This window comes from Syngnathus acus, chromosome 10 (genome assembly GCF_901709675.1).
Source record: "Syngnathus acus chromosome 10, fSynAcu1.2, whole genome shotgun sequence".
Lineage (NCBI taxonomy): Eukaryota > Metazoa > Chordata > Actinopteri > Syngnathiformes > Syngnathidae > Syngnathus > Syngnathus acus.
In genome coordinates, this window is record NC_051095.1 from 23,300,346 (window position 1) to 23,444,524 (window position 144,179).

At 40.9% G+C, this 144,179-nt stretch overlaps 4 protein-coding genes across 24 annotated transcripts; 2 read left to right on the forward strand and 2 right to left on the reverse strand.

Annotated features, from left to right (window-relative positions):
- Positions 1 to 4,372: 4,372 nt before the first annotated feature.
- Positions 4,373 to 13,647, forward strand: LOC119128843 (gamma-aminobutyric acid type A receptor subunit pi). 3 transcript variants are annotated; one of them, XM_037261674.1, is made up of 11 exons: positions 4,373 to 4,697; positions 6,607 to 6,694; positions 8,209 to 8,274; positions 8,352 to 8,464; positions 8,532 to 8,599; positions 8,704 to 8,921; positions 11,197 to 11,279; positions 11,483 to 11,620; positions 11,692 to 11,844; positions 12,609 to 12,802; positions 12,882 to 13,647. In XM_037261674.1, the coding sequence occupies exons 3-11, from the start codon at positions 8,222 to 8,224 to the stop codon at positions 13,212 to 13,214; spliced, it is 1,353 nt and encodes a 450-aa protein (XP_037117569.1). In that variant the 5' UTR covers positions 4,373 to 4,697; positions 6,607 to 6,694; positions 8,209 to 8,221; the 3' UTR covers positions 13,215 to 13,647. The 3 variants fall into 3 exon arrangements, with proteins under 3 accessions (XP_037117569.1, XP_037117567.1, XP_037117568.1); XM_037261672.1 differs by lacking the exon at positions 6,607 to 6,694 and having other exon boundaries at positions 4,374 to 4,697; XM_037261673.1 differs by lacking the exon at positions 4,373 to 4,697 and having other exon boundaries at positions 6,332 to 6,694.
- A 95-nt stretch (positions 13,648 to 13,742) lies between these two features.
- Positions 13,743 to 37,450, reverse strand: afap1l1a (actin filament associated protein 1-like 1a). Of its 10 annotated transcripts, none has more exons than XM_037261664.1 (19): positions 37,299 to 37,450; positions 23,556 to 23,681; positions 23,398 to 23,481; positions 22,919 to 22,998; positions 22,385 to 22,520; positions 21,961 to 22,056; positions 21,666 to 21,880; positions 20,389 to 20,568; positions 20,135 to 20,218; positions 19,454 to 19,526; positions 18,688 to 18,792; positions 18,408 to 18,619; positions 18,158 to 18,303; positions 18,000 to 18,069; positions 17,399 to 17,513; positions 16,234 to 16,404; positions 15,169 to 15,344; positions 14,978 to 15,103; positions 13,743 to 14,750 (listed from the first exon to the last, which is right to left on the reverse strand). In XM_037261664.1, the coding sequence occupies exons 1-19, from the start codon at positions 37,417 to 37,419 to the stop codon at positions 14,724 to 14,726; spliced, it is 2,343 nt and encodes a 780-aa protein (XP_037117559.1). In that variant the 5' UTR covers positions 37,420 to 37,450; the 3' UTR covers positions 13,743 to 14,723. The 10 variants fall into 10 exon arrangements, with proteins under 10 accessions (XP_037117559.1, XP_037117558.1, XP_037117560.1 ...); XM_037261663.1 differs by having other exon boundaries at positions 18,688 to 18,795; XM_037261665.1 differs by having other exon boundaries at positions 17,399 to 17,516; positions 18,688 to 18,795; positions 21,973 to 22,056; positions 37,299 to 37,449.
- Positions 37,451 to 43,944: 6,494 nt separating this feature from the next.
- ablim3 (actin binding LIM protein family, member 3) lies at positions 43,945 to 108,780 on the reverse strand. Of its 7 annotated transcripts, none has more exons than XM_037261591.1 (24): positions 108,701 to 108,780; positions 108,379 to 108,552; positions 100,491 to 100,625; positions 77,720 to 77,903; positions 70,711 to 70,826; positions 67,372 to 67,498; positions 66,477 to 66,570; positions 58,048 to 58,135; positions 57,925 to 57,983; positions 57,756 to 57,827; positions 56,540 to 56,704; positions 56,024 to 56,053; positions 55,800 to 55,926; positions 55,527 to 55,622; positions 55,187 to 55,237; positions 52,558 to 52,674; positions 52,367 to 52,437; positions 52,050 to 52,218; positions 46,221 to 46,250; positions 45,867 to 45,922; positions 45,592 to 45,658; positions 45,481 to 45,491; positions 45,299 to 45,379; positions 43,945 to 45,094 (listed from the first exon to the last, which is right to left on the reverse strand). In XM_037261591.1, exons 2-24 carry the CDS (start codon positions 108,389 to 108,391, stop codon positions 44,981 to 44,983), a joined length of 2,073 nt encoding a protein of 690 aa, XP_037117486.1. In that variant the 5' UTR covers positions 108,392 to 108,552; positions 108,701 to 108,780; the 3' UTR covers positions 43,945 to 44,980. The 7 variants fall into 7 exon arrangements, with proteins under 7 accessions (XP_037117486.1, XP_037117487.1, XP_037117484.1 ...); XM_037261592.1 differs by having other exon boundaries at positions 108,379 to 108,582; positions 108,701 to 108,745; XM_037261589.1 differs by having other exon boundaries at positions 108,379 to 108,759.
- A 6,022-nt stretch (positions 108,781 to 114,802) lies between these two features.
- sh3tc2 (SH3 domain and tetratricopeptide repeats 2) lies at positions 114,803 to 138,567 on the forward strand. Of its 4 annotated transcripts, XM_037261710.1 has the most exons (24): positions 114,803 to 115,359; positions 115,631 to 115,711; positions 120,521 to 120,609; positions 121,104 to 121,202; positions 122,143 to 122,271; positions 123,192 to 123,319; positions 123,487 to 123,592; positions 123,693 to 123,836; positions 125,483 to 125,678; positions 125,807 to 125,880; positions 126,098 to 126,293; positions 126,522 to 126,658; positions 126,778 to 126,828; positions 128,816 to 129,120; positions 129,809 to 130,003; positions 130,636 to 131,496; positions 131,584 to 131,804; positions 133,600 to 133,766; positions 133,912 to 134,089; positions 134,174 to 134,324; positions 135,214 to 135,336; positions 135,430 to 135,580; positions 135,634 to 135,830; positions 137,623 to 138,567. In XM_037261710.1, exons 3-24 carry the CDS (start codon positions 120,585 to 120,587, stop codon positions 138,223 to 138,225), a joined length of 4,437 nt encoding a protein of 1,478 aa, XP_037117605.1. In that variant the 5' UTR covers positions 114,803 to 115,359; positions 115,631 to 115,711; positions 120,521 to 120,584; the 3' UTR covers positions 138,226 to 138,567. The 4 variants fall into 4 exon arrangements, with proteins under 4 accessions (XP_037117605.1, XP_037117604.1, XP_037117601.1 ...); XM_037261709.1 differs by lacking the exon at positions 120,521 to 120,609; XM_037261706.1 differs by lacking the exons at positions 114,803 to 115,359; positions 115,631 to 115,711; positions 120,521 to 120,609 and adding an exon at positions 120,130 to 120,520.
- The last annotated feature ends 5,612 nt before the right edge of the window (positions 138,568 to 144,179 follow it).

A 144,179-nucleotide genomic window follows, 5' to 3' on the forward strand; every position in this document is an offset into this window, starting at 1 on the left:
CCAACATGAGGCTTTCTGGGCTGTTCTCGTATCAGGAGCTCGCACACACAAGGCCTTATGTGAACAGGTAGGTGATGCGTAGGCTCCTTTGCGGAGAGGCCAGAGGAACACTCTAAATCTAGATGTCATCTGCCGTAGGGTTAAACCCATTAACATGTATTTAAATGAACAATATTTCAAAGAGACAGACTCATTGACATGGCAGCTGTGTAAATAAACAGTAAATCCGTGTACCATAATGTTTGGACTATAAACCACAACTTTTAGGGCCCTCAGGTTCACCCTTGAAGCTTAAACAATTTATTTGTTGTGCATGTTTTGCTGCAGCACTAGGAGTACTTTTGCAATCCTTAATGCTTACATGAATTCATCATAGATGGGCTAACATAACAGAAGTTAGTAGTAATTATATATATATATATATATATATATATATATATATATATATATATATATACATATATATGTATATATGTATATATATGCTATATATATATATATATATATATATATATATATATATATATATATATATATGTATATATGTATATATACTATATATATAGATAGATATATAGATTTCTTTTAATGGATTTTGAAATGATTGATGTCTATTACTTATACACCACATTCAAATATGGGTTTGTAGACTTTATATATCCACTGTTGACCTATTGTCACACTATCTGGCTTCTGAGACCTGTTGATTAGGTACACATAATGATACTACTTTGTATGTGAGAGTGCAGAAATATTGAGGAATTCAATCACACAGTTTGTTTAATTATTCCTGAATGTGTTTACGAGAGCAATTTGTTAAATGATTGATATCAAGGATTAGGATTGGCATCAACATTTTTCAATTTAATATTTTCATGCATTTTTTTACCTTTTCTGGTTCTTGATGCCAATAATTAGTAATATGTCTACTATCTGGAATGAAATGCAAGTTAAACAGTTTTGAGATTCTAAATATATTTTATTTGTTGTGATATATTCCTTGGAGAAGTTGCCATTATTTGTAATGCAACTTTACAAACACTTGAAAAGCAAATCATAGAAATGAGAAGTGAAAGGAGGTAGTAATGAGGTTGTAAAGAGCAACAGTAAAAGAAGAATGTTACTGTCATTAACCAGACAGATTGTAGGGGGAAAAAATCACCAAGGAACTGCAACTAACAAAATAAAGCTTTAAATGTCGAAGAATATAGGACAGCAAACCTACTGACATGATATGCTGTGATACAGTTTTATCTTGTTCAATGAAAAAGGAACGACTCAGTGTAAAGAGCAAGGCTATACTACATTAAATCATACCTTACATGTTGCTTATGGACATGGTAGCCGTCACAATCACTTAAGAGAACGTCATTCCCGTTTCTTTAATGTGCACTCCAATGACATTTGCATTTGTCACATGACGGCAAATTACTGGGCCAGTGCGTGGGCTTTAACGTTTCCATTCGCTGTTGCTAATGCAAAGACGAGGGCAGCAATATGTGAAACACAGTGACCTCATTATTGCTAATTCATCCTCGAGACACACATACACACACCAAGAGAAAGAGACTGAGAAATGGAGGGATAAGAAAATATTCAAAGTGAGATGGGAAATGGACCAAAGTATCCAGACAGAGAATGCAAAGATAAAGTGTGAATTTGACGCTGCAAATTGTTGGACTGAGGAACACTACTTCTTATGGACTAAAAAAATATATAGTTTGTGTATATAACATTTGTGTAAAACTTGCTGCAGTTTTGGGCATTTTTTTCTTTTCTCATTCATATTTTGTTGCATTCAATGTTCAGAGTTTCAATAACTTAAACTCTCTTGGAAAATGCTTGATTTCATTCTCCACTTTCCTTCTTTTAGCAGGTAAGATCCTATATTGTATCATTTGTCATCAATTTTTACGGGTTAATGGTTGCACTTTCAAGTGCTGTTATACACCACTAGACAAATAAACAGTGCATTAAGATACACTTCAGACACACATTCAGCGCTCTATTTTTGCAGGCAGGGCATGTGCACTCGGGCGTAAAAACTGACGCATCCTGATTCCCATGCAGTTGCACACCTCTTTTAGTATTTTGTTATTTCGCAGACTGCACCATGTTTGGCATTCCGGCATTTCTTTGACACCTGACATTTTTGTGGCTGAACGGGAACTACATTTTATGCCTGCAAAAAGCGGGATAAAGTCTAACACGATTTTGGTGAATTTGATCAAAGTGCAAGCAGACAGATTTTGTACACCAAGCTTATGTGTGATGAATGTGGATGTACTGTATTTCATTCATAAATATAACAAATGCATGCACCAAACCCTCTGGATCATTGTAGAAATCAATTCACTGGACACATTATTAATATTATCATCTTTAAGATGTTTTTAAAATCGCCCACAGGCAGTGGCATAGCTATGGGCTGACACAATCTCTGCCCATTTCACAGTGGTGATCTGTGACCACCCTGACCAACTTGACCGCATCCGAGAGTGGTGATCATCTTGCATTTTCTTCTAAACATGCTTTGCGCTTGTCAGTCTCCTGTCTAGTGATTTAAACTATGCGCCTGTTCTGCGTTGAATTTAGAGGAAATGAGATGAGCCACTTCCACAGGGTGGGAAGCAAATTGCTTGTGTTCACACCCACTACGACGCAAATGCCCGTTTCTATTTACGTGCATCTGGGAAAATACCAGGAGGGAAGAAAAAACAAAAAAACGCTCCACCCATGCGCACAGTTACCGTGTGCTTTGCACTGTAACTGTGCTGGGCATGACATAACATCCTCATTATAAGTGCAGTCTCTCCTTTTACATGCAAGTTAAAGTCTGACTGCACTTGATTATCGATTCAGGTCTATTCACCTTGGCATCATTTCAATTGCGCCTGGATGTTCAGTTTTGACTGCATCTCTTATTAGAGAAGGGATCTATTTCATTAATACAGCTCTAAAATGTTTAAATGATGGTACTAAGGGACATACATCCACTAAATGAGGGAATCGGGTCGGAACGAGAAAGGCACAAATCATATTAAGATGAGGAAAATATGAACTAACAACTGATTTATGGGCTGATGAAACACTCTTGACAAAGATGCCAAAATGAGAAAATAAAATCAGATAAAATATACTACCAGGCGCACACAAACAGTGACTTATCTACCTACCTGACATCTCTGCTCAGAAGATAATTCCTCAAATTTCGCAAATATACAGTATTCCTCTCTCACATTATTGTCAGGCAAATAAGCGCGCCTCATTATTCACAGTTTATGTAAATGACTTTAAGAGGGTCTCATCCCAAAGGAATTTACTCTTTTCTTGGCAAAAGTACACAGAATCTGCTAATATAAAGCAGAAAACTAAAAAGCACTGACTAAAAATAAACCTTGCGAAAGCTTTGTTGATGCACCAAATAACCACGAACATCTTACTCTTAATAATAATAATAATGATAGAAATATTGACTCTGGCGATGGATGAAGGTTGTGGAACCAATGAAGCATTGACTAACACTCAGTCCAATGTGAAAACATTCTTACACAAACATGGTCTGAGCCATTGGAGAACAAGGAATTCATCGAGAGGTACAAATGTATGACATGATCATCACAGTAAAGGTAGATTGATAGATAGACGGATTGATGGATAGATGAATCGGTCGGTCGGTAGGTAGGTAGGTAGGTAGGTAGGTAGGTAGGTAGGTAGGTAGGTAGATCCCATGAAGACTACATCATCAATCTGCGGGGGTGGAAAACAGCAACATTGGATGCACTAACATAGTTGCCATATAGCCGGGGGTAAAAAAACAATATTGTCTACTAACATGGCAAAGAGTGAACTGACGACGAGATGATGATGAAAAACGATCAGACTTCAACATGAGTTCCACAACCCACCTAGCTTTGAATGAAAGTCAGTGTCTTCTGGTTTCTTCCCTTCTTTGGGAAGATGTATATATATTTAATACAGCCATTGTAAAGGTGGGATTTATCCACGTTTTTCTTCCAGGTCAGCATTTTGTACAAGGTAAACTCAACACAAAGGTCCATAATTGACACATTTTCTGGGGAGGAAGATTTCTGTGCGTAAAAGACTAGTGTTGTGAGCACTTCAATGAAAATGCTAAAAGGGAAGCATTCACATGAAGACAATGATGCAAAGGAACAGATTTAGAGTTGAGGCGTGCTTGACGGGATGAGATGTGATCAGAAGTCCAAGAGGAGGTGGTTGTCAGGGTGCAGAGGAGCAGAAGAGTGTGTGAGGATGAGAGTGAGAGGGAACTGTCAAAGGGATTAAAGGACATGTAGTATTTGTACTTCAGCTTCATGCTCATTTGAGAGTGGAGTTGAGCGAAGCAAGGAGCGAAGGGGACACGGTACAAAAGAGGGAGGGGTGAGGAGGAAGGTGGGGGCTCAACAACTGCTCTGCTGGGAGATGACGGCAGCTGTGCAGAGATGCAGGGAGATGCGCACACAGTCAAACAACCAACATTACCAGCACACCAGGACCAAATGAGCGCTTCATTGGTGGATTGACACTTGGATGCAATCATAACCAACAGACACAAATCTCTTTTACTGGCCAGGGTACATCCCAAAACTGGAAAAGGAAACAAAGAAAGGAGAGCAAAAGAAGAACAGGTGGACAAAGAAATCCTGAAGATCTTTGGTGCTGCACGGAGAAAGGTAAGAAAAAGAGAGAGAAAAAAGAACAAATGTCAAAATTACAACTCTTGCCATAATGTAAAAAAAATATGACGCAAAGTGGATATCCACGGACAGGTATGATTATGAATTTGAATTAGTAAAGATTAAGGGAAGCAACACAAAGAAATGAAGACTAAAATGGAAAGCTTAACAAAAATCATGAAAACAGTCAAATTAAAATGTGATTACAAATTCATCATACACTACCTGACTGCAGAGAAACAAATTGCACCTAATATGTCTTAACGCTCATAACAGCCATTAGCAAGGGAAATCATTCTTGCCATAAACATCATTTAGAATGACACCTCTGCCTGAATAATACATAGCTAGAACAGCTTTGCCTTTGGTAACAAGACCATATCTTTAGAAATTGCTGGAAACCAAAACCAGTCCTATTTTGCAGATGTGATGAAGAGGGAGAAAAAAAGTCAATTAGTGACAGGGAGATTCATTTAGAGGGCAGAGGTAAGAGGGAATAAGTTGCAACACAATGGTACAATCTTGATGACTTCGATGTAGAATTAGTTATCGGCTTAGCTTTGTGAATAAAACATGAGGCAATGGTGCCATAAATCAGCAGGTGACACTTTCCCTGTCACGTGCAACTTGCTAACAGGAAAACGAAACAATCATTTAAAATTCATGACGCTTCGCCGGCTTTATGTGTTAATTACACACGAAGGACTAGTTCTGGAGCAATTATGGGAGTAGAGCAGTGAAGGTTTTCCACATATTAAAAGGACAGACAAAATGTAGTTTTGTGTGATCAAATGATTAAATTGGCTGATGCATCACATCACTTTAAAAAATCCCAAATTCAATATGCATGCTGGACAGTTTGTTAAGTCCCCCACAATCCATTCCAGGGTCCAACTATCCATTATTCTAAAATGTTTTTTTTTAATGTTTTTTTATGTAAGTTATGTCAGTATAAAAAAAAAATCTGTCTTATTATAGTTAAAAAAAAAAGGTAAAGCAGCTTTAAATACTAATAATTATAATGTGATTTGATCAATAAGAGTCAAGCCACAATTAAAAAAAAACTAATTTGTAATTTTTTTAAACATTGCCTTGATTTTAAATGTAAATGTCTCTCATGCTAAAACAGCCACGCTTTACGTCCTGCTTTTAAAAAGTTATTGATGATTTCAAATTTGGAAGTTCATAATAAAGGTAATTTTTATTGAGCAAATAGTAGTGGCCCACTAAAATATGCTTCTTGCAGAGCGGTAAAGACCAAAGTGCATGACGATAAAAAAATACAAAGCCTCATCCAATCAATTTCATGTGTTGCCTTTCAATCTCAGCAGATACAAGTGCACAAATTAGTCCCTCTTGAAATCAATGATTCCGTGATGACGGAATTTACCGTAGATTTAAAAGCTCTCGGCGGGGATCAAAGCAGTCCGCGGAAATTTTGGCAAGCTGGTTTACATCTAGTTCTCAGCGAGATGTCACAGTCAGGCAGACAATATCCACACTTCAGGGCATGATGCCCTATTCAGATTTTCCATTATACATGCCCTTTTTATGTTTTCGTCCACATTACAAAAATCTGATGTTAACTGTAGTGCGTCCGTGATGTGCATCACGTCGAGTGACACGCACACATGCAGTTTTCACAAAAATAAATACAAGCCAATGTGGAGGGTCTCGGAGCTTGAAGGTTCTGCGCAGGATCTGGAGCCATACATCCAGCTTGGTGGTAACTGTGCGCAATGCCCCAGTCACGAGTGGCACCACTGTTGCCTTTTCCCTCCACATTTTCTTTCATTCTTCCTTCAGCTCTAAGTATTTCTCCAGCTTTTCAAGCTCCTTTTTCCAGATGTTGCTATCATTCAGTATTGCTACTTTTATTACGACTGCTGTTCTCTGCTGATTACAGAATCCACCACCACTATGTCAAGCTGATTGGCTATCACCAGTTTGTGAATCTGGATCTGGAAATCCTACAAGACCTAGACAGTGCACAGGTTGATGATTCTGGTTTTACTGACTGGAGTGATTTCCCTGTCCGCTACCAGTTGGCGTTTTGCTCCTCTGGTGTTGTTTCTGTGCTCTGCTCATGTATTGATCCATATGCCTACTCATTTGTCTGCGATGAGGCCTGAAAGAAGCTTCCTTGTGGTATTGAGGTAGTTCAGGGGTGTCAAACTCATTTTTTTGGCGGGCCGCATTGTAGTCATAGCTTCTTTCGGAGGGCCATTATAACTGTCAACCCAAATAAATGTATGAGCACCTCATATTATATATAGTAAAAGCTACAAAACAAACTGACAAATAACTCGTTTTCAAATCAGACGAGTAAAAATTGGTCAAATATTTAAAAAAAAAAAAAAAAAGATATTGTTAAAAGTGAAGACAATTTGCAATTCTAGTAATGACACACGAATTTGATGCGCAATTTGTCTTCGCGGGCCACATAAAATGATGTGGCGGGCCGTATCTGGCCACACCTGTGAGGTAGTTAGTAGTTTGATGGAGTTGCTCCCTTTGTGGGGTCTTTCATGATGAGAACTGTTCAAACTTGGGTTAGCCATTGTTTGTGGGTGCCTGATGTTAGTATCTGGTTCATTTGCACTGACAGAGAGAAGTTTGTTTCTTTAGTCAGTAGGCATGAATCATGGGCACGTGCTAGGAAGCTCTTCATCTGAGACACTCTTGCTTGGATATCGGCCATTGTTGTGATTACTGGTTCTTGTTCTGGGATATTTCTCTGCTTTTGTAAATTAGCCAGCCATGAGCGTTGGTATTTTGTGACGCTTTCTTCCCTCATATACTCTTCCAGTATTAGAGCCTAGAGTAGGTCTGTTTCGGTCTTGCTACCTTGCCACTGAGAGTTGACCTTAGCTGCTGGAGGGCATCATATGCGAACAGTTTTCGCTTTAGTTTTAATCTTCATTCCTTTGCCATTTGGTGAAGGTGTAAGCAAAACAAATTTAATCAATTAGACTGTATGATTTGGCATATGTTAATTTTCTTTTGACTTTTGGAGGTAATCGATGCATCATTACCACTTTTACGAGATGCTGCCTGGTTTGGTTATCAATATGCATCTGTGACTGACACAAGTGTACTGTTATGACATCTAGTGTACAAGGAATGTGTCTCGACCAAAACGATTATTTGATTTAACAATGCATGGATTACAATAAAATTCATGGATGTAACAATTTTAAAATATAACATTTTGATTCTGTGGTATTCTGATTCAATTCATTAGGTTACGGCTGTAGGTTTTCTAATGTTTATTAAAACGCAACATGTAAAAGCTATCCAAAGCCCAGGTTAGTGAAATTCAAGGAAACAACAAATCATCAGGAACGTCAAATTGATTTATATCTGGTGTGTTATCAGGAAAGATACATGAGGTGGGACACGATTCACGGATCTAACCGATTTTCCGATTCATGTTTTTTTTTTTGTAAAAACTGTATGCACACTAATTTATGAACAATGACCATCTTTCACATTTGTCATTGCTTAGCTGCTGATCCAAAATGTTTGTCCAGCTGTCTACACCGCTGATCATGTGCCTGACCTTCACGCTCAGGTGAGATAGCTCAACCCCACAATTTGTGTCACAAAGAGTGTTGAAATTGAATTTACATTTCTGTCTGTGGTCCACAGTGCTTGCATGTTCCCCGGCCATAACTGGGGGGAATGGAACGACTCCCAGCTCCTGCCAACCATTCAGAAACTGATGAAAGGATACAACCGCTATCTTAGACCCAATTTCAATGGTAGAACCAAGCCTGATCACTTTTATTCATGAATTGTTTGCCAAAGCCTCTTGTGTCTCCTTGACAGAGGGCCCTGTGGAAATCGGGATGAGTCTTGACATTGCAAGCATCGATGCCATCTCTGAAATCAATATGGTACACTATTCCTGCTATTTTGTTCGAGTGGGATAATATGTCTGTGAGAATGAGGCACTAAAAAAACAATTGCTGATTTAATACACCAAGATATTGCTTTTCAGGACTACACTGCAACTATCTTCCTGCGCCAACGGTGGCGAGATTCCAGACTGGTGTTCCCAGGGAATGAGAGTGTCAGTGTGGATGGACGCTTGGTGTCACTTCTTTGGATCCCCGACACCTTTATTCCTGACTCAAAGCGCTCTTTCCTACATGATGTGACGGTGGAAAACCGCCTCATACGCATATTCAGCAACGGGACCGTACTCTATGCACTACGGTACATTCTTCCAGTTTGCTTCATACAAAACACAGAGGCCATAAGTTAGGAAGCTATTGTACATTTTCAAAAAAATGCAGAGTGAGTTAGCAAGAGAAATCCCTTTCTGAGGTGTGAGTTTTGATTACAATCGCAGTTGCTTATAATGGTAAAGCCACCTGCTACACTACGTAAGCCAAGCGTGAGCCATTGCCACGGCATATGCTGGTCTTCTCATAACCTGGGTTGGGGCCCTGTGAAATAAAACCCACCTAGACGTGAAGCGGTGTCCCTATGGTGGCTTTGTTATTAGTCTCTCAAGCAGGGATGGGCAACTGGCAGAGTTAACCCTTGATTGATTAAACCCCACCCCCATGTTTTTTGTCTAAACAAACCCCAATAAATCATCCCCCAAAAAATTCCACAAACGCCGAGGCGCAATGGGAACAAAATAAATCAAAGAAAAAAGCCTTTGCAATTGCAATACATTTCTAACATAATCCTAAATTTAGAGACATAATTTTTAACTAGGTGACAATCTCAAGTTTGACAGTATTTTGCTGCGTTATGCATGAGGGGATCTGGTGTTCAAAAATCAGGTGAATTTGTGATGTCAAACATTTGGCTGCCCTACTCAGGAGATCAATATTGAATCAAAAATGATTGCTGGTTTTACCTGGGTTCAATAATAGAAGCATGTTTCTTTGTCAGAATTGATTTTACCATTAAAGGGTCAGTATGTAGAAATGTTTGATTTTTCAGCGTTCATTCATTCTAGAAAAACATTATTTTCAATTACATTTCACTTTCAATCATATCAACATACATTTTTCCCTATAATCATAGGTCTAGTAATCACATAGTATATGACATGGGTTGCTCCTCACCTTAGGCTGACATGCTTTGCCATCATTTTTATGCTACAGACTGCTAAGGAGACAAACTTAGCAAACGTAGTTCCTCAACACACAATGACTTTGAACTTCTCTCTTGAGGGACTATTAGAGAAAACAATGATAACCCCAATGTGCGCAGCTTGAATTGTTAACGACACTTCTGAAATAATACAGTGCATGAGCATCAATTGAGGCCTCCGTTGAGTTGTGTCAACAATTCTGGAGATTAAAGATCATGCGTGTCATTCTAAATCTGCAAAGAATTATTAAGATGATGCGCAACGAAGCAATATCTACCATCTAGTGGTGAATGGTGATATTACAAATTGAAAGTAAAATACTTGGCTATTAGTGGGGGAGAGGGAGCACCGGCTCGCAAAAATGAAAAATCTGTGTATGATGGATTCCCATTGAAATACATTGACAAAAAATGTGTAAATTTTGTAAACCCAGAAAAATCTTCAAAAAACACAAAGAAAAAACCACTAACACTCCCCCTCCCTCAAAAAAAGCCATTTTGAGAGAATCTATTTTTAAAAAATGAGAAGAGGTGAAATAGGTCCCCTGTAGTATTTTTACATGTTTAGAATCTGGCCTTAAAAATATATTTGATCAGTTTTTTAATCAGGGGTTCACTCAGAACGTGGGCACGAGCCGCCATGCATTTGCCCGTCCCTGTGGAAGAGAATTATTTTGACTGCACAATTAGTTTTATTGTTTTGAAAACTGCCCAAGTCAATTAATGGAACTTCTCAGCATTTTAGAAATAAAACTAATTACAGATCCTTGATTTGCAAGAATTTGCACGGCATGTAAACTTTAACACTGTAGTCTATTGTTTGAGTATGTTGTGTATTTTTTGAGAGGCGTGGGTCCGTTCTGGCAAGGCTGGCTGGCTGATGGAAAATTACTCCTCATAGCACATGCATCTTGGTTTGAAAAAGATTTTATTCCTGCTCATGCTGAGGTTTCTTCGTTACCTTGCGTCCGCGCACAAGCGTCCTTCCTCGTGTTTCTCTCTTCTGCTCCCGTGACGTCTTTTTGGGTCCGTCTTAAATGTGCAAATTGACTAATTGCAAATGCCTCTTTGGGCTTTGGGCTCTGTTCCCCTTGAGGCGAATGGTCACAATAGGGGGCAACTACTTTCGTCTCCAGCCAGGAACTGTTAACACCTTCAAGCAACCATAAACTGGGTGGGGGCATTTGTCTTCTCTCCTTGCAAGGCACCAGGAGGTCTATGTGTCAATTGGTTTACTTATCAGACAATAACTTTAGGTTTAAGTTACCTATCTATTTGCAATGTCAAACTACATGTGTATATGAAAATACACCTCAAATACATTTCTCAATGTAAAACACATGTAAGCTGTATGGAAAATCAGAATACGTTGTCTCCACAGCATCACAGCTACCATCGCCTGCAACATGGACCTGACCAAATACCCCATGGACAGACAGGTGTGCACCCTGCAGCTAGAAAGCTGTGAGTAACTGAACCCCAACTCACTCACATCCATCATACTGTCTCACTGTGTAGATGGCCACTGTCATCACCATCCTCCTCAATATCATCATCATCATTATAAACATCGTTCTAGTAAGTATGACACTGGCGATGTAAAGGCTTGTGATTGGCTCAGAGTAGACAAAACTCAATTTAGAGTGTTGTGTTATGTGTGTATACAGGGGGCTACAATCTGCAGGATGTTGTGTTTTACTGGACCAGAGGGAATGATTCAGTGAGGGGTCTGGACACACTGCGGCTGGCTCAGTATAGCGTGGAGAGCTACTACACATCTGTGTCAGAGGCTGTGTACGAGACTGGTAGGTCTGCTACATACGCTTGGGAATAATGCTATATTTTACAAGGGTTAAGGGTGTGCCTTTGTTCACAGGACAATACCCCAAGCTGGTGCTGCATTTTGCATTGCGCAGAAATGTTTTGTTCTTTATCTTGGAAACATATGTTCCCTCCACCCTCTTGGTGGTTCTCTCCTGGGTCTCATTCTGGATCAGCCAGTCCTCTGTACCAGCCAGGACCTGCATTGGTTAGTAACAAATTAATCACAGGAATTGAAAAGTGTTTCTTTTCTTTTTTTTGAAGCTCACTGTTATTTGACTCCTAGGAATTATTTGCATCCGTGCTTGACAATTCTGCTTCTAAATATCTTTTATGATGATGCAAATGAATGATGGCATCACACACAAGCTTTGTACTTTGGTTCTGAATTTTTCTGGTTGGGCATTAGCATCAAAGTGCAATATAAAAGTGTCTACAGTACGATATAATCCTCTTTTGTTTACCGTATATTGTTATTTGGATGTGTGGGATTTGGTTGCTGTCTGTTGCTACACTTATCTCGCATCCGAGACGGTAACTCAACAACAGTTTTATTACGGCACCCTTGTGCATCACTCTTCCAACATGACCAATAAAGCCACATTTAATACAACTGTTACATTAGTGTACCAGTGATTTAGCACAAATCAATTAGCGATGCCTGGAGAGTGGGGTGCGGAGGAGACATGCCGAAGAGACTTAACTGTTGCAGTTAAGATGGTCACATGTGAGCTGAGTTCAATAAACAGCAGTGTGCATGTGTAAGAAATGCCAAATTGAGCTGTGTTTAAACTACATTAATAGACCAGCATCATATGAACGCGCACTCCAAAATAGAATGGCTCGGACGCTACACTAACATTGTATGGAAAATGCATGAAGATAACGAGCTAATTCATAATTAATGAATAAAGAGTTGGTTAGGGTAGAGAACAAAAGAGTCACACTTACATGAAACTGATCTGCTCACAGGCGTTACTACAGTCCTGACAATGACGACTCTGATGATGGGCGCTCGCACCTCCCTACCAAATGCCAACTGCTTCATTAAGGCCATAGACGTCTACCTGGGCATTTGCTTTACCTTCATATTTGGTGCTCTGTTGGAGTATGCCTGTGCTCACTTCTATACCATGCAACACCAAACTATAGAGGACTTACACAGGGTGGGTCAAATGTGCAAACATCAGCAAAAATATATTCATGTAATGTTCCCATACTGAGAGCAACTGTCCTTTTACTTAGGATCTTGTGAGAGAGTTCAATGAGTCCAGCGGAAACGGCTCCATCCCCGTCGTCAGCTCCACCCAACCGAAGGATCCTGTGAAAGTAAGCTCCGCCGACGAGGAGCCTACAGAACAATCGTCCAACAGTGACACAAAGGCCACCGGTGAACCCAAGCAGGAAAAAAAAGGTCAAGGCTGCAGCCTGTCATCAGTGAAGAATGCTTCAAAGAAGGCAGTATCCATCTTTATTGTGGAAAATCCACACAACATCGATCGCCATGCCCGCACCGTTTTCCCCATGGCATTCCTTTTTGTCAATATTCTCTACTGGCTTTATTATCTCTTTCACTGAGAGCTCCTTGCAAGCTGCTGCTGAGTTCATTTCAGCACCCCGCAGCTGCTCTGCATTCCCCATGGAGATGTCAGGCCAGTCGCTTGGATCTGAAGTGATCGCACATGCTTTTGGTTGAGAAGTGATATGTAAAAAAAACAACTTTCAACCAGATGAAGAGACCACTAACAAATTGAAAGCAGCTGCCAGTATCAGAAACCGTCTTTAGATCACATCACACATTCTACCCAGCCTGCAATGTATCCATTGACTGGCAAAATCACACAAGAAAGAACTAGCTATAAAAAGAAAAGAAAAGAAAACAACGAAAGAAATGTCTGTTCCATCTGACTGCCTTTTCTCTGCTGTTTTTAATACGTTGTTTGTACAAGACCATGTCCTGTAATTACTTTCACAGCATGTAACATTAGAATAATAAAACAGTGATGCAGGACAAGCTGATGTGCTGTTTTGTTTGGATAATTGAGGCTATTATAATTTCAGGATGAGCAAATGCGGAACAAATTCCCATTTAAATAAGACTAAGAATCCTTAAAACTTTTTTTTTAATGACGTGGCATATGCAGGCAGGGATCTGAAAATTAAAAAAAAGGTAGAAAGACAACACTGCTTGAAGAAAGAAAAACGCATTAAATGATTGGGTATCTTCTTGAATGGGATCAGCATCGTAATCTTATTAAAATAAACGTCATGGCTATAAATAGCATGAATCAATTTAATGACTTTGAGGTTCTGTCTGCACCCAGGTCAATCTTAAAGTGCAAAATTCAACACAGGTTTTGCAGGTAAATGAAAAAGGTAAGACTTCCCTACTTTGACAGGAGTGAGTTACATTTTTGCATCCAATCTCTTGATGCATGGCTCATCTATGGCCTAAGATGAATCTAAAATGATGTAGGACGTATTTACAAGCTAAACTAAGAGCACATCTAGTGAAGCGTGTCCTTTTAAAGATGGCAGGATTCCGCTATCCGAAGCCTTACGAAAACACAAACAAAAGAACTATACACAAAGATCGAAACACATGAAACAGTCACCGTAAAAATTTTAAAAAAAAACATAAAATTGATGAAAAGGCACATTGTGACTTGATCTACTTCCAATCATTTCATCAGTCCACATCACATTCACAAGCCTTTCCTCATATTAAACCACAACCACCTGAGCCAATATAAACTTCTATTTACATTGCACTACGCTTTACGACATTCCAAAACTCTAAATATCTCATTTGTGCTTCCCACATTAAGTTCTACATTTTTAAAGCTGAAAATTTGAAAGACAGTCTTTGGATTTCTGAATCAAGTCCTTTCAGGCGCTGAAGTTGGTCAAGAGCATTATAGAGGACGTACCTCCATCTAGTGGCTATTTTCTTTCATTGCAACGACTCGTTGGGCATCTGTGCTTCTGAATGCTGCTGAGAAGTTCTCCTCAGCAGGTTGGCAGGTTGCAACTGTTACATCCTGTAATCAGTTCCATTTACTGCAAGTACTTCTGAAGGTTCTGCCTTTAATTTCCTTTCTTTGATTCCCATTCCTGCAAAAAGTCAGAAGGCAAGTGGTGTAGTTATTACACAACACATTCATTAACAGAGAAAATAATACAAAAGTTGAACCGCATAACCTAAACATCAGACATAGTGTTGAAAAATACCTTCCACTTGACAATGGCATAATTTTTGTTTTTTGATAGTTCATATGGATCTAATCATTTGCATCATTTGCTCACTGTAAGCAGAAGTGCATCCAGGGAGTGAAAGCTACCTTTGCCTTCTGCATGACAGTTCCTGACGATGAAGCATACACAGAGGGCGGTCTCTTGCGCATCTCCGCAGCACAGTTTACTGGTAAGGTGTCACTGTAGATATTATGTGTCTTCTTTCTGGACCCCTACAGAAAAGAAACATGTTGTAAACAAGGATGGGTAAAGATAAATGATCCTCCATTTTAAATACCTTGACGGGAGGGACAGTTTCCACAGGGGCACCAAGAACTCCACCTGCCAGGCTTTTCTTGAGGTTTTCTTTGACTTGGGACAGTCGCAGTTCCAGGTCCACTTGCGCTGCTTCTTTAGCCCGACAAGCTTCTTCCAGCTGGGACACGCGCTGGTTCAAGAGGACACATCTCTTCTCTGTCCACACACATAATCATATCGAATATTTGAACCTTTATCATTCAAGTGGGATAATTGTATCATTTAATGTCACCCTAAAGCATTAATCATTTTCACTATGGCTTGTCCTCGCTTGGGTCACGGCTCACGGGTAAGCTGAACTGAATTTTGGGCGAGACAGGGTAGCCCCTGGACTGTTCGCACTCACATTCACACCTCTGAGTAATTTAGCACTGTTCACAAAATGAGATGTGTAAATTAGTCAAAGAATCTGGTGCAATGATAAGCATACCAACATCTCACATATATTAACGCTGTGGTTGGCACTGTCAAACATTTATTAATGTAACACTTCAGGGCGCTATGACCTTAGAAGAAATTTGACTTATTTTTAATATCATAAATTATTACGCTAGTAAATCTCCTTTAGAATCAACCCAATCCAACTCAACTTTAAAGGAGGTTTAAGGTTGAGTTGGATTGGGTGTATCCTAAAGGAGATTTACTACCATAATAATTTAGAGTGTACAAGCCACGCTAGGCAATACTGATTTATATACAATTGTCAATCATTACGTGTAAAAAAAAAAACAATTACATCATTACTATACTGATACTGGGCTTGAAACCATCACAATAAAACATTGGCTATTCAATTTGAGGAAATTAATAAATCAGTGAGGAATGCTATGTTGTTGATGTTTCCTTTACCCCTGCAGGCAAATTGCGTTCCCACTCACTCTAAAATAATCTGGGTTTGAGGGGGTCAGACAGCTGGGTCAGACCCATTCGACATGCAAGCTTTTGCAGGATATCAACCTCCAAGTTCAAGCAAAGCTGAGCAACTGCACGGATATGATGGCCAAAACAAAGAGATTTTTCTTTACTTTTGATCTTTTTTACTTACCAGAAGCTGTTTGCAGCTGTTCCTTTAGCTCTCGTTTCTCCTGTCGGAGGTTTGAGAGGGTATGCCGAATTCCCTCCTTCTCTTTTTCCAGCTCTTCTTTTGCTTTCAGGTATCGCTTAGCATCCTCCTCCGCTCGTGTTTTCCCATACCTTCCATACTGGTTGTTAGAATCTGTGATGTCAGAGATTTCAGGTGAGAGGTAAAAAAGAGAATTGTTTTATCTTTGCTGACTCATTAACGACTAACAAAGCAAAAAAAAATAAAAATCCTAGGAATCCTCTTCAACCACAGTGTTAAAATGACGACATCATATGACACATACAGAACACACACACACACTGGTGTAAAGGTCATAAGGCAAGACAGCGAATCTAATGCGTCTAATAAATCTCGTGTTTCATCCTGAAGCTGTCAAACTAAGCGTGCTCAGTCTTTCTTTGAAGTATCGCAATGTCAGCGCACAGGCCTGAGAGAGAAAGAAAGGACAACGCCAATATCATGTTGCTAAACCCAGAATGCTCATCTCAATTTGTGGGAGAGCAGCCAAGGGACACAATGACGCACATGGGAGCGGCCAGTGGAAAGTGGAGATGCTGGATACTGGACTTTGAGCCAGATAGAAGCTGACATTCTATTTTATGACAAAAGAAGGGATTGGTAAACACCAGAGAGTGTCATCTGGGATTATGATTAAGATATAGCATCTGTAAGACATCTATGAGGCCAGCAAGAATTGTCAGATGAGACAAATGTTGGACACATTTACATGATAACTTAGTAAATAAGGTTCTGGACAAATTTTATATGAAGATTCCAGCTCAAAAACTGCTTCACCACTGGTCTTATTCTAAATCTTGTGTAGCATACTACTACAGTAGCGGTGCAACCAACACAGTTTGTCAAAAATACATCAATCTTGAGCAAAGAAAACAAAACAACAGTGATGAAGTTGGACAATTTAGATACTTTGTCGTTTCGGTGTGAAATGAAAAGGAATCAAAAACATCCAGTTATTTGCCTTTGCAGGCCACAAAAGAGCAAAGTGACGTTTTTTAAATTGGTCTGTTGAAAACTGTTTTGAGTTCAAATCCTTTAAACTAGCCAGAAGCATGGCCATGACCCATGAATGTTAGTTTGTGCGGGAATTCGACCAAAAAACACTTACTTGAACCTGTTCGTTCGAGGGAGTTGAACAATTTGTTTTTTTCAGAATCCCTGCTAGACAAACTGGATTGCCACTTGCCTTGATTCCCCCACTGCTGCCGGCAGCTCTCGATAGACTGCTGTAGAAGAACACGGGGAAGGGAGGGGTGAAAACAAAAAGTTTACATACTCATCAATGTAGTGAACCCACTTTTGGATTTATTGACTTCTGACAACGGAGGTGTGTCCAAGTGTGTGTGGGTGGAGGCGGTGAGAAGCGTGTGTTTAAACTCATGTCAGTAGACTGATGTGAGGAGTTTAAAGGCTGTTAAACTGCAGTGACCTTCTTGTCACCACTATGGAGGCTGTTTGTCCTCACTCCCATAAACACACACACACGCACGCACACACACACACACACACACACACACACGAAAATCTGAATCATGAAACATTTTAGTGTGAAGCGAATTCGTAGTTACTTACCTTTTGAATAAAAATAATCTATATATGTAGTTACTTTTTGAATATAAATAATGATATGAAATTTTTTTTTCATGATATTCCAGCTTATTCTTGTTTCAAAGGAAACTTGCGCTCATCTCTGTGCATGCAAGACCAACCTGAACATCCTCATTTGGGACCTCGTCATATGTTCTGAAGTCTGTGTTACTTGCGGAGGACGTGACCCATCTACATAAGTAGCAGAGAGTGGAGAAGAAATGATGTCTGCTTTAGGTGAAAGGGTCTCAAATGCACCCACTAAAACTGTCTCACTCACAGGAAGGAATGGCGAGCAGCATTGCGAATATTAGCAATGGTCTCCACGTCCACGCAGTCGTAATGCAGAGACTCGGGATCTGTTGTGGAGCCGGTTTCTGCCAAGAGAACCCCGAGCCATCTGCCAAGGTCCTCAGAGTTGGCTGCCTGGAAATAAGCAGAACATATTCAATCGGAAAGGGGCCACTTCTTTTAAACCTCAAGTAGGTTGGAAGGTGAACAAAAGCTGCAGTCAAACAAACAATTTTCACCTCCAGAGCAGCCAAGGTGGTGCTTGCTCGTAAGATCCGGAAGGCAATGGGATGCTTGGGTCCCAGGCCTGGCACCACTTCACAGCCATGCAGTGGGAGGGAAGGCAAGGAGGTCTGATGGTCGCCTCTGTCATGGTAGAAATGCAGGAAGCCTCTGCACACACAGCACCAGTGCTCCTGCCACTCTTGGTTGATGAGCACTGACAGATAACCTGAGCAAACAGAAATAACGAATGAACTCCGAGTCATCGCAAAGAGAAACGTGGAAGCAGCCACAGACCTTGTCGAGGGTCGGTGTAGGCTGTTCGAGAAGTCTTCTTCTTTGAGAAGCTGATGATACGTGTGATCTTTCGACCTGCAGCTAAGGCACCACGCTTCACCTTACCTGCTTTGAAAATCAAAGCATTGGAGATGCTTTTGTTTGACATTTGGAAACAGTACTTGATTGGAAAACATTCACTGATGAGAGATTTTTAAATCTAAATTCTAAATAACACCCACACAGTAAAAATGTCACGTGACAATAAGCAACCTTTTCCTGATGATCTTTAGGATGACACTTACTGGGACATGTTTCATTCACGCAAGGGTATGCAATTTGACATTTATTTACTGCTGAATTTTAATTACATCAAATTACATCAATGTGAAAGTTTTTCGATTCTATTTGGCCAAAAACTTGCTGTCCAGTTTTCAATCTTGTTGGTTTCTTTGTTAGAAAGAATAATAAGTAGAACCCATGCATTTTCTATATTGCATATCCAGCGCAAGGTCATGGCAGCATTGAAAGGCAGTCATCTGAGCCCTCACCCTCAAAAACAAAGCTTCAATGTCTCTCATATCATCAAGCTTTACATTGTAAAGATACAGTAGATCTGAGATTTTGTAAAATCCCAGTATTGACCTTTTGGCCGGGAAGTTTATCATTCTTATTGAGTTATCAGCAAGAGGCAATTCCCACAGCCTGCTGCATCTGCCAAACCTGTTAAACTGAAAACAAAACAAAACAAAGCAAAAAAGAGGAGCTCCATACACATTATACTCACTATTTTCTCGGAAGTTCTCCCCCGTTGATACTCCAACATCTGAATCTGAATTGTTCCTTTCTGCAGATAACCTCTGGGAAAGAGCACACATGCACCCAAACAAATGGATTTATTTTCTGAGACACTTTTCTACTCGATGACCCAAATCTATTTTAGAAGCAAGATTGTTATTAGATAGCATTCCAGAGTAATCTGGTGTTAGTGAGCTGTGCATGGGCACAACCAACAACTCCAATTCCTGTTCCACTTGTCCTGTCTCTATAAAGTATGTTTATCTCTGGGTTCCCTCACTTTCATTCTTTATCTTGCTCACTGTCCACCATGAACACATGACATCAGAAGAGAAACACAAACACAGTATTTTCCATCTGCTTTTCTCCCCTCCCTTCCTTGACTTTAATTTATGGTGGTATCGGTGAACGTTGAAGAGGTAGTACTCAGTCCAACACTGACTCACCCGCAGCCCTATTATTGGCGTCTTAGCAATCACTAAGATAACACATCTTGCCTTTGCTCTGCCAATCAAACACAGGTAGTGCTGTGTTTTGACATACAATCGATTAGGAAAATTGATGGTGTCAATACAATTGCTGCTTGCTGCTGACTTTTTCTCACCGCAGCTCAGAAAAGGAATGATAATATGTGGGTGTAAATGACAGTGACCATGGCCTTTTGACACACCTTGTCAAGTTCGATTTTCCTCAGAATGACGGGGGACGCGGATACCTCCGACCCAGTGCATTGGCCCTTCACCTCTCTGATAACCTGCAGGGATAATTGTCAAAGTCAAACAAGTTCCACCCTGTTTTTCCAGGGGCTGTCAATATGATTGACGGTCAACATTATTATTGTATTCACACTCAGGCTGGCCAAAGCAGTGTATGCCAACTGGAGTAGACAATCAGAGTAAACACATTTAGTCATGTTGCAGTTACCCCGAGCCATCGCTCCGCTTGCTCTTTGCTCTGCACAGCCAGAACCAGAGCATCTCCGTTGGGTAAGGTGAACCGGAGTTCATGGTTCTTCCGTTTGCTATCCTTGGGGGCGTAGACCACAGTGCATTGGGGCAGCAGCAGGTCCACGTAGGGACATGTATCCTTGGAACTCTTATAACACTGCCGATGATACATAAGAGAGATTATAGTAAAATGTTCTTAAATATTGGAACCTCACAGCCACATCATTAGGTACAGCTCTAATTAGATCTAACAGTGGCAATTGAGAAGTATCAAATTTAACAATAATCCTGTTATTATTATAACAGTCTGTGGCCCATACTACGTAGAACATGTGTCAATGAAATACACATTGCAAACTCCAACCACAACAATAATAGCACATTCTTCAAGTTCAATTCAACACATGCGTTGCATCGTAAAGGATTGTACTAGTTGTCGCAATGTTCCACCCGGCCTTGTTTTTCTGGCGTTTGCTCACTTGTAGGGGTGTAAATCGTGGGTTTTGTCACGATACGATATCATATCGATACAAAGAACCACGATACGATATTTGACGATATCTTAAAGCCTGCTGTGATTCATTCACGATACATCACGATATAGTGCTCCACGATCGATATTTTTTTTATTTTTTTTTTAAATAAAAAATATAGAACAATATCCTGATTTATAACAATTCATACGCAAAATCAACAAGGTACTGCAAACTCTTTATTTAGGAAATTACAAGAGTATTGTAGTATACAAAGTGCTTATTTTAACACTGAACTTTATCAAATTCCTATATTTTTTCTCATATAAGTAAAGAAAAATGAATATTCTTTCTTTTTTTGTAATACCATTAACTTTAAAGTGCATTACTGAACTATTTATTTACAATCATTTTAATTGTCCGTTGAGCCATCTTTTCTTTGGAATCCAAAGTGCTTCCAAACGAATGACTTGAAGCCCAAAGGGGAGCGAATTTCCTCGTCTTCTTGGACACTAGCCATAGCACCAGCCCAGGAGCCGCGTAGTTGTCGGCTCCCCTTTCACGTGCCTGCTCTGCTCACAACACAACACGCCGCGTACTGCTCCCGGAAAGAGGAAGCAAGCAACAATGAACTGGATTTCAAAATAAAGTCGCGTCTAATGTCCGAGGTCAAACACGGCGATATAAATCGATGTTTACGTTTAGCATCGATGCCAATAAATCGTAGAGCATTATATCGATTAATCGATGTGTATCGATGAATCGTTACACCCCTACTCACTTGTAATCGATTCTCTCGTATAACCGTGAGCTGTTTGGCCCACTGGCCGAAGCGTTTCTTGCGTAGCAGGAAGGCACAGATCCGACAGTCCCTGGTTGGGGGCATGGAGCTCTCATCTGAGGGCCACTGATGTGTCAGCTGCACACCGGGACTCCTCTCTTCCTCGTCTTCCTCATATGACTCATAAGAGCTACTCAGAGCATCAGAATCATTATCTGAGAGAACAAAGGCAGAGTACGCTATTTTTTTTCTTTGAATTACATTTGGATGCCGGTATTATGTATTATTAATTTACAGGAGTTTTTACGATGGGAGATGATGCGAGTAGTTGGGTAGTTGTTGTCTGCATCTTCATATCCATCCTCTATAGAGGTGGGAGGGCTAGGTCGAACTGAAGAAAAAAAAAAGGATGAATTAATAAAAAGGCATTTCACAATTGCTACACCACATTTCTTGAAACTCAAAACTGTTGGTTCACATGAATGGACTAAGTCTGCCTATTATCAACTCCACATAAACTGCTTTGAACTATATCTATTGATTTAGTTTTCTTTCTTCCAAACTTTTCACCTTTAGTGTAATGTGTTTATCTGTTCAATAAATCAAATCAAATGAAAAATATTCAATAATATATGTTAAATGTATCGATTTATAATGTTTGAGAGCTTACTGGAAAACAGTCAAATGCGACAAGTTGAGTCAAGAAGTAAGATGTTTACCTCTAGCGATGATGTATTCAGGCATCTTGCCCGGACTGAGTGGCACTGCCTCCTCATAATAATCCTCAGGAGGAGGTGTTGTGGGCAGAGGGGGAGGAGAGCCGGCTGAATGCACAGCTGAGGAGTCTCCACAGTCCTGAAAGATGAGACAGAAACATACGGTACATCTTAAATGTCATCAATAACTATGAGCGATTTGTTTGTTCCCCACCAAAGGAGCTATTTCATCAAAGAGAAACAGAGAAGAAATGCTTCCCTGGGTGGAGCAGGCCCTAAATCTCTCCTTACCGTGCGATGAACATGTGGGAAACCCCGCAACATGGAATACATTGTATTTTATCCCCTCAGGCCTCCTTAATCATTTACACATCGTAATCTTTGCTCACGTAGTTCGTTTTGGAAAAGAAAGGCTGGAAAGACTAGCATAGATTTTAAATGATGTGGAAAGTCACACATCACAGCCTACATGTAGAAAAGTAACCCAGTTGTTATTTGAAACTTACATTTGGATGTACAAGAAATTAGGTCACTGACCTGTTTCAAAGTCTCGCTTTGTGCGTCTTTTTCTAGCTTCAAATCGTCCGTAACATCCTTTAGGTCTCCAACTTCACAGTCTGGAAATGAAAACAACTCATGCTTAGAGGTGAAGTCAACCCCTACATTATCTTTGTAATATGTTTTGTGCAGTCCAACTAATCGAAACACAGTGTTCTGAATAATGTTTCGTTTGTGGAATATGAATAAAAATGGGCAAAATTCACCCATTTTTATCGATCTCAGGGGGCAGCCATTTTGCCACTTGCTGTTGACTGATAATGACATCGCAGTTGCCAAAAGTCTCAGGTCACAACCAATCACAACTTAGCTACAGAAAACTGGTGAGTCATGATTGGTTGTGAGTAGTTAGTAGTACATGTAGAACATATATTTGTAAAGAAAATGTTGGGGTTGACTTCCACTTTAAATACAAAAGTAGGCCCTATGTACTGTAAAATTACTGAATAAAAACGCACCAAACTTGTCAAAGAGTGACTCCACAAAGCTGGTGCCATTCCTGTACACTGCTGAGTTCACATAGATATAGTCTGTTCCCGAAACTGGAATAAAGAAGGCTCAGTTAAATACACTGCAAAGTATGCATAGGTTTCTCTCAAGGTGTCTTTTTATTGACCTGATGGTTGTATCTGCTGCAGGAGGTTCCACACTGAAGTCTTCTTCTCCTGCGTTGATGAGCTCAGAGTCTCCTGATCCAGCAACTTCAGGAGTGCGCTCAGCTCACTCACTAACTGCTCCATTGCTGTAATATCGAGATGAAATGTCAGGGTGAAATGAGATTAAATATAAGCAGAGGGCAAAGGTCGGGCACAGATGTCTAAACAAGCATTCAATGCATGCAAGCTGCTTCTCTTTACTTCACAGTATATTTTGCTTGTTTAACCCTTAACCCCTCACAATCTGTGAACATCTCTCTCTTCTGAGAAGAGCCAGACTAAACAATACACGAATTGAGTGACTGGACAGATGTCTGCAAAGCAATTCCTCATTAAAATAGAGAAAGCTAAAACTGGAGGGAGCAGAACAAGTACCGTTTTTTTCCATGTATAATGCGCAAATTTAACTAATTTATTGTCCTAAAATCTGGGGTGCGCATTATACATGGGTACAATTTTTTTTCAATTTCTTTTGTTTTTTTAAGAAAATCATGGTACAACAATTTTTGAAGAAAATCTTGTCACGGATGGAGTGTGGAAAGGAAGAGGGCGACCAAGTGCAGCTTGTACCAGGGTTCATTGGAGGAACTCAAAACACAGACTTGGTAAACTAATATAACTCTCTAACAAAACCAACAACAGGACTGACCGACAAAGACGTGGAACAAAAAGACAGGGTGACATTACCAAAGACAGGAACAGAAACCTGTGTTATTGTCAAATATTGTTTGTTTTTTAATCTCCATCGCGGACTGGACGTCATACGGAGGCAGTATCACTGGGCATGCGCACTATGGATCCGATGCGAATAGTCCTCTTCTCTTCTTGACTGACAATGAATGTGATAGTTTAATACATACAATCAGCAAATAACAAAATACGTATTACAGGTAATATTTTATTTCACAACACTTTGCCTTGTTCCTTTCGTCTCTGCTGTTCACTTCAAACACGCTCCATACGAACGCAATAGGGGTGTAACGATTCATCGATACACATCGATTAATCGATATAATGCTCTACGATTTATTGGCATCGATGCTAAACGTAAACATCGATTTATATCGCCGTGTTTGACCTCGGACATTAGACGCGACTTTATTTTGAAATCCAGTTCATTGTTGCTTGCTTCCTCTTTCCGGGAGCAGTACGCGGCGTGTTGTGTTGTGAGCAGAGCAGGCACGTGAAAGGGGAGCCGACAACTTCGCGGCTCCTGGGCTGGTGCTATGGCTAGTGTCCAAGAAGATGAGGAAATCCGCTCCCCTTTGGGCTTCAAGTCATTCGTTTGGAAGCACTTTGGATTCCAAAGAAAAGATGGCTCAACGGACAATTAAAATGATTGTAAATAAATAGTTCAGTAATGCACTTTAAAGTTAATGGTATTACAAAAAAAGAAAGAATATTCATTTTTCTTTACTTATATGAGAAAAAATATAGGAATTTGATAAAGTTCAGTGTTAAAATAAGCACTTTGTATACTACAATACTCTTGTAATTTCCTAAATAAAGAGTTTGCAGTACCTTGTTGATTTTGCTTATGAATTGTTATAAATCAGGATATAGTTCTATATTTTTTATTTAAAAAAAAAAAAAAAAATATCGATCGTGGAGCACTATATCGTGATGTATCGTGAATGAATCACAGCAGGCTTTAAGATATCGGCAAATATCGTATCGTGGGTCTTTGTATCGATATGATATCGTATCGTGACAAAACCCGCGATTTACACCCCTAGAACGCAATGCTCTCGTATCAGACGCTTGCTCGATCACCTGCTCGTTTGCTGTCACAATGTACCCTACACAAATCCGAAACATTTGTTGCGGCTCCGAGTCACGACGAGGGGCAAGTTTTGGTTTCCAAGGGTGTTTTTATTCCTCTTCAACTTCTCTCCCATACAGAGCCGCCTTTTTCACATGTCCGCACGTCACTTTCCTCTCTTTTCATTTTAACCTAACTGATCGCGGTGGTGCCTTTATGGGCAGTCGGAGAAATCAACACCAACAAAAAAAATACATCCAGCCTAGTTAAGACCATACCAAAGACTATAAAAATGGGACCCATTGCCTCCCTGCTTGGCACTCAGCATTAAGGGTTGGAATTGGGGGGTTAGATCACCAAATGATTCCAGAGCGCGGCGCCGCTGCTGCTCACTGCTCCCCTCTCCCCCAGGGGATGGATCAAAATCACACGGGGATGGGTCAAATGCAGAGGACAAATTTCACCACACCCAGATGCGTGTGTGACGATCATTGGGACTTAAAAAAAAAAAATAAAAAAATTTGGGTGCGTATTATACATGGGTACAGGCTTTTTTCCAGCATTGACATGCCATTTTTAGGGTGCGTATTATACATGGGGGCGCATTATACATGAAAAAAAACGGTAGTTGAATCCTCTGACCAAAAGAAAGCAACATGATTATTAGCCAGCATCTTGGAAACATGGCAAACCAAGTCGAATTTTAATCAAACACTGATGAGGCAAAATTAAAAGCTCTGGCAGTCTGCCGAGATATGAGATCATGGCAGGAATCACAGATTAGAGAGCACATTTATGATGCAGCAGCCAAGCTTTTCATTTGTAGACTTGATCTTTATCTTGAAGTTGGGCGATGTTAAGGCATGCATGCACAGATGACATCATATGATGCTGTGAGATGCTCTGCTACCCGCTTGTGGAAAACAGAGCTACATTTCAACCTATCTCTATTTTGAATCCTTTAAATTCCATTGTACTTCGGTGTCTCCTCACTGTGGCTGGTTGTCATGGTGACAACACAACACATAAAAATTTCAATCCAGTGAATAAAGTCTAATAAAAAGACCACAGATGTTGTTTGCACACAGTGTTGCGTGGTAATGATACAGGTGAAGATTCCTTCCTTTTAGCAAGTCTCCATCATTCACATCTGATGTAGCATCAATGCCTTAGTTCACTCAAAATCCCAAGTAGACATATATTTAGGTACGCGAGTGCACTCTCATTTGCTCCAATAGGTGAAAAAAAGTAACAAAAATGTGACAGCTTGATGCGCCCATACCATAACCACTGAGTAACTACGACATTAAAACAGAGACCTGTGTTGAGTTGCAACTGTTAGCTAGACTTTACACACTTTATACTTTACGCTCAATCTGTTCAGCAAATTACTTTTTCACAATGCTTTTCAATTGGCAACAACTATAAGAAAATTTGCCTGACATGATGGGATTGGTGGTCTTTTTTTTTATTTTTAGGGCAGTGATCGTTAACAAAATCCTGATCGTGCAAAGACTACTGTGATTTTTTTTTAATAATCTTGTCAATCAAAAACTCAGCATCTTTGTAATGTTCTTGTTAAAATTCCACAGGTGTACCTAATGTTGCAGCCAGTTGGTGCCACTACAAAACTGATAGCATCTGGTGCAAATGCCTCATTATTCCCACAACTCAACCTGCTGCAAGAGCCAATTTGTTTGAATTCCTGTGTTATCTGACTTGATGCTAGACACAAGCAAGTGCTACCGAAGGCAACGCCTCTACATACCCCTGACCACCAACGAGTCGTTTTGAATGCTTTCCTTCGACAAAGTTGCGTGCAATTTTATCGTCACACCTTTTTGACAATTGCTTCAGTCACTGCTACTGCACCTCCATAACTCAAAGCCCCCTACCATCAGCCACCAGCCATACCTCCCTGCTACCGGATTCATTTTCACAGTCTAGTCACAATAGACTTGCTGAGCCATGCATCTTGTTGGGGTCAGCCATCGGACAGTCTCTCAGCTAGAAAACTTTTTGTTGGGAAGGCAGCCATAAGGTAATAAGACCTGCAGGCGCACACACACACACACACGCACACACAAACACACACCCTTATGTGGGATGATAAATAAGTTCAGCGTGTGTGTATGTGCAAATTTGACGAGTGTATCATTAATGCTTTTGCCAGTTGTCAACAGCAATGTATTTTTGTCAATGGTTTGAGAAAGCAAGATGTTCCCACCCTGAACAGCAACAGGCATACTTTCCTGAGGTAGGTCTTCCTTTGGGTTGAACAATGGGCCATGGACGCTCCAGTCAAAATGCAAATAGAACTGTGTCTACATGCTAGTAACGTGTGTTTTACTGCTCCTGTAAAAGCATTTCCTTCTATTGTACTAAAACCACACTTGCACTCCCTGTAACGTTGGCATGAAAAAGTGATTCATGCATGGATCAGCCGCTTTGACCTTGCTCATTATGACGCGATTCACTGTGCAAGGGGGATTGGGAGGCTCATGACTCGGATCACTTGGCCTAGTGAAAGCTGTCTCTTTGCCAAATGTTCCAGCTGTTTAGATTGTCGCTCTGGGTTGAAATTGTGCTTCCCCTAACCTTGGAAAGAATGAAAAAAAGAACATCTATGCACATTGTGATTCATTCACTGAACATTTAGACCAAAGTCAGCACAAAATCAAATCTAGTAAACTAATAGGTGCTACATTGACACAGAACACCAAAACCCTAAGAAAGCGAACGTAAGAATTACCATTGAATCCAAAGTCATATGCCTCTATAACTCTAGGGGTTCGGTAAGTTGGTCTCAGGGGTTCGGCAGAGCCTCCACTGCGGAGGTCTGAACACACCTGATTTATAAATTCGTGATAACGCATATCTGAACTGGTCTTGCAAAGGCAACAGCAGAAGTCACACTGATTTGGCTGGTATGTCATTTGAGGTGAGTTCATGCATTGGTTTTATTCTTTGAATAACTCTATAACAACTCTATGGTAAATCTCAACTGAAAACAGCACATGTTTATTAAAATTTGCGACTGATGTGTATTTGTATTTCGGAGCACCCGAGGAAAACCAGAGTGAGCCGTAGGGTTACATCTTTTATTTAAAACGTGTACAACGCTACATCTTTTGCCAGCCTGACATTTTTGACACTTAAAATATTTACAGGATGTTTTGTACTTAAAATTGGCAGCATGGTAATGTTAGCCCAAAAAAGAAGAGTCATTCTTCTTCTTGCTGTCCCGGCAGGAATGCTTGGAGCTATTCAAAAGCTTTAGCCTCTGTCAAACATTGACTTCCTCTCACTTGTATGACAATTGCTGGTAAACACCACACACATTCCTCACCTTGTTGATAGTGTAAGACTCTGCAAAGTGCAGCCTATGAATAGAGATGCAAGCGTAGACTTTTTCTTTTTGTCTAAAGCAATTCTGCAAGGATGAAGGAAAGAGAAGCGGGGGAGGAGGTTGGTGCTGATTTGGGAATTGAATCCCGTCAGCAAACAGAACACCTGTGCTAACATACCCAACAAACCTCCTACACATACTGCAATTACACAGACACACGCATGAATGACATTTGTCCTAGGTGACAGTTCAGTCATTCAGCAGTTTCACAATATTGTTGCGCATACTCCATCTAATTACAGAGGAATTTGGTTACACAGAGACTCTCCCAAGTTTCCCAATTAGTTGAGGTAAGGCGCCAGTCACTTTCACAATAGTGCAGCATTACTAAAGCACACACCAAGCAAACACCACGCACCACAGTTTAGTTCAGTTCACAGTTTAGTTACGTGTTTGGAGACTTAACACTTTCTGGTACCTTGCAGTTATGGAAGCTAAAGGATGGATCGAGACACACTGCTGTCAGTTGGGAATTGTTACCTCTGTAGGAAAATGAGGATAGAACGGCCAAAGAACAACTTTAATAATAATAAACAAGCACATGCCAGGAAAACTAAAATTGATGACAAAAGCAATGCTAATAAAACAATGTAGAACGAGAATCATGGACACAATGAGGAAATTTGATTGGTGAGGAGACTGTTGACAGCAAGAAAATAGACTGTAGTACGTACAAACTGAGAAAACTGAGATGTTGATAATTGGTCCAACTCGTTATCAACACTTATTTAAGGAAACCACACAGGGGTGTCAAACTCATTTTTTTCGCAGGCCGCATTGTAGTCATAGCTTCTTTCGGAGGGCCATTATGACTTGTCAACCCAACTAAATGTATGAGCACCTCATATTATATACAGTAAAAGCTACAAAACAAACTGACAAATAACTCATTTTCAAATCAGTTAAAACTGGTCAAATATAAAAAAAAAGATATCATTAAAAGTGAAGACAATTTCCAATTCTAGTAATGACACACGAATTTGATGCACAATTTGTCTTCACGGGCCACATAAAACGATGTGGCGGGCCGTATCTGGCCCCCGGGCCTTGAGTTTGACACCTGTGCACTATAACTATAGATAACCGTACTATCACTCAGAGCGATAATGTAACTAATCTCGGGATAATAATTGACCAAACGCTCTCCTTTCAAAAGCACATTAAGAATATAACCAGAATTGCGTTTTTTCACCTTTGCAAAGATTCGTCCGATCCTCTCAACCGGTGATGCGGAAACTATTATACATGCGTTCGTCACGTCGCGCCGGACTACTGTAATGTATTATTCTCTGGTCTTCCTAAGTCCCGCATCAAAAGTCTACAGTTAGCACAAAATGCTGCTGCAAGGCTGCTCTCACGGACAAGAAAATTTGATCACATTACCCCAATATTAGCCAACTTACATTGGCTCCCGGTCCATTTAAGATGTGACTTCAAGGTTCTTCTATTAACCTATAAATCACTGCATGGCTTAGCGCCTTCATAACTCGTCGACCTAGTTGTTCCTTATGTTCCGTCTCGTAACCTTCGTTCGCAATACGCTAGTCTTTTAGCGACACCGAGGGCCAAGAAAATGTCTGCAGGGTCTAGAGCATTTTCTATTCGGGCTCCAGAGCTTTGGAATGCCCTACCAATGGATATTAGAACATTTAAGACACGTTTAAAGACACATTTCTATGATATGGCCTTTAACTAACCTGTAGTGGCCGATTCGACTGGAGTTTGTTTTCTCTCCCACTCCACACCCAACTCCACTCTGGCTTTCTGTTTGGGTTTATTGTCTTGTTTATCACAGTTCGATACACGATGGGGGGTGGGGGTAAGGGTTGTAGGTGCTTGTTTTTTTTTTAAATCATTCACTAGTTAAGATCTTCTTGTGTTGGTCTATTACAAAAAACTCGGGGCCTGATCGATACGAACTTTGTAAGGCCGATGCCAATACTGATATTTGAAAGACAAATATACCGATTACCAATTAATTGGCAGATTAATTCTGAGAATACATACCAACTACGTTAACTTGTTTTTTTCTTGTCACTTCCAACAACTATATGAATTAAAGATATAACATTTGACTGTTTTACAAATACTTTGCCTTTCAATATTTAATTTCTAAACAGAGAGAAAATTAGGGATAAAAACATGCAAATAAAAATAAGTAAATAAAAACATTAAATCTATGGGAAATTATTTAACTAAACTAAGAAAAAAAATCTATTCAAAGTCAAAAAGTCAAAGTCAAAGTCTGCTTTATTGTCAACCTCTTCACATGCCAAGACACACAAAGAAATCGAAATTACGTTTCCACTATCCCACGGTGACAAGACATAGTACACGACATACACACAAGCAAACAACACAAAATAAAAACAAGAAGGCACAAACAATGAATAATAAGAGTGATGAATAAATAATAAATAAACAAATAAGCACCATTCGTCACGGATGTAGACCCATATTCCACCTCCTCGCGATTTTCCCCCTTTTACAATAGCCCGGTCCGCCCGATTCATAAATGAGTTTAGAAATACCTCTGGTCCACTGGTCTGCAAATTGGAGGGAGCCAAGTGGAACAGGTGGAACAACATAAACAAAAGGTGGCCAAAAGAAGCACGCATTTTTAGGCAAACATGACCAAGTTTTTACCATGTTCAAGTTCAAATTCAGAATATAAGTACTTTTATAAGAGACTAATAGAATAATCTGCCAAATTTGGGCCGATGTTGATTATTTTGAAAAGATCTCTAATTGCATTGAAAAGTTCATATATTTGGTGGGAACATATCAGCTCACTTGTTTGCCATTTTGATGCTAAAGTTAAATCAATAACATTATAGATTTGGCCCCATCTGGTGGCACCTCAGTGTCAAGGATATTGAAGTGAGATGATGCTTTAGCTCTTGATTTCTGAATAAATTATTAAAATCAGCAACTGCTCATAAATTGTCATCCAGTGGAATTCCTTAAAAAAACAATGAAGTACGCATAAGTAAAAAAAAACTGTACCCTTAACCTTAACACCAAACACAAGTTTGACAATTCAACGATTTCTTTCTCTGTTGAAGAAACTTTGCCCTGTGGCTGAGACAGACCTTTCGGACGCTGAGCAGCTCATTTCACAAGAGAATGTTGTTTTAGGACTTCATTGCATCCTGCCCAAATTAAGGATACATTCCGCCGGATGCAATCAAAGCAGCCTCAGAGACTCCTCCAAGTTTCACAATTAGCAGAGCCCCCCCCCCCCCCTTGTGTTTTATGCCTCATTTCAACTTCTGTATACATAGACTTTATGTGACTGGGGGGCAAAATGCTGCAATTTTGCTTCATCAATCCAAAAACCACCCTTGTGGCTTCTCACTATGCATTTTGGCAAATTCCATTGTCATCAGTTATTTTTGTGACCACTGTGATTTTTACTTTCTTTAATGACTAACAAGAATTTCATCTATGCGGGAACATAATTAAGACAACTTCTACAATAATTCCAAGAAACCCTGCGCAACAAACAAAAAAAAGACAGATTATGGCTTAGAATGTATTAAAGTTCTGCATTACAACGAAAAACAAAGTTGACCCCAGAGCATTGCATGCACTGTAAAAGCTTCTCAATAGTTTGTAACAAAAAGGTCCACATTTCTTACCCTTTATTCAGCTTGGAATACAGCATATAGAGAGCATTAGGCAAAGCTTACCCTCTACAGCAGTGGCTGAGAGTCCAACCATGGTCCCAGATAACAGAGACGTTCATTCATACAACTAGCCGATAGTGTGAGAAATATTCCAGAGTCAAGGCCTGGCTGTTGTGTCGGTATCGCTGGTGGAGGTGAGCTACAGCTTGCCCGCCTGCTGCTGAAATCACAGTCCCTCCTCTCCCTTCCTCCCTCTGATCTGTTATCTCTACACTCCCTCCCTCCATCTGCCCACTTCTCTTTTCTTTTGGGGGGCAGGGGAGCTGCTGTGTGTGTGTGCGCACCCAGGATAGTCTCTCACTCATGAAGACTCAACCAGTTATTTGTTTTTACTTGTTTTATTAGTATTTGCAATTTTCTCTCAGCCTGTGTTATTATTTTAAAGTACAGTAGCCAGGCCCAATCTGCACTTTGACATAAGAACCGAGATATGTCTTATTTTGTTAGATAAAGTTCTGTTCCAAGTGATGATTTCGAATTGAGATGTTTTTCGTCTGTTGAAGGGGAGGCAAGTTGGAACTTTTCAAAGTTACTTCTTGCCTTCAGGCAGACATACATGCTCCGACATGAGGAAACACGCCTTCATTGACATCGGCACAAAGGTGACAGTCAAAAACCCTCCTCCAGCACACAACAATAAATAACCTCAACGACCACTTTTTACGCATACTTTTACCCTACATTTTTGCCAATTATCAAATTTGCTGCAGAAGTCAAAAACTTTCACGAGTGTTAACTGGCCACAACATTACATGTACCTCCCGTGATCCAATAAGGTTCAAGAAAGAAAATATTTTGGGTATTAAAGAAGTGCATGACATCATTCTGAGCACTGAATATTTTTCCCCACTTCAGCAAAAGGTTGACAGAGACCCATTTATATCACTTTCCCCACCCATCTGAAGAATACTGTAAGCCAATTTCAGATACAAAGTCCTCCGTATACAGTACAGTACTCCCTCAACTGGATATGATGCATTTAAACTTTCAACAACCTCACAACTACAACAAATCAAATAATCCTGATTTAGAAGAAGATAGTTAACGGCATTCATTTTCTCAACTCACATTTTTCTTTTGTATCAAACCACCTGTCATTTCAGCGCAAACAAACTATTCCACTGCATTTTATTGGGACCGGAGGATAGTGATAAACAAGGGACCCACTAACCATATTATTATGTAACAGGTTAGCATCATGCTTGTAACCAGTACATAAAAGCTACCATATTCACCTATCTATTATGTTGGTTTAGTCGACCAAACCTTCATCTGCCCCCTGGACTTGTAGGCATAAATACAAATGCCGCAATAGCATTTAGTGAAATACAGTAAATAATGGACTGCTAATGTGTTCATGACTTAGGTGTCCTACAAGTGTCCTAATTTCCCTATCAATAAAGCGGAGCACTTTTAAAGGCTTGCTTGGATCAAATTTGGTCCTGATTGACTTGACTTCAACTAGAGCCCTGACCTCAACCCCATAAACACACCTTTGGGTTGAACCAGAACAGTGATTTTCAGCTAGTAAAAAGTGTTTCAGGAATCCTTCCGACAGGATAAACAAAATCCCACAAATACACACCTAAATCTTCCACAGTGTCAAGAAGAGCGGAAGACTTTATTGAGGAAATAAAAGCGTACTGGCAATGTGTCATATTTTTACTATACTTACTGTTGTCCTTTTCATCCATTGTTTCAAGAGCGTTACAACAGTTTCAGCCTCAGAGGACCTCGAATGACCTTTGATCTTGTTTTGGCAGACTGGGAGAGGGAGGCAGCCAGCTCAGGCACACAAAGAGTTTGCAAAGAACAAAATGGAAAATGAAAAACAACTTGGGAGAGAGCAAGGGGAATTTCTCACCGAAAGGCATCAGTAATAATATACAGTATAAGGTTTTCACCTGTTTCCAATTTCTTCTACAAATCACCCTAATTTGTGTTGAACGTGACAAATACCAGACACGCCCTGATAAACTCAGTTATGGTATTTTAAAACTGCTCCACGTTGTGACTAAATGTGACCTCTGCACCCCAGAGTAAAGCTGTGAACTCACACGATGATGGATGCCAGAGGAGGGACAGCAAAAGCAAACTCGGCCACAAAACACACTTTACCTTGAAGACTGACTGGGCACACCAAATGTCATGTTTTTGAGTCATACTAAGCAACTCACAATACCAAACCCAAGTCTGACAGTCCAGAAGCATCTCCCTGGGAGAGCTATGTCTAATGAAAACGGCAGGGCTTTTCTTGGAAGTCCCCCCTCCTTCCTTATTGTCTTTGGACATGGAGGACAAACAAACATTCTCAAACCTGATCAGACATGAAAGAGCGCTGCAGGTCCAAGACTTTGGTGCTGGGGTCTGCAGGATGTGAACAAAGCTTATTTTCATGAAAAGGCACAGCAGAAGTGCACTTTACTTTTTTACTTTCATGTCTTGTTCGGATTGCTTAACTCAGATCACAACCCAAGTAGGACAAGGTAACATTACAAGAACACCAATCCTTTATGCGCTGCATCCTATAATGGGGGGGGGGGGGTTCTGGATTGCCAGATGTTCTTTAAAATTGCAAAAGCTGTGCCAACAATGCTTTGTCTCACCAGCATGTGCCACCAGTCCACTCCCAGTGTACTCTTCAGATTCCAGGCATTTCGCAAGAATGACGGCTCTCATCTCGTGGCTAGACGACATGTCTGGGCATTCATGGACTGCTGATACAGTACATTCTGCTGCCTTAAACCCAACGTATTTTTAAAACACGTTTTTATCCCTTTCATTCTCTCTGCCGGTCAGAAGTCGCCCCCAAGGACTACATGAGTGACCCACAGCCCCGTTCGAAAAAGTAGCTCACCGGTGATGAGAAATTGTGATTTCCTAGGATTAAAACGTTCATTTGAAAATGTAAACCGTTGGAAATATTATTAACAAAATGTCGCGTAGTGATGTTTATCTGTTTCTTACCTTGTTAAATCATTGTTGAAAATCTATTGTGCGTAATGGTTAACACGATCAGTGTCTTTGTGTCCTTGAGCTATCCTTACCCCCTTCAAGAAAAAAAAATCCTAGCTTTGAAGCTTCGCCAGTGGTAAAGAGTTTAGTCATTTTTCACTTTATGCCATTACAGTTGTACATTTTATGGAATCGATCAGTCAGTTAAAGTTTGTAAGTCATCCAACATTATTGTGATTATTTTACTGGTCCTGAGAATAACAATTTTAGCTTGAACTGAGCACACTAACTAATCTGAGTAAAACGTCCCTGTCGTCGAAAAGATAGACTACTCACAGTGACACAAATCAACAAAGAGTTTGTTCATGTCTCAATCCAGGAAGTAAAAACAGTATTGTTTCTTGTCCAGTCTGGGCTTGCGAATATTCTCCCATCAACTTAGCATTTTTCCCAATGTTTTTTATTCATAGACCCTCCAAACATGCACAATAATCTAATTAAGTTACTTTTATTAGATTTATGTTTTACAAAATAATGGGGTAAAAATGCTATCTTTCAAAAATGGAAGTGCATTGTAGCTAGAGCGGTCCAAAGCCACAACTGGCCGATCACACACTGCATCAAGGCATTTTCAAAATTAAAAAGTGTTTTATCGTCTTGGATTTCAATGACATTCCCAAGTCTCCCGAAATATCAAAATATTAATATTTTCACGACAGACTTCTTGTTGGTGAATCATGCTTTCCGTGTTCATTCCCAGTTTTTGTGTGAAAGGTATATAAGAAGGGGAATTAGCGTGGGAGGAAAATGCAGAGCATGAAAAAAGGACTTCCTCGCAATTGATAGATATTTACATAACAGGTGATTGAAAATGACCTATTTATGTCTGTTACACCTAATCTTGTTTGGTTCACTTACACTATAATGAGCAGTCAAATGAAATGTTTTTTTTTTTTTTCTCCACCCAAAAGTCTATTTTCATGAAGAATGATCTTAATGAGTGAATGGACCTGAATGATAGTATGAAAGCTTTTTAATATATGAGATTTGCTGCTTGAAAAGTGACAATACAATGTATTTCAATTATAACTGATTGACACTTGCATCTCACTTCTCTTTTAAGATGTCAAAAGAGCCTCTGGCGTTTACATTCCACGGCAAAGTAGATAACTACCACTCTGTTATTATAGTTGGTACTTTTCTCAAGAAAAACATTTAGAAGGTTGGGTTTGCTTCTGATGCAAATGTTTGTAGATGTGATTGTTTGAATGTGCAAAAAAGTAGGAAAATAAATGGTTATACAAATGTGAATACCCCATATAAAAAGTAATTTGTTTTATCTAATTTAAAGAAAAAGAATGTTCTCTATGATTGACTGGCAACCAGTCGTGGTTGTTGTCTGCCTGTCTGTCACCAACTCTGAAAAGGATAAGCGATCTCGGAAGTAAATATGATGAAAATATTTTTGTGAAAATACAAAATGAATGAATGAAATACACAAAACAAATATAAATAGGGTTCTATATAGTAATTAAAACATTGCATCATCATTTTGTTAAATTCCACACTTGTTTGAAATATATGGATTACATCAATAATTCTTAAAAAAAAAATAAAAATTAAAAGGATACAACCCATTTAAATATATCAGAAATTTTAGCATGGGAGAAAAAATAAAAACCTTTCCACCCACCCAAGCCTTTAAACTGCAATTTCAATTTACTCCAACTATTCTTATATCAAATAATCTAATGACCTAATCATCTGCTTTACATCCAATAAAGGAGACACAAATCTCCATGCTACGTTCAATAGTCCCCCTGTCATAAACAGTGAATTAAATGGAATTCTTTATGCTGCTAACAATATGATAGACATTTGGACTCACCAGATGGCATGTGCAGGGCCTCTGTGCTGCCTATGGAGATGGTCTTCCTCCTTCTGTTGATGACATCACATATCACCTCCGGCCTTCTGTTTCCTCTTCCGGTCAGCTGACGTGCATCCATTTTTACCGTACTGTCTCTAGTGACCCTCGATCCTTTTCGAGATATAACTGAATGTACTTGTTTCTTCTGCTCTAATTCAACAAAGTGACAAAAGAATAGTATGAGCAATTAGTGTAAGGCTGTTTTTTGTTTAGCAACAAATCCCCACTCATAAGTAAAGTGCAGTACCTCCCGTCATTTTTTGAATGGGAGCTTCATGAATGGGCGTAGAGAGAGCTGTGGGTGTTACTCAACTTTTCGACAGATTGCAAGCACAAGCAGGAGGTAAGCATGTGATGCAAACATGTGGAACATGTTTGGAAAAGTCGGAAGGATGTACAAATTAATGAGGGAAGGGGAGAAGTATGTTCTTCCCACTGTTTTTATTATACTCAGGAAGATGCTTGGGGTTATCATAAAAATAGAGCAATGATCTCACACTGAGTAGAGTAGAAGCATGAGAATATTGTGCGCTAAAAGACAATTTTCATCTGAAATGATTGACAACTGAGCCTCACCTGACTGTTTCAGTTCAAGATTGAAAATCAGCCTCTGGCATTTACATTCCACTCTTCAGAACTATTGCTTTAGATGGAAAGGGTTTCAGTTTTATTTGTAGGCATTACAGCGAAAGGTCGTGGCTAAGTGGTGGATGCTTCATGGACAGGGCTGCATTTTTATAAATTTCATATCACGAAAGTGTGGTACTTGTTGAAATGATTACAAAGATTGTTGTTTTGCCTGATTTTGAAGTCATACTTTGTAAAATGAGTTCATTTAATCCACATTTTTGAAGATAACGCCACACAAACTAGTCAAAATAGCTGAAGCTGCATCTTTAGCTTCATCTTCGGTCATTGTTACATTCTTACTTTAACTTTCTGTTCGCTACTTCAACTTGCAAACCAAAGCAGAGAAGGAAAAGCCAGTCTCTGTTTGGATGCTGTCATGCACATTTCACCGCAGCCGATGATTTTTTTTTGTTTGTTTGATCTCTGTGCACCCCGGTACCAAATGGCCTTCGGATCAATGTTGCAGTATAACATTTTAAATAACAAATATTCAAACAAATGACGCCTCAACACATATAAGTTATACTCAGAATTCAGCAAAAAATTTGTTACCAACGATCAGCTTTGCGGCAAAATTGTTATTTGTGTCTTGTAATCAAATCTACATGACTATCTGTATGCGTGCCTCACATTGCCCTCATTGGAGGCCAAGACATACACAACAGAAGCAGTGCGTAGACCTTTGAATTAATAAAGTGAAACAATCCCAAGACTTGATTTGATACCTTCCATCTGAGTAATGACTGTATTAGACAGCAAATTATGATTATGTTAGAGCTTGCAATGCTTTAATATACAGCAACAAAGTTTTCTATTGTTTGCTAAGTGGCAGAGTTCCCTTCCTTAACTCCAAAAAAGCCGCTTCTACTCTTAATGCCCCCTGTTTATCCATTACTTCCTCCATATCGTGCCATATCTAAATTTTTAATAGCTAACATAGATTTGTCTGCACTCAAAATGAACTTACAGGGGATTTTCCAGAATTTCCCAGACGCTTTTTTGATGCTCCATCTAAGGACAGAGATATTGAAAATAGACAAATGGGCTCATCAAGCCATGGTTGGACGTCAAAGGTCACTGACTAGGAAGAGCGTATCCCCCCATTCTCATTTTTCGACTCTTTCTGTGTGATTAATTCATGTCCAACATGACACTGAGGGCTTGAGTCAGCCTGCTGCCACACAAAGACCCTACAGTGCATTCAATATTATTCAGTACACAGTCCGATGAGATCACCACAATGCTATGTCTGCCTCACACTAAAGTATTCACTGAGAAACATTCAAGTGGTGTCACTACACTGTCAAATTTTAACTAATGTTGCACACAGTAAGGTTAATACACACACAAATAAACCCACAAGGTATGTGTGTACATATAGTATATACACAGTAGTTTAACCAGACCATGGCGCCTTGGACTGCAAGGAGTGCATGAGGAGGTTCTACATAATGGAAAATAGGAGGCTAAAATGTTTTATGTCTGATTGCGAGATGTGTGGATAATTTCAGTTTCAATTTGTCACCTGATTTGTGTATGTGTGTAGTTTTAATAAATGATGACTGAATATGATATTAGTCATATTCTTATTGGAACTCAAAGTATCTTGCCTGTAAAAGAAAGTGAGTCAGTTGAATTTACGGAATACATGCATGGTCAGGATGGTACCGCCGCTACCTCAATTTGAGCCAGGAAAATCCCTGTATAATGCCAGTAGCCAGCTGTCAACAACAACAATAATAATAATAACAATAATAATAATAATAATAAAGGTGCTTTTAACTGTTGATACTTTATATTTTTGTTAATGGCTATGAAAGAAAAAAGGAACCTGGAATCCAATAATTAGCTCTATAGGGTGCTTTATAAAATTGTCCTGCGAAGTAGTATATTCTGTACACCAAAAATAGAGGCATGAAGATGAGGGTGCAATAAAACACATCTGGCGGTCCAGTTCCTTGCTCAAGGGCACTTTTTCGATGTTTGGGAAGAAGGTAAAGCCACCACTGCCCAGCCCTTTACATGTCCAAATACAATAAACTGGATAGGAGATTCACTCTCAGTATACTCTGGTTGTTGTTGTTAGATTTAGTTTTTTTTTTTTACAACCTCTAGCACAGTTGTAAATGAACAGTAAAGTTCTGAATGTTCAGCACTCAATAGTGCGATTTATGAAATCAAACAGTTTATATGGAGCACAGGATAACCTATTGTTGCAGTTATAAGTCTCCTGTTTTTTGTCCTCTGCTGCAAAATCTGACTATGAACAATCACTGCATTGAACTTTGTAACAAACGTGAGCACTTTGTTTTGTGGAAATGTAATCCACTCCTTCGAGGAGAAAATCAGTAGCAGCATTGCTTGAATGTATCCATAATGGGGTCACAAATAAGTAGCATGGTAATGACAGCAGGGTGCATAATTACACAGCTAATTACACAGATTTGTGTCACCAGTAATGACCTGTCAATCGTTTTGAGCAAAACGCTCATTTGCGTGGAGGTACCGAGAATTCATTGTGTTTACAGGAGCAGTATATTACATTCATGCGCCATTATCCCACAGTCTATTTTGTCCACAATGTTTTCCATATGCAGCTTGACAATGGCCTCGATTCATCACGGCTACTGAGCTACAAAACACACATCTCACCACCGCAGTGTTTCTCTATGGGGACAACCGCTCCTTTTTCCTCACCCACCTGATGCTCCACTTCTCAGAGTACATACTTATAACTACAGGAACCGAAACAAAGGCACTCAAGATGTCTTTGAAGAAAGCATATTTTAGAATGTTAAAATTGTCCATACCTGCATGTCTATTTCAGGGATGGGCAATGGGTGGACCAAACCTGTGGAGGACCAAAATTGCCAAAATCCAAAATAAATAAAAGATAAGAATAAGAACAAGTATATTTAAAAAATTAAAAAATAAATAAAAAATATCCAAATTGATACTTAATTACATTTATATATCTATTTTTATTTATATGTATTAATTATTTATATATCATTTGAGTTGCTATTTATTTTTATATTTTTACTTTTGTATTTCCTTTTACTTTTATTTTTGTAGTATATATATAAACTTTAACATTTATATAATTGTTTTTCGTTTTTCTAACAAACTGACTAAGTTGTATGTGAAATAGTGACATCCAGGTCAAAATCAAAGCTCACTACATCTTGCGAGTGAAATCACTGTTAAATCATCTCATTCCATATCAATGGCAGTTATTTTATATGTGATTCCAGGGGGTGAAAATTTTCAGTCACACTATTTAGGACGACTTTCGGTCATTCGTGATCGGTCACCGATTGATAGAGAGAATCCCTGGTAATTATTGGTAGGCATCATCCACCAGAGTGCATCAATCAACACACCTATTTCAGCTGTAGTGCAAGTTTAACAAAACAATGTGTTTCTAACAAACAAGATAAAATAAGAAAGGTAAAACAAACATTTTTCATTTTGGAACATTAAATTGAGAAAAAATATTTCATCTTGAACTGCTAAGCATTATGGGAGAAGTCAGCTACATTCAGTCGTCTGGGGAGACATGTCACCTTTTCAGCACATTGATGTCAAAAATGAAATGGTAAATGTGTCATTGGGAATGAATGGTGAATTTGTGGTTGAAATTTCTGTGGGTATTTTAATGATGAAAATGTAGAATTTTTGATACCTGGGAATTTTGGGCATGTTGAAAATCCTTCCCGAGGTAAATTGGATGAGCTAAATGTTTTAAATTTCCAATGGGAATTTGGAAATTTGTGTGTGTGCCATAGGGAATGAATGGTGAATATTTGGTTGAAAACATTTTAATTTTGGGAAAAACCATACATTTTTTGAATGGCGCATTTTTGGAATTCGTTGAAGTTGGAATGGTGAGAATCGGTCGATAAATTTAGAATTTGTAGAACTCCCAAAAAGTACGAGGAATAAAATAGAATAATATACGTAGTTAATGTAGAGTACCACAGTCTTCACACAATGACCTAAATTTATTCTTTTTTCTGTGGATCCTTATTTGCAATAATAATTTTTGTTTTTGTTTTTTTTTAGTTATTTTTAGAACTAAAAATACTGTATTGCTGAACCGGTTCAATTGACGAGGCTTTAGCAACATCAGAGAATGAAAGATTTGGGTCCTTATTTTAATAAAGTGATACCACACATTATCCATTTCAAGAACTACTAGTTTCCCTTCATTTATTAATTCAAATAGTGGTCATACTGAGAAGAAGAAAAAAAAAGTGACATGTTGTCTACCTGTCATTGAATCGACTGCTATCAAAATGACATGTACTGAAACTTTTAGAGTAAATACAATCATCTGATGATAAAAAAAAAATCTATACTTACTGAAGTTTTTTATCAGGACTAAACATTGTCCAAGGAATGGCAAATGTTATAGTTACGTACATCGTTGAACGCGTGGACTTAATCCAGGAATAGCAGCTGAGTTCCACCAGTGGAATGCCGGGTGGAAAGTTTTTCATCAAAACTACCAAAAGCTTCACCTTGAACGCTCTTATTGGGAGCAGTAGGACTGTGGTCAGTGTCATTGACAGTGTGTCAATAAAGCAGTCTAGTTTCTTATCAATTATAGTAAATGCACCGAGATGATTTACTTATTGGATAATAATAAGCAAAAAAGATTTTAGGACTTTAGCTCAGGAGATTTTTCTCAGATTGACAGTTTTTAGATGGTGATAAAGAGTAAAATTAGAAAATCATTGCAGTTCACAGATGTGAAGGGCCCCGTGACTGGGTTTGCCTTGGGCCCCCAAATGACAACACCCTCTGGGTAAGGCTTAACGTCACATGTAAAATGCAAAGAATGCTGCACCTCACAAAGCCAAAGCTTACATAGAAGGGGTAGGTGGGCCGCCCTGAGTCCAGTAACAATGTTTTGCAGTGCAGGGGGCAGCTCTGTTCCTCCAAGAAAACAGACGAGCCGGTTAGACAGATGTATTGTTGGCTGTTTCAACACCAGAGTTTTTCTTTTATTTTTATGTTCACTTGTGGTGGTGGTGGTGTGTGTGTGTGTGTGTGTGTGTGTGTGTGTGTGTGTGTGTGTGTGTGTGTGTGTATGTGTGTGCGCATGTGTGTGTGTGTGGGGGTTGATTTTAATATCATATTTCGCTTGAGGGCGGCACGGTGGGGACTGGGTAGCACGTCCGCCTCACAGTTACGAGGGTGCGGGTTCGATTCCACCTCCCGCCCTCCCTGTGTGGAGTTTGCATGTTCTCCCCGGGCCTGTGTGGGTTTTCTCTGGGCACTCCGGTTTCCTCCCACATCCCAAAAACATGCTTGGTATGCCGATTGAGCACTCCAAATTGCCCCTAGGTGTGAGTGCGAGTGCAAATGGTTGTTTGTCTCTGTGTGCCCTGCGATTGGGTGGCAACCGGTTCAGGGTGTCCCCCGCCTACTGCCCGATGACGGCTGGGATAGGCTCCAGCACACCCGCGACCCCCATGGGGACTAAGCGGTACAGAAAATGGATGGATGGATGGATATTTCGCTTGATTCAACACGAGTCAACTAAAAGCCGTGTTGTGTCTTGTGTTGATTCGTCAGGCAGAACACGCCCACTTCACAATTTGTCAAAAAATAATATGTACTCAGATATACTTAGGTGTCTTATGTGGATGCTTCAGTTACTGATTCTGTACCGACCTTCTTTCTACAGTAACCTTGATCTACACCACTTTGTGCACCCCTCAGTCCTAGCATGTGTCAACTCAAATGAGCAAGTTGATCAAAGATTGGCTCCAGGCATTATTTCTAATTAACTTAATAGTAAACAACTAACCAATTACTTAACCCAAGACAAAAATGTTTCATGCATATATTAAACAGTTAGCAACGTAAACTTGGTAGCTGTAATAATATTCCTGAGGCTGAGATGGTGTTTGTAATTATGTGTTTGTATTAATGTCAAATTACATTCTACACAAAGAGAGGGATAGGGAATTATAAGTTTAATTTTAATGGCAAAATCCAAAATAATAGTGTGCAAATGAAAAACATTGATAACCCTGGATTTTAAGCAACACGAGCAATTCGTTGCAAAGCAGTTTTTTAATTACTCATCATAACCCCTGTAAAATCATTGGATAATCATTTTGGATGTTGTTTGGATGACAGCTGTGCACAACTCTTTATTGCAATGAACTACAAAACAAACAGAAAGATAACATTGTGTCTGTGGCTTGTCTTGTGATCAGTGAAGTGTATTGCACATACTCAAATGTTCTCAAACACAGTAAATGCATCGTCATTCACTTTAAATGGTGTAACCATTAATTATTGTGTACTGCTAATCTGCATTTGCACACTGTTTTTTCATATTTACTGTAAGTCAAATAGGTTTAGAAGCACTGTACTTTCCGTTGCTTCTTTCTTATTGATAGTCAGTATAAAGAAACAGTATTTTGAGTAAGAGTGCATAATCAGGGGGAAGAAGTGATAATAATGCAAAAAAAAAAACACAAAGCAAACATTTAAGCTCTCATTCATTATCATTATGCATCATTTTTACGAATAAAGTGACAAAAATGTTATATTTCAACTACATTCTACTTATTCAGATTGCTGGTGCTGCACACTTTTAAAGGTTATGTAAAAAGCACAACAAATAAGGCAAAGCCAAAATTCTTCTCAGGTGTCAAAGTTGGGCAGCTCTCTTTTTTTTGGGGGGGGGGGGGGGGGGGGCAGACATGCCTACCTCAGTCCTTCACAATAAAGAAAAGTACAAGATGGCATCTACACTTCCAAGTCTGTATTGCTTTCATCTTACTCCAGCACATGATCACACAAGCACTGTTTGTGTGAATACGTCTCTGAACCACACAAGTCTGTGCTGGTGTGCCCACAATTTGGTTGGTTGCTTGACGAGCTCTAGAACAGGTTCTCAGCCATGGCAGTGAACGGTGCAGGAATCTCTGCAGTTTATCAGTTCCTCTCTAAATGTATGGCAGTATTTGACGGACATTCACATACGATTAAAAGAGTCGGGCATGTTTCTTTAGCTCGTTCCTCTTCCATAAGGCCAACCTGTCGAAATCCTCGATGCTCATGCCGAACACTTGGACAAACTCCTCTGGGGAGAGGTGACGCTGGGACAAAGAAGGAAAATCCCTTTAACACGTACTGCCTGTTTTATTTTCTCAGGTAAAATTTCTTCATTATCCTGTCTATCTGGGTGAGCAACACTTGAGTGATACAGTGCAAAGTCGAATGCTGACTGTTTATTCTTATTATTATTCTATTATTATTTCCCTAATATATATTCTTTTTTTAGAAGGAAGAGTACAATTTACCTCCAGTCTGGATCTCTCGACATCTCTGGGAAGCCTGTTCCTCCCTCTGGTGGTGACAATAAGCGCTTCGTAGGGATAAATCTGCAAGGGAATTCAAACGGGCCTAAAAATCAGATGTCTCATCTTCATTACCATTTGAATAATTCAAAACATCTCAATAGAATTAAGTGTAAAGAGTTTACCTTGTATTCTGCTGTAATCCAAATAAAAGATAGTTAAGTTAGTGCAATGGATAGTGCTTGATTCACTTGTTCAAAAAAAGATTCACATGCTTAAAAGATGTTTCCGTATACCTCTGCTTCCCCAGTTGAGTTCATTACTACTGTCGTACTGGTACTGGTAGTAATCGGCACTTTGAGGCTGCAGGTGATTTGGAGTAAAACAGGGTCAGTTCAGCAAGTCATAAAAACAAAATACGCTCAAGTTTGTGATAGTAAAGTAAAAAAATGTGAGACAGTTCTAATGGGATTACTTTTTTGAATTTTTTTTCAAGGCTCTGCACCACATACAAGGATTAAATTTAGCATATTTTCAGGAAAATGCTTTGTGTGATTCACTGGTGTCTCACCCGTTGTATGCCATTGCGTCCATAACCGGGAAGTGAGGCAGACTTGCAAACAAACTCTAAAATAAAAACATGAACATTTAAAAGTATTACAGTGGTGCAATATCATTTTTCCAGGTTTGACATATCAGTCCTGCACAAGACATGTTATGGAAATATAACATCAGTGACAAACTGCTGCCACAAGACGGCGCTCACTAGCAACAAATATTTGAGGGTGCCTGTAGTACAGTACAGTAGAGTTATCTGAAATGGCAACATTTTTCCGTGACAATGTTATACTTTAAAAATGTTGCTATTCAAATAAATGTGAAGTTTGCTGTGTGTTTATGTTGCTAATCAGACCAATCTACTCACCACTATCAGTGCTGTATTGGGATCGGGGAGCTGTGAGAGGCAAACAATGAGAAGATCATTAGAACTTCTTAACTACACAAATAAAAAAGAACTCAAATTTACACAGCAATGAAATGTTTTATTATTATTAAAGCTTGGGAGGATCACACAGCATCACAAGCACGATATGGAAGAAAGAGGCCCAGTAAGGAGAGGAATCAAACAGGAATCAAGAGCGTGAACCAACAGAGTGCTGTCCCCTCCCATTTGAGAAAGAGCTTTAATGAGAGATCTTACAGCTCATAAATAAACCAGGCTATGCAACACCAGCTGTGCACAGGAGAATGAGTGGGTTTCATATACACATGAATGGGTGCATGAATACGCGGAGTGATGAAGAATAGTAGCATGTAGAAACACCACGTCTGGGGCGAGGAAGAAGTCAGAGAAGGACGAGAAGGGAGATGACGAAAGTGATGGTGCATGCAAGTGAAAAGAAGCACTTTGGTGGGGAAAAGGGGAAAGCGGATGAAGACAAGCTACAATGTGAATGTCAAGGGCTACAAAAAAGAGATTCAAATATTGCTGGGCAATATGGAAAACGTTTTCTGTCACATTGTAAATCAATTTATACATACCGCCAAACAGATATTTTAAGTTATTCTATTAAAGAAATGATACACCATATTACGGATGCTTATCCTTTCTCACTTTAATTTCAAGTGACATAAAAAAACAGACCTGCATCAACAGAGAAATGAGTCCAAGAGTGCTGCTATATAAACACTATAGTTGGAAGAGTTGGAATTCCCAGCATGCTTTTTGTAAATTGATTTTAATTTGTTGGAACATTGTGATTGTTGTTAATTCTTTACCAGTGAAGTAGCATTTGTTGTGTGGTCACCCACCTCGTCACTTATTAATTTTAATGAACTGTTAATGTACATGGTTTAAAGGGGAATCAACCCCAAATTTTTCTTTATGTTGAATGGGCCTCCACTAGCCTAAACATGGCATTCTGATTAATATTGTGTTTGTGGAATAAAATTAAGTAGTAAAATTGACCAGTTTTTAGCCATCTCAGGAGATGGCCATTTTGCCTCTTGCTGTTGACTGAAAAGGACATCACAGTTGCCAGATCTCACTCAGGTTAAAACCAATCATGGCTCAGTTTCAGAAAACTGGTGAGCCATGATTGGTTGGAATGCGACGCCTGGCAACTGTGATGTCAATTTCAGTCGACAGCAAGCAGCAAAATGGCCGCCCCGAGATATATAAAACTGTTGGATTTTGCCTGTTTAATTCATATCCCACGAAAAAAAAATCATCAAAACAATGTAGTATTTCGACTTGTTGGGCAGCACTGAACATATTACAAAGAATTGGGGCGTTCTTTTCCTTGTTAATTACGCACCATAGGTTTGTGGTGTGTGTGTTGCGTCACATGGGGAGTTATGACTATGTTAATTTGTTTTTCAGTCTGCCACTTGATGGCAACTGTATGGTGCTGATATTGAAAGTTAAAGCTTTCTCTAGAACTTCAGGTCACCATCAGTTATTCTTACTATTTGTCATTGCCATGATCCTGTATGAAAACCCAATTATTTATTTAAAAGAAGTTAAATGATGATCTTAAATGATGATTGCCCAGCTCTGGCCTCAATGTGCTGCATCCGTGATGATGCTGGAGTTTCAACCGATCTGGCACTTGTGAACACCTGGTTGAACCTCGAGTGTCAATTGGTGCAATGCATTGTGGGGGAAGGCGGGACCACGGGAGTGTTTTTAGTTGGGTTTCTGCCTGTGAGTGATGAAAATGGCTTAATAAATTTCTCTGTGACAATATCTTTGTGTATTGGAATTTACATGGTAGCAGAGGATGGTTTCCAATTATAGAGTACCGCCGAAGTTTGATGAAGCCCAACCATACGAGTGCTGGAAAAATAAAGTTAGTATTTGGAGACTTGTTACGGAGTTGAACAAGAAAAAGCAAGCCCTCGCCAAGGCGCTCGAGCCAGAGAGACAGCACTTGAAATACCCGCAGAAGTCCTGAATAAGGACTATGGTGTGGAAACTTTGCTGACAAAAGTAGATGCAGTGTTTTTGAGAGAAGAAAAAGACCGTGCTTACGAAGCCTACTCGTATTTTGACTCAGTAGCTAAAGACAATGGCGGACAGTATCATTGACTTTGAGCAAAGATATCAAAGAAGTGCAGCATAATGTGACCTGACGCTACCTGACCATATCATTGACTTTGAGCAAAGATATAGAAGAAGTAAAACATAACGCTACTTGACGCGGTGCTCGCGTTCAAGCTTCTGGACACGGTGTGCCTGGAGGAGAAAGCCAGACAGCTTGCTCTGACCGTGTGCACGAAGCTCACTTTTGCACCCATGAAGTCTGTTCAAACGGATCTTTGGAGGGAAGACAGGAAGTGGAACATACAACGGGAGCAAAGTCAAGATGCTGCATTTTTCACAAAGGAAAAGACCGTCAGGGTATTTCAAGCGGAGCAGTGGCTTTATCATCTCAGGGCAATCCCACCCAGACAGCAGCCACAGTTAGGCACCAATCCACTCAGTAAGTACAATAGGTGGACCAGATACGTCAGAGCACGTACCACTGAGCTAAAGACTGTCCTCAGCGCAAAAACGAAGTAAAGTTGACTGAATGTGGAAGAGTGTAACACAACCCTGTCACTCAAGTGACAATATCCGACTCAGAAATCCTTCTAACAGAGTCTTTAGGATCTGTTATCATTGAAACTGCATGTACACGCACTGTCTGTGGCCAAAGGTGGCTTGGACAACTATGTGAAGAATCTAAGTAAGGGCCAAATGAAGAAACTGATACAGACTCTCAGGCTCTCAACCATTCAGATTTGGAGACGGTCAGGTTGTGCATTCCAATAGAAAAGTGAAAATTCCAGCACAACAGGGGCAAACAAAATATCACATTTAAACCGTTGATATTCCTCTTTTGAGCAAAATTTAAAAGAGCTGGAACTGTGTCAACCATAGAGAATGATAAAGTCGTCATGTTCAAACAACAGGTGCCTCTTGAGATCACCGGTTCTGGTCACTATTGTGTTGTCCACACAATGAGATGTACAACACATGAGATGAGATGTTTGGAGAAAACTGTAAAAATGATGATGTCCTGGTAACTGTAGACATGTCCAAGAAAAATGATGATGTCCTGGTTGTAAATGCAGATATGTCCAAGAAAAAGAGTTAAGTTCCTCTGAAACTACACAAGCAATTTGGCTACGCCTTTGCAGACATTGCAGAAGCTCATCCAAAGCACTGGAAATACTGATCAGGACTATCCTGTATACAGTAGATTATTAAAAACTGTGAAATACACAAAAGATACAGTCGGACTAAATCCAAGCCAGCAGTTGGGTTGCTCCTGGCATAGGAGTACAATGAGACTGTGGCAATGGATCTTCATGAGCTGGAACTTGGTGTATGGTACCTCCACATCATTGACCACTTCACACGGTTCAATCAGGCCATCAGAGATAGTCAAGTTTTTCATTCACTCTTGGATAAGTATCCATGGAGCACCAAAACGGATCTACACTGACAACCGAGTTCAACAATGAAGAGATAAAGGACATGGTAGAAAACCTCAATATCGAGAAAAAGACCACAGCAGCAGACAGTCGGTGGAGCAATGGATCATTGGAGAGAGACTTCTGACCACGTGGTGCAGGGACAACAACCTCCCGCTGAACGTCAACAAGACCAAGGAGATTGTTGTTGACTTCCGGAAGGGTCACACCCAGCACCTGCCACTGACCATCAACGGTGCTGTGGTGGAGAGAGTGAGCAGCACCAGATTCCTGGGGGTGCACATCAGTGAGGAGCTCTCCTGGTCCACCAACACCGCATCACTGGCAAAGAAAGCTCAGCGCCGTCTGTACTTCCTGCGGAAACTCAGGCGAGCAAGTGCTCCTCCGGCCATCATGACTACATTCTACCGTGGCACCATTGAGAGCGTCCTCTCCAGTTGTATCGCTGTTTGGGGTGGTAGCTGCACTGAATACAACATGAAGGCCCTGCAGCGCATAGTGAACACGGCTGGTAAGATTATTGGTGCTTCACTCCCCTCCCTGAAGGACATTTACACCTCCCGTCTCACCCGCAAGGCGACCGCGATTGTGAGTGATGTGAGTCACCCTGCTCACTCTTTGTTTGATCTTCTGCCCTCTGGGAAGAGGTACAGGAGCCTGCGCTCCCGCACCACCAGACTCACCAACAGCTTCATACTCCAGGCTGTTAGGATCCTGAACTCTCTCCCCCCTTCTGCGAAGCGTCCTGTACTTTTGCACTATATTCTGACTGTCTGCTGTTTGCACACTTCCTCCATTTTTGCTCCTCTTATTTATTATGTTATTTGTTTATTTATTATTTATTCATCACTCTTATTTATTCATTGTTTGTGCCTTCTTGTTTTTTTTATTTTATTTTATTTATTTTTTTGTGTTGTTTACTTGTATGTATATTGTGTACTATGTCTTGTCACCGTGGGATAGTGGGAACGTAATTTCGATTTCTTTGTGTGTCTTGGCATGTGAAGAAATTGACAATAAAGCAGACTTTGACTTTGACTTGAAATGACACTGACAGAAATCTTCTTGAAAGTGAAATAGGAAAATTGGTGTGGATGTACCAAAACAGTATGATCAATGTGCATGGTTACAGCCCACACCAGCTTGTTTTTGGTCAAAACCTTAATCTCTCTTCTGTATTAGTTGATCAACTAGTACCTGCTTTGGAAGGAAATACTCTGAGCACTAAAGTAGGTCAGGAAATATCAGAATTAATTGGAGCCAGGAGAGCTTTCACCGAGGTAGAATGTTCTGAAAGTATGTATAAGAACAGCACTACGCAAACAGCTTAGCCTACAGATGAAAAGTATGAAACAGGAGACAAAGTGTTCTACAAACAAGCTGACAGTACAGAGTGGAAAGGTCCTGCTGTAGTTATTGGAGAGGATAGGTCTGTGGTGTTTGTCAGACATGAAGGTCTTTTTCTACGTGAGCACCAGTCTAGGTTGAATAAAGTTAAAGTGTGTTAGTGTTAAATAATAGATAAATAATGTTAACGAGCTCTTATAGGCCAAATAAATAAAACAGGTCTGTTGGTCAATCTCAGCTTGCAGATTGCCTGATAAAAAAGGGAGCTTCTCCACTCATGCTTCTCAAAGCTTTAGATGAAGGCTCATGGTTACTGTAATTTTTGTTTTTACTGAAGTAACCTTTTGTTTTATGGTTCAAAACGGTCCTTACTCAAGCACACTTCAAATGTTCTGTGAATCTTATTTATTTTTTTAAGAGAGAGGGAGATTGTTAATTTCCTGTGCGATGCATTGTGGGGAAAGGCGGGCCAACGGTAGTGTTTTCAGTTGCCTGTGAGTGATGAACATGACGGGATAAATTTCTCTGCGACAGTATCTTCGTATATTGGAATTTACATCAATGAGAGAACACTGTGGTCATACAGTCCAAACAATGACAAATTTGTCTGCCTGCTGCTGAAGACTGGCCACAAGGTTGACAGCAGCATCCCGTTCCCATCACAGTAACCCCCCCCTCCAGTAAACCACAAACTCAGTCCTGACCTGTATCTACACCCCAGCTCCAAATAATGATATTGGAGATTAAAGAAATTATTGACATCTTTTTGTGTAATCCTGCTAAATCTACTTGTCCTATATTTTACAGTTTAGTACAACCTCAAAGTTGGAGGTAGGATGAGACGGACACTTGATATTGGTACATTCTGGAAACTGTCGCGCCATATGGGAAGCGGGTGCATGAGGGGAGCAAGGTGCTTGCTTACATCCATTGATAGTGTTGTTGTAAGCCGTGGAGCCATAGCCTGTAGTGTTGAGGGTTTCCTTGCTCCCGCTACGAGAATTCCTTGCACTGCCCCAGGGGTCGTTGTCATAGGAACCAGATCTGGCTTTCATCTCCTCCTTTAGGATCATCCTTCCTATGCCACTCCCAATCTGAAAATTTGACGTGCAGAGCCCAAGTAGTGCAAGAGGAACAAACAAAGGGGGATCGTTTAGGTACCATACCCTAAGATATGCATAATTTATGCTGTTTCTGACACTATGTTGAAGGAAAGGGGGAAGCGAATAATGAAGCTCTTACTCTTTGAAGATTGTGACTCCAACTCTCTTCATCTCCTCCTGTTGAGTACCTTCTCCTTGGTACCCGATAGGCTGAGCGGCAACACAGATACAAGACATTGCCTTATGAGTGAAAATAAACTCAAGTATACTCTGATGACTTGAGCCCAGAGGAGGCAGTAAACCATATGGAGTGAAAGGAGTCTTCCATACCCCTGGGGGAGCTGCTGTATGGGTAGTAGTCACACTCGGACTGGGGGTATGACTCAGGGGAGTAGGTGGACAGGCTTGAGGATCTCAGGATATCCTCGCTGGTCCTACTTTTGGTTGCTGTGTTCAAATGATTGTCTGTGGAAAAAGAGAGGCATTTGGGAGAGAAAGGGAAAGCAGATAAAAAAAACATATGTACCTAATCATAGACCGATCAAACCCGACAATCTGGTCTGTCAAATGTTTCAATAGCAGTCTCTCGGAATTAGTAAGTTTGCCGTGCCCATATTAGTCATCTGAAATTTGCTTACTTCTCTGCTATTGCCACTTTAAATATTCATATACCAGCTGAGAAATGGGGCTGCAGCCATAAAAACAGAATGAAAATAGATGTGTCACAGTGTTTTTGCTGAGATGAATAGGATTTCTACAAATTTAATTATGCTCCGATTCATACCAGAAAATTAATTTCAGCTTGTATGTGTGTGCGTGTGTGGCTTGCAAAAATAGTTCCAGCACTTGTGACAAAAGCATTACGTGGCATTATCTGTTCTCACAATCACACCTGCCTGAGGAGTGAATTGCCAAGGCCTGTAGATGTCTCCTTATGACAGGGTGCAGCAGTAAAACACAAAATAAATGTAGCTGCGTGCCGTTTTAGATGGTGGCCAACCTAAGAAAGCAACAGCTCACATCCAAAAGTTGTCTTTTTAAACGAGACAATCGAGATTTTGGTAGAATTCTTGGTTGTACCACATATGTAGGTCAAACAAATCTGAGTTGCACAAACAGTTCTTAATAAAGTGCTGCAATGAGCTCTGAGGGAACATTTAGGTTCTAAATTTTGTTTACACCGTAAAGTCACAGGCACACATATGTTTAGATCCAACCCAGGTTTGTGTTTCAAATGTCAATCAGGTACCTGCCAAAGTGAGACTTGAAATGTACATGTAAACAATGAAATGGAAATTGAATTTGGCTGCTTGGGCTCTTAGTCTAGATTTGTATTTCAGAAAATTCCTTAACACAGGAACATGAGATGAGAGGAGATTTCTTGGAAAGAAAACCGTTAATAATTGTCCTTCACAGCCACATTCACTTCCCTACGTCATTTTTCGGGGAGATCAATGTTTGAGCCAACAGCAAGAAAATAAGCCTCTTTAACCTGAGTCCGATACTGGCCCAGCCTGAGGCAGGCAGTCATTTCATGAGTGTGAAGCAATCACATTGATGCCACTCTGCACAAAAGCACAGTCAATGGAAGTCAATGAGGTTGACATGCAGCGTAATGTCAGATGGATCGCCCCATCACTCTGTGGGCCAGTAACCATGCCGGCCGGCCCTGATCCATGATGCATTGAATTCCAATCCACACAATGCATGACACTAGCGACGGGCATCGTCATCTTCGGGACACACACTTTCCACTTGCCTGACGCCACATTCACAAGTACACAAGTATGTTCACAGTAAAGTTGTGTAGGCTGTACTGTGCTGACATGGAGTTCCCAAAACAAGAAGAGAGACAGACATGAATATAATCCATGGACCGACTGAGTGAAACAGCAAGTACAAGGGAGATTACTTACAGTGGCAAGGTCACCGGGTTAAATGAGCAGGATGTGGAGGTGGAGGGTAGTAGAAAACAAATTGTGATTGGATGCAAGAAAAAAGAGGTAGAAAGAAAAGGGAAATGTTACTGGAGCACCCCTGTGGGACACTGTGGGACATTTTATCAAGATATTTCCGTAGGCTATAAGTGGCTCAAGTTCTCAGAACACTGACTGATATGAAATAAAATAAACATGTTTGTTAAGTAGTACATAACGGGCTTGTAATCCAAAACCATGCAAATCTTGGGGATTTGGTCTCACATCATATTTCTTTATGTTAGGTTACGTAGATATTTCATGGTTTGAAAATTCGGATTAGTGCAAGGACAGATTACAGCCTGTGATGTAATTAGCATCATTTTTACGGACAGAAGTGTTGGTACACAAGTTGACAAAATTCACAAAGTGACCATGAAAGCCAACATGCACAAACACGGAACTAACAACAAGGCCACTTGCTAAAATACTGTGCTAATGTAATATAGCTGTTGATAGTGAGTATTTCTAGTAGAACATTCTGGTCAAGTTGAATTTGTAAGAAAGTAACAGCTTGAGTTAGGAGACAACGTATTGAAATACAGCAGCTAATACAACAGCTTCCAGTGGATTTCTGCCAAATAGTGGTCAACAGTCTAGGTCGAATCATAATAATCTCTATCGTGATTTCATACTTTACATTAAATACTAAAAGTTATTTGTGTTTACCCACACATTGGAACATGATGGCTGAGCAGAGTTGACTTTCTCCAAGGCCTGTGGCAAAAACTTACCCGTAAGTCAAGTCTCACCACTCATAAATGAAGGAAGTCAAATTGCTGTTAGAGTTTGCAAGCTAGGTTTTGTTTTTAGATTGCTGTAGCTGAAATAACAATAACTGGAATGTCAATACTAATCCATAGTTGGTCCTAAAGGTCTGTTGAAAGACATCGATAGATCAGTAATGACATGGTTGTCAAAGCACAGCATGACTACACTGACAGGAGGACAGGCAGGCTAAGGCGGGGCTAACTGCACTGTACCCGTTCTCTTATAGATGGGAGGCTTCCTGTAGATGTTGGGCTCCCCTGTGGCTGAGGAGAGAAAGAGGAGATGGGAAATTGAAACGCAGTGGCATAAAAGAGGAAAGGCTAGAGGTTGTGACTTGCTATCGGAACAATGGGATGAAGAAACGGGGAGAGGTTGCAAAGCATGATTCAATCAGGTCAAGTATGCTGTATGAGAGGATAGACCAAAAGGAATTCTCTTTTGTATAACAAGACTCCTTTTACATATTATCCACATCCTGTCAGTCCCGAGGAACCTGATGTTGTTCCTCCGAGTGATTAGTGGCTCGTGTGATGAAGTGGTGACGAGTCCTACCAGGTACATGAAAATGTTTTGGGGGCTGGATGAGGGTTGGTGTGTTGGACCGTCCCTCTTGGCCGTAGTATGGTGAGCTCCTGCCACTCTCGGATCCTATAGCCAATCATACCAAAGCATTGATGAATATGAGGGTCCAACACAAAATGAAAAATGACAGTCATTTAGCAGTTTCAAAAGTCAGCTAGTAAATTCCACATTTTTATATACATACACACACATATAGCGCATTTGCATTCACATCGACTTGAGTATCGATTTTTAAATGCTCACCAGGGTAACCGAAGTGCTGCGGCGAGCGAGGCGCAATGGGTGACATGCCTTGACGAGTGTAGGTTGGGGAGTCAATGTAACCTGGACTGGAGCATCGCCTCTGCTTCATGTCCAGGCAGTTGTAGTCCTTGACACGTGAGATGAGATGACAAAATAAAAACACAGAAGTGGTTGAGAGTGATCTTAAATGGTCTTCCTGTAACAGTGCGAAGGGGAATGCCTACCTGAGAATACGGAGAAAGTGTCCCAAGTGACTGCAAAATCAAAGAAGGCAGACATGTTATTTTCAAGTCCAAACATCTTATCACATCAAAATAATCAATACAGATTAAGTATGTACAGTTGTGCTGCCCCTTGGCAGGCTTCCATCAATCAGAACAAATCAGATTTTGTAGCCAAGCTGAGATGCATACTTTTAAACAGGGTGAATTTGATGACTTTATAAAGAGCTACGATCAGGGGGGGGTTGTATTCATTTGAAATAACACAAATCCAAATTGGAGACACTGGATAAACAGGACAGTGAATTATATTTGAATACATGTTTGAGTGGCCATCTTGCAAGTTGCAGTTGTTTGATTTCGTCATGCATTTCATATAACCCCAATAAAAATGCAATATGCAAAGATATTTTCAACGCACAAGCATTTTTCCTCGTGTGTGTATCTGGAAAAATTTAAATGTTCTCTTTAAATTACAGACCAGTGCCACATTTGGCCTGGAGTGTGTAGCAGTTGTACCTCCCCATAGCTGTAAGTCAAGTCTAGCCTGTCATCAGAGGTGTATCTCTGGTAGGGCTGGTATGAGGAGCATATGAGGTCTGGATGCTGGACTTCATATATGGCCTTGATCTTTGGGAGGGCAGCTAGGTCCTTATAATCTAGGAACTCATTCGCCAATCTGGCCTGGAGAGAGGACAAACACACATACAACCACCAACACAGACACAACAGCAACCACATGAACGCCACCCAGAAATATGAAGTCCATGAGTGATGGCAAACAGAACATGCAGCAACAGAGAACTCAAAGCAGACGCATGAAAGCCTGTGCAAGCACCTGTTTAATTGTACGCCAATGTGTGTGCATGCGTCTGAAGGGTTTGAGGAGTTGTTGACCTTCAGGAGGAAAGACAGCTAGAGTGCGGGAGGGGGAGAGGAAACATCATGGAAGGCAAGTGTGCTTACACTACATTTGTCCCTCATCCATCACCTTAACCACAAAGGTCATTGATTAGGAGATGAGAGTCAAGTGTGGCCGAGCAGAGTTGAGTGAGACCCCCACTTGCACGCAGGACCCGCTTGCTCACACTGACAACACACAGCAACACTCAGCAGTTCGCCATGCAGAATGCCATGACACACACACTATAGAAATGGATTTCTGGAAAACAGTCATTACTGCTGACTACTTGGGTGACTTTATTGAGTCCTAAATATACTAAATACTATGAAAAACTTACTGTACGTCTGAGCATCCACAATATTCTGCGATCAAAATTTGTGTCTAGTATTTTGCCAATACAAATACAATAATCATGAGTTTAGGAAAATGGACAATTGCTGCATCAAGAGCTCGTACAAAAATGGTGAGCTGAGTGGCTGGCTACTGTGCAGAGAAGATGCAGAGGCACAGGTTCGGACTCTGAAGGGATACTGTAACCATGGACATTTATGGATACAAGATATTATGGGAAGGATAACAAGACACACTTGCATGTAGGGAAGTTAGTTTCTTGTGCTGTTTGCTCAATACGACAACAAGGGACTGTAATTTGTGACATGAATGAGCAAAGAAAGTGAACAGGCCATGGGAGTGAGCAACAGCCCTCGGGTTGGTGTAGAACACTCTTTTCACGTATAGTCCTTTAGAGCTTTTGTGTTCTTATTTAAGACATATCAATGTGCTGGTGAAAGCAAGGGGGTCTAAAAGATGCAAAGACAATTGGCTACTTACACAAATAACTCTATTAGGAGAACCAATGGAAGAGCCTGGAGGAGAGATGGAGGTCTCAGACAAGCGTCTGTGCTGTGAGGTAGCAACAAACCAAACAAAGTACATATTGAGAAACCCACAGTTTCATTTTTAACCCAACCAATTAAAACTTCAATCCTTTCAATCTCACCCTGAGCCTCCGCTCTGCTCTTGCTGCTTGCTTGCATAATGGGTGCCACACCTCGCACCCTGAAGTAGAGTGAAGGACAGAGGTCAATATGGACAGATGAATAGGTTTTGCATCACATCTCACCTGTCAGATACATTTCCTCTCCCTCTTTGAACATCATGTTACAGCGAGCACAGCGGGCACAAGTTGGATGGTAGTGCTTCCCTCCAGCCTGAAAGAGAAGAGAAGAACAAACATTCCATTTAACCACAAACACCATCTCAAAGGGGGCATGTTATGGAGACTCATTGACTCCTTAATGCACACAATTAGTTGAGTGTCTGGGTGGGGGGAATCCATCCACCCATCAAGTATCAAATTAAACAAGCAAGTACATCTTTTATCTACCCAGTTCTGAAAATATGCCTGCGATTTTCAAACAAGCCACAAAACTACGTACACTTGAAGCCAAATATTAATTAAGACGACCACCAAAGTTAGCATGAGCACAGACTTACTTACCTATTGGGATCTGCACAGACTCTCACTGCACAGTCTCTACGTTGCCACGTAGCTGTTAATGAGTCCAATCATAATTAACTACCGTCTTACTACAGCTAATCAGTACGTTAAGATGTAGAGAACATAACAACGTGCTAGAAAATAACTAACAACAATTAGAAATCAGCATGAGGATTTTAGTTTGGCAGAAAAAAATTTAGCAGAAAAAATGTAACTCTGTTTTGTTTTTCAAATATTTTTCCAGTGCAATCCTGCTTTAGATGTGTCATCTGTTTAACACATGATCACAATGGCTTCATAGTTCTTGAGACATCATGAGACATCATCTTAATATTGCCTGTTTGTTGGAATCACATTCAAGCCCATTCCTCTTCTCCTCCCTGCCAAAATTAGAGAAAGTGAGTCAGGCAACGTGAAAATGAGCAAATGTGCAAAAGTTAATGTGGACAATGCGCTGTGCATGTTTGTATGCGTGCGTGCGCATGCGTGTCATAGATACGGAAAGAAAAATGTCACCATGCACGTGGTGGCAACACACCTATGCAAACACCACTCCATTTAATTCAGTCTCGTCCTAAATGCAGTTCTCACCGTCACACGTGCCTCAGTGTACATAGTTGATGTCTGAGGTGTGCCCCCAAACCATCAACTCTACCTTTCTGACACGCCATCAGGGAATTGCTCTTTATAGACACACTGCCAACATCTATGGTGTGTGCCACAGAGACCTGAGCTGTTTATCTTAATGCACTGACACAGATCTCATATAGCAGGGGTGGCCAACCAGTCAGAGACTAAGAGCCACATTTTTTACTGTCATCGCAAAGAGCCACATCATACACATGAGCACACATGAACATTCCCCCCCACACACACACACACAACCACGCACACACACACACGCACACACACACACCTCTGCTCAGCCAAATTTAGACTTAGACTTAGACAAACTTTATTGTCATTTTGTCAACACTAGGTGTACACAAAACGAAATTTCGTTGCATACGGCTTTCAACAATATAGTGGTATTGCGGCTGGTTAAAAAGTGACATTCTATATAAAAATATGAAATAAGATAAGTATAAAGTACAAAGTGCAGCAGTGATAAAGTATGTAAACAGTGCAGGAGACAAAAGCAGTATTTACAAGTGTGCAGAGGAATGCTACGTTTGAATGTTCAACAGTCTGACGACAGCAGGGAAAAAACTATTGCAGAACCTGGTGGACCTGCAGCGGATGCTGCGAAACCTCTTCCCAGAGGGCAGCAGGGAGAACAGTCCATGGTGGGGGTGTGATGGGTCACTGATAATATTACGGGCTCGGGACACGCAGCGCTGGGATGACAAGTCCTGAATGGAGGGAAGAGGAGCCCCGATGATCCTCTCTGCTGTCCTCACCACTCTCCTCAGGTTCTTCCAATCGGAGGCGCTGCAACCTCCACACCACACCGAGAGACAGCTTGTCAGAATGCTCTCTATGGTGCTTCGGTAGAACGTCCTCATGATGGGTGGGGGCAGGTGGGCTCTCCTCATCCTCCGCAGGAAGTACAAGCGCTTCTGTGCCCTCTTGACCAGTGTTGTGGTGTTCACAGTCCAGGTGAGGTCGTCTGTGATGTGGACTCCCAGGAATTGAGTGCTGCTGACCACCTCCACAGCTGAGCTGTTGATGATCAGTGGAGCGTGGTGAGGCTGGTTCTTCCTGAAGTCGACGATGATCTCCTTCGTCTTCTCCACATTCAGGATCAGGCTATTTTCTCTGCACCAGCCCACCAACTGCTCCACCTCCTCTCTGTAGTCCAGGTCGTTGTTGTCCCTGATGAGGCCCACCACCGTTGTGTCGTCTGCAAACTTCACGATGTGATTGGTGGTGAACCTGGGGGCGCAGTCGTGTGTCATCAGGGTGAACAGCAGGGGGCTCAGGACGCAGCCCTGAGGGGAGCCTGTGCTGAGGGTGATGACATCTGAGGTGTTCTGTCCGACCCGGACTGACTGAGGTCTGTTGGTGAGGAAGTCTAGCAGCCAGTTTCGAAGGGGGGTGCTGAAGCCCAGGTGTTCCAGTTTTTCCACCAGATGTTGTGGAATGATGGTGTTAAACGCTGAGCTGAAGTCCAGGAACAGCAACCGCACGTGGGTGTTCCTCTCCTCCAGGTGAGCCAGGCTCAGGTGAAGAACGGAGGAGATGGCATCCTCAGTAGAGCGGTTCTGCCGGTAGGCAAACTGGAACGGATGGAATGTTGGGGGGAGTCTGGAGACGATGTGTTCTTTGAGCAGCCTTTCGAAGCACTTCATCATGATGGGAGTCAGTGCCACAGGTCTGTAGTCATTCAATGAGGTGATTTGAGGTTTCTTCGGCACCGGAATGATGGAGGCAGCCTTGAAGCATACTGGCACTTTGGCTTGGTCCAGCGAGATGTTAAAAATGTCTGTGATGACACCAGCCAGCTGGCCTGCACATTCCTTGAACACCCGCCCAGGTATGTTGTCGGGGCCTGGGGCCTTACGTGGGTTGACTCTTCTCAGAGTCTTCCTCACGTCGGCTGAGTCAAGGCAGAGGGCCTCCTCTTCCTGGTGGGGAACAGTTTTAACTGCAGGAGTGCTGTTTAGTGCCTCAAAACGCCCACAGAAGTTATTTAGACCATTTAGGAAGTCAGCATCAACCTCACCCACCGGGGGGGAGGGTAAGTTGTAGTCCGTGATCGCCCGTATGCCTTGCCACATACTCCTGGTGTTATTGGCGTCGTGGAAAAAATCCTGAATTTTTCGACTGTGGCTTCGCTTCGCTAGCCTGATGGCACGGTTCAAGTTGTTTTCATTTATTGTGTGACATTATTATGTCACGCACCAACATGATAATGACAAATTGACTCCTACAGTACTAAAACCACAGACCAAAAACCACATTTTCAACAATGAACATTGTGTGCATTGTCTCACACAGACAAACTCTCAGTTCAACAAATTCCACAAACAAAAACATAATAAGTTTTTTCACTTACTATGTGTGGCGGGACAGACCATTCGTTTTAGTTTGTCGTTTTCAGGAGACAAGATTTCAATAACGTCACTGAGGCATTTTTTAACGAACTCCACTTCATTGTATGGCTTTTTAGCCCGTGCAATGTTCCAAGCCAGTTGAAACAATGCAAGTGTGACAGTCTCTGAGTGCTTCGTAATTTTTTTGAAAAACTGTACCTATTCTTCTGCCTGACTTTTCAAAGTGTCCAAACTTGTGCTTGCGAAATTCAGTCCCTTTTGCAAAGTCCTTATCGATATTGGCATGAAGTGAGCTGAAGTGGCGCTGAACATTTGAAGCTTTTAAATGCGCTGACGTCCGACATATCAGGCAGAATGGCTTGCCATTACGTTCAACAAAAAACAACTTTAACTCTGTTAAAAACGTCCTGTGTTTATCGTCATATATTCGTTTAGCTGTGCATTTTTTCCTTGCCATTTTGGCCGGGTTGGCCACCCCTGGCTTAGCGTCTTGTCAGCTTTTCTGGACCTAATGGGCCCCCGTAGTCACAGTCGCCATTCATTACAAAGCCAGCAAAACCAATCGCTCTGCCCTGTGTTCATCGTCATATATTCGTTTAGCTGTGCATTTTTCCCTTGCCATTTTGAGAGCGAAATTGACACTCCTCAAATGGGTTTGTCCCTCCTCCTTTGCGGGATTTCACCTCACGCGCATGCGCGTTTGACCAAAATACCATATTGAACTCAAGCGAAGCAAATACGCACGAAAAATAAACACAAATGTTGATATGAACGTAAAAGAGCCGCATGAAACCAGCCAAAGAGCCGCATGCGGCTCGCGAGCCGCGGGTTGGCCACCCCTGTCATATAGGCTATTGCATGCTGTTAATACGATCATCAACTTTGAATACATGCATCTGCAGATACTTCTGCTGTCTTTCACTAAAAATGTTCTCTATGATGTGCAGGAAATCGTCTAATGTCATGTTAATCATGTTACTCTGAAGAAAAAGTCAAGAAGGATGCATTTCTGTCTCTTGATTTCCAAGAACAGAGAGTTAGTGTCTTTGGTCATATGCTACAGTATTTGCACAACAGCTGGAGCCTGAGACATTAAGAGGCTGTTCTAAATTTAGTATTGAGATTAAATGCTATGCATTTTGAAAACACACTTATTTTTGCTTCAAACTTGGACTTCAATTTCACCTTTCAGACAGCAGAGTCTTGTGGTTCGATTTGTACCGTATTGGCCCGAATAGAAGACGATGTTTTTTGCATTGAAATAAGACTGAAAAAATGGGGTCGTCTTACATTCGGGGTCTAGACATTATACCCATTCACTTGTGCGCAGCGGTAAGTTAAAGGTTGCTGGTATTGACTGAGTATGTTGCTGTGATCGTGTGCGTCTTTGACACAAAGTGAGTATATACATTTCATTGTTACTACTGTCTACTGTTGTGCCGTTTGTCTGATCGCCATTTGTTTCGTGTGTGCGCCGTTTGATTGATAGCTTCGGCGCACTCCTTTAAGTTTGCCTAGCATCGTACGAGTAGCCGTTACGCAGCGGCACGGCGACTAACGGTCGCCAGCAAATGTATTTTGTTGTCTCGATCCATGACTTATGTTTGGTGTGTTGCCGAGAGTATTTCATTTATGGTTATTCATTATTATTTTTTTGCCAATAATTCAGTAAAGCAATCAAAACTGAACCACGTCTTCCCTCCTGTGTTCTGACCGACACCCGGGGGCGAAAAGAGCATAACCATCCGAGCCAACCCCTAAACAGTTCTCAGACTCCCGAACAATAGTGGTAGCTGTTTGCATTATTTTATTGCAATGTTTTTCCTTATTCAGATTTGTTTCAAGACTACAGTTACAGTTAGACTTCACTTTGATGGTTAATGCAGTTATTGCAATTTTGTTGTTTTATCACAGTATTTATTTACATTTCAAAAACCAGAAGCCATTCGTTTACAAATGTGATTGCACTTTAGTTTACATATTTAATGTTCAGATATTAAGATGTGATACACAGTTTTTGCATGATTTGAATGAGGCAAAATAACATGCTTTTTCTCTCGAATATAGTGTTATAATCATTTGTTTCAGATGAAATCATTTTCTGCATAAAAAATTAAATTTGGTATTCAAAAAGGATTTTTTCAAACTTGAGTTTGAGGGGGTCGTCTTATAATCAGGGTCGTCTTATATTCGGGCCAATACGGTACTTCCCGCTCATTAGCAGTGTGAATGTGAGTGTGAATGGTAGTCTTGTCTGTCTCTTTATGTGACCTGTGATTGACTGAAAATTATTTTAGGGTGTATTCTGCCCTTTGACTGAAGTTAGATGGCATATGTTCCGATTTTCTACAACCTTGATAAGGATAAGCTATCTAGTAAACGGATGAATATCAGTGATGACCTCCAGTGAGATACATCAGATATTGCTATATATAAGATTAAGTTAAATGTGTTCTACATAATAAGCATCAAACTTGGTGAAAACAATATGCGTGCACAGGAGCGTTCCTTGAGTGAGACATACATACTAGTATAAGCAGGAATTAGACAGAGGGTGAGAGGGAGGGACTTAGAGATAAAGACTGACATGTCTCTGTGTCTATAAATAACTCAAGAGAGGCACAAAGCACTTTACACCAAACGTTCTGATGAGCAAAGGAGCTCAGGGACAAGAAGTGTGTGTGTGTGTGTGTGTGTGTGTGTGTGTGTGTGTGTGTGTGTGTGTGTGTGTGTGTGTGTGTGTGTGTGTGTGTGTGTGTGTGTGTGCATGCGTGCGTGCGTGCGTGCGTGTGTGTGTCTGCGCGTATGCGTGCGCTACATCCTAATGCCATAAAACCATCCAAAGGTATTTAATCAATCTCTGCTAATCTCTTTCATTAGTTCCAATCCAAATAGTCTCATAAATGTTCCATTCAACATTTCAAGTCCATTTGCTCTGGTCTTCTGTTTTTGTAACCTTTCTGCCCCTTTTCTATGTAGATTTCTACCAAAATTCAGTCTTTTGAAACTTTTCACTTTTCAAACAATCAACTATCTGTCTCTTTAGTCCCATCCCTCTTTTGATGTGGTGTTTGTGAGATATTTTGACAAAAATAAGGATAATGTAACAATACAGCACTTATGGCACAATAGTAAAAATAATAATAATTTTATGTGCTGAAGGAAAAACCCACAAAAACAGTTTTCCAATGTATGCGGGTTCGATTCCACCTCCGAACCTCCCTGTGTGGAGTTTGCATGTTCTCCCTGAGCCCACGTGGTTTCCTACCACATCCCAAAAACATGCTTGTCAGACCGACTGAGCACTCTAAATTGCCCTGTCTCTGTGTGCCCTGCGATTGGCTGGCAACCGGTTCAGGGTGTCCCCCGCCTACTGTCCGATGACTGCTGGGATAGGCTCTAGCACGCCAGCGACCCCCACGGGGACAAAGCGGTACAGAAAATGGATGGATGGATGGATATAATATTTGAATCCATCCATCCATGGATGGATTCAAATATTATATCCATCCATCCATCCATCCATCCATTTTCTGTACCGCTTAGTCCCCACGGGGGTCGCGGGCATTCTGGAGCCTATCCCAGCTGTCATCGGGCAGTAGGCGGGGGACACCCTGAACCGGTTGCCAGCCAATCGCAGGGCACACAGAGACAAACAACCGTTCGCACTCGCACTCACACCTAGGGACAATTTGGAGTGCTCAATCGGCCTACCAAGCATGTTTTTGGGATGTGGGGGGAAACCGGAGTGCCCGGAGAAAACCCACGCGGGCCCGGGGAGAACATGCAAACTCCACACAGGGAGAGCCGGAGGTGGAATCGAACCCGCACCCTCCTAACTGTGAGGCGGATGTGCTACCCAGTGCGCCACCGAGCCGCTATTTGAATCCAAATATTTGAATCCAAATATTTGAATTCAAATACGACTATATTTATAGTTTAAAATTTTTTTGGAACAACATAACTACACAACTAACTACACAAAGCACATATATGTGTAATGTTTGAAATTTATAGGGGTACATGTATATATGCATCCACTGAGGAGCAAGGTAAAAATGTATCAATTATCACCGGATGTATCAATTATCATATCTGTATTATCATGGTAAAAGAAAAAAAAAAGAAAAAAAATATAGATACATGCACTGAAAACAATGCAACTTTAATCCATCCAGCCATTTTCTATTGTACTCTCATTATAGTCACAGGCAATTGGTGCCTATCCCAGCTGACTTTGGGCGAGAGGAAGGGTACACCATGAACTGGACGTCAGTCAATCGCAGATCAAATCATTTGAAAGCCATTTTGAGGGGAATGGATAGCAGCAGTTACATTTACATTCACATCTATGCACAATTGAGTGTTCAAATAACCTGACTTGCATGTTTTTGGAGTCTCAAGAGAAAAGCCACAAAAGCACAGAGAGAGACAGCCGAGAATTAAATCCAACCAAAAGGAATAGGACATGGGATTCACTTAAAATGATTAGATGTTGATAGTGACCAGGGAGACTAAAAGTTGCAGAAACTATTTTATTGAATTAAATCTGGATTCCACCTTTCTGCATAGTGATTTTTCTTTTGTCATGGGAAAAACTACCACTATCACGAGAACAGCCTTCCAGTATGTTTTGTGTCTGTAATGGCACTAAATAACGTAAAATGAATATTTTAAATGGTTATAAAGTAAAAACAGTTTGAAACTCTACCACAGGTTTTGGTCAAACATATTTTTATAGTACACCAAAACCCCATGACCGACTTTTAAACCACTTTATCCCTAGAGTGGACTATGCTTGACGAATGCAGATGATTTTATTCAGTCTGGTTGAGCATGTCAAAATGTTTATCATTTTCTAATCGTAAGTCGCACATTCCCCAAGCACAGCGGGGCTTAAACAGATGAAATGTGACTGCTCAATTGTGATAAGGCTGATTATTCTCGGTTAGCGCAGTCATCTCCTATTTGAATGTTTCTTAATTACTGTGCACATCCTCCCAGCTAAAACTCAGTTAGCATTGTGTCACTTCTGAAAGTGTTCTTGAGTCTCACCTCCAGAACCCTTCCACTTATGTATCTGCTGCAGCCCTCACATTTCACCCCATACTGGGCATGGTAGTCCGCCTCGCAGTATGGCACTCCATCCCTACAACCGAGAACACAAAAAAACTGTAATTAGTTTCATGTATGAAAAAGGAGTAGAGAGGAATCATCATAGTCAATTTCAATTCCTTTGTGGTTTGCTGTTTTGACATGTTTTCAGATAATTATGAAAGCAGGAATTATCTTGTTGTTTGTATCTCGTTTGAGTTGATTTGTTGCCATTATAAAACCAAGTCACATTCCCAGAGTTGACAAATATTAGTGACATTCCCTGATCTCAACTCCGAGGAGGGCAAGGGGAAAAGAAAAAAAACCTGAAAAAATTAAAACCTTTCTTACAAAGTATATGCAATGTTATGGATAGCCTTTTAATTGGCATACAAGTGTGTAAATAAAATAATCAATAATAATCCAACTTCAGTTGAAGATCTCACACATTTAATCTTTTTAGCATCCTTCTGCTCACACTTATGTGACAGGTCGCACTGATATAAAATCAATAATAATCCAACTTCAATTGAAGATCTCAAACATTTCAGTTTTTTAGCATCCTTCTGTTTACACTTACTACGTGACAGGTTGCACTAAAAAGTCAACCGCTGTTAAATGCAATCAAGCGATTGAAAGATACTATACCTTGACTTGACTTGGAAAGCAAACAGTGAATCCATGATTCTGTGGGCTTATTTTGGAATGTGTTGCAAAACACAGAAAGTTAAAGAAATAGAAAATCACTTGCCCAGAGTTAATTATTAAATTCTTGGAGACTTTATGACTGTAAGGGGTTTCAACTTTGAGACTCACTCCACAGTATATTGGTTTCTGTTGGTCTTTGCATGCTCACTTGCTGATGTACTCTCCGGTGAGGACCATGTTGCACGTTTGACATCTGAAGCAGCTGACGTGCCACTGCTTCTCCAGTGCCAGGAGAGACTGACCTTGCTTGATCTCTGCTCTACATCCAGCACAGTCTGGAGAAAAAGAGCAAGAACAACACAGAGGAGGGATAGACAGGTGGTGGGAATTGAGCAGCAGAACAAAATGAAGAAAATAGGTTATGTGCTGCTAAAATGTATTCGGTGGCAGGGTGTGAAGGGCGAACGTGACGCTATAAAAGGATGATGTCATTAATTTCAATTTGATTTCAATTAATTGTTCAGCCCTGGTGGACACTCAGTGGAGAATTCAGTCTGTGTGTACACCGCAAATAACAGCATGCATGCGATTTGTTTTCCTTGTCCTATGTTGCCTCTCGGATTTCAATGTTGAATTTTGGTGTGTGTGTGTGTGTGTGCATACCCCGCTTGGGCATCCTTGTATACTTGTCTACCAATCTGCTGAAGCCCACCTTATCTATAGCTGTGCAAATGCAGTATAATGCTGAGCTGAGCTAATGCTGTTTCTTCTTACAATTGTAAAACTGTGATTAAAGTAAGAAGAAAATGAGCCAAAGGTCCTGCATGCTATCTCCACCAGCAATTAACAACTGTATTTCACATCACTAACAGGACTATTTAGATCATGATTTGTGGCTCCCGAGTATCACACTACAGTACTTGGGAAATAATTACTTATTTCCATTAGGTAAAGGACTTGGCTTCGGAGTATCTTCTTAGACATGATCAATCGGCCCTTGGAGAAGTATGCCCACTAACAAAGCGACCGCTTCACTCTGCAAACTGTCAGCCACGACACACTATACTTGACTGTGAAAAACTGCTGCAGCGTCAGTGTATTTGCTGGTAAATACTATATTGAAACTGTCATTCAGTGGTGACGGTACTGGTTCAACAAAGCCATGACTTTATTTCTCATTGTGAAGTTGTTTTCTACTGAGTCATTATACATTTGCTTCTTGTGATGATGGCAGTTCTTCCAGAACTCATTGTAAGGCATTATGTACAGCTGTATCAACAGTGTGTAATACACATTTTAAATGCTTTATCTATGTGTAACATCTTTTGGGAAATGGAACTAAAGTAAAATATGTAAACTCTGTTACGAGAAACACAAAAATCGGCAATGGAAAGACAGCTACAAATTCAATGTATCCCCTGATTGTACCACAGTTACGTATATAATAAACAAAGATAGTCATACTACCTCCTGTGCCCTCTAAGCATGCATTTGCATTCTTATAAATCATATTCACATCACAGAACTGCAGCGGAACAGGCTGCCTAAAAAACCAGAGGATTACATTTAGAGGTTGCTCTCTGAGCACCATCACACACTCTGACAGAGTGATGAACACACATCTTGGGAGCCATTTGGATTTTGTACTCATGAATGAAGCAAGCCCTAGCTTAGTCCTGCTCCACCATCTTTTGTTACTCCAGAGTCAGTGAGCATTCGTCAGCGTTTTACGTGCCAAATAAATTATTCCCTTTAAATCACTACTGTTTTGGTTTGTTGTCATAGTTTTAATTTTCCAACATTTTTCCATCAATGAGGTAGACTGTGTTCCTTCTGAGGACTCCATTATTCTGCTGGGTGACCTCAATGCTCATGTAGAAAATGACAGTGAAACCTAGATAGGGATGATTGGGAGGAACAGCCCCCCCACCCGATCTGAACCAAAGTGGTGTTCTGATATTGGACATTTGGACAATAATCAACTTTGAAGTTGTGTAGTTGTGAATTTGTGGTCCCATGTTTTGGAATCTCGAGTGAAAAGAGGGGCAACTCAGAGACTTGACTTAACTTGTTTGTCGATGTGTGCCCTGCAATTGGCTGGCAACCAATTCACAGTGTGAAAACCCACGGAGGCACGGGGAGAACACGCAAACTCCACACAGAAAGGCCGGAGCCGTAATCTAACCCCTAACCATTGCTTCACTGTATCACCCTTTCATCTTTTACTCTGAAGTAAATCTTCCCCTTGCCAGGCTTCTTAATTTAAACCTGGAAAATATCTAGTCCAGGGGTGGCCAACCAGTCAGAGGCGAAGAGCCACATTTTTGACTGTGTCATCCCAAAGAGCCACATCAACCCCCCCGCAAAGAGCCACATCACCCCCCGCAGACAGAGAGAGACAGACACACACAGGCCTCTGCTCAGCCAGATTTATTGAATATGTCCCACACCAAGATAATGACAGTTATTTAACAGTTAACATTGTGTACACTGTCTCACACGCACTTAAACTCTCAGTTCAAGCAAGTCCACAAACAGAAATATAACAATTTTCAATAACCCTAACCCTTTAATGAAGTCGCCTTCGTTGTATGGCTTTTTAGCCTGTGCAATGTTCCAAGCCAGTTGATATGATGCAAGCGTTACGGTCTCTGAGTGGTTTGTAAATTTATGGAAAAAATGCATCTGCTTTTCTGCCTGACTTTTCAAAGTGACCAACCTGTGCTTGCGAAGTTCAGTCCCTTTTGGAAATTCCTGGTCGATATTAGGATGGACTGAGCTGAAGTGACGCTGAAGATTTGAAGCTTTGAAATGCGCTAATGATGCCTGACATAAGGCAGAATGGCTTGCCATTACGTTCAACAAAAAAATATAAACTCTCCCACTCTGTTAAAAACGTCCTGTGTTCTTCTTCATATTTTCGTTTGGCTGTGCTTTTTTTCCCTGCCATTTTGAGAGCGAACTTGAAACAAATTATTTACAACTCAAATAAACGCGCGCATTTGTCATCAGTACGTCATTCTTCTTCTTCTTTTCAACTCAAACCGATTCAACTGCACCACCGCCACCTAGGGGGAATAAATGGCAGCGCCAGCCAAGCATTTTGACGCTTGTCATGCGAAATCTCCTGAAGAGCCGCATGAAACCAGCCAAAGAGCCGCATGCGGCTCGCGAGCCGCGGGTTGGCCACTGCTGATCTAGTCTTTCTTTGAGACAGCTTAATTATTAGGAGAAGAGTATGACTAGTCTAGGGTAGTCTAGTCTAATCCATTTTCTGGAAAGCTATTCCAATACATCCTAGATTAAAATGTGGATTAATTTACAACTAGTTTTAATCCCTGTATGGGAACCTGCACATCAGTGTCTTGTGTCGGTAGTGACAAATAAATGATGAGTGTGGTAAAATGCATAATTCTTAGTGGGCACAATGATCTGACAGAAACATGATTAGCTAAATGTGCAAAGTGGGGTTACGGACACATCAAATTAGAGTCTGCGTCGGGTAGCTCAAACAGAAGGGAGAAAGCAAGGCAGATGCTGGACTTACGGCTTGGCCCGTGGATTTTGATAGGTTCATTTGGCTTGGCCAGTGAGTGAGAGCATTGCTGGCACACACAGTCCTTTCCACTGAATGTCACTCTGTCTCCGATGGGAAAGGGTTTGCTGTGGAAGTGAAAACAGGCAGAGAATTAGAACCAGTAATAAGGACATAATTGTGGTTCAAGTGCTGAAAATCTACCCAGAGATAGCAAAATTTGCTGGCAAGAATTCAGTGAGATATCCATCCACTTGAATATAAGATGCATCAGCTAAAATTTGGGGAAAATCCTGTTTTGTTCTTAGAAAGCTACACCAGACTGTTTTCTAATACCTGTATTACCAAAACAAACCCTGTTACAATATCAGAGAAATCATGAAAAATCCATAGATAAGCCGCACTGGACTATATGCTTCAAAGTTTGTGCAAAAAGTAGCGGCCTATAGTGCGGAAATTATGCTATATACGTATAAATTACGGTGTGTGTGTGTGTGTGTGTGTGTGTGTGTGTGTGTGCGTGCGTGCGTGCGTGCGTGTGTGTGTGTAAAACCCTAACCCTATGATCTGTGAGGTGGACTAACCAGTGCTCCACTGTGCCGCTTATATATACAGTATATACGTTTATATATATAAACATATATATATATATATATATATATACTATGTATTTAAGATGGTTGTTTGTCTCTGTGTGCCCTGCGATTGGCTGGCAACCAATTCAGGGTGTCCCCCGCCTACTGCCCAATGACTGCTGGGATAGGCTCCAGCATGCCCGTGACCCCCGTGGGGATAAACGATACAGAAGATGGATAAAATTACCTTTAAAATTACAGAATGATCTTATTTACTACTCCGCTAAGACCTGGAAATGGCATCAAGACCCCGGAGTCACCAGCAGAGGAGCAGCACACATTGTGTCTGCTGTAGACCCTGAGGCAGATTTGCTCCCTCTGCCTTGGTTCAGTAACTGAGTATGTAAAACAGTCAGCTCCTGTTTCTGTTAGGTGCAACTGTCCCCAACATACCTTGCCATTAATAGAGCACACACTTTTTCTCTGCTTACCACAGCTGATTTAAACTACAAATCCCAATTTTTATGAAATTGTTAAGTTGTGTAAAATGTAAAAAAAAAAACATGATTGTTTTTTGCAAATATCCAATCATTTTGAATTTGATTCCTGTAACACATTCCAAAAAAGGTGAGGCAGGGGCATTTATCATTGTGTTACAGCATATTTCCTTGTTGTAAGACTCAATAGTGGTATGTCCTCCAATGTGCAGAAAAAGTGTGCTGTTTCAACCGTGCAGATTCTTCCATCGACCTAAGTGTATCACCTTCATGAAATGCACACACACTCTGGCTGGAGAGACCTTGAAATGACGGCGACCCTTGATAAATCTCCTTGTGACTTACGAATCTTTTGTCCTGCACGCTCCAGAGGTTGTACTAAGGTCTAGCGCAGGGGTGTCAAACTCATTTCACATTGTGGGCCACATACGGCCTCGGTACATGTCAAGTGGGCCGGACCATTCAAATGATACCACACTATGCTATAAATAACCAAAATATCACGTCTTTCCTTTTTTTGGGTGTAAAGAAGCACAATGAGGAAAATGTTGAAATTTAATGAACATTCCTTTTACAAAACATTAATAGCATTACATTAACATAACTTAGAACATTAACAGTAATGCACTTTAAGATTAAACGAGATTTATAAAGAAAGGAATTTTTAAACCATTTACACATATGTGCATATAAAATCTAATCATGGAGTTGCATGAACAGTAGAAATCCACCATACTTTTTTGTCGTGAAGTTGCTGACTAACATTAAACTGCACACTTTTTCAATCACCACAGTCAGGATTCATCTTCACAGAGCTGCATTTTTTCAATGCAAACAGTATCTAAGGCAGCATTTTAAAGGCATTAGTCCAGTCTGGACTTGTTTTTGTTCCTGATACTTGGCATCTTTTGGCCTGTACAAGTGCATCAATACCAGGTGCCATGTCCTGACTAGCTGATAATGACATTTTGGCTAATGAGGGTGCAGGGGAGGGGTAGAGACTATGGTAGAAACAACGTCGTAACAAGCAGCAATTGGCGCATTGCTACCGTCTGCTGTGTTGGGTCTGTCTTCTCTGATCAAAACAATGTTGTCTTCTACTCTGATCAAAACAGTGTGCCCCATAGCGGACAATCCATGAATTGCATAATATTAAAAATATTAATTCTGTGTCTTTTATGCATTTTTTCACTTTTGAATTATCCTGCGGGCCTGATCGAACCTCCTTGCGGGCCGGTTCCGTAACACTCACTCATCACCATCACCAGCTCTTAAGCATTCAGTCATGAGCACGGTTTTCTGATTGGATTGCTTGTATCGGATGTATTAAAACGTGAATGAACTAAACACAAGCTACTTCGAAGTAACCTGCAGATGAGCCGCATGTACGTCACTGGCGACAATCAATATAACATCTGGATCAATATGAAGTCAATTTTAGATTAAAAATGTGCAATATTTTCCAAATGGAATTCAATCTAATTCACATTTCTCTGGAAAAATCCACAATTCGGTTTTGCAGGAATCCTCAGATTTCAATGGGTCTCACTTCTTTGGTGGCTGGTACTGTATTCAATTGAAGAGGTTGAAAAGGATTTGGAAAACAATTTACTCTGTTGATATTTACATTTAACACAATGTCACAACTTCACTGAAATTGGGGGTTTTGTATTGACAGCTCTACAATTCAAAGGAATCTTGGTCTTTGTAGTACGGGAAGTGTTTGCGCAGCTTCCTTGAGAAAAACTTCAATGCAGTGATTTTCTGTCTCCTGTGAAAATACCGCAGTTTGTGTATTTTAAGAGTACATTTGTGTGAATAAGTCCCTATGTTTGGTGCACAACTCACACAACAAGATGTAAACAGTCATGGCGGAACCCGGAGATCCGGCAGAAAAGCACACTTTTGGAGCGAGGGCAAAATAGACATCTTTACTCCTATGGTGAGTGACATGAATATGATGTCTTTTGGTTATGGTAGAAAGTAACAAGAGGAAATAACGTCCGAATTGCGCCATGACGTCGATGTGCGGGATATTTAAATGCACAAGTATCTCTGTTTGTTCAGGCATCTAAACAGGTTATTCAGATTTTTTCAGAAGCCCAAAATGGCCTTAACCCGAATATTGAATGCATGTGAATGTAGTCACTCTTTTGAATTCCAAAACAATAGCATTAGGAGGCTTTGCATAGAGAGGCCTCTACCTGTGGTGGAAACTCCCTCGTTAATATTCCATTCAGTGGTAAAAAGATAGTGGAGCTACCTTTAACCAGCTTCCTCGATTGTAACTTGTACAGTGATTTTTCCTTGCCATTTGCACCATTTTTTTTGTCTCTGCAGCAAAAATGACACTCTATTCACACATATGACTGAAAAGTGCACTTTTTCCTGTGGTGCGTGAAATGACAATGTGCTTTATTTATGGTAGGAAGTAACAAGCGGATTTGTGTGTCAAATTGAGTGCAGATATGACATTTGACCTTGGCCTCATCAGTAAGTTGCTCTATCAGCAATGCTTTAATATTTTACGATGTTAAGATGTTTAATGCATGTTTTAACTAGCCCCCGAAGTGAAGCTATTTCTGGTTATACTTGCAGCTTGCCCTTTTGATCATTCCCCATGAAAACCTTAGCACAGAAATCTGCTTTCTGATTTCATTAGAGCTGAGGAAATGATGACTATCACAAAGGCAGGTCATGGTGGAATGACAGAGAAGGGCGTTGTGATGTGGATGATGATAAAGAGAAGAAAGATGATAACCATAATAATGAAGTGCGCGACTAAGGGGGCAGGATTGAGGTTGGGAAGAATAATGCAGCAAAGTTAGGGTGGGATAAAATGTCAAAACTATTTGACATTGTCTTTATCCCTTGTCACAATGATACATTTTATTTAAAAATAATTCTGCAGAGGGGCTATCACATCCGTCTCTGTTACGAAATCTAGGTTCAAATGTCAGTTGGAACATCTTGAATTGAATTTGCATTTTCTCATCATGCCTGTGTGGATTTTTCCAGCTACTCTACACCTGAAAAAACATGCTTGTTAGGTCAATTGAAAACTTTTAAAGCTGTACTGTTTATACAGTAGATATGAAAATGTGTGATTGACATGCATGTGTCTTGCACTTGACCAGTCGAGGCTGTACCCACCCTCACTTGCTGAGTCAGCTGAGAGTGACTTCATCTCACCCGTGACTAATGAGGACAAGCACTAAAGAAAATGCACGGAAGGAAATCCAGTAACCATTATTGGGATCTATAAAAAATATACATACAAATACTATATAGGCTTTTTCCTGGGTTCATGTAATCTGTTTTACTGTTTCTTTTTTTTTTTTTTGCTGTAATAGTCTAATTTTCACCATTTTCGTGGTGCAGACAAATCATCAACATAACAATTAGCAGACAAAAGAATCAGAAAAAATTTAACTACTGCATATTTATTGCTCTATCAAAAGGTGGAGAATATCAAGAAAAGAAGGGGCCAAGAAAAGCACTGCAAGCAATGTAACAAAGAGCAGCTAGCAGGGAAAATGAGATCCGCCCTATGGATTCTTGCTGTCTCTTCCAGTGTGCTCCAAATGTACTGACATGACTGCTCCATTGATGGCCTTTGAACACGGGCTGTGTCCGAATGTACGCACTATTGCCTAGGTCAGGGGTCGGCAACCTTTTTTACTCAAAGAGCCATTTGGGACCGCCCCCCAATGAAAAGAAAGCACCTGGAGCCACAACCCATTTTGACATCATTATATATATTATGCATATATATATTATGCTATGTACAAAAAACTACTGCATTTATGAAAATGAAATCAACGAACTGCTGCAGAGAACACAGAATTTTATTTCTGCATGTAACAAAAAGCATTTTGCACTTGGTTGATGCTTAATTTCAAATAAAATACCCGGTGTCTATTTGAGTCCTCGTATTTAAGAAATAAAAATCCAAACTTACCCAACCCACTGAACAAAAAATGCAAACAGCCTGCAGTCACCTGTCCTCTTATTTATGAGATAAAAATCCAAACTTATCCAAATATTATCCACCAGCACTGAACGAACAATGCAAACCAAAAAAATGCGCAGTCTGCTTCTGTCCCATCGCGTGTACTGGAGTGTGCAGCCAGTTGTCCTCCTGAATTAAAAAAAACGACTACTTCACTTAATATATAGTTATCACGCTGGTAGTGTGCTGGAAAAACGCCGGCTGCCAGACGTGAGGGACGCCAGGAATTCGAATGTCGCACATCGGCGGATGTGACGCATATTTTGGGCGGTAAAAATATTAAAAACGTTTAATATTAATGTTACAAGTTTACAATAATCTTCAAATTCAGAATTATATTTTAAAATGAACAAACTAAAATAAAATTTAATTTTTATAAAATACTCATTATTTTCCAAATTCACAGGGAGCCACAACAGAAGGATGAAAGAGCCACATGTGGCTCCGGAGCCATGGGTTGCCGACCTATGGCCTAGGTATATAGTGCACCAGTAAGGGGTTACGCCATTTTGGGGTGTCCGAATGCCCGGGGAGCATAAATGTAGGGCACTCATAATTACCCACAATGCACTTGGAAAAGTAGTGACCATAGATGTTCAACTCAAAATTTGAATATAGACTACAATGCATTGCAAGCCACTCACAGGGCACACAGAAATGAACAACCGTCCACTCTCACACTACGGGCAATTTGGAGTGCTCAAAGAGCATACCATCCATGTTATTGGAGTGTGGGAGGTAACCTATGCAGGCACGGGGAGAACATACAAACTCCACACGGGGAGGCCGGACCCAGAATCAAACCTACAACCTCTGCACTGTTAGGCGTACGGGCTAACCAGTGGCATATTATCATATTATTAGGAAACAATGCTTTGAGCAACCACATATTACTGAACCATAAACAATCTAACATGGCTTTCAAAGAAAAAAAACACCCGCAAGAGAGACCTCCAAACCAGCATGCAAATGCTTCACCGCTGCTCTTGGAAGGACCAGACACAATAGCAGAAGCACCAATATTTGAAGTGTCTGGTTTGACCAGTGGGAAAGGGACCTACCAACTAAACGGATGACACCAGCTCCTGGCTGGCAACCTCCAGTGGCACAGACATGCTGTAGGTCACATACGGATCCCCGGACTGGCACGCGCCAACACGGGCGGACCCGAGCCACCTCTGGCAGTGGTCAATCTGGCCTCTACGACCACACAGGGGGAACCACAGTCAACACAACACGGGGACCATTCCATAGCAAAGTGAACTGTCGGACACAAATGGGCAAAGCCGAATGCAGGGGCCACAGTCACCAGATGCAATACGCGCACCACCAGCGGCTCATGGCTAACAGGAACAGAAAGTCACATGCACCAAAAATAAAAAAATGCAGTGTGGACGCAACCTGCATGGCAGACACAAGTCATACAAGCCAAGACAATACTCAGGGGGAGGCGACAATCACCAGCTACGGCGAACTTCAAATCAACTCTGCTGCCAAAACCCGGCAGCAGTTTCAATACGAAGGGAGGGGTAATGGCAAAAGGTACGCGGTGCCTTTAGCTAGGAAGGGGCACGCACACACAACCATTGCAAGCAAGGAAGAAGGGACAAAATAGAAGCCGGTTTCGCTGGCCCCTTTAGCTATTTTATAATACCATATTACAAAGAAGGAAGAAAACAGTGTGGCTATTTGAGTGGTTGTTGGCAATACTGCTAACTCAATGAAAGGAAAACAACATAATTTTTGTTATAAAAAAACATGTAATAGAGACAACATTTTTGATCAGGTGTTCGATCTGTGATACTGTGACCCCATTCACGTGCAAATGTTAAAACAAAGCAAATCCACCATGAATAGGTGTCGCTCGGTGTGCGGTGTGCTTTTGTCAATCTGTGGTCGCAACTGTGATGTGTGATGCCGAGTGTGCTCACATGTACCTGCAGACACCACAGACAAAGCACTTGGGGTGGTAAGTCCGTCCCAGAGCAGAGACCACCTCGCCCGTGATGAAAGTGTTGCAACGGTCGCACCGTGTGCCGTACAGTCGCTGGTAGTCTGCTGTGCAGATGTACTCGCCTTTCTTCTGGAAAAAGCCTGACCTCGCCAGATCACAGTTACACACTGTGGAAAGATGAGCGAAAATGTGTTATCATAATGTACAGTACATTGTAAGGTTTCTCGAAATAGTTTTAAAATTAAAACATTCCAATAATTATTTCAGATATGTTTAAAAATCCATAGCTAATGCTTCGAATTTTTCACAATAGCACAGTGTTCATGTTGTTCAGCAAAAGACCAACGACCATTGAGAGGTCTGGTGTTTTCTCTAAGGGAATAGAATTGGAGTGTGTGCCACACTTCAAGTATCTCGGTGTGATCTTGGACTCCAATCTAAACTTTAAGAAACAAATCAAAAAATTAACTAACACTATTCAGTTCAACTTATGAAACTTCAAACAAATCCGACCCTATCTAACAACAGAAGCAACAAAAACATATCTGCATTGTATGATCTTCTCGCATATGAAATATTGTTTTACAAACTGGTCTTTTGCAAACGTGACAATCATCAAATCGATTGAACAGGTTTCTAAAAGGGCTATCAAAATACTAGACAAAAAACCCAACTCTTATCACCACTGTAATATTCTGGAAAAGTATTATCTCCTCAGTTTTGGAAACTTTAGGAACTTCAAAAACGCATACTGAATATATAAGTGTTTAAATGGCCTGGCTCCTCCTCCTCTTATGGAATTCATCCATAAGAAAGACTGCGTACCAGGTCAACATCCAGATGTGATTGTGAAATTGAATATAGAAGAACTACTTTTGGTAAGAGCGTACTCTCCATAAATGCCTGTCAATACTGGAATCTACTCCCTGCCTCAATTAGAGAGATCCCTTCTTTTGATGTTTTTAAAAGGCGACTGAAACAGTGGCTAAAAAGCTCACAAACTTGTAATCACTTTTAGTAAATAGTTTGCTGGGACGGTTAGAATAGTTTTTCCACAGTGTGGATATAACCTTTTATACTATGTTTTAATTTTTTTATCTCCCTATAATGTATTAGTCTGTCTATCTGGATGTCTGCTCTGTCAGGCTGAGTTAATGTAATGTGTAATGTCTATTGGTCTGTCTGTCCTGTCTATGTTCTATGTCACGAGGACAACGGATGAAATTTAGCTCCGGCTAATTCCGACTGGTTTTACACTGGGATGTTTGTATATATGTCTATATCTTTGGTGTTCATCAAACTGGCACTGTCCTGTCTAAATAAATAAATACAATTTCATACCATTAATTAATAAAATAATAATAATAAATTGATAACCAGTAATTCTACCAGTGAAAATTAGATTCTGCCCATCTCTGATGCAAATTTACGGAAACCAAGATCCTTTGCGAATTTAATTAGTTTTTTTATCCGCCAGTATGATTCCAATGTGTGTGTTTGTATTGAAAATTGGCAGAGAGGCATTGTCCCACAACTAAATTTGCTCTTGTGGAAATATAGTGGAAAAATCAGCTACCGCATGTGAAGAACTTGACAAAACAGCAGACCACAAGCTTTTCTCAACAACTGTGTGTGCGTGTGTGTGTGTGTGTGCGTGCGCGCGTGCGTGCGTGTGTGCGTGCATGCGATGCCGTATGAGTGTTGTCTCTAAATGGTGTACCCAAAGCAGAATTTATGCTTCAGCATTTTGCCATAGAGCTGTCAATGAATTCCAATGGGATTGGCAGGATACTTAAAGGCCTTTTTTGTAGAACAGTGGTCAGCATGGCAACTAGTGTCTGGTTTCTTCCAGTTTCTGTGGTTAACCAACAAAATGAGTTGACAGATGTTGTACCCTCCTACTGGGGAGAAAAATAAGTTAAACGTGGCACTGATGAAGATCACATGTGATGCAGATGAAATCCAGACTGTCATGTAATATTCTTTCAGATTGTGAGTATTACAGATACACAGAAAGATGCTTCTGGTGAACTGGAGTACAGTTCTGGAGAAGGCTAGTATTTTGTTAGTATGACAACAGACAAAGTGAATCTCCATGAAGAAAAACACCACTGTGACTCCATGTGTGTACTGCTATATCAGGGTAAGGAACCATAATTGAGCAAGTTTAGCACAAATTGCAGTTGAACAAGTGTGCATGGGAAGTGTATTGTTTCTTTTGGTAATTTTGTAGAACGGCGCAGTTAAAAATTGGCGTTTGCACCATTGTGGGAGTGAAGTTAGCCGACTTGATTTTTGGCTAATCAAAGCAGCTTCTTGCACTCCCTTTAGATTCAGCGCAAGTGAAGCACACAGACTTTGTGGCAAAATCATAACGGACGTGCACAAAGTAAGTTAATAAGAAACTTTAAGAAGATCTCCAGTTATGGATGAAGTAAAATTAGCTGCACAAAAGTAAAGTGGAGACCACCTTCCGTCCCAAGTCATGCTTCTTTGTGTGACAAACAACCCAGGGTTACCCTACACAGCTACAAACACAGTTCTGATACAGTTAAGTGGGTGCTTTTGAAAATATATCAAAGATTATCATAATGATAATAATGTATTCAAGAGTATGAGTGCAAATGGTTGTTTTTCTCTTGAGAATAAGACCCTAAACCTACAACAAAACCCATGCAGTCAACCATAAAGCCCTAAAAAAGCTCATTTAATCTCAAACAGTTTATGAGATGAGTTAATAAGATAAGATAAGAGAAACTTTATTAATCTCACGTGTGAGAAACTGCATGTAACAACAGCTCGATTTACAGGAAGGTACAAGTTGGGGGATAAAAGTGCAAAGAGACTTCAGGAGACTTCAGGACCGTAGTCTTCCGGCATAATAAATAGAATACACTATAAAAAAAAATATGGAAAAATAACAGCAATTGTAGCAAAACTAAAAATATGAGCTATGAATATTTACAGAAAGAAGATAAAATAGTGGTAAAGTGTCGTAAAGTGTATGAAATGTATGGAGTTTAGCAATGCTAATTACAAAGAGAAATATTGCACGGGTTATAGGAGTGAAATAGATCTATGCATTGTGTGGCAGAAAATATTGCACATTGGGCTTAAATTGCACATTGGGGTTAAGAATTGCACGTTACGGGGAAAGTATTGCACAGAAGGATGTGTTACAGGTTGGCATTGTACAGCCTGATTGCGGTGGGGATGAAGGAGCTGCGATAGCGTTCCTTCTTACACGGGGGGAGTCTGAGTCTCTGACTGAAGGAGCTGCTCAAGTTCTCCAAAGTCAGATGCAGTGGGTGAGAGGGGTTGTTCCTGATGGATGCTAGCCTAGCTAGCACCCTCCTCTCGCCCACCTCCTCAACAGTGTCAAGAGGGCAGCCCACCACAGAGCTGGCCCTCTTAACCAGTTTGTTAAGCCTCTTCCTATCCCTCTCTGTGCTGCTCGGAGCCCAACAGACCACAGCGTAGAGGATGGCAGAGGCTACCACTGAGTCATAAAAGGTTTTTAACAGAGGCCTGCTCACTCCAAAGGAGTTGAGTCTCCTCAGGAGGTGGAGGCGACTCTGTCCTTTCTTGTAGACGGCGTTCATGTGATCAGTCCAGTTCAGTTTATTGTTGAGGTGAACACCCAGGTACCTAAAACTGTCCACGACCTCAATGTCCCGACCCTGGATGTTCACCGGTGAGTGGGGAGGTGCTCCTCTCCTAAAGTCAATCACCAGCTCCTTCGTCTTACTGGTGTTCAAGCACAGGTGATTGTGCTCGCACCAGTCCACAAAGGCGCTGATGGCCGACAGGTACTCCAGCTCGCCCCCCTTAGACATACAGCCAACAATAGCTGAGTCATCGGAGAACTTCTGGAGATAGCAGATATCAGTGTTATACGTGAAGTCCGAGGTGTACAGTGTGAAAAGGAATGGAGACAGGACTGTGCCCTGAGGTGCTCCAGTGCTGCAGACTACCACCTCTGATCGGCAGCCATGCAGTTGCACGTACTGGGGCCGGTTAGTGAGGTAGTCAATGGTCCAGTAATGTTGTAATAAAAGGTCAATATGCCTTCACTTAGTGAACAAAACCGTCTCGGCAGCTGCAGAAGGTTGGAAGCACATACATAAATCCATCTCTGATGCACTATGAAGAGGCACAGTGATGAAAAGTGACAGTGTGTATGGTGAGATGTGATGACGGATCTTTATCATCATGACAGGTCATTGGCATTGAGCGGCAGTGGCTGGAAAACTACAGAGAAAGGATAAAAAGTGGAAAAATGGGAAAGCTGCTCATAAAAATGTCTGTGTCAACCACATTTTCAAAACCACTGCCTTCAAAGTGTTCTCACCACATTTTGATTTCGTCTGACTGGGGCTCCTACCAAAATCTTAATCACATGCTATCTGGTACCGTCATGGAAAAGGGAAACGTGGGGAAAATGTGTCTTGAAGTGCTTTAAAGCTATTTCCCTCCCTTCTGCTTACCAGTCTGTTATCCAGACTGTCAAATGATAGGATATTCGCACTTTGCATAATGCACTTCATTAGCATACGGACGCCTGACCAACTCACAGCATTTGCTCAAGCTGGACTGCAAAATCCAATCTTCTCTGGCTAATCACAACGTGTACCGCAATATGGAGAATTGGCTCAGGGATTACAAAGAAGGTTCCCGTGCTCGGTTGCCATAGGAAACAGAAGCCGTGTACGATGTGTGCCCATTTAAATTATGTTGGTGTTATTGTGTTAATGACATATTTCTAGCAGGCGTAAAGTTTACTCTACTCTCAGCCACTAAACTGCCAGGTGTCAGTAGACTGGAACATCCTGCACGGTTTCAGAGCCGTCTGTCAAATTCTCAAATATGTTAAATGAGGCTTCATCCGGCACAAAAGATGCACCAAATTTTACGCTTGAGCGCACTAGCGCTGTGTACAAATCTAGTGCGAATGAGTGGGCAACCTCAACCAACTTACAATTGGCACCTCACCCTTGCGTACAAACCGAAGATCAAAAACACGCTGCAACAAATCTTCAACCTGTGGAGTTCTTAACGGGATAAAGCGTTGGCTGCGCCGCCTGTATTTTATTGAAACACGAGCAACATGGCATAACTGTCAAGTAAAGGCAGATTGCCCTGGCTACAGTCATTGTATTTCTCTGTGGGGGTTTTAGCGAGTGTCTCTCCTTTCTACCTTTTCTCTCTCAGAAAAGGTAGAAAGGAGAGACACTAGCTAAAATCACACATTCACTTTCATGACGATAATAGGGCATTTTTCAATCTTGAATTGACCCCCAACTATGGGTTAAATAGTACCACTGCCCAGTGGGCTCCTCGGGAGAGGAATGGGCTAAGGGAGTCAACCCCTACAGAAAATCAATTTCCCCTTGGGTTGGTGTCAGGAAGGGCATCCGGCTGTAAAACGTTTTGCTCCCAAAATTTTCTCAGTATAGGACTCTCAACCACGAGATGGCCATGGACCGTCCCCGGTGGAAGAAAGCCATATTGAGAATCCAGTCCAACCCAGCGGCGCCTGGAAAGCGGACTTTAAACCAATGATGATGATGAATTGACCGGTAACTTCAGTCGTACCAAAGCATAGCATGCTCAATGTTATATCGTAACTGTCAAACAACAACCTTGTTCAGAGATTTACATTTGTCAAAAAGAAACATTAGTCATTTTTAATGTAATACAGTTTGTTACAATGCAGTCATGTTTTCAAATATGTTGAATAGCAGAATCCTGCAGAGAACTGTATTTCCATGAATATACAGTAAAAGCACAATTCTTCAAAAACTTACAAAAAGTTAGATTTCAGACTAAATTCACTCTTTACCTTCAAGCAAAAATTCTAAATCCTTCCACAATTTTGCTGCCAGAAGTGTGGGTGGACTTGAGCCAGAGGTTCCTGCCCCTGCAGAGGCATGGCTTTGGTTGGCTCAAGGACGAGAGGCTTTGGTTACATCTGCACAACCAGCAGCACATGGTAGCAACATACGCCTATAAAATCAGCAGTCGAATAAAAACCCAAGTGGAACTTGTCGGGTCTGTTTTACTACCCCGTGAATACCTCTCAGCTTTTGAGTTATTCCATGGCTACCCAAGAGGGACTTTCAATCTTAATTTTTATGATTACATAAACAATAAGATCTTTTGAAGTGAGAAATACATATTATACTATGTTACCAAACATAATTAGATTTAGCCACAATCGGTTTCCAAAATGAATTTAACAACATGTTAAGTACTACATCAAAGATCTAATTGAATGCATTCTGCTCATTTTCAGATCAATCCCTGAGTGGCTTTCTAATGCCTGAAAGTAAAAGACAGGTCTTTTGACTTCTGATTTCTCATTTCAGGCAGTCCAAGGACTTGGTGAGAGATCACAAGCAAAGTGATTCGAGGTTAACACACAGGCTGCTGTCAGCAGCTGTGGTCATTAGAACTACACTGATGAGACCCCAACAGGGGGTCTGGGTGATTGGGTATTTATCTCCTGCCAACAGACGCAATTAAAATTCCCATCTCAAGTCAACCCAGGCGAGAAACCTAAAATCATTTAGACACCTCCCGTTTCTCTCCTCGTGTCTCAGCTTTGAAGTTTCAGCTTCAAAACATTGGAGGGTGACCACAATGTTGTCTCACCGTGACTGCATTGTAGCTGATTATGCACTTGAGTATAGTGTGCTTTATGGTGAAATGATCTTGCTGTAGACGTAAAACGTTTTAGGCCTGCTGTGAAAGATAATAATGAACAACGAAGGCAAACGAGGATTAAACCTAGTACTCAGCAAAAGAGGTACAGTAATCCCTCGTTTATCGCGGATAATTGGTTCCAAAAACCACCTGCGATAACTGAAATCCGCGAAGTACGGTCACCAACAAGAAGTACTGGGCCGGGTAACGAGGTAGCGGAAAGATGCAAATTCGCGATCGTACTAACACGCGAAAACGGACTTCTAAAGGAATGTAAACGAACATTTGGAGCAAAAATACATTGTCCTAAAGGTTAGACACGTTTCCTCAATTGAGAAGTTTTATTTTGACTTTTAAACGTTTTTATAATTTGGAAAAAAAAAATCCGCGATGTAGTGAAGTTGCGATAAACGAAACGCAAAGTAGCGAGGGATCACTGTATTCCTCCACAATTGAGCTACAAGCATGACGCTGTGGGTTCCACTAACATGCCCTTGCATTAAATACTAAGTTAACAGAGTCATACCAAATCAGAGGTGGAAGAGAAAACAGTCAGACAGACGTGAGAAGGAGAAAGCTGAAGTCGTCAGCTATACGTAATGTCAGGCTGCATCTAAGTAAAGGCTTTCAGCTAAATGCTGATGTGCTCAATTTAAAAGGTATAATGACTGTATTTAATGGGCAATGTAACCATGAATTTTGGTGATGAGCACACAGAAGTTATCTGAACTGCAAACAATATCAAATGGCTTTTATGGTACATTGGAACCCACATCCTTGAATGCAGGCATCTTCAATTTCAGTTTCCTCTTGCTATTGCATAAATTGTAAATAAATTGCTATTTTTAAGATGACCAAGTCGCTGGTTTGATTCACTTTTACAGCAAATAGTGAACTATTTGAGGCAGGCAAACATTAACATGCAGATCCAAATATTAAGGCAATGAAAACATTTGTAATCACATGACAAGGATGAGCAATCCAGGTGATTTCTGAATAAGAACTGAATACATTTACCATTACTCAAAAAGAGAGCAGATGCATGCCAAAATCAAAACACCTATAAAATCATTCAGACGCTTGAAATGTGTACATTCTTCTACAGTTGATCCAAAAGATGGAATCATTGTCTCTGTTGTAGCCATGGTATGAGTGCAAATTGCTCCCGCACCAGAAAAAAAGGTCAGCATCATGTTACTATATTGGGATAAATTTCACATTCTAATGCGATAAGTTTCACAACAAACATAAGTTACATTAAAGTGGGTAAATTTGACTTTTTACAATTACTTCCAATCCACTTTGCATGATCAGATTATCAAGACAAGAGTTACCAATGAAAAAAGAGGGAATTCGCAAAACGTAAGCTGATGAGGCTGGTAAAAGTAGCTGAAATAAAAAAAACGTTCATCTTTATTATCAAAAAAAGTTTGCGGTGGCATGGAAACTGGCCACTGGCCAGCGTCATCTGTACATTTCTCCAAAATCTCGAAAGAGAGAAAAGCATGTACGTATGCGCCAGCCAAGTAGTCACTGTGGATTACCGCATATTCCCATCGTCATTTCACTCTTAATACATATGAACGTGAGTCTATATATATATAGGGGTGTCAAACTAATTTTTTTTCGCGGGCCGCATTGTAGTCATAGCTTCTTTCGGAGGGCCATTATGACTTGTCAACCCAAATAAATGTATGAGCACCTCAAATTATATACAGTAAAAGCTACAAAACAAACTGACAAATAACTCATTTTCAAATCAGACGAGTTAAAACTGGTCAAATATAAAAAAAAAAGATATCATTAAAAGTGAAGACAATTTGCAATTCTAGTAATGACACACGAATTTGATGCACAATTTGTCTTCACGGGCCACATAAAACAATGTGGCGGGCCGTATCTGGCCCCCGGGCCTTGAGTTTGACACCTGTGGTCTATATGATTCTCTTCACCTGATGTAATCACTGCGTTCTAATCATAAGATATTTTAAGTCAAACTGTTTGTAATGTTTATCTTTTGGGATTTCTTTTCCACATACCGTAATTTTCGGACTAAAAGTCGCTCCGGAATGTAGGTCGCATTAGCCATAAAATGCACAATAACGTGAAAAAAAAACATATATACTAAGTCGCTCCGGAGTACAAGTCGCATTTTGGGGGCAATTTATTCGACAAAATCCAACACCAAGAACAGACATGAACGAGCAACAACAGGCTAAACGATAGGTATGTTAACGTGACATAAACACAAACGAAGAGCTGAGAACGGGCCTGACATCACATTCAGAGTTATTCAAATAACTATTACCGTAATTTTCGGACTATAAGTCGCACCGGAGTATAAGTCGCACCAGCCATAAAATGCCCAAAAATGTGAAAAAAAACATATATAAGTCGCTCCGGAGTATAAGTCGCATTTTGGGGGGCAATTTATTCGACAAAATCCAACACCAAGAACAGACATGAACGAGCAACAACAGGCTAAATGATACGGTATGCTAACGTGACAAACACAAACGAGGAGCTGAGAACGGGTCTGACGTAACATTCAGTTATTTAAAAAAAACTATTACATAAATAACACGTTTATAAAACCATCTGTGTCACTCCAATTCATTAAATCCATCGATCGTCCTTTGTCAACAATGCCGTTTGCCGCGCCGCAGTTCAAATTATTCCACAGGCCCATACAACGATATATACACTATATTTTAAATGACTATCACATAAACAACAATATTATCAAACCATTTGTGTCACTCCAAATCATTAAATCCATTGATCAAATTTCACCTTTATGTCATCCTGGTGACAGAGGACATGTCCAGAGGATATGGCGCTTTAAAGTGTTAATTACCGTATTTTCCGCCCTAAAAGGCGCACCTAAAAACCTAAAATTTTCTCAAAAGCCGACAGTGCGCCTTATAGGCCAGTGCGCCTTATATATGGATCAACTGATGAATTTGTTGATCCATACTGGTTGTACACAGTGCTCTGCCAAAATGTTTCAGTACGTTTTAGTACGACTAGTAAATTACAAGGTCGCATCGCTTCCCAGCATTACAGCAACTGTAGTCAGGGGGCGTCACCGAATAGCTGTTGTACCCGCGAGGCTATTTCATGTCAAAATAGGCTGCTCTGTTAATGTTTCGAGTAAATCTACGGATCGATATGGAAGGGAAACATAGGTAAGTAGTACCAATGCGTTAGATCGAACTTTAGTCAGTTCCGATCATTTTATAGGAGATCGTTTGAGAAACGCGATTGTTTACACTTCGCTGAGGCTCATGGGAGATTGCGAGCTGAGGCTCGTGAGACTTTGCGGATGGCTAATGCTATTGCGATAGCTGCTATACGTACCAGGCTATTTCATGTCAAAATAGGCTGCTCTGTTAATGTTTCGAGTAAATCTACGGATCGATATGGAAGGGAAACATAGGTAAGTAGTACCAATGCGTTAGATCGAACTTTAGTCAGTTCCGATCATTTTATAGGAGATTGTTTGAGAAACGCGATTGTTTACACTTTGCTGAGGCTCATGGGAGATTGCGAGCTGAGGCTCGTGAGACTTTGCGGATGGCTAATGCTATTGCGATAGCTGCTATACGTACCAGGCTATTTCATGTCAAAATAGGCTGCTCTGTTAATGTTTCGAGTAAATCTACGGATCGATATGGAAGGGAAACATAGGTAAGTAGTACCAATGCGTTAGATCGAACTTTAGTCAGTTCCGATCATTTTATAGGAGATCGTTTGAGAAACGCGATTGTTTACACTTTGCTGAGGCTCATGGGAGATTGCGAGCTGAGGCTCGTGAGACTTTGCGGATGGCTAATGCTATTGCGATAGCTGCTATACGTACCAGGCTATTTCATGTCAAAATAGGCTGCTCTGTTAATGTTTCGAGTAAATCTACGGATCGATATGGAAGGGAAACATAGGTAAGTGGTACCAATGCGTTAGATCGAACTTTAGTCAGTTCTGATCATTTTATAGGAGATCGTTTGAGAAACGCGATTGTTTACAGAGGGCTCGTTGGTTATTGGCTAGTGGATGCATACCGCAACCCTAGTCAACCTCAGTTTGATGCAGTATAGCTTCTATTTTATGCGCCTTATAATCCGGTGCGCCTTATATATGGACAAAGTTTTAAAATGGGCCGTTCATTGAAGGTGCGCCTTATAACCCGGTGCGCCTTTTAGGGCGGAAAATACGGTACTTTATTTGATTTTTTCTCTCTTGTTTCCATGTTTTGAATATGTTCAAGATAAAGATATCAAAGCATGTGAAGTGATCAACTATACTAAAAATAACATGTGAAGTGGTCAACTATACTTGTAAGTAAGTGATGTGTTAATGATCAAGTAAAAATTTGTGAAAAAAAACATATATAAGTCGCTCCTGAGTATAAGTCGCCCCCCCCACCCAAACTATGAAAAAAAACGCGACTTATAGTCCGAAAATTACGGTACATAAATAACACGTTTATAAAACCATCTGTGTCACTCCGATTCATTAAATCCATCGATCGTCCTTTATGGAAACGATGCCGCCTATGCGCCGCGCCACGTCTAAATATTCTAAATATTCCACAGACCCATATAACGATATATAAAGTATATATCAAATAACTATCATATAAACAACAATATTATCAAACCATCTGTGTCACTCCAAATCATTAAATCCATCGATCAAATTCCTCGTCCTTTGTCAACAACGCTGCGCGTGCGCCCTGACGTCAGCCTCGTCGTTATTCCACAGATCTAGTATATAACTATATTATAGCGTTAACAAAGTACAAGGAAAGACGTGGGTTTGGTAAACGTCTCTTTATTTAACAAAACAAGAGTTCAACGAGCCAACAAGTACTGAACTGTAACGATAAAAACATATACAAGTTGCTATACGAAATAAAATGTATCAAATAACTATAACATAAATAGTTCACCACCACACGGCCCCAAGCACCGGCGTTGACTTCCAGGTGTGTGGCGGCGTGGACTTCCATCCCCGGAGGTGGCACTTCCAGCCACGGAGGTGGAAGAGAGCTCCATAGAATAGGACCGGGCGTGCGTAAAAGCCATGTCCGAGCCCCATTCACCGCCCCCGGACAGCCACCCGGCCGAGCGCCGGCCCACGACTTCCATCCACAGAGGTGAAAGAGAGCTCCGTAGAGTAGGACCGGGCGTGCGTAAAAGCCATGTTCGAGCCCCATCCACCGTCCCTGGACAGCCACCCGGCCGAGCGCCGGCCCCCGACTTCAATCCACGGAGGTGAAAGAGAGCTCCGTAGAGTAGGACCGGGCGTGCGTAAAAGCCATAATAGTTTTTCAAACCTTCTGTGTCACTCCAAATCATTAAATCCTTCAAACTCTTCGACCTCCGTGTCACTTACAAACAAAGCCGCTAATGATGCCGGTAGTACGTGGGGCCCTTCGTCATCTTCGTCATCCCGTGATCGAATCTTTGTCCTTTATGTAAACAACGGCCGCGCCACTGACGTCACTTGAAATTCAAATTACAGTAATCCCTTGCTACATCGCGGTTAGTTTATCGCAGTTTAACTTTGTTTTTTCTTTTTTTTCTTTTTTGAATTTTGAAAATTTGTGAAAACATTGTCATGTCTCGTCCCCAGTTCTGTGTCTGTGTGCTCACCCCTCCCTTCCGGTGTGCCCTTGATTTGTGTAATCACACGCACCTGCCTTTAGTTACCTGTGTCGTATTTGAGTTCTGTTTGCGTGTCACTCTATGTCGGAGCATTGCACGAGATGTGCGGACAATGCATGTCTCACTGTCACTCGGTTTGTTTGGTTCCTGTCTTTTGTTTCACGTTTTGGTCGGTTAGACCTGTTAGTTTGTTGTTTAGCCACGTCAGCTTGCCGAGTCTGTCCTTTTGGTTTTGTTTAGTCACGTCAGTTTGCCGGGTTTGTATTTTGGTTTCCGCAATAAACCCTGGTCCAAGCTGCACTTGGTCGCCTCGCTCCATTACTCCACCCCGAAGCCTGACAAACATTCACATATAAGTTGCTCCTCAGTATGCCCCCCCACCCAAACTATGAAAAAAAAACGCGACTTATAGTCCGAAAATTACGGTACTTATGGCACCAGAAAGGGAGTAGCTCTCCAATTTCGTTGTACAATTAAGTTGTAAAATGACAATAAAGGGCATTCTATTCTATTCTATTCTATTCTATTCTAACATTAACGGGATTTTTATATAATGTCTTATAATCAAATTTGAAACCTGTTGTGCTGAAAACTGAAATCTTCAACGATGGACAAGGACAAGGATGATGTAAACAAAGAAACAAAGACAGTGGGTGGAGGCTGAAAGCGGAATTCTCAAGTGGAGTAATACTGTGCATTAATGACTTCTATCTTTTGGCACTCTGCAGTGGCTTTTGGATGGAGACAGATGGGTGCCCAGTGGAGTCTGCTCAAACCAGTCAAGCTACAGAGGACCTCTGAGGGCTGAGGAATGATTTGTCAAATGGTGTATAAGGATGAAGAGAATGGGAACGTGTTACCATAATTTATGTATGTACATATACGGAGAGCAAGGCTGTGTTTATTGTCTGACAGAGCAGAATGCTTTTTCCCTCACACAGGCACACACACACACACACACATGCACGCACACACGCATGCATGTATGCACACATAGTGACAATTTAACATAAATATCTGCACAAATTTCAAGACAATAGATCAAGACAACATTGAGTGAAAACCCTTCAGTAGAGTGACGTTGGACATGGATGAGCAGAAGAATGAAACCCCGTCATGTATCGTGCATCCTGGAGAGCCATTGGGGAGGAGTCCCATATCCTCCCGCACTCATTCTCTCCCTAGCAACCGGGCTTTAGCTTGGTGATTGGACAAGCGTATCAGTAGTTGCTATAGCTACAGGAAGCCACCCTTCCGTGTAAACCCCCACTTTTAACTGTGTTTCTGTTTCTTTTTTCTTCACAACCACTCTTTGCCTTTTCATTGCTCTCAGCTAAGTCTTGTATATGCTGCATTGGACATCAGACAGCGGAATAAAGAGATGTTGAGATAAGATGTTATGAATGCAATGGTGATGGGATTAATGGTGTCTTGACGGAGAACTAATAAAATGATGCAATCAAGAGAAGCCGTACAGCCCTAGTATTTATCAAACCTGTCTATCTAACTCATTTTCCCTTCATTGAGAAAAAAACAAAACAATCTAAAGATGTGGAAGAGTGAGAATTTGTTTACATACACATTGTTCATTGGCTGCGTTATAAATGGATCACTGTTTAGCTTTTGCATTGGTGTTCATTTTATTTACCGTATTTTCCGCCCTAAAAGGCGCACCTAAAAACCTAAAATTTTCTCAAAAGCCGACAGTGCGCCTTATAGGCCAGTGCGCCTTATATATGGATCAATTGATGAATTTGTTGATCCATACTGGTTGTACACAGTGCTCTGCCAAAATGTTTCAGTACGTTTTAGTACGACTAGTAAATTACAAGGTCGCATCGCTTCCCAACATTACGGCAACTGTAGTCAGGGGGCGTCACCGAATAGCTGTTGTACCCGCGAGGCTATTTCATTTCAAAATAGGCTGCTCTGTTAATGTTTCGAGTAAATCTACGGATCGATATGGAAGGGAAACATAGGTAAGTAGTACCAATGCGTTAGATCGAACTTTAGTCAGTTCCGATCATTTTATAGGAGATCGTTTGAGAAACGCGATTGTTTACACTTTGCTGAGGCTCATGGGAGATTGCGAGCTGAGGCTCGTGAGACTTTGCGGATGGCTAATGCTATTGCGATAGCTGCTATACGTACCAGGCTATTTCATGTCAAAATAGGCTGCTCTGTTAATGTTTCGAGTAAATCTACGGATCGATATGGAAGGGAAACATAGGTAAGTAGTACCAATGCGTTAGATCGAACTTTAGTCAGTTCTGATCATTTTATAGGAGATCGTTTGAGAAATGCGATTGTTTACACTTTGCTGAGGCTCATGGGAGATTGCGAGCTGAGGCTCGTGAGACTTTGCGGATGGCTAATGCTATTGCGATAGCTGCTATACGTACCAGGCTATTTCATGTCAAAATAGGCTGCTCTGTTAATGTTTCGAGTAAATCTACGGATCGATATGGAAGGGAAACATAGGTAAGTAGTACCAATGCGTTAGATCGAACTTTAGTCAGTTCCGATCATTTTATAGGAGATCGTTTGAGAAACGCGATTGTTTACACTTTGCTGAGGCTCATGGGAGATTGCGAGCTGAGGCTCGTGAGACTTTGCGGATGGCTAATGCTATTGCGATAGCTGCTATACGTACCAGGCTATTTCATGTCAAAATAGGCTGCTCTGTTAATGTTTCGAGTAAATCTACGGATCGATATGGAAGGGAAACATAGGTAAGTAGTACCAATGCGTTAGATCGAACTTTAGTCAGTTCTGATCATTTTATAGGAGATCGTTTGAGAAACGCGATTGTTTACAGAGGGCTCGTTGGTTATTGGCTAGTGGATGCATACCGCAACCCTAGTCAACCTCAGTTTGATGCAGTATAGCTTCTATTTTATGCGCCTTATAATCCGGTGCGCCTTATATATGGACAAAGTTTTAAAATGGGCCGTTCATTGAAGGTGCGCCTTATAACCCGGTGCGCCTTTTAGGGCGGAAAATACGGTACATGCGGGTAAGGTACCTTTGTCAATCAAAGGCACTTCGTCTCTGTTGCAACCTCGGAGTATAGATCACAATTCATAAAGGGTGACTGTGGGCCACAAAATGTGAGTTGTCTCAGTCTGTAATTCAACACCGTGTCATCAAGTAAACCTGCTGCTGAACTGGGGGTAGCTTAGAGAGCTATAAATTACACACTTCCTGATTTGAATTGATGCATGGCTTCAGTGGTTGTCAGTAGGAAACCTGCGGACCCTCATGAGAGGGCGGGAGGTGTGTGTGAACAAGGTTCATGGCATGACACTGGGGTTCTGTTTCCCTCTTGTCCACTCTTGATCTATCCTCTCAGGAGCATCCATCCGGCCTCTTTTCCAGCTGCTGTGGATCACTCGTGGATCCGGTTGCAGGCTGTTGCCCTCCCGCCATGGTGGCGGATGGGGGTATCTGGCTCTCCCGAGGCTGTTCTGGGCGCCTCTATGGAGCTGGCGGACCATACTTGGACCCTTGGCATTGTGGTGTCCTCTTGACCCTGTGCTCATGGGTTAGGCATCCTGACATGCACTTTTCTTTTAGATGGGAGGCGCACAATCTGTTTGTCCTCATAACAGCAACTTACTTACATACAATTGTGCCGATGTTCCTTTACTAAGATCCGTACACATTCCGACACTCTGTACTTATGCGTCTCGTCCAAAAAGTTCATTTTGTTATACTCTGTAGTAACTTATTACTACAACACTAGTATGGCTCATACAGTGGTACCTCTACTTACGAAAGCCTATACCCTGTGAAAGTTTTCGAGATACGAACTGGAGCCATGGCAAAGGCATGCGTATCATTGAGCTTGCCACGGAGTACAGCCGGTGTTGTGCCAAAGTAGGTATCCCCTCCTGCAGGAACGCGCACCCATTGAGTGAAAGACGGAAGCCGTTGGTTCTTTTTCTTTTCTTTTTTTAAATTATGGAGGTGCTTTCAATGACCACTCGCACAGTCGGAAAACTCATTAACCCTGGTTATCGTATCATATTGTCTTTGAGCAATAAATGTATCTTTATTTTGCTGCCAGTAGGGCCTGGCAGTGCCATCCATGGCAGTATCACTTTATTTTTTCTGTGTCTTCTTGGGGGTATTTTCCACCAAGTGTAGCAAATTTGAATAGGTTCCCCCCTCTTTAAACAAAGTTACAGGGGTACTTATTCTAACAGCAGCCCTACTAGAATAAGTCAACCCCTGAGAATAACTAAACCCATTTTCAGATTCCCAGCCATCAACATTTTCTGGTCAATGGTGATTCCTGACTGCCTAATGACTTTTTCACATGGCTCAGTTGTGGAGTGATAGTCTCACAACTTATAAGTGGTGGGTTAAATTCTTAATTGCACCAACGGATTGTCATCACCATTAAGGAAATTATGGTAGTAAATGACAAACATCTGTGCTTACAACTACTGTGATGACAACCACTTCAGTCCTAACTACACATTTTGGATCCAGCCCACCCGTGACCCTAGAGAAGGACAAACAGAATGGAAAATGGATGAATGGATGTCTTTGTCTAAATATTTTTTAATCAATTAAAATAGAGGAACTGTCCTTAATCTTAATTCCTATCTGAATTTCAATTGCATCTCAATTGTATAAAGGCAAACAGTTTTCCAAGTACTGTCTAGACTACAGTCACACTATGGTCTGAATCTTTTAATAGGGCACAGTCAGCCCTTTTGAGCAAATATGAGGGAAATTGAGAAGCAGTGGAAGTAGGGACAAGGAAAACCGAGTTTTACAGTGACAATAATATAACAGAAGACAACACTTTGGGTCAAGTTCAGTAATCCAGGAATACTCAACGATTCTCTGAGGACAAAAAGGCTAAAGAACAAACTTAAAGAGTTCAACACACCAATTTCCAAAGTTCCAAAACACAACTGAAGGCATCTATCTGTTGACAGAGGATTGTCATCCTGGTGAAATGGCATTTGACATTAGCCTCCACACACCTAGCATGACTATGTCATCCTTGATTTCATGGTTGAGTGGCCTTCAGCAGGAAGGACAGAAAGAAAAAGCTTCCAGTCGGCGAGATTAAAAGATTAGATTTCCAAGTGAGCTACAGAAGCAAAATGTAACCTTAAAGCACCCATAGCATACCAAATCAACTTTTTGGAGCTCTTAGCCATGTTAAAATGACAATAGTGAGTACAGTGATCCCTCGTTTATCGCGGGAGATGCGTTCCAGAACCACCTGGATATTTAATGAAGATCCGCGAAGTAGAAACGGTATACGTATTAACAGACCTCCATGGGGCCCTAGGCAAAAATATGTCAAGGGGCCCCCCTAACTAAAGTCATCCAGTCCCCTCCCCCGAAGACCAGAGAGACAAAATTTGACTGACTCAAATTAAGTTTAATGAGTGATTAACAATTACTCAGTTTTAAATAATCAGTTGCTTCACCTCCTACTCAGTAACAGTATCTACATAAGTTTACAAATACAACTTCATTCAACAAAACATCGGGAGACAGACAGATTGCTCCTCATTGCAGTGTCCAATCATGCAGTCTGTCAATCAGTCTAACACACGCACGCACGCACACACACACACACACACGCACACACACACACACACACACGCACACACGGCACCCCTTCCTCTCTCTCACACTCCCTCCTCCGTTGTTTTGTTTGTACTGACGTTTCATTGGCTAAACGAATGGCTCGTCAGCCGATAGTTCTCAACTGCTACAACTTTCGAAACAACAGCAAAACAAACTTTCCTCTCTCACACTCTCTCCCTCTGTTGACTAAATTGCACAGACTTAAGTTGCACAGGCTAAATGAAAATGAAACGCTAATCAGCTGGTGGTTCTCAACTACTACCTTTCAAAACAACAATAAAACGTTAACAATAAACCCTAGTTTATAACACATTTGCATACTGAGTGTATTGAAGACCTGGGCACGTTTTAACTCGGCATTGCGCAAGATTTTTACTCATGTTCCATACGAAATTAACCACAGAAGAAGGGCAATGGGTAACCTAACCATAAAAAGAGAGGGGTTACGTTGCCTTGCTTACCTGACTGCTGTTGTCTTTACTCATAGTCATAAAGACGCCTCTTTCTTTTTTCATTCATCCATTTATTAATTAAGTATTTAGACACCTTTGTATTGAAATTTCCAACGCTTTGGGTTTCTTGTTGGCCGCGAGTGGGCATGGGTGTATTGCAAGTTAAATTGAAGTGTGGTTTACATTGTCAAGCAATGCAAAGTAGCCGCCTCCCGGATTACGGCACCACACTAACTGTGAATGTATTGTACCTTTACAGTAAACAAAAGAACAAACATGAGATATTGCCACATGTCCTGACTCCTGCACCGGTGGGTGCTTCTTCCCTCACGCATGGCCGGCTGTCGGCCTCCCAGGCCTCCCAGGCCTCCTGCGCTTGTCCTCAGTCACGTGCAAATTATTCAGAGGCAAGCCCCGCGCTATCAGAGCTCATTGTCGCTGTTCCGACTCGTGCACGGCTGGCAGCCACGCTTCCCGCGCTTGTCCGCAGTGATGCACATTACTCAGAGGCACGCCCCGCGCTATCAGTGTGTATTTAAACGCCGTTCTTTCGTTACTTATAAACCTGCAAAATAACGAATCCGCAATAGGTGGAGCGCGTGAAGTGGCGAGGGATCACTGTACAGCAGAGGCAGGGTATTAGTGAACCAGACATCGTACTCATGGGTTAGAAAAAGTCAAAGAAAATCATTGTGCCAAAGGAAATAATATCCAATCATATCCATGCCTATAATTTACTGTGGAAAGCTTAAAATAGCATGATACAGCTTCTTTAAATGTATCTTAATTTGCAGCCAGTCAGCTTTAGAAATTCATTGTGGACCAAACAAAACAGACAGTACCAGCAACAAGCATGAAGCTGTCAATGGAGTTTCAAAAGTTCAAAAAAAACAGCGCATTTGAGCGTGAGGGGGAGTCAACCACAGAACAATAAAATCTGTGAAAAACTGCTGGCTGAGCAGAGGCCCGCATAGAGGCCTACACATTATAGGGCAGGATGTGGAATTGTCTGGCCACACAATAATGCCTCATAAACTCGGATGGGAAGAGCGCTCTGAAACATGAGAGAGCTGTTTGATGTTGATCTCTGAAGGTTTGCTCTTACTGTAACATAGCGACCGGGAGTAAGGAATGGGAGAGGAGTGGCAGAAATACAGTATAAACCTACTTGATATTAGACCAAAGTTATGATGTAATGTTTCGGTGACACAAACAACCCAACCCCCACCCCTTCGTTCCTCCGTTGTCTTCCTGTGTTCACCACCCCATTTTTTTCTCTGGGGCACGAATGGTGCCCTGCGATTGGTTAATAGCACCATAGAGATGCTGAGAATATCCACCAACCAGGGCACGGGTGCCCCACCGGTCCGTTACCACAGCAACTCTTAACAACCACAGTGATAGAGCATGCGTGCACAAAAATGCACATGTGGATTCATGCACAAGCGATATCAGTGTGTGTGTGTGCGTGTGTGTGTGTGTGTGTGTGTGTGTGTGTGTGTGTGTGTGTGTGTGTGTGTGTGTGTACGTATGTGTGTGTGTGTGTGTGTGTGTGTGTGTGTGTGTGTGTGTGTGTGTGTGTGTGCGTGCGCGTCCGTGTGACAGACATTTACACGTAGGGAGCGTGTTATAAGTAGCCTCCAGTGTGTTCATCTAGCGTAGAATGACAGAATGCTGTTGTAACACACACACTACACAAGCTGTGAGAAGATTTGAACAATATACTCTGCGTAGTGCTATTTTTTCTATCCCCTTAATACATTTATGAGCACAAACCTGAAGACAGACAGAAAACAAATGGGTGAACAGATGGTATGGAAAACAATGTTTGCAGGGGTAATAAGCATTGAAAAATTTGAAAACTTGATGTTGCCCGACTTAATCTCCCTTGATACAAGAGGTGTGAAAATTCATCAGTTAATTAACAACTAATCAATTATCAAATTATTATACCGTCTTTTTCCATGTATAATGCGCCCCCATGTATAATACGCACCCTAAAAATGGCATGTTGATGCTGGAAAAAAGCCTGTACCCATGTATAATACGCACCCAAATTTTGACTCCTACTTAAGTCCGTAAACGTAAAATTATTTCAGAAAAAAGATCATCTTTGGGAACAACCGGATGTTATTCTGCCGGTCAGTATTACTGCGCATGCGCTAGCAAACTCGATAGCGAAGAAATGTTTCGGATTTGTGTAGGGTACATTGTGACAGCAAACGAGCAGGTGATCGAGCAAGCGTCTGATACGAGAGCATTGTGTTCGTATGGAGCGTGTTTGAAGTGAACAGCAGAGAAGAAAGGAACAAGGCAAAGTGTTGTGAAATAAAATATTACCTGTAATACGCATTTAGGTAGAGAACTGAACTCTCGCTCTTTATATAGCTGAAGTGTCTTGCGCATCCGTTCTGCGCATCTGTAATGGCGGCCTCCGTATGATATCCGGTTTGCGATGGAGATTAAAAAACAAATAATATTTGACAATAACACACCATCAAGGATTGCATCATCGCATCAAACGATGTGTCGTCAATTATGAATTTTACTAAGTGTGTTGGGCAGGATGGCTGAATGCGATGCGCGATTGACAACAAACAAGAAGAAAGGTGATTTCAAGTTTTATTTCGAGGGAGATTTTCTTCAAAAAAAAAAAATAAAATAAAAAATAAAAAATAAAAAAAAACTTGTATAATGCGCACCCCAGATTTTAGGACAATAAATTAGTTAAATTTTGCGCATTATACATGGGAAAAACGGTATGCTATTATACGTATGAACTATTCAGAGACATAATGTAAGTGTTTGAATCCTCTTATCAATTAATTAACAACTAATTAATTATCAAATTATTATATGCTATTATATGAACTATTCAGAGACATACTTTAAGTGTTAAATCCTCTTATTTCAGTCTACTATTAACTATTAAAGTAGTACCGTTATCTCTTCTGTGTAATCAAAATAAGACTTTTGCAAACATCAGCTTTAACTTTGGGGAGAAAAAAAAAAATTGAATCAATTTCAAGGGTTGTGAGTACAATATGAAACCATATTGTTTCATTGTTTTCTGTTTAACCACTTAAATCCCAAGTCGACAACAATAATTGGTTAATAAACAATAATCAGGTAAAAAAAACATTTATAATACACTTTAATACAAAATAAAACTGTATCTAGTTATTGGAGTCATAATCAATGGCATAAGAATAGAATAATCTTATTCCGTAAAACCATGTTAAACACAACAGTGTTTTTATTCTTTTTTTATTGAAATAGAAAAGTATATTTTTCTATTCACTAATTTTAATCTTTTCCTTTTATTGTATGCTTACGCCTTATGCTTAGAGGTATTATAAATGGTTATCCGTCTAATATATTTGATTATTGCATACTTGCTGTAGCACAGGTACTGTTACTCTGCAATTGCCACCCTGAGTTTTAGCTGCTTCATATAAAATCATTTGCACATGACTGAAAAGTGATTCTTGGTTTAGAGGTAGCACTATTCCTTCCTAAACCTACTGGCTTCAAGCCACACGGCCCCATGACAAATGATGTTTCTTGGTTCTTTGATTTCTAATTTGCTTCGGCACGCATACTTGACTGTCATAAGGCCTTTTCCGGAGGAGCACCAATTTTTGTAAGTGTGCCATAAATCACCGTCATGTTTGAAAGAGACCTTGAGCCTTTCCTGCAGATAAGCCATTTTGCTACCTTATCAGTAGTGTGCAGCGTAAAACCAGAGAAATAAAATTTCAAAGAAGCCACTACCGGTGTACTTGTAAAAATATTGAAGTCCCTAGCGAAAACAAACCTTTAATATAATTTTTAATACAAGCATAAAATATAAAGTGTTATTTCATTGTAAACTTGAAGCTGCCTCCATGTGACGATGAGCAGTGGGTGCAAAAACTTTCCGCACAGTATTGAACACTACTTTACTTACTCCATTGTAGGGCTTTTCCTGCCTGGTGGCACGAAAAAAGCTGGGAAACAATGTCATTAGAAAGCAGTGTACAACAGGGGAAATCCCTTCTGAGTTGACTATTACAAGCCACCTTAGCAGGAGTCTAAGTCCCCCCGCAAGGCAACTCTGATCCGCTCCAATCCTCACTGTGCACTAATAGTAGCACCCAGTATGGGGACTAGGATGGATTAGCAAAGAAGAGATACTATTCTAAGCAGTCAATGCAGGTTGTTTGCAGAAATAGTAAAACCGTGACTAGGGCCTTGTGTATACTCTCTGCCTTGAATTAGTCACTGCAAAATTCATAAGTCCTACTGTTATGTATAGATCAAGTCTTACCTGTGCAGGTGAAACACTTGACATGAAAGTGGGTCTCTTGAACTCGAACCACCTCTCCTTTGCACACTTCACGACACCGTTGACACTGAATTGGCCCACCACTTGGCTCACCTCTCGTTGAGCCTTGGTGATGCGCTGAGGTGGACAGAAAGTAAAACAGTAAAACTTACAGCTACATCGGCAGTCTTTTATTTATTTATTTATTTATTTATTTATTCATTCATTCATTCATTCATTCATTCATTCATTTATTTATTTATTTATTTATTTATTTATTTATTTATTTATTTATTTATTTATTTAATCATTCATTCATTCATTCATTCATTCATTGTTTGTCTGTCTATCTACCTATCCATGTTTTGATCATTTCATGGAAAAAATATTTGAATGCTGTTTAAAAAACAAAAGTTCATCAAGCAGCAATCCTTCAAAATCATTTTGATAGTACAATGACTTACAGTATGAGAAAAATAGTTTCTTTGTTAATGGCACAAACAAATGGGCTTTGTGCAAATGTCAGACCAACAATAAGATGGGAGAATGTTATTCATGTGTGTTGACACCTACGTCTTGTGACCTAATGTAGCCCTCTACTCTATTTTTTATAACCAAAATTGCTGCATCAAGATAAAAGTGGAAGACTCATGTCACTGTCTCCCATGTGCTGGTCCCAAACCCGGGTGCAGAGGGTTGCGTCAGGAAGGGCTTCTGGGGTAAAAACTGCGTCAAGCACTTCTCATGCGAATCATCTGGACAAAAACAGGTGTTTCGCTGTGGCGACCCCTTCGGGGAAATGCCGAAAGGAGCCACGACCACAGTCTATTTTTTGGTTGCATCAAAATCGATTTTCTAATCCAAATCAATTTTTGTTGCACCTCTACTAATAGTGTAAAATAAAATAATGGGAATTTGTATTGACAAGACACCCAGATACCCTAAAAAAGTATGTAAATCAACAGCTTTTGTGAATCAACAGCTGCAGGCAGTCACCCTTGCTCATTTAGCTCTTCATCCTCCTCAAGGAGCATCCGAGTGGTGGAGAGGTATAATGGCAGGAGAACCAGCTGGCCTTACTTGTCATCTAAATAGCTGACTGAAGGACTTTGCTGCTTCAGCGGTGGCAGCACATGGACACATAGTGTGCTTGAGCTACTCAGTCCATTTCACTGAAGGATTCTCAAAGGACTCACAGTACTTAAAATGTCTAAGAGCCTTGCACGCCTCATATCCTGAGTGCCGTGAGCCGGATGATGTGCATCTATACGACGAGTCTGTCTCGTATGGACAGCAGGCAGAACCTAATGCATGATTGTATGATGTTTACCTTCCCGTTCAAACCCAGAGAGTGGGCTTTGGAAATATGCAAGCTTAATTATTTCATACGCTCAGTCTCTCCTAAATCACTGTTAATTCATTGTTCCCCTCACAATGCTGGCTGCACCAATGGAACCTGATCAAAGTTAAGCTTGTGGACTGAATAATGACACTTCCTTGCAAATAAATGTGTGTAAGGAAGACACAGTGTTATAGAGAGCAAGACAGAGAGGAGAGAGAGAGAGAGAGAGAGAGAGAGAGAGAGAGAGAGAGAGAGAGAGAGAGAGAGAGAGAGAGAGAGAGAGAGAGAGAGAGAGAGAATGAGAGAGAGAATGGTGCCAAAACAAACTGGAATATCCTCTGCTCTCCACACCCAGGAAAGGTTTCGACCAAAAAGATGAAGTGCTAAGTGCTTGGGAGATTGAATACAAAGTGCCAGATTTAGCTTAGTGAATCAAATGAAAGAAAGGCTTGCTTGACTTGTATAGTAGGGCTGCATAATATATCGAAAAAATATCAATATATGCACTTGCAATAGTTTTCTCATGGAATGATATGCTTTTATGTGAATTTGGCCAGTCAAATGCAAACCTGCAAACAATATCAAGCTTAATTACAATTTATTACAATTTATTACAATTAATTAGCTAAGAACACATTGAGCTTGCTTATTTTTCAGCAAGAAAAAAATGAATTCGTTCATTAGATAATAAAAAAGTAATTTCTTTAGGTACATGTTAAATATCACAATGATATCGATATTACTATATTCAACAACAATATCACGTCTTTCCAATATCGTGCACCTCTAGTGTGAATGACAACGTGCTGTAGTACCTAAAGTGAGAACACGTATACACAATCGGCTCAGGAACATACGAATTACTACATTCTATCCAATTATGTAAGTGGATTCAATCCGATTCAGCCCATTCAAGGCCTCCATCTTTCCCCGTGAAGAGGTGGTGAGTCATTCTTGTAACGATAGCCGCCAAGCACCAGGCGTAATCCCAGACTAAATCATTGGCAAGTGCCCGAGGAGAATCCTGGCTCAAACTGACAGGTGATAAGAACAGGGTCAGGGTCAGTGAGGCAGACAGCCTCCCCAGACTCCAAGAGACTGCTACTATTTCTGCCTCTGACCTGACAGCCACCGCTACGGAGTATGCTCGGAGCACAGCCGCGAGGGATGCTGGGATATTGTTGGTGATGAGGAATGAAGAGATAACAATCAAGAAAATCAATGTGGCGACCTTGTGGAATTGTAATAAACTGGCACATTGAAAGTTTTGTGCCTGGGCAATGTGTGTATAGATATTGCAGAACTGCAAAACCTTTGACCAGAGGAATGTTCTAAAATCCTTCCTGACCGCTGTTTAGGTCTGATCTCCAACTACAGAAAACATTTGGCTGAGTTTATTGCTGCCAAAGGAAAGTCAACTACTTATTAAATCCAAAGGTTTTTTTTACTGTACACTGTGATGTTTACATTTCATCGTCAGTGAAAACATGCACACATACAGTTTTGTTTTTGTGGCATTGTTTTAGATTTTATTTTCTTGTTGACTTGATTTTGAGAATCTTAGATCACGTTTCATAACCGATTTATGCAGAAATCAAGTTCATTTAAAAGAGTTCATTTTCCACTTTTTCTTGCAACTGTTTATTACTGAGATCTGGGGTGTACTCTCAAACTTTATCCCATCATGAACCCTGTAATCTAAAAACATGGACGGTATTCAGAGAATCTGATCAATTACTGCAACCAAAGGTGATCATTGGGGCATATTCAATGGAATGCTTTAAGTAGAGGAGATTGGATGGTGCCCGGTTAGAAATGTAGGAGGTTGGTGTTGCGTCGTTAAAACATTTTGCAAAATGTAACAAAACCAGTTTGGGAACAGCTACCGCACCTCTTGCCGTTTCTTTAATCTGTCTAAATGGTTTGAGCATCCTTACCGACACTTACCAACCCTCTTGTTTCACATCTTAATGGTAAACCCCATTTCCATTCAAACTTTGTCTTTGATGAAAGGTCAACAAATATGGCAACTCAAAACCTATAAATCCATTTTAATTTGTATTTGCTGCTCACTTGGCTTCATTGACTTTAACAGGAATCTTTGAGAATAAGTACCGTATTTTCCGCACTATAAGGCACACCGGATTATAAGGCGCACCTTCAATGAATGGCCCATTTTGAAACTTTGTCCATATATAAGGCGCACCGGATTATAAGGCGCACCTTCAATGAATGGCCCATTTTAAAACTTTGTCCATATATAAGTTATATACATTTGGCCCGCAGGCCGGACTTTGGACACACCTGCTGTAGTGGCTCAATATTGGTCCATATACAAGGCGCACCTGATTATAAGGCGCACTGTCAGCTTTTGAGAAAATTGGAGGTTTTTAGGTGCGCCTTATAGTGCGGAAAATACGGTAGTCTTTGTAATGGTGAAATTTTCACAAACAAGTCTAGTGGCAAATGATCAGATGTTTGCCCTCCAACCTCACCCCACTCTCCCTCTATCAAATCAGACGAGACCTCGGAGAGGAGCATTCATCAAAGCTACAACTGCCCAGTCAGTATCAAGACTAACATTCTGCTCCAGTGCAACGGGAGAGCAAAAGGTTACACCACTGACAATGTGAATGATCACTCAATCTTAACAGAGGCCTAGGTCATAGAAAAAAGGAGAAACACCATACATTGTTTACCTCACCTATGGAATATTGTTCTGGTTAAAAGGGCCCAATCAAAAATAGATTTTATGTCCCCTGCAGTACTGGCTACAACAAAACTGTACAGTACAGTAACCAAACTGCTTGCACTCCAAAAACACTTTTCAAGAGTAGATGCTACACTAATATACTTATTTACTTGGATTATGATTGATACACTCTTTAAAAACATGGGTTGTTGTGTATAATTTGGTCCAGTTTTTAACCCAAATTGGGTTGTTTGTAACCCAGCATTTTATTTCAAATGCAGGTCAAGTGACAAGATAATAGCATATTTATTCTGTGAGCACTTGAGTCAATTAGATTTTCTTTAATTCATCATTTATTCTAAAACGATAATCGAGGTTAATTTTTCACTGAAAACTATTTACGTATTGTTGTCTGGAAAGTAGTGCAGTAAAAATACAGACGTTTTCCTTGTGACGATTAATTGTGATTAATGATTTTGATTAGTTTCGAGCAAAGTAATCATGATTATCAATTTTGGCCACCATTGTGCAGCCCTGCCATATATGTACTTACTTTACACAACTTAAAAAAACCAAAAACAATTATAAAACGACTGACTGAGGTCACTGTAATAAAGAATGCAAAGACCACACATCCTCCTGAATCACCATTCCATTTGGACACTCAAAATGACACCCAGAACTCTGGCAGGCCATTTTCTAGGAGAAATTCAGAAATAAAGATTGTCTTTTCAGTCATTAGAAATAACTTAAAGTTCTTTCTGACTGTTTTGGGCTTAATGATGTCAGGAGAACCTCCATACAGCACTGCTTTAAATAGATGGGAACTGTCTGGAGGTATTGTGGTGCACAAGATAATCAAGATGCCAGTAACAATGGTTACCTCTACTTCCCCACAGTGTCTAAAGTAGCACAGGATTTTTGTGTTATACGTATGTATGTTTCCAAGGTTTATATTCTTAGCATTTTTGCTGTGTTGCCAACAAAACATATTTCTTTGCTTACTCAATGTGGGTAGTCTGATGACTTTTACAATATCAGAATAGACACAAAATAATCCCAGTGCTCATGTGATTGCCTCACAGATGAAGACAGACAGCGCTGTGTATAAAGTGATGGCTTCTAGTCTATCACGCCCGATGCCGTGGAAAATGCCCTCGCTTTGGCTTAACAGGCCCATTCATGTACAAGCCAGAAGAGTGCCGGAGGGAACAGGAGGACACATGTTGACTGACTGGAGGAAAGGATCTGTCCTCAGATGTATTCATGCCAGCAGATTCATGTTCACTAAGCATGTTGCACCACCATCTGCCTGCTGTGACAGCACTGACACACTCCTCGAGCGTTCAGCCTGCGGTAAACCCCAACTTGATATGCTATTGGCTTGTGTGCTCATTCTTCAGCCCTTCATGTGCGCTTCTTCCCATGTCATAAACCCCCCTCCATATTAAACCTTAAGAAGACCAGTGTGTGTTTAGATTGTGGGAAACTAACCCTAAACCTTACAGGGCCTTTTGAGATAGTAAAACTTAAATTTATCACCATCTTTAATCCACAGCTGTTAGCAAGGGAGAGGGAAATAATTCAAATTTCGATGTACTGTGTACAGTGACAATAAAGGCAATTCTGATTCTAATAATCAATTAACTGATCAATAAGAGTACTATAGTACTTGGTTGCAGAGGAGTAAATAATAATCAATTAACTGATCATTAAGAGTACGATAGTACTTGGTTGCAGAGGAGCTGTTGAAAGGGACAGATCTGGGAAAATTGACTCGTTAATGAATTATATACACATATTTTGGTCTCTGGAGTGCCTGCCCACCCATCAAGTGTGTAAAAAAAGCAGATCATTTGTTATCTGCCTAGTTCTGAAATAGTCCAGATGTCACGCAGCGCTTCTGTCCCATTATTACTTAGCATTGAGGCTCATTTACAAAATGACCACTTCAACACCATGTTTCTGCACCAATGACATGATCAGCTAGGTTTAGATGAAGATTCAGAGCCACTTTCAAGCTAAAGGCTCAAGTCTAGCCAATGTACTGCATTATTGTGCTTAACACAACACTTCCATTGAAAGCAGGGGTTCAGCACATTCAGATTGAAAGCAGGGGTTCGGAACATTCAGATCAAGACTGTCATGTACCGGAAATTCCAGAAACAACAATTAATTCCTTGATCATATTTTTCTCAGAGTGGATCTCATCCAATTTAGCCTAATGCCCATCCCTAAACTGTGTCGGTTTGAAATCTTTTCAGCAGGGTGAGATGGAGGACTTCCAGAAAAAAATTAGTTAGTTTAAAAGGACTTTTAGTTAAAAAAAGACAACTTCAGATGGAGAAGTAGTGTATTATAAATACTAACTATCCACCCATCCATTTTTAACACTGCATATCCGGTCCAGGGTCGCGGGAGAGCTGGAACCTATCCCAGCTGACATCGGGCAAATGGCAGACCACACCCTGAACTGGTCGCCAGCCAGTCACAGGGCACACATTGAGACAAACAACCATTCAGACCCACATGGAGAACCGCCTCCGAGTGGGAATTGATCCCACGCTGCCGGCACACAAGTCAGGCATGTGTACACCTACACCATCAACGACTCTAAATACAAACTAACGTAACCCTTAATAAGCCAAATCTGGGTTGACTTTTTGGAAGTTTTTCCAGGTTTCCAAGTTGCAAACCTGCAATGGTACTATCCAGAACAGAAGTTATTGTTCCACGAGAGTTACCATGAAAGTGTTGCCTTTGTGGCTTGAACAAAAACAGCATGCAAGTAAATGGTCACAGTTGAAGCATACATTACATGGGAGCTCGTGAGGAGCAAGTTAGGAGCCTGGACGAATGATGGAGATTCTTACAAGGACAGACCAGTGTATGACTGATGCAGTAATACAAGATGCCATTAATTTGACATGATGGGAAGTGGAAGCAGAACTGGACGGGACTACACGCGGCGTTTTGAACTTCTGCAACTGAGGAGATGTTTTCCCCTGAAAAATCTGTTTTACTCGAGAATTAACAAAGGACAACTTGTACAACTGCGCAACAACATTCACTGACGCCACCAGCCCTGTGGGAGAAAAGTCCTGATTCAGCTGACAGGGGATCAGGGTCAGAGTCAGCTGATACAAGGTCAGCTTAACATCACGGCAGCCCCCGGGTTTGGCGAAGATAAGTACAACAGGGGGCTAAGGGCATCTTTGTCATGCTCTGAATCGCAATCACACAAAGTCCACGAGACCAGCAGTAGGCTGCCTAGAAAACGTGCATTGCTTCTCCTCCTCCATTGGCCGCATGATGGAGAAGAGACAGGTGGGCATTTAGTGGGGGAAACAGCTGTCTTTGGGGGGTTGAATATCCATGGAAGACCTCCTTTAAAAATATACAACTCAATAAGTTTCCAGTTACGCTGCATGAGCATATGAGAGCCCGTGAGGAATTGTATAAGTATGATAATATGAGTCAATGTCATGGGTGTGAATAGTAACTAAAATGAGGAAGAAAAGAGGCAAATGGGAGCAGAATCCCCCCAAACGTTTGACTAAGGCTCAACTCTGATGTTTGTTTGTTTTTTTACTGATCTTGCAATATGATTACTCCAGTTTTATCATGGCTTCATGGGCCAAAATATTAGGAACAGCTTTTAAAGCTATGCAGTTCAGTTAGACAACTTGATCCAACTTAGTGAAATAAATTAATTTTCTGAATTTTAAGCTAATTAAAGATATCATTATTGTATTGGCTCACACGCAACTGTTCAGGTGTAACTATCTAAAGGGGCAACTATTGATCTACAGTAGCTCATCCCACTGCACCCACCTACTGTATATGAATTGACTTACCATTAGAGCTCATGATGTCTAAGGTGTTGTTCGCCAAAGCAAGGTCGTTTTGTCGAAAAATACTCCCATACACTCAGATTACTGTATCCAAATGGTGTCATTAAGAATGAATTTCCGAAGGTAAATGATGCTCCTCACTCACTCATTCCTCGGAACGTCGCTTCTTGTCCATCTCTGAGAAAACGGGGGGAGGAACAAATAATTCTAATAAAAAATGGGATGAAATACGAAAAATCAACCTCATGTTCCTGTTGTCTCTACGTGTGTGTGTGTTGTTGTTTTTTCCGCGTAGAAACGAACAATAGTTAAAACACAAAGCCACCTTGTTCACATAATCTCCCTCTGCCGGCTCTGTAGCGGTGTGCTCACTGTGCTACTGACAGCGAGCGCGCCTCTGAAAAGCTTCCTACTATAGTCACAGTTTGCCGTTTCCGGTAAACTTATTCAAAATAAAGTACACAGACTCGCAGAGTTTGACTTTAAAAAATAAATAAAATAAAATAAACACGTCTTAGATCATACAATAATAAGTGAACGTTTTTTAGTTTGTATTTATATTTTTATAAATATATATTTATATATTATCTACGTACGTATTGAATGTTTTTTTCTGTGTCAGTTTTTAGTGCATACACAGTATGTTGTGGATCACTTTTGAGCCAGGCAAAGCATATAATATTTTAATTCAATGATTCAAACACCAACAAGTGCATTTGTTGCGCTGTGGTAATCAGTGAGAATATGGTCGGAACGGAGATTTCCAAGGACTGTTTTAAGCTCCCTCTTGAAGACTGCTAAAAGCAATTAAAAATACACATATTTATGGCAAAATGTAATTTCACATCATCAAAATTGTCACCATCACCAACACTGTCCTTGTAAAAAAAAAAAACACCGGTAAAAATTGGTTCTCCAGATAAAGAGTGTCCGATCATTCCCTCAATTGAGATTAAATCTAGCCCTCAAGCAAGTATTCCTAAATTCAGTTATGGAGTTTGAAATCAAGAGCTTTGATGCACTCCAAATCATGTTCTGGAACATGACAATTGGTTTTGGGGCTCCTAATTCTGTAGTCAATTAAGAATATTTTTATGCTTGTGTTTATTAATGGAGGTGGGGAGCAATCTGGTCAAGCAAGGGTTTCTTTCTCTGCTGGTTTAAATATTTTCGGAAGCATTGACTTCTAACAAATTGAATTAGAACATTTATTCCATTAAATTGTATTTATTTATTCCCAAAAAGTCTATTCTCTCGACTGGTTTCAATTACTTGTTTTAGTCAGTCAGTCAGTCAGTCAGTCAGTCAGTCAGTTAGTTAGTTAGTTAGTCCTCAATGATGTCAGAGCCTAGGTACCAATCTTCTATTAATGTGAAAGATTCTCTCTGCCAATGTTGCTCTCCGGGGAGTCGCTGACGGTGTACGGGTACACTTTCCTGCCTTGTGTACCGACACCGTGAGTTCGATTCCCGTGTGCGTGTGTGCGTGTGCGTGCGTGTGTGTGCGTGTGCGTGCGTGTAAAAAAACTTGACGCACCGATCTTGTCCCCTGGGAGTGATGACGTCAATCCTGATTTAAAAGCCGCCGTGACTGAACGCCGCTTTTCAGATTAATGATCATAAGAATCATAATTTCTAATACATAATACTGTGCAGAATGAGGTAGATATTTGTAGCTTGTCTTAATTTCAAGCATGTCTAAATGTGTTTGAAATTCAACAACAGAAATCCTTGATTGTCTTTTGTTAAAGCGCGGCCAGGGTTGCCAAAATTGCTATTACACCGCCCTCTTGTGGAAAATCCCCTTAAACAAATGTTAATTTGATTATATACTGAAGCGTTAATGCAGGAGGCAAGGTTAATTGTTGCGAGGCATACTTCACGGTTTGGGATTGTTTCAGTAATTACCTTCACAGATCCTTGTAGTTCTTTTTATCTGGAGGTGCCAGAGCGTGTGAACTAGTTTGTTTGCACCCCATGTACGTAAGTGTGAATAACATAATTTTAAAGAATAATTGAAAAAAAATCAACATTAATGTACACATACTGCGCTTTAAATAAAAGTTTAACACAATGGCATTGTCTGCCTCACAGTTTTGAGGTCCGGCGCTTGATCAATAATCAATAAAGTGTCATATGTGGTGTTTGCGTGCTCTTCCAATGATTGTGAGGGGTTTCTTGGGGGGAGGGGGGAGGGGATCTTTTTTCAATGATCCACCCACTGTGTCCAAAGGAAGCCCCGCTTATGAAGCGCAAAGGAAGCCGGACAATGGGTCAACGGGATGTCAGCGGCGCCTCACTGTCCTCCATCGCCATTCTTGCTGGCAGTTGTTTTCTGTGACCTTTTTGTTGTTTGATTCACTGGCCCATTAGTTGTAAAGGGTTCCACTCAAAAACGAGCATAAAGATGATTCGAGTGTTCTGGTGCTACAAATACCCATCCTCAACTTCTGCTTTATTGCTGTGCTTTATAAAAACTATATATACATGGCTTGTATACAAATCTTGGGTCTCTGGAATGAGTGCCCACCCACCAAGTGTTAAATGATAAAAAAACATTTTTAAAAAATAAAAAAATCTATCGACATCTGCTTTTGTCATCGCTCACTGACCGACAGTACCACATTTTAGGTTTTGTCAGGGTTCATAAAACTTTGTGGATCCGTTGAGGTGGAGTCATTGAGGTAAATTAGTAAATCAAATCAATTAGTCAATTGCTTAGGAGGCTCCCTCATCCCAAACAAATGTCATTGGCCATAGAAATGTCTTTGGTCATAATAAACAACACATGGTTGTCCAGTTGGGTCCAATTGGGTGCTGACTATACTCTGAGTTAGTTGTGTCCTACGAACTAACGGGGTAAAAACAGGAAGCTGGCCTTCCCGTGCAACGAGGGCAGCAGGGCAGGTCAGGTTAATACAGAAAGATGAATATTCCCTCTTACGTTATTAGTAGGAAATATATCAAATCTTTCCAGAAAGACTGTGCTATATGAGCAAAAACTTTGCAATCTCTGATTACACCAGTTACTTAATACGATTTTGGACTTGTGGATTTTTTCCACACTTTTATTGCCTACTAATTTGTGCAGTGTTTCCAGGCAGTGCTTTCTGGTCGTCAATCAACCTCTGTCTGGCCCTTATCGGTATTACCGATTAGCATTTTGCTGAATTCTTTACAATAATCCTTACAATCATTCCCTTTGTCCCCCCCCCCCCCACACACACACACACACAACACAACACGCACATGCACATGTACACGTACACGCACACACACACACACATATGCAAACGGCGCAAAATAAATGGTCTAGGTCAGGGGTGGGCAAACTTTTTGACTTGCGGGCCGAATTGGGTTCTAAATTTTGACCGGGGGGCCGAACCAGGAGCAGATGGATGTAGTGTTTGTGTGAAGTAATATAAATTGCATAAAAGGTTTTTATTTTTAGTAGATACTAAAGCATGGATATTAAAAAAAAGCTTTTTGAAAACAAATGCATTTATTAACAGCATTAAAAAAATATTTCACCAAAAAACTACTATCAGTGATTCTTATTAAATACGACACTGTTATGATGAATAACATTTTCCATCACTTCAGCGCCTGCAGGTCAGATTTATGAAATATGTTTATCTAATGAGGCGAAATCACATCCAACGGCAAACATTCTGACCAAATACATCATCTTGAAGAATCAGTGAAAGAATACATCTAAATAAAGTAATAAAGAAATCAATAGTATTGTTGGTTTCCCTTTTTGGCTAGTGCATCATAGTCTGGAGTAAAATTTGTTGTGGTAATTTTTAGGATAGAGCCGAAGTGTCGGTCCGTTAACCTAGATCTGTGACGGGCTTTGTTGACGTTCATGTGGCTGAACGTCTTCTCACACACGTAGGTCGAGCCAAATTGTCCACTCTTTTTTAACATTCGGCACTCACTGTCCACCTTTCTTTTCTTCGGGCCACTCATTTTAATGGAAGGATTCCAGGGGAAGGTTTGTGGGTGGCATTAGCGTAAAACTGTATCTGAAAACTCAGCGCGCGAATTACGAGAATATTGACGTCACAGCCTACACTCGAAATTCGGCACTGATAGATGAAATTACTACGTACTACTGAGTACGCACGCACACGCACTTGTGAGTGTGCACCGAGCTTTCTGACACGGCTCCCGGGAGTAAATGCGCGGGCGGGCGCTTCCCCATCTACTGGGGAAACATAGTAATTGCAGGGAAAATGACCCAAAAAAAATTAATACAATTTATTCAGGTTTGGCGGGCCGGATTAAACGGCCCCGTGGGCCGGATGTGGCCCGCGGGCCGTAGTTTGCCCACCCCTGGTCTAGGTCCTGTGGTGCATAGCCAATTGCATGATCACATGTGCAGTGCAGGGCTGATGTGTTCAGGGTGACTTTGTCATTGTGCACTTGGGACTTGGAATATAAAATCACTTTTACGGTTAACGTTTTAGTATGCAGGCAAACATAGTGAATAATCTTTCCTCATATGAACATGGGTTGAATTAAAAAACAAAAAAGTTACACATTGCAATTAGTAATATGTTATGAGGTTAGGCATGAGTATGGTGAAATACTGGTAAGCACATCTGCCTCACAAGACTTTGCTCGGAGGTTTGAATCTCGGCCTTCCTTGCCTACAAGCTGAATTGTTGCGGTATTTGTGAGTTCACAAAACCCAGAGTCCATCTTGTCCTGTGCCTGCAGATTTTCTCTGAACCGAACTGCTGGTGATGCAGACCAATCACAAAGCAACAGTGTTTTTTTTGTTTTTTTTGTCAAGCACACACACACACGCACACACACACACACACACACACACACACACACACACACGCACACACACACACACACACACACACACATACACGCACACGCACATGCACATGCACACGCACACGCACACACACACACACACACGCACACACACACACACTGTGATATGCGGGAATCACACAAGACAGGCGAGTGTACCGCAACAGTGGTGGCCAACCCGCGGCTCGCGAGCCGCATGTGGCTCCTTGCCTGGTTTCATGCGGCTCCTTTACGTTCATATCAAAATTATTATTTTTTTGCGTGTTCACTTTGGGTGGTGGTGGGGGGGGTAGTTCATGTGTCCTCATGTGTATGATGTGGCTCATTGTGGTAACACAGTAAAAAATGTGTCTCTTAGTCTCTGACTGGTTGGTCACCATCAGCGACCCTCACAAAGCAACTGTGTTTGGGGCGCGGGCTATGCAGGTGTGACAAAAATGAGGTGGCAAGGCCAAGGGAAATGGACAAACCAAACTTGGGGACATCAGTAGACAAATGCTTAAAGGCTGCAATTAAGTCTGTTTACACAGTTGTCGCTGTTCTTCAGACGCCCTTTTCTGGATATTTACATGACAATAACGACAGCTATCATGCAACGCCATGATGTTTCACTCAAATGACATCAGATGGTCAAAAATAAGGCGCATGCCACTGACAATATTATCATTTGTTGTGATTGGTCAAAACAAAAGTGTAGGCTTGCACAAGTTGACATAGTGAAGTTTGCTGACGACACGACTCTGGTGGGTCTCATCACCAAGGGAGACGAGACTCAGTACAGGCTGGAGGTTGACCTTCTGACCACGTGGTGCAGGGACAACAACCTCCTGCTGAACTGTGTGTCTTGACATATGAAGGGATTGACAATAAAGCTGACTTTGACTTTGACTTTGACATCGCCCAATCAGCTCAAAGTCTGATACGTGCGTCCTGCCTTTCCCAGATCACAGTGGAGCAGTTAGTGATTTAAATTAAATGAAACATTTAGAGCTGCATCCTCGTGCTTCATGAATAAAGTCTAATTGATTGATCGATCGATCGATGGGTGGATGGATGGATGGATGGATGGATGGATGGATGGATGGATGGATGGATGGATGGATGGATTGATTGATTGATGACTGGTCCGTAGTCGTTGAAGGTGATTACGTATATGCTCTTTTGAAAAGTTTTGCCATGTGACGAGTGGGCGTGAGTTAGTTAAAGTTAAAGTTAAAGTCCCAATGATCGTCACACACACATCTGGGTGTGGTGAAATTTGTCCTCTGCATTTAACCCATCCCCGTGTGATTTTGATCCATCCCCTGGGGGAGAGGGGAGCAGTGAGCAGCAGCGGCGCCGCACTCGGGAATCATTTGGTGATCTAACCCCCCAATTCCAACCCTTAATGCTGAGTGCCAAGCAGGGAGGCAATGGGTCCCATTTTTATAGTCTTTGGTATGACCCGGCCGGGGTTTGAACCCACAACCTTCCAGTCTCAGGGCGGACACTCTACCACTAGGTCACTGAGCTGGTTAGCTGGGATATCATTACCATAATGAGGACAAAGTGAGAGATAAGTGAGAGATTGCATTATCAGAGTAATGTAGGCACTTTATCCGCGTGAACTGACGGGCAGGGTCAGGCGAAGGTCCTGGAATGTAGACCAGGGATTCCTCCACGTATCGTGACAACTGACAACCCTGGATGCGATTTTGTTTTTAATCTGTCATGCGCTTCACCTCAAACTGGTATGACTGGTGTTTTAGAATGAGGAAATAAACGGAGCACTTTATTCTGGTAGCGAGTCACTAATGGTTTTAAAAAGATTAAAAAATAACCTCAGTCAAATGAGCAACCGCTTGAGTGACAGGTTACGTCCGTGGAGAGGAACTCTTTATGGTAAATGGATGTAGGGAAGTGAGAGAGACATGAGGGGGCGGAGTTAATTGTCAAGTGACATGCTGTACGGGACAGCCTCTGTGGCGTTTAAAGGCAAAAACAAGCAGACACTGACGTTTGGACTTTCTCAGAGATCTTTCTGTCCTGTGGGTTTTGAGACAACTTAAAACAGCGGCCACCAGGAAATGCATGGCGAAACGCACACAGACAGCGATACACACATGTTGTGTCAGCGCAAGAGGAATGCCTTGAAGAGTAGAACAGAAAAGAGGTAAACGTGTGTGACTACCCCCACTCTAAATATTCAAGCACTGATCGGTATCCTAAAAATATCCCACTTATCAAAGTTGAACCTTGTACTAACCTTAAACTCACAAATGTAATTGTCATACAGTGTATGACTTTCGTGTGCGCTTTCACAACTATAGTCTTGTGTTCTACTTGTGTCTGTATGCAATAAACGTGTATTAAAATATAACAACATACTGTATAACTTGAACCCAATAGAAAGCAACAATTCAACTCCGATTGTTTGTTTGTAGTGCGAATGCCACTCCGCAACAGTGTGGGACTCTCCCTGCAGGGAACTCTGTCCTCGACCCACAGGCATGCAAGTGAACTGAGTAAGTCTAAAATTATATAGCCTTTTTCTCAAATGACCAAACTATATATTACTAAAAATCCAGCTAAAAATAAAAACGTCCAAACTTACGAGGACCATTCATTCACGTGACTAGTTGGGCATATGTTTCCTATTTGATTGAATGTTGCTTGCAGAGTGCCGCAATTGCACTTCTGGCTTCAATGTGTGAAGGAAAAGATAACTTGTTCATATGTGAATGCTTTGCAAAAGTTGTATCTGTGACTTATCTTGTTTTCAGGGACATGAGACTTTACTGACATACACAGTACAGGGTGAGCTGCCATTTGTGAGAGGAATGGGTTTGATGTCCCAGCTGTCAGGAAAGTGCAACTCAGTCCACAGCTGTTCTCTGTGGATATTGTGACTTCTACATCACAAGTACAAGTCACTTTGCTATTGAAGTGTGTGTTTCGTGGTCCGTTTTCTTATCATCTAGACAGCTGTTGTCTCCTGGACAGCTTTTGGTTTGTAGCAATGACAGAGCATGTGACCCTATCAGACTGGAGCAGAATTTTATTAGATTAGACCGACTCAGTTGCGCTCTGAGAACAAGCAATTTAACATCCAATGTCAGAAGCAGCTCAAAACTTAGAGCTTTCACGTTCAAATTCAGTCGCTTGCACATCAGACATGATGGCACTGGTCTCTGCCTCTTTGACAATCGGTGCAAAAATGAGGGAAAGTAAGGGCGTAAGACATTTTCTCATGAAGCCTAAATAGTGGTTAGAAAACACTAAGTAAATATTGGATTACTCTGATTTTACAAGATTGACAAGCGAGTGTTAGCTTTACACACATTTGCACAAAACTCTTCCATTACAGAAGGACCAAACATTATTGTCAAAACACTAATGGAAGTGACCTGGGCAGATTTTAATGGACCCTGCACATATTCAGATTTACTAAAGCCGCCCGAGAAGATAAATCTGGCTCCTTTTTATTTTATTGCCACACTGTGTTGTTCTCTTTTTTACTAATTGCTACTTTATCACATCTGTCAGTATAGAGCTGAAGTGACTTTGTGGCTTGTAAAAGTGCATTTTGGAAATTAACTTTCAAGTTATTTCAGTGACCACTGTTGAGTTTCTCTTTCTTTAACGGAAGAGAACCAACAATTTCATTTGAGTGTGAATTAAGTCATGCGACACAGGCCATTAGTGGGGACTCACAGAGATAATCTTAGTTCATCTAATGTGAAGGAAACAAGATCATGAGTCTTAAAACAAAGACAACAACTGTCTAACCTGAGAAGAAGATATATTAGCTGGTGTGAAGCCATCCATCCAATTTCTATACCACTTGTTCTCATTAGGGTTGTGGTAACTGGAACCATTTGGGACAAGAAGTGGGATTCACCTGAGACTGCTCGCCAGTTAGTTGCTGGGCAGAAGATTAGACAAACAACCACTGAATGGGAAGTCAACCCCAAAAATGTATTTACGATAATATGTTATATGTGCCCCCACTAGTCTAACACGGCATTCTTATTAATACACCTGAAACTTGATTTTACGCGCTTCGATTGCACACGACTTTCTGTCGAACGCGGTTTGGTCATGGACCCCAATTTTTTTTAAATGGATGCTATAAGGACCATACAAAGCTAAATGACTATTTGTAAACCTTAGCGCTAGTGATTTGATGAATATCCGTGGCCGATTAAAGGCGTTTGATAATAAGTCGGGCTGTTTGATTTTTATGACTGCTTTATGACAGTGTTACGGATAGCAAGGATTGTTTTTGATTGGTAAAGGGGAAAGTTTGCGAAAGCATCTCATCCACACTGTTAAAGCACATGGCCGGACACAGTAGTAGAATAAGTGGCTGCTTTATTCGCTCTTCCATCCAATTCACATAGCATCAAAATAACATACTGTTTTTTTCCATGTATAATGCGCAGAATTTAACTAATTTATTGTCCTAAAATCTGGGGTGCGCATTATACATGGGTACAATATTTATTTATTTATTTATTTATTTATTTTTTTAAGAAAATCATGGTACAACAATTTTTGAAGAAAATCTTGTCACGGATGGAGTGTGGAAAGGAGCGGGGCGACCAAGTGCAGCTTGGACCAGGGTTTATTGGAGGAACTCAAAACACAGACTTGGTAAACTAATTGTGATAAATAACTGGAACATCACTCAAATATTGGTGATCCCGTTGAGAGTCTCACATATTTCTTCGCTATCGAGTTTGCTACTGCATGCGCAGTGATACTGACCGGCAGAATAACATCCGGTTGTTCCCAAAGATGATCTTTTTTCTGAAATAATTTTACGTTTACGGACTTCAGTAACCCGGCCGGGTCATACCAAAGACTATAAAAATGGGACCCATTGCCTCCCTGCTTGGCACTCAGCATTAAGGGTTGGAATTGGGGGGTTAGATCACCAAATGATTCCCGAGCGCGGCGCCGCTGCTGCTCACTGCTCCCCTCTCCCCCAAGGGATGGATCAAAATCACACGGGGATGGGTCAAATGCAGAGGACAAATTTCACCACACCCAGATGCGTGTGTGACGATCATTGGGACTTTTAAAAAAAAAAAAAAAAAAAAGTCAAAATTTGGGTGCGTATTATACATGGGTACAGGCTTTTTTCCAGCATTGACATGCCATTTTTAGGGTGCGTATTATACATGGGGGCGCATTATACATGGAAAAAAACGGTACTCAATCCGCCTGATATTGTCATCTGCGTATTGCTTCTCTTTTAAGAAAATGTCAACAGACTTTTATGAGTGGGGAGAATTCACGGTAACGGACGGCAAACAGACCCCGTTGGCTGCCCAACAATATGCCTGATTTAAATTAATGTAACAAAGTACCCTTTCAGTTCCCTAAAAACATGCTTTCCTAAAGACTTTCTATTCAAAGCGCTGTCATGGTTAACGCGATTCTCAAACTCTGGACCCCAAAGTCTGTTTAAACTTGAGCGTTAGGTGTATAGCGTTTGTGGAATATAAATTAAGCAGCAAAATTCATTGCAGGAGGCGGCCATTTTGTCACTTTGAGCAACGGTGACGTCATTTTCAGTCGACAGCAAGTGGCAAAATGGCCGCCCCTGAGATGGATAAAAACAGGTGAATTTTACCTGTCAAATTTATATTCCACAGACAGAACATTAATCATTGTGTTATGTGTTATTACATATTACAAAAGAAAATTGGGGTTGACTTCCCTTTAACACTCAAACTTATGCCTGTGGGCAAGGTTCTCACTAAACCTAACATGAATACATTTGTAATGTGGCAGGAAGCCAGAGGGTTTTGCCAAAAGTGGTTTGAACTCTGCGGTTCCAAATCTATATTTATATATAGAATATATATATATATATATATATATATATATATATATATATATATATAATATATATATTATATATATATACATATATATATATAGAAAGCCAGTTTAAAAAAAACTTTCCTGAATATTTTTTTATTTAATTAATGTTTTTATTAAATGAATCAAAACTGTCTAAATATGCTATGTCCACCTAGTTTCAGAACTGTTTATACTCATTAGGGCACGGGGTTGTGGAGCGGAGAGGTGGGGCACACTCTGGACTGAAGAACATTTTAAAAATGTTTTCCATGTCCATAATCTTCCCAAAGTTTATTTTAATCTATTGAATAACCGTCTCTATATTTTCATGTCAAACATAGCTCAGGAGTATACAATTTGCAGTGAATTATCTGACACATTTATACACAATACAGTAAATGCTCCAGTGACCCAATAAGGAACTTCTCCGTTGTACTGTTGCGGAACATTTGTGTTTTATTGCTTCCTACATTGCCCTCTGTCGCTACAGGTTGGTTGTTTCTGTCATATGTTAAACATGAACAGAGACTTTATGTCATGAAATATTGTTCAGTGTTGCTGGGACAATTTACTTGAATCAGGTAGGACAAAATTTGGGCTAATTATTTATTTGGTAAAGATCAGCATAAAATCTGTTCTGTTGACAATCAGCAGCTCTATTTGTATGCCTCCCTTAGCCACAAACAGTGATGAACCTTCTTCAATGTTGGTGCAGGATGATTGTGCCTTTGTGTGTTGATGTCATACCTTTCTTACTCATCAGAGGACAAAGAAATTTAGGATGTGGATAAACTGATCCTTTATCTGTACCACCCAGGCTGCTCTCCCCCGCCTTTTCTGTGACCTTGCCGCCTGCCAATCCATAGCATTGCTGTACTGGGTAGATCAGCAATTATCTCTGCAATTCACACAAAAGACAGACAACATTGTCTATTGTGACACACATTCTGAGCATATTTTAACAGTACACGCACACACGCACGCACACACACGATAGGGGGAAATCTCTGTAAGGTCCCCCGCACACACATACACACACACTCATGAATTGGAGAGAGTGCTTTGTGCACTCACGCTGGCTGCGCAGGGGAGAGAGAGGCTGCTGGGTGGAGGTGGATGGACACAGACAGACGATGGGACTGCGGAGCGGAGCCAGACTAGAAACAGAATGAGACAGAATAAGAAAAGGAACACTCAACACTGAGGACTGAGGAGGGGAGAGAGTGAAAGACTAGGCAGGATAAGAATGGGAGTGCAGAAATAGGAAGGGGAAGCGGGCCTGTCCGGCGGAGAGGAAGAGAGTGAATTGTTGCTCCAGAGGTAGGAGGGAACCGATGGGATGGCATTGATCCCTGGGAGCTGCCGCCTCTTGGGCCAGATGGCGTCTTGTTGCTGCAGACCGCTGCTCCACTCCTCCTGCTGTGGACCCCTCATCAAATTTTGCCTCTCCTCCTTCACAGGTCGGTCCCAGCCCACTTGGCCCGGGTGTCATGACTTGTAGTGGAGTGTAGTTCTCTGTGCAACATGGGTAACACAATAAGCCAAGAAGGTAACATTGAAGGGCATTGTGTGTTGTTTGTGTCGTAGAAGCATGTGAGCCCGCAAGTGCGACCCGAGTGGTTCTGTCAGTGCTGTGTTTTGTGTCGTAGGATGGAAGTGAATGGGCTCTTGTCCTCTCCAACGTCATGTCGTGTTGTATTGTGTGGCCAAGTTGTGTTCTCGATTGTCTCTGTGTGAAAGCTTTACAGGATACCTTAACACTGACACAGCATGTTGATAAAGAAGGAAGCCGCTGTTGTAACAGTAATTTATTTATTGTATGTCCGAAAAAGAGCGCATCCCCAGAAGTCGGTTGCAGAGTTGAGTGCGCACGACCGGGGGATTCTCTGACGTCACCCTAAGTGTACTCTCAATGCTGTCGTATCCCCGTAAACCTACCCCAAGCCCCGACTAACATTTTGTATCGCCTGTCCCATCCCCTCGTGTTTAGAAGTAACAGTATAGTATATGAAAAGCACTTATATGTGACATACTTCTTCACAGACATCTCTCCTGCTGAGCTGGATGCCTTGTGGAGGGAACCACCATATAATCTCGGGGGGACCCACGAACACTTTTCTGGAAATTACATCATGACTGAAGGTAGGGTATGTGGTGCAGCAAATTGCATCTGCCTTAATCAAACTTGTATTTCAATATTCCGAGCAGCAAACAAACAATTTAGAAAGACACGTGACTGTGAAAGTGGTGGTGCACATTCTTCCTGCTCTTTGGAACAAATCATTGAAAGCCTAGTTGACCTCATTAGGGTCAGCTAATAGCCATCTCTCTGACGAACAGAGATAGAAAAGAATAAAACTACTCAATACTCACTCATTATTTTAAATGCAGTGTAGAAAACAGAGACTGCACTTGGATCAGAATAAATATGAATGTAGACAATCAAAATTATTGGAACAATACTAGAATAATGTTGTCGTAAACTAGTTTCCTGCCACCGGCGTATTTGTCAAGAATGTTTTTAAAGTTGTGGAAGAGGGTCTCAGTCCCACCCAGCTTCTCTCTGAAATTCATTTGTGTAAACCACTGTAATGACTTACAGATCCCTGCAGATGGTGTCACGTTGGATTTGAGATAACAGCTTTTGAGAAGAAGAGGAAAAGATGCTTGTTTTATTAACGCAGAGGGAAAGAAATGCTATCACTGTGGAATTCTGACAGGTTGAACAGAAGGTGTTGCAATTGTGGAAAAAAAAATATTTCTCTTGCTCTTGTTAATATCTATCCAATTTACCTATTTCTTTTCACATAAGATTGTTTTTGCTTTTTTTGCTCCGTGTTTTTGGTTGTACTCATGCTCTACCGCTGATGACGAAAGAATGTAAAAAGCTTGAGACCAACTTTTTTTTCTATGGAAAGAAGCAAGTGTACTCTTACACTCGTGCTTGTATTGTCACAGAACACAACATTCTGTAGATTTGAAAATATCATTCAGAGTGCCCTGAAACAACTGGCGGCGTCACCTTGCTCTTGACTGTAAAAGCGCATGTTAAACTGTGATCCATTCTTACGTCTACCATCAGGTGTAGGTGAAGATGAGGACGGCCCCCTGATGGAGTCAGAAGTAGACGCAGAGCCAGACAACTACTGGAAGAGAAAAGAGACCCTTCTTAAAGGAAGTCGGGTGACAGTGGGCGAAAAATGCTCCTCAGGTAGGTTCCTGATGCTGCACTTTATAAACCAAAGTACTCGACAGGTGGCTCCCGTGCCGCGACCAACCCACTGGCTGCCTATGTGGTTTCTGAAGTGTGATTGCCCTTTACATGATCAGACACGAGCAGGTTTCTCAGACGAGTAACATGGGAGTAAGACCCATTTCGACTTTCACAGCAAATTTAAGCAGTCAGTCTACCATGTGAAGCTGCAGACACACAATGTGGGTGCCTACCATGTGGCAAGCACACCCGGATTGAGAAATGCTGTCCTTCACTTTGTATTTTGGTTGGGTCAGCGAGTGTTGACCAGGACTTGTCTTCATACCAATGGATTCACAGACAGCCTATAAAACGTGCCCCAGAGTCATTCATTGATAGGGAAAATGTGGACTGTACTACACAAACATGAACAACAATGAAGGCTTACCCTGATCCCCTGCCAGGTCATGTCAGGAAAAGTTATCTTGACTAAATAAAACTATATGGCTCTAAGATTTTCACTTTCATACCCCGTGCTTTGCACCATAGTGGATTGACAGACCTGTACTATACTGTTCCAACTAATTAAGGAATTCATGCATACCGACAGGACACATTTACGTACCTACTCAGCATCTTAGGTCCATCACACCCTATGGTTTCTGCTTTTTAAATGGATTCAAATGGCCACACGGAGAGTCCAGTCAGCAATTTGATAGCTTTGTTATTCCTCTAGGGACTATGTTAGTTCTCACAAAGCATTTCACTGTAATATGAGCTGCCATAGAAAATCTTTAATGAACTTCTGAAAGTTTTCCTCTTGCTTGCAGACAGTAAAACCATTCCCTTTTTAATTTTAGTATGCTTTATGAAACTATAAGCTTTTTGGCTTCAGTGCTCTTTCGCAAATCTCATTTGGCTTTATGTATCCTGTCTAGAAGTTACGCTTCTTTTCACTGGACGCCGACGCTCCAGTGAGCGCCCTGACCGGGCTCTCCAGGAGGCCCTGCGCACCCGGCTCCGTGTAGTTGAGAGCAACAGCAAAGATGTCATCCAGTTATTTAAGGTGAGTGCAAAATGATACACATGAATAGATGCAGAAACATGGCTGTTAATCTTGGCCTTTGAAATCACCCAATGAGCCGTCGAATGTGTAGTATTTCACAATGCACTGTGAAATGCATTTGTCGAATCTTCTGTTCAGTTTATGAGGATGGGTCTTTGTTCTTGCAGGACCTGTCTGCACGTCTAGTGTCTGTCCATGCAGAGAAGGACAGTTTTGTCCTCACATTTAAAACTGCAGAGGAACTCTGGAAGTTTTCGACTTATCTAGCTTTAGGTAGGTTTTATTTGTTTATTGTCATTACTTTTAGCAATATTGATGTTCATTGTGGCTGTTATTGGTATTAATTACAGTCTTTGTACCTACTGCATGGCAGGTTACGTGGCACGGTGCTTGGAGAACTTCTTGTGTGATCAGTCCTTCTGGCTGGAGCCAAAATTGCTCAGCGACTTGGAGATTAGTGTCAAAGTAGATGAGGATCATCTGGCCACCCTCTACCTAGAGCTTTTACTCCAGGAAGGTATGAAACATACGCAATGCAACACACGCACGCACGCATGGAATATATAGCTTCTATAGTAAAGCCTTATGACATCCAAACAGTATTTTCATCAAAATAAATACAGTAATCCCTCGCTACATCGCGGTTTGTTTATTGCGGTTTCACTACATCGTGGATTTTTTTTCAAAATTAAAAAAAAAAAAAATTCAAAATATAACTTCTAATTTGGGGAATTATGGCATGAAAGTTGCCCACACGCCAGCAGAAGGCAGGGAGTGCCCACACAATTGCAGTGCGTACACTTGTACCTTTTTATAAAAATTTTTTTTATAATAATAAGAGTTCTAAAAACATATTTACAGTGTTGTACCTTGTTATAGAAAAATTGATTTAATAAAAGAGTTCTAAAAACATATTTACAGTATGTACACTTGTACCTTGTTATAAAAAAATATTATAATAATAAAAGCTGTTCTAAAAACATATATACAGTATGTTAAGAATTCTCCATATGTTATTCAGTCGTGCTTTGATTTGAGGTAGGGTGCTTTATTTTGAAGGCCGTTTTCAGCCGATACCACTTCATGTTTCACGTTCGTGTACATACATGTTACAGTGGTACAGCAGTCATTGACGATGTAAGTGGGTCTCCTAACAAGAGAAATGAACGATCACATATGTCTAACCTTTAGAACAATGTAGTATTGCTCCAAATGTTGGTTTACATTCCTTTAGAGCAGGGGTGTCAAATTCATTTTTTTTGCGGGCCGCATTGTAGTCATAGCTTCTTTCGTAGGGCCATTATGAGTAAATAAATGTATGAGCACCTCATATTATATACAGTAAAAGCTACAAAACAAACTGACAAATATTATTAAAAGTGAAGACATTTTGCAATTCTAGTAATGACACACGAATTTGATGCACAATTTGTCTTCGCCGCCCACATAAAATGACGTGGCGGGCCATATCTGGCCCCCGGGCCTCGAGTTTGACACCTGTGCTTTAGAGGTCGGTTTTCACGTGTTAGCACGATCGCAAATAAGCATCTTTCCGCTAACTTGTTAGCCTGCCCAGTACTTCTTGTTAACATGTTACATGCAAACATGTATAATGTTTATATTTTCATATTTTGTATAAATGTTATTTATACAAAATTTTCTGTATGTTATTTATACTATTAATGTATTATTTACATGTTTGAAACAATTATTTAATGTTATAATAATAAAATATGCACTTAAATGGTTTCATATACATTTATTGACACACACAAAAATGTACAGATGAGCGGGTGACCCTACTTCGCGGATTTCACTTATCGCGGGTGGTTTTTGGAACCAATTATCCGCGATAAACGAGGGATTACTGTACTTTGCAATGCTTAACATTCCCATTTTGCCTGACTTGGCTTCCATGTTTCACGTACATGGAGCACATTATAAGATCCTTTCTTTTACAGCAAAACTATAAAACTACCTGTTATACTGCAAATTAATACAGTTGGCATTGCAAAGTAAAACTGCCTTGCTGCCGAATTTTAATGAGATTACTTAATCTGGTTGGTGTTAAACAACCATCATCCATTTCCAAAGGACAGAGTAAAACCACTTTGTATCTGCGAGTTGTGTAAAGTGTGCATTAATGAATGAACATTGTTACAGGATCTTTCTTTGCTAAAACACTGTGCACAAGACATGACGAGGATGATGAAGATCAGCTGTCTTTCAAAAAGAATGACCTTCTAATGGTGAAGGACACGGGACAGGAGGATATGTGGGAGGGTACTCTGCTCTCCACTGGACATCACGGCCTAGTGCCAATCACTGCCACTCAGCCGCTTCCCTACCCTTTCTATCAGTGGGTTTTTCTCTATTTGAATTTTATTGAGCTACTTTATGATGCAATGTCAAATACTTGCTTAACCTTTACTCTTGCTGATTTTGTGCATGTATGTCTTTGTTAATGGCATTGTCCCCTTTGGTTAGGTGGTTCCTGCGGAATTACCCGGGCTATGCAGGGTGCTCACCAACAGACAAGGAAGCATTTGAACATCCACTAGGTAGAGAACACAGTACACACAGAAAGTAACTTTGTGGCTGCTTATTTATGCAGCAACAGCGTTAATTGTAAAATGGAATGTCATGTAAGCGCTTTTGCCTCTTTACTTTGTTGTTATTGTTAGGTGAAAGTTTGAGGGGTGGAATGGCATTGACACAGTAACTCTAATGTCCACCAAATCGTTCATGCTGACTTTTTGTCTTCTCTAAACACGGCAGTGACAGGTTCGTGTGTAGCGGTGGTCGACTACAGTCCAGTGGTTCAAGATGAGCTCCAGCTAAATCAAGGAGACGTTGTGGAGATTCAAGGACTACTTGTTAGAGGCCTTGGCGTCTTCATTGGAAAACACTCCACCACTGGTCGTACAGGCTTCATCAACAAGTCCCACGTCAAGCCTCTGGACACCATGTCCCTGTAAACAGAATTAATCCCATTGCACAGTATGGCTTGAAATGTAATGGTCTGATGCTGATGTGTGTCATTTTCATTGTAAAGCACTTCATCCTTCAAAACCACACCCTCCTGTTTTATCTTGCTTATCTTAATGTTTGTAGCATAACTGAACTCTAGACAGGGTGGAAAGCATGAGAACATCCGACCCACAGCTCTAATGAGAATGTTGCCTTTGTTTCTCTTGTATAGTGAGACCCATTTGGTATTTCTGACCGAGGAGGAGCGAACCACGCTCGCTCAGACAAGACTGTTTAACTCCGAGTCGTGTGATGGCAACCTAATGGAAAGGCTCTTCTCATCTGACATCAGCTCGATGTACAGGCTTGGTAAAGCTCAAACTCATCACTAATGTTGGCTTGTAAAGTTGTCACAGAGTAGATGTATTTTGGTGTCAATCTTTATGAGCAGGAAAGCTTGCACCGAATAAATGTCCATGTCTTTTCAGACAGGCTGGATGAGACTGACTTCATGTACATCAGGAATCGGCCCAAACGTGGTAAACCATTACTTATTTGTGTTTTACACATTTATTTGGAGCCATTATTATGACTTAAATGTTTTTGCTAACATCAATTTATTGCAGTTTTTACTAGAATTTTAACATTACCATACATAACCATAATACCATACCATAATACATAATACACCCAATTAATTTTCCATTTAAATAAAACACAAATACCGTAATTTTCGGACTATAAGTCGCTCCGGAGTATAAGTCGCACCAGCCATAAAATGCCCAAAAATGTGAAAAAAAACGTATATAAGTCGCTCCGGAGTATAAGTCGCATTTTGGGGGGCAATTTATTCGACAAAATCCAACACCAAGAACAGACATGAACGAGCAACAACAGGCTAAACGATACGGTATGCTAACGTGACAAACACAAACGAGGAGCTGAGAACGGGCCTGACGTAACATTCAGTTATTTAAAAAAAACTATTACATAAATAACACGTTTATAAAACCATCTGTGTCACTCCAATTCATTAAATCCATCGATCGTCCTTTGTCAACAATGCCGTGTGCCGCGCCGCAGTTCAAATTATTCCACAGGCCCATACAACGATATATAAACTATATTTTAAATAACTATCACATAAACAACAATATTATCAAACCATTTGTGTCACCTCAAATCATTAAATCCATCGATCAAATTTCTCGTCCTTTATGTCATCCTGGTGACAGAGGACATGTCCAGAGGATATGGCGCTTTAAAGTGTTAATTACTGTATTTGATTTTTTCTCTCTATTTTTCATGTTTTGAATATGTTCAAGATAAAGATATCAAACCATGTGAAGTGATCAACTATACTAAAAATAACATGTGAAGTGGTCAACTATACTTGTAAGTAAGTGATGTGTTAATGATCAAGTAAACATTTGTGAAAAAAAACATATATAAGTCGCTCCTGAGTATAAGTCGCCCCCCCACCCAAACTATGAAAAAAAACGCGACTTATAGTCCGAAAATTACGGTACACAGAAGTTGACCCTAACCCTAAACTCATTGTTGGATTATTTTCATATTGTCAAGTCCTAAAATGTAAGCATTTTTATTTTTTTTTTACTTTGCATGTTCTTAGTGACTTGCAGATCTCATTTGTGCATGCATGAGGACCAAGTGAAAAAAGGCTACCAAACGACAAGTGTTTTTTATGTTAGTGTATAGGTGAATGCCCAACTGTACACCGGCGTAGAGCACCGAGCCATGGGCGACTTTGGACTGGGAAAGCCAAAAAAAGCCACGGAGCTCCGCTGAATTTCAAGCAATGACGCGGTCGAAACTGGCATGGATTGACGGGTCGAAGCTTACAAAAAATGAAAATAATAGACTCCAAAAAAAAGTAAAAATGTAAGGCGAGTGAGGGGAACTAGAAAAACGAACGTAGAATGTGGGTCGTCTCTCCGGCGTCGCTGAACACACCCAAAACCTGAAGCAATCAATCTGATAGTGACACACCAGGTTATGAGTCTATAAACTATAAATGTGACTCATTTATAGTTTCTGCATATACTTTAGTTGAAAATAATTAAGGTCTGTAACTGTTTTGTTGCCTTGGTGTACACTTGACACATAGTTACTGTGTCGGTATGTCTTTACATAACACAGTTTATAAAACCGAGCATAACTGCTCGACAAAATCTGGTGTCATGTTTTGAATATGTTCAAGATAAAGATATCAAACCATGTGAAGTGATCAACTATACTAGCTCCAGAGGACACTCCAGGAGTGTTATATACGCCGTATATAAAGTGGGTTGCGTAATTGACTTTTTTGTACTTGTTGGCATTAAAGGTTGGTTCTGTGATTGACAAACAGCTGACCCATGACTTGATATGCATTCCAGCCCCTTTTGTAACAGTAAACAGGATAATTGGTAGAGAAAGTGGATGGACTGATTATGTGGCACTCCCATATATGTAACTACCATGCTGTCACTTCATTTGTGTTCTAACAATAATCTTCCTTCTCAGATCACAAGGTCCCTGCAAGCACTCGTCAGAGTGTCATGTCGGACAGAAGCGGCGGAACGCCCCCGTACCAATCCTCCCCCCGCCCATCGCTATCGCACTCATCACCTGGTGTGTCACTCTATCAGTCCCACAATTCTCTGACACAGGAGGGAGGGTGCCTGTCCTTCACTGTAGAAGACACATTCAGAGAACTCAGTGAATTCCAGGAAGATCTCCCTCTCTTCTTGGAGGAAAACATTTGGGAGGGGGACGAATCAGAAGCTAGGGATCCAACGTTGATCCTGCTAAACCATGACCACTTCCAGGTCAGCAAAGTTGCAATCAAGTCACTTTGTCAAGATGTAATCTGTGACCCCTGTGCGATCTGATGCATGCATACGCAGTAGGTCGGCCATCTTGGATTGCTAACTAAGGCAGCTACACTAGAACATGCAATGGTGCACGTTTGTATGATCTGATAAGAAACATACACATAGATCCTATGAGGCTATTATATTTTCATCATCTAGAGAAGATGAATGACAGTTTAAGTTCTATTAAAAGACTACAAGGAAAGAAATTAGGGGTGGAAATATTACGAAATCCCCACGTTCTATGAAAAGAATACACAGAAGATTGATTCGAGTTTGAATTAGAAAGAAATACCAAACTTTACCTATATTACTAAAAGTGTAGTTGCCATAGTTAGTGAGCCAAGATGGCTGCCTTCTGTGCTTGCGTGCCTCAGATCGTGCAGGGTTCACAGATTGTGTCTTGACACATTTCATTTGTTTCAAGTCAGGTTCTAAAAGTTGTTTTAGTTCGCTTCCATTTCATGGCAATAGTTTTCTCTCTTACTGAACTAATCTACAATGTGTGACAAGTCAAATTTGCCAACACATGACTTGAGATACTTCCAAGATGGAATTGTAATTGATGTGGTGCCAGTAAATCATTTTCTACTTGTACATTAAAAGCTGCTAGGAGACTGTGTGTTTGTTTTTTTCCTCCTAGGAAGACTTCCTCCCCATGTATGACCTCAAGTATTCCTTCCTGTGGGTGACCTTCAATGGAAAGGGCGAGAGTGAGCTCTCAGGTCAGCTTGAGAGTGTCAGGGAGTGTGCCAAGAGGATGGGGATGCACTGGGCACATAGGCGAGCATGTTTCCTCCTGGGAAGACTCTGCGCCAGGAAGCTCAAGCTATCGCAGGTCATTTATATTCTAAATACATAATCCATTTCTGGTTTTATTGGTTGATTTGATTGTATCACATACTGTTCCTCATGTGATTAGAACTTACTCATACGTATGTCAGACTTACCTTAGGTCAAAGTTCAAAATCTAATGAAATCCAATACAGGCCTTTTGTGACATACTATTGATGAGTTGTTTATTGTCATTTAGTGTTTCATACAAAAAACTTTCCCGTCATAACATTTCTGACATGCAGACACACTTTTTAACACTTTCATAGATAATGTCAATTAAATGCACATAATATAACCAATTATTGCTGTGTGCTGGCCAATATATAACGTAATTGAAAATGCACACGTTTGTTTTATTAATATGATGATAAACAGTCTGATGTTCCCTCATAACCAAAGTAGTAACAATGCTTGGTATGTTTTGGTTGTATGTATGCTTGGTAAGAAAAACAAGAAAAGGAAAAAGAAAAACAGTTCAAACATGTTCTACTGTATACAGAGACACACATTTTATCTTCCTACATTTTTATGAAAACGTTGTTTTAATTAGCAAGTTTTCATCATACACATTTCAATATCTGAAATGGATTGTGAATGTTGCAAAGTGTTTCTGACAATATCCTCCCTCTTCAGGCTCGCGTGTACTACGAGGAAGCTCTGAGTGTTCAGGTGGAAGGCTTCAGAGACACACCGCTGTTGATCGCTCTCCTCACTAACCTCACAGCCGTCTACCTGAAGCAGCGGATGACTGATAAGCTGCCCCTCACCCTGGAGAAGGCCAGCGCCATGCTCCTTTGTCTTCCCAAACATACCTACACATCCTCCGATGAAATTGAACTGCTCAAACTGCTTCTGAGGAGATCAATGGTCACAGGGGATAAATATCTGGAGGCCCGTGTGTGCTACCTTATCTCCAGCCTCTTCCTGCTACTAAGGAAACCTGACGATGCTCTTCCCTTTGTTGAGCGCCTCCAGTTCCTCTCCTCAACTCTCTCGGCCAACGACGGGCTTTCTGTAGGACCTCTGGACCTCAATTGGCTATTGAGTTTGCTCTATCATCGGAAATACATGCCTTACCTGGTGTTGGCTTCCCTGAGTCTCGACTCAAGACAAGACCACTCGCTCCGTGACTCCTTCCAGAGGATTGAAAGGTTTATCAGGAACTCAGCTCGCCTGAACCCATTCTGGAAGGAGGGAACCTCGCTGCTTCCTGCCCAGATTGTGGTTTACCTCCTGCAGGCACTGGCTATAGCTGAGAAAGAGGGGGACTTAAAATCGCAGCGGGACCTATGTCTGGGCTTGGCCTCAGTTTACCAGCAGTATGGTGCTCTTGATAAGGCTGTATGCTGTGCTCAACGAGCAGTGGAGACGGGAGGCTTCATCAATGAGGAGGAAGCTTTTGAAGCCTCTGTGTTGCTCAGCTGGCTGTTGGTTTTAACAGGCCAGGCTGAGAACGCTCAGGGTGTCCTACAACCACTGCTTATATCACTTCAGGTACAAAACCACTCTAAAGTCATGTTTTGTTTGCTCCTTCCTTTAAAAGTACTCTGATGTCTGTTTTCATGTCTAACCACTTTGCAGGGATCGGACAGCTCTACTCAAAGAGGTGTCATCCACAATCTCTTGGCTTTGTGTCTGAGGCAACAGGGCTGTGTACCAGAGGCAGGCTGGCAACTCCACTCGGCCTTGGTAATATCCCGGGAAAGCGGAAACCAGAGGAATCAGGCCCTGGCACTAGCCAACCTGGGCTGCCTGGCACTGCATTCAGGGGCATCTACACTGGCAGAGCATTTCTTGGTCAGGTCAGATATCCTCCCAATTTTAGACTACCGTATTTTCCGCCCTAAAAGGCGCACCTAAAAACCTAAAATTTTCTCAAAAGCCGACAGTGCGCCTTATAGGCCAGTGCGCCTTATATATGGATCAACTGATGAATTTGTTGATCCATACTGGTTGTACACAGTGCTCTGCCAAAATGTTTCAGTACGTTTTAGTACGACTAGTAAATTACAAGGTCGCATCGCTTCCCAGCATTACGGCAACTGTAGTCAGGGGGCGTCACCGAATAGCTGTTGTACCCGCGAGGCTATTTCATGTCAAAATAGGCTGCTCTGTTAATGTTTCGAGTAAATCTACTGATCGATATGGAAGGGAAACATAGGTAAGTAGTACCAATGCGTTAGATCGAACTTTAGTCAGTTCCGATCATTTTATAGGAGATCGTTTGAGAAACGCGATTGTTTACACTTTGCTGAGGCTCATGGGAGATTGCGAGCTGAGGCTCGTGAGACTTTGCGGATGGCTAATGCTATTGCGATAGCTGCTATACGTACCAGGCTATTTCATGTCAAAATAGGCTGCTCTGTTAATGTTTCGAGTAAATCTACGGATCGATATGGAAGGGAAACATAGGTAAGTAGTACCAATGCGTTAGATCGAACTTTAGTCAGTTCCGATCATTTTATAGGAGATCGTTTGAGAAACGCGATTGTTTACACTTTGCTGAGGCTCATGGGAGATTGCGAACTGAGGCTCGTGAGACTTTGCGGATGGCTAATGCTATTGCGATAGCTGCTATACGTACCAGGCTATTTCATGTCAAAATAGGCTGCTCTGTTAATGTTTCGAGTAAATCTACGGATCGATATGGAAGGGAAACATAGGTAAGTAGTACCAATGCGTTAGATCGAACTTTAGTCAGTTCCGATCATTTTATAGGAGATCGTTTGAGAAACGCGATTGTTTACACTTTGCTGAGGCTCATGGGAGATTGCGAGCTGAGGCTCGTGAGACTTTGCGGATGGCTAATGCTATTGCGATAGCTGCTATACGTACCAGGCTATTTCATGTCAAAATAGGCTGCTCTGTTAATGTTTCGAGTAAATCTACGGATCGATATGGAAGGGAAACATAGGTAAGTAGTACCAATGCGTTAGATCGAACTTTAGTCAGTTCCGATCATTTTATAGGAGATCGTTAGAGAAACGCGATTGTTTACACTTTGCTGAGGCTCATGGGAGATTGCGAGCTGAGGCTCGTGAGACTTTGCGGATGGCTAATGCTATTGCGATAGCTGCTATACGTACCAGGCTATTTCATGTCAAAATAGGCTGCTCTGTTAATGTTTCGAGTAAATCTACGGATCGATATGGAAGGGAAACATAGGTAAGTAGTACCAATGCGTTAGATCGAACTTTAGTCAGTTCTGATCATTTTATAGGAGATCGTTTGAGAAACGCGATTGTTTACAGAGGGCTCGTTGGTTATTGGCTAGTGGATGCATACCGCAACCCTAGTCAACCTCAGTTTGATGCAGTATAGCTTCTATTTTATGCGCCTTATAATCCGGTGCGCCTTATATATGGACAAAGTTTTAAAATGGGCCGTTCATTGAAGGTGCGCCTTATAACCCGGTGCGCCTTTTAGGGCGGAAAATACGGTACTTTCTCCTGCAAAAGTGTATACACCCCTTCTCAATAATCAACCAAGTATGTATATCAAATCACTGAGTGATCACTTGCTGAAAAGTATGTGCTCTGGCAACAAGTCTTGCTATTTGAAATTTTCAAGTGACTTAACTGTTAGTTGTTATTCCAGATCTCTGCGACTTTTTGAGGAACTCTGGGAGAGCCCCACAGATGAGGAGCATGTGCAGACCTTCCTTTGGTTGGGGAGGAGCTACAAAGACAGGGGGCAGAGTCACCGCGTCAGGGTGTCTTATGAAATGGGATTTCTAATGGCACTGCATGCCAGAAACCTGCCCAGTAAGTATGAAGACGAATCAGTGAACATCAATATAAACCAATTTTACATTGTACACGCTTTAGTGAACAAAACTATTGAACACTTCACAGTCTCCTAATGTAATTAAATGTGTTGCATTCAAATTGTGCCTTATTTACTGTGTAGGTCAGTTAGTGGTGGCCAAGGTGCTGAGTCGGCTCTATTCAGACCTACTGCTTTACGGCCAAAGCATCGTCTATTATGAACACTGTGTGTCAGTAGCCAGGGAGCTGAAGGATAAGAGACTTGAAGGAGAGTACCTTGAAATCTTAAGCAGCCTCTACCTCTCACTAAATACTGAAAGGTGACTTTTAATTCTCATTCAGCTTTCCACAACCTGCTTTTTTTATGGTAACAGACCAAAACGTTTTTCAAATATGTGGTACAGATCATCTCGTAAGTCTTTGGATTACACCAAGCAAAGCCTGAGGATTTCCATTGATTTAGGCAAGCGAGAAGAAGAATCTGAGTCCTGGTTGCAGGTGGGAAGAATTTATTATCTCATCCAGGAGGACGAGCTGGCCGACATGTACCTGCAGGTGAGGAGGGCTGCTAGCAATATGTTTGGATTGCGTGATGGTCACAAGGGTCGGACGTTTTGACAGTTTAAGTACATATCTGCATATTTTGACAGTTAAAAAAAAAAAATTGTTAGGCTGGATGTTTTTCGTATAATAGGGATTATTTAGACAAGTGCTGAAGATAATGAATTAACATTTTAATGAGGAAACATTTAATAATTTATATCACAGACCTGTGCAAAGCCACGCCAAAATCACAAAAGCCAACTTGAGTCGCTTTAAAGCTCAGATGGTCGAAAAAGAAACCAAAACTGCTATAGTGGGTGGGTCTGAATATTAGTGTTAAGTTTTTGTTCCAAATATTCAAAGTTTAAATGCCTTTAATATCCTGTCCTCGCTATAACATATGAGCTAAATTAAAGCTAGACAGCGAGCTGAACTGGAGAGATGATGCAAGATGTCTGCATAAGTATTTTTTAGATTTTAATAGAAAATCTTGACATCAACATTTGGCAGATTATTTTTTCCTCAATAGGCTATATCACATGAGCCCCTGATACTTCCTGCTTTACATTGCTTGCGTCAAAATAAAAGCGTGTTTTTTTTTTTTTTTTAAATAAAAAAAACGAGTGAGAACAAACAACTTGCTTGAAAGGCAGGCAGAACAGCCCATTTTAACTCCTTCCCATAAATTTCAACTATCTATTTTAACTGGGCCAGCAGCGGTGAAAGGGGACGTATCCAGCGGATCTTGATTCTTTTCAATTTTTGATGAAACATTAAAAATGCTGTTGGTTATAGTCAGGATCAGCGTAGCTCATATACTGATCCAATATATTGTAAGATCCAATATAGTGTAATAATGGAAATCAGTTGTACTGTATGAACATAAAGCTGTGATTGATAGGCAGCAGTGAAGACGGCCCTGAGAATGAACGACCCCCATTTTTCGATGAGCATCTATGAGGAAGCAGGGGACGTCTATTTTAAAGGACACAGGAACAGGATGGCTTCAGTGCCTTTCTACAGGGTAAGTAGAAAACACAATCTGTTTCAAAGCTGCTTTCAAAATTCCCAGATGTCTGACATTGATGGTATATTTCGGGCTTTTTTTCTTAAACAGGATGGCAGTTTACCATTTTCCCGAAGTATCAGAGACACCCATTCAGAGTTCCGCTTGTTGAGTAAACTAACACAGCTCTTAATGGACCAGGGGGAGCAGGAAGAGGCTCTGCAATATGCGACACTAGCTGTTGAAGTAGCTAACAAAACAGGTACAAGCAAGGCCACTGAGTTTGTACAGGCGAGTTACGACTTATTTTTGCAGGTGTGAATATGAATGAGAGGACAGCCTACCATCGACTGGCGACAGTTTACTACAACCTTCAGCATTATGAGATGGCCGAGAACTACTATCTCAAGTCCTTGTCTCTCTGTCCGCCCGTCATGGAGCACCCAATGGAAGCGCGCTACTACACTCAGGTCTACTGCAGGCTGGGAAATCTCACGCTGCACAAGCTCAAGGTACTACGTGGACAATGGCACAAATGTTTCCCTTGTGCAAATTCTGGGACAAGCATTCACAGTTCTGTAAAATTCAGTTTGGTGATCACACTGGGGGACTGAATCAAATTGAAATCTGTTAGAAAAATCTTAAATCAATATTTTCTTGAAATCTTTCAACCCGAGTCAATAATATAATACTCCTAGAATCAAAACAATCTGCAAAAAGTCTTCATTGTTTAAAACGCAGGGTTTAAAACTGGGGAAACCGTTGCAGGGTAGTTTGGATTTTTTGCTGACATAAGATTTGGCAAGAATGCACATGATAGAGTATACAAAAAGAGTCTCAAAAACTGATGACCAAATGACACTGTCCGTCTAGCTCTTTCTTTCTGTATGTGACTGTAATAAAATTTCAGTATACACCAATGATAGGAACCGAGTCCTGCCTCAAATAGCGGAAATCTGCGAGTAATCTACCACACCTAAAGGTTTACTACTTACGTGTCTATTAGACAGGGCTTTGGCCTGAGCATGCATGTGTGAGTTTTTCAGCAAATAACGTAGGATGGGTTAGAAAAGAAAACTGAAAATAGGTGAATTCTATAAGAAATAGCCCAATAATTTGGAAAGCCTTGGAAAAGTGAGTATAGGTTTGACCAAAACATCAAAGATCTAATTAGACTTGAAACTCTGACTGCGCTCCACCAAAATACGGGACCGCAGTTCTACTTAAGTCTTTGAATTCTTCACGCAGTCAACATAGCAGCCTTTAGTAGCAGGGACTTTTGTACGATTACAATTATTTCATTTGTTATTTCAATTACCCTAATACAATTATTTCATTTGTTATATATTTCAATTACCTTAATTCATTGTTTGTCCAGTCATTAGCACTGTCAAGTCTAAGTACCATAAGACATTATTTTATACACTGAAAGAAGAGGAGAAGACAACCAGTATTCCTTTTGCTTGCGAGGAGAATTACGTAGAAGGCCCAGTTACAGTCCTCCACCAATTCTGGACTCCTCTTCCGCTATCTCCTCTTTTTATTTTGGGTTGCCCTGGTTACAAGAGGTGTTGCTACACTAAAGGGAGGGGAGATTGTGGCTGTAGCAACGCTGATTTAGCCAACTAAAGGGTGTTGTGTGGTGCGAGGCCTTGGCCGATATGCGACCCCAGCAATGCAGAGTCAGTCCTTAGTTGGTTGGCATTCTCGTCCTAGGCTGCGATCTTCAAACGTGCTGGGTGCCGTGTCCCTGTAAAACAATGCTCTAGACTTTCTTGCTAAGTATCACACAATAATAATAATAAGTAAATAATCAGATACCTCTCGTGCATACACTCCAACAAACGTAAAGTTAAAGTGAGATAACTTGCATGAAGTCTACTTAAACAAACATTGAGTAAATATGGGATAACTTAAAAACTGTCCCGGTCAACAACAATTTGTGAATAGAAACTACAAGGTATAAAAGAGAAAGAACTTCTCTTGAACTAAACAAAGAACAAAGGTGTTCTGTTCATAACTAGTGAGGGCCTCTCACAGATAAGAAAAGGAAGGGAGTCTAAGAACTCCCCAGAGCTAGACAGATATGTTGGCTTGAGCGAACATATGAGGCCTCCGGTTCAGGCCGACCAGTGCTTCTGCAAAAACAATTATTCCAACAAGCACACTTTGAGAAATTTACCATGTCCCCGAAAATACTCTGTTTTGAAGTTCCTAGATAGAGGCTTCACAAACTATTCTTTTGGATTGTTTCTTGATTTTGGATAAACCATGTATTTTTTTCTTGTCATGCTTCCTCACCAGGATTCTTATGATGCATTGGGTTATTTCCTCCTTGCTCTGGCAGCTGCCCTGGAGGATCAAGCAAACGCCGAGGCCCTGTACGTAGTGTATATGAAGTTAGCGGAGATCCACGGGAACCACATCCCTGATACTCAGCTATGCCAGCTGTACAGAGACAGAGCCCATAGCCTGAAGAGAATTCTTTCGGGAGCAGAGGACTCTGCTGTGAACCAGGAAATTGGAAAGGATACAGATGAAGTCTGTGGCAGTGAACCATTCCCAAGAAATTGTCTGATGCAAGTGGATACCGACAGAGGCACTGCGATCAGAAGAGTGGATGACTACATTCCTCCTCCTGACACAAACAATTCATTGGTTGACATCCCTGCATTTACTGCCAGTCAGTCTTATAATGAGAGTATTTTGACTGAGTCCTTTGACACAGCCAGGGAGCACATGTCAGACTCATGCAGCTCAACAGACACTGTACAAACTTCCCCCAAACAATTAAATGGGGATGATGATTTGTCCAGTAAAATCAGTCTCTATCCTGAGAAAGAACTGGACATGGCTCCACATTTTGACCAGAAAGATCCCAGCAGTGGAGATACCCTTTCATCCTAAGTGGATTCACGTGAGCCTCCACGCAAAAAAAACAAAACTCATGGCACTTTATGTTCCTTATTTCCCTTTTTCTAGACACGTGTCTGAGCCAGTAAAAGGAATGCAATGTTCTAACAAGATGGCACTTATTTATAGAATGAGACGAGAGTTCTAATTTGCTTTAAATGATGTGCCTTTCTATGATACAGTTGGCATATCAGAATGTTGTCACAATGATAGGGGTTTTCTATGTCTTTTATACTTCTGCGACATGTCTTATAAGATTATGTTAATCAGAGAAAGAATACATTTCGACAGATGACAACATTAATAAATTATTTTGGGCAATATTGACACTGAGAACACGCAAGTAATTTCTTTAGTATTTGTTTCCCTAGGATACTGTTTTTGCATTACTGCTTGGCTGAAAGGGTTTACGAAGACCTTTGAAAGAAGGGTACTGCTGTGGAAACAAGACAAATATAGTGTGTAAACAAATTCCAACATTGTGGTCTTGCAATAAAAAGAAAATATTGCACGATTATCCGCATACCTCCCAACCTTATGGGGAAAAAAAATTGCACTGCAGCCACAATAAAACCATAACATTACAAAAAACAATGTAACTTTGAATTTTTTAGAGTATTGCAGTTTTAATTGATTGTTTTGACGCAGCCGGCAACTCAAAATTGACATTTTCAAAACAGATGCTACATTTTGTTTGCAAAAGACAATACCTGTGCCAAACCATTTAAGATACGTAACAAAAGCAAATACACTACAACTATAAGAGTATGAGATAGCCACAAGTGATACTCTTCTGTCTCTTCTTCTGAGCCCTTCCAGCGATAACTCCACCTCGCATACAAACTCCTCTTCCTCTGACCCCTCTACCTCTTACCTGCTTTAGATGTCCTCCATTCATGCTTGCAAAGAGCAACACAGGCCTGATTTGCTAATTGAAGAATTTTGTGAAGAAGTGTCAGACAGGTGCTTTTAGTGATTGCCTACTGATCAGGGAGTTTCTAAGGGCTCGGAGCATATGATTTCTGTTCTGTAACCACAGTTAAAACAAGGGAGTTTGGACTTCTTGAATGACATCCGTGTTAACTGTTTTGCAAAAAACTATTTTCCATCCACTGAGAATGGGTTAACACATTTGCATGCGATGGTGACGATAAAGACCGAGAGCTTCCCAGCTTCTCCAAACAGGTCAAAGCAATCAATAAAAACTAGGATAATGTGTGCCTAAAGCTTAGAACAAAATAGTGCTGAAAAAAACAACAATAAAACACCCCTGTTTGTTTGGTGAAAGGATGTGGTAAACTAGGTTGAGTCATGAGTTTTGTTGTTTTCTTACCAAATTGTTGGTGGGTCATCCTCTCATGTGATCTTTTTATCTTTAATGCTCACAATATTACACAAGAATGACTAGCAGAAGACTGCATATTTTAAGTTGCACTACTTGCCAGGAAGATTGAAACACGGCCGTGGAGCTTTATTCTTCCGGTTGTGGAAGAAAGTAACTGTCCAAAATAGTACCAATTCTTTCTTTATTCTCCCCCGAGTAGAAGGTGGCTCAACCTACCTAGCCCATATGTGACAATGTGTCACTCCTTGGGCATTCAACTGGAAATGTGTGCCAGAGTACAGATAGATAGGAAGAACATAAAATGTCACAGAGACAGATAACCTTGCTCAAGTCTCCTATCGACTTAGTATTTGCCAAAGAGGCCTAATCCTTGTGTTGGAGGAGGGAGACATGTAAAGAAGGCAGGACAGCGGCCCGGATTTGAACAGCCCTGGCCTGGATACTCAGAGGCAATGTAAACTCCCCAATTTTCAGGGTATATGACCCTGATGACCCTGACTGGCCATCAATATGAATGGCCATTTTTAACCACTTCTGGCAAACACTTAAAACATTTAGCTCCACCCACATTTGCAGCCTGGGAACTGACCCTTCACTTGACCCTTCTTAGGCTTCCTGTCATACATGACATGACACTTGTGATGCGAGCCCTCAAGGATCTGAAGAATCTGCAAAAAGGAAGTGAAATAATCTGACTTATAATGAATTAGACTTGTGTCTTTGTTCAAGTTCAAAACATTTCCGTTATTTTTTTCCCCCACATACGACACAGGAATCACTGCGGCTCTTGCCCAAAGAAAAGCAATGAGATGATGTAATTCTCCAATGTATCCAGAAGAGGGCAGTCAAAGTCAAAAGATGGTTATGGCCACATGAGCTGCTCCGTTCAGTTGCAACATGTGAAAGACACTGAAGTCAAACAAGAGTGCCCTCTTGGCCAACTTGCATGTATGGATATATTGTAGCATCATGTGATAACTGTGGAGGGAAAACTGGCTATGTCTAGTAAATCGGCCAGGAAGAGTATCGCCAAATGTTCGGCAAAATAAAATGCATGATATATACTTTACAAATAGCTAAATACCACTGAAAACAATTAGCGTGTTGAAATTTAAAAGGCTAATGAGTGTGCCTACATGACTTGCATACTGAACAGCCCTGCTGTTTCTTTCTTCCCCAGAGGCATAGCAAGTCTAAACCTCTATTCACCTCAGCCAAAACAAGCAGAGTGTTGTTCTTTCCTTGTTTTAAAGTATTCCCAGACTTACCAAAATATTCTTTATGTGCAGTGTTCCATTGAATCCAAACATGGACCTGAAACCCACAATACGATACAATTTGAACTCAACGTAAAATGGAGGTGTTAAAGTCATGTAAAAATATAAGATGTACTAGTGACTTCTGGCATTATGTTACTTGTAAAGTGGCTCATGCTAAAATAACAAAAGCAACATATGGTCACACTTAGCTTGAGTGTGTATTGTGACTTTTCTGACTCACTTTCATTTTTCCACATTTCAACAATATTTCCATATAATATATCCATCCATCCATTTTCTGAACCGCTTAGTCCCCACGGGGGTCGCGGGAGTGCTGGAGCCTATCCCAGCTGTCATCGGGCAGTAGGCGGGGGACACCCTGAACCGGTTGCCAGCCGATCGCAGGGCACACAGAGACAAACAATCATTTGCACTCGCACTCACACCTAGGGACAATTTGGAGTCTTCAATCGGCCTACCAAGCATGTTTTTGGGATGTGGGAGGAAACCGGAGTGCCCGGAGAAAACCCACGCGGGCCCGGGGAGAACATGCAAACTCCACACAGGGAGGGCCGGAGGTGGAATCGAACCCGCACCCTCCTAACTGTGAGGCGGACATGCTACCCAGTGCGCCACCGAGCCGCCCCCATATAATATATTTAATGGTTAAATCCAAATGTTGTACAGTATGTTACGCTTAGAGAAAATGTTAAATCTAAATATAAACGTGACATCTAATCTAAATCTTGCTTTGCAAACAGCACCTCATACAAAATATTATGCAATGCCTTCAATGAAATTCAACAGATGACTTGGACTTTTTTGTGATTACTGTAATTTTAAATATTTGATGAACATCTCATACTTTGCTTAGCATAACATTTCCTTGCAGCAAAATCGTTTTTCTATGTGCAAAGGGACAGACAGTGTGGGATCCCATTCTTTAGCTCAGGCATGCTTACATTTGTTTGTATGGTGATCAGACTCAGATGGAATTCTGCTTTAAGCATTACCATGTGCGTGTTTTGGACAGTAAATGGAAAGAGGACGTTTAGACAGAATTTGTGAACTTGAGTCGTGTAGGGATTTAATAATTAACTACTCACCAGTGGCTACTCTAGCGATAAAAAGTATGACTGTCAGTGAGCCTTGGAGAAGATCCAACTCCATGGAGGCCTGCACTGGATAAGCAGTTAGCAAATGAAAGATGGGTGAGCCACCGTGTGAACCATATCAGGAGAATGGACACAACTGGGAACAAGAGTATGAACTAATGTACCGAAAATAAAGGGATGCTCACACATCAAATGAAATGTAAATCTTTATTGATCACATTGCAGTAATCATTGAGAATAAAATTAAGTAAGGTGTGAAGGAAACGTAGCCCAGAAACAAATTGAAAACTGATGTCACATGCTGATCCAACTTTTGTGAATTTCTTCAAGGCTCAACTCATTATGTGGCTGACTAGTGTGACTCTTTTCGAATTTCTGGACATTCTCCTGATAAGACAACAGATGGAGTCCTGGGGTATCTCCCTACACACGTAGGTCAGTGCTTCTCAGAACTGGCAGCTTAGGTCATTTGAATATTTCATTTAATTTAAATCTTGAAAAGCCATTGAGGGCAAGCTCTAATTTGCAATGATGGTGTCAAACTCCAGTCCTCGGGGGCCGCATTCCCGGAGGTTTTCGACGTTTCCCTTGTTAAACACACCTGATTCAAATGATCAGTTCATCCTCACGTTCTGCAGGACCCTGATAATGATCCTGATCAATTGAATTAGGTGTGTTTAACGAAAAAAACATGTAGGAATGCCGCCCCTGAGGACTGGAGCTTGACAGCCCTGATTCAGAGAGAACATGGGAAAGAAACAGAGCAAATATTAAAAACATTTACATTCAAAAGCAAAATACTTTTTGATCAATTCTTGACTGTTGTAGATTATTATAACCACTGAAACATGTTGGATAGTTACCAGTTTGATGTTGTGATGTATGGTGGCATGTTACCTTTAAGACCTTGGAATGAAAATGAGCCAGTTCATATCTCAGCATACAGATAAAGAGCCCCATTGCACCTTGGAATATAAAGTGCAATGATGGGTGAAGTTGCTGTAGCCAGTCATGAATCTTAGTGAAAAAGAGTCCTGTGGTTTTAGTCTGAAAACAGGCATGTCTGTATATGTTGTCTTATCCAAACTTAAAAGCGTGCCTGGTTGAGAGGTTATCGTGATTTTCTTTGCATATTTGATCTGTTTAGGAAGGCTTTGCATGATGCCTGTTTTTTTTGCTTGCATCATCCATTTGGGTCCACTACTATTCTATGTACCGTAAATTCCGGACTATAAGCCGCGACTTTTTTCCAAAACTTTGAACCCTGCGGCTTATAGTCAGGTGCGGCTTATATAAGGATTTTTTTCGTGATTTTTGTGATGACTTGATCACTTTTATACACTGCGGTATCTTGAAGAAAAAAACAACAACAAAAATACTATTTTGAAACACTACTATGGCTGCTGCTTATTCTGGCTGTGTTGCTTGTGACTATTATGAGCTTTAGTAGGAATGCACGCTAGGTGACCTGCGTCAAAGGGCTCTAAACCCTTTCTCTTACTCTGCCATGTGACTCAGAGATTACACAAAGCAGTGGCGTTGTTTGGACCATCTGCATTGTATTAAAACCCAATCAATCAGCATTTAAATTCAATTCTTCTGACATTTTGCTCACCAAAAACAAGTTGTAATGAACGTGAACTTTTAATGCATTTTATTCAGAAGGTTACTTTGAACCCCGAGGCTTAAATGGCGGCGCGACGTATTTATGGATTTTTACGGCCTCCAGGGGGCGCTCTAGCAGGAAGCAAGAGCGAGACAGACGAAGAAGAGATAATGCGCCGAAGAAGACGTGCTAGTTTGTGTTTTGATAGGCGAATAGTGGCGTATAATTCACACAAAGAAGAGACAGAACAAGATCAAGACGGACATTACTGAAAGGAAGCTTTTATACACAAACCGTCATTATGGGGGACAAAAGAAATGCATATGAAGCCGCTTTTAAGCTAAAGGCAGTCGATGTTGATGACATTGTGTTGCGTCACCCTTTTCTTTATTTCGTGGTCCCGTCTACTCTGGAGCTATACGTGTCGCTCGCTAGTTTAATGTAATTTAGCGCTTCGTGCATGAATAAAATTAGCATGAACAGACCCTCATCACACTCGAAGAAATGCATAAAAGCGAGGACGAAAGAGAGACTGAGAAAGTGTGAGGCGAAGGATATCTAACGCTATTCCAATCGGACGCTGAGGAGGAAGACTTCGATGGTTTCAGTGCACAGGAGGAAGA

What these genes read in the sequence shown, in the direction of transcription:
- afap1l1a (XM_037261661.1), bottom strand. Translation starts at nt 37,419, where the DNA reads ATGGATGCACGTCAGCTGACCGGAAGAGGAAACAGAAGGCCGGAGGTG. An exon ending in GGCCCTGCACATGCCATCTG is followed by an intron (nt 23,682 to 37,298) that starts GTGAGTCCAAAT and finishes TCGATATTACAG; the next exon opens with CAATGGAGCAGTTAGTGAGT. An exon ending in AAGCGGAGCGATGGCTCGGG is followed by an intron (nt 20,219 to 20,388) that starts GTAACTGCAACA and finishes TTATCCCTGCAG; the next exon opens with GTTATCAGAGAGGTGAAGGG.
- ablim3 (XM_037261591.1), bottom strand. An exon ending in AGAGGAAATGTATCTGACAG is followed by an intron (nt 57,984 to 58,047) that starts GTGAGATGTGAT and finishes ACTCTACTTCAG; the next exon opens with GGTGCGAGGTGTGGCACCCA. An exon ending in AAAACATTTTCATGTACCTG is followed by an intron (nt 55,238 to 55,526) that starts GTAGGACTCGTC and finishes TTCTCTCCTCAG; the next exon opens with CCACAGGGGAGCCCAACATC.
- sh3tc2 (XM_037261706.1), top strand. Translation starts at nt 120,400, where the DNA reads ATGGCATTGATCCCTGGGAGCTGCCGCCTCTTGGGCCAGATGGCGTCT. An exon ending in AAATTACATCATGACTGAAG is followed by an intron (nt 121,203 to 122,142) that starts GTAGGGTATGTG and finishes GTCTACCATCAG; the next exon opens with GTGTAGGTGAAGATGAGGAC. An exon ending in AGCATTTGAACATCCACTAG is followed by an intron (nt 125,881 to 126,097) that starts GTAGAGAACACA and finishes TAAACACGGCAG; the next exon opens with TGACAGGTTCGTGTGTAGCG.
- LOC119128843 (XM_037261674.1), top strand. Translation starts at nt 8,222, where the DNA reads ATGTTTGTCCAGCTGTCTACACCGCTGATCATGTGCCTGACCTTCACG. An exon ending in ACCGTACTCTATGCACTACG is followed by an intron (nt 8,922 to 11,196) that starts GTACATTCTTCC and finishes TTGTCTCCACAG; the next exon opens with CATCACAGCTACCATCGCCT. An exon ending in ACCAGCCAGGACCTGCATTG is followed by an intron (nt 11,845 to 12,608) that starts GTTAGTAACAAA and finishes ATCTGCTCACAG; the next exon opens with GCGTTACTACAGTCCTGACA.